Raw genomic sequence first — 122532 nt, forward strand, 5'->3', positions numbered from 1 at the left:
GATGTAAGAGGTTTCATGCACTGCAACCCAATGGTACTTCTTAATGGACCTGCCTGCTCCTCTTACACCAGTGGTCACCACGGTGCCTTTGGCCGCCGCTGTTGTTAATTGATGTCGTTTCTGCAGAGCTCTGCTGCTTTCATTGTGTTTCCATTGTGTAACCAGTTCTTTCCAAATGTGCCTCAGCAATCAGCCTTCTCTCAGTGGCACAGTATCCTAGAATCAGCCTTCTGTCAATGGCACAGTATCCTAGAATCAGCCTTCTCTCAGTGGCACAGTATCCTAGAATCAGCCTTCTCTCAGTGGCACAGTATCCTAGAATCAGCCTTCTGTCAATGGCACAGTATCCTAGAATCAGCCTTCTGTCAATGGCACAGTATCCTAGAATCAGCCTTCTCTCAGTGGCACAGTATCCTAGAATCAGCCTTCTCTCAGTGGCACAGTATCCTAGAACCTTGGCCCACTGATTTTTCTTTCTTTACCATGCATCATGTATATGCATGATGTAGTTTTAGCATGTCCTTTCTTGTACATATATTTCTTATTTTAATGTAAATGTTATTTACAGCAGAGCAATATGAATTAATTTGCTGGGTGTTTCTCTGTGACTCAGCATTCTACCCATAGCAGATGATGGGTGGGAGTTGCCACTTTTCCCCCATTGTTTTCCGTAGCCAGTTTGTCCTGCAGCATGGTGTGTGTTGCAAGTGACTGCAGGAGGAATGTTTTGTCATTTCTCCCTGTAGGACATCAATGCCCATGCCTGTGTAACCGGCAAGCCCATCAGCCAGGGCGGTATACACGGCAGGATCTCCGCTACCGGCCGTGGTGTCTTTCACGGCATCGAGAACTTCATCAACGAGGCAGCCTACATGAGCCAGCTGGGCCTGACACCCGGTTTTGCTGACAAGACCTTCATCATCCAGGTGGGGGGGAGGGGCTGGGCTGGGCTGCACCCAGACAAACATAATTTTGCCCTTTTGGGACTGACGCTGCTTGACTCGATGTCATAAACTTGTGTTAAATATACTTAACAAAGTGGAACCTATAGATTATCTACATTTCCAGAGTAGATTCACACAGAAATCTGAATCCCTGAAAGATCTGGAGTGATTGTTAATAGGTGTTTGCCCTAATCCAAACCTAAGGTGCAGCTTGCTCCCTTGTCATTTTCTGCAGCAGTTCTGCGGCCTGTTTCCCCACATTGGTAGTAGTTTAGTGACACGGGCTCAGATCATGCGTCGTCTTTATTCTGTAATGGGTTGATGGGAAGACAGACGTCTTGTGACCTGGGTCGTTCTGTGGATTGCGGCGGGTCGGTAAAGCGTGCCGGTGCCGGGGCGTGGTGTTCTGGTGTGACACTTTTCATTTCCTGCAGGGCTTTGGCAACGTGGGCCTGCACTCTATGCGGTACCTGCACCGCTTCGGGGCCAAGTGTGTGGGCATCGGGGAGATAGATGGAAACATCTGGAACCCCAATGGCATTGACCCAAAGGAGCTGGAGGACTACAAACTGGTGTGTGTGTGTGTGTGTGTGTGTGTGTGTGTGTGTGTGTGTGTGTGTGTGTGTGTGTGTGTGTGCGCGCGTGGATCAGATATACAGTTGGTCCACACAATGTGATTAAAACCTGCTATTTTGATATTGTGGGGACTGTTTTTTTCAGTCCCCACAAGGGGAAATTTTACGTTTTATAAAAATCTGTAACTTTTGTATTTTGTTTGGTTACTTATGGTTAAGGTTAGAGGTTAAGGTAATCATTAATGGGATTACTGTTTTGCCCATAGAAATGAATAGATGTTCCCCACAAAAATATGAGTGCAGGTGTGTTAGTGTGTGTGTGTGTGTGTCAGAGAGAGAGAGAGACAGAAATGGGAAATTTGTAAGACTGGTGGTAATGTGGGACCCAGGACACAGCTTTGGGGAAGAAACAGACTACCAGACACCTTTGAGTGGAATCCTTAATATGGAGTTAACAGTAGAAAATTGTTGTGCAAATTTTAATAGTGGTGTGAACACACCACCTGGTGGATATTTTCTGCTATGGCAGCCTTTGTCCTATCATTTGGAATAGCATTAGAATTGTTCATGCCTGTGTCATGTTAACATTGTATGTCACCCACAACTTGCGTGTAAATTGCAGCAGTATTTAATGTCTATAAAGAGGTTGTGCTTTTAATGTTTTTAAGTAGCCATGTACATGCTTTTGACTGGCATGTGTCTATCAGCAACATGGCACCATAGTGGGTTTCCCCAACGCCAAGCCCTATGAGGGCAACATCCTGGAGGCTGACTGCCACATCTTGATTCCCGCGGCCAGCGAGAAGCAGCTGACCAAGAAGAATGCCCCCAACATCAAGGCCAAGGTCAGAGCTTCCTCCCGGCGTAGTGCCACTTGGGAGTTTCAGCGTGATTTATGGTGTTTGGTCGTCTTGGGCTGCGTTCTCACAGGGGCGTGTTCTCAGATCAGTGGGGAATGAATGCTGTATTTGGATACAGCAAAAATAAGGTCCCAGTGGACAGAACCTGACCTTCTTGGATGTTGCTTGCAGATAATTGCTGAGGGAGCCAACGGCCCCACTACCCCCGCGGCTGACAAGATCTTCCTGGAGAGAAACATTATGGTCATCCCGGTAAGCCTTGGCAAGACCGCAACTTGACGGCTCTGATTCCGGGGGGGTCTGGGAGGAAGCAGACTGCCCGGGGTTTGATGGGAGGGGTTGAGGAGTCACAAGGCAGCCAAGACAGGAGGTCACCAGTGTGTGGAAGTGTGGCTTTGATACACTCTTCCTTTCATTGAATGTTCACCTTGCAAAGATTGTATTGCATAGTGACCAAATTATAATGATGAGTATAACTATCATTAAGAAGCCAGGATATTCAGTCATTGATTGTGTACATGTGTTATTGAGTACTGCGTGCTCGTATTTAACTAGTTCACATGTTTCTGGAAGGGGCAGCATGGTGGTGCAGTGGTTGGCACTGTTGCCTCACACCTCTGAGACCCCTTGTTCAAGTCTCCCCCTGGGTCACATGTGTGCGGAGTTTGCATGTTCTCATGTTGTCGTGGGGAGAGCTCATCATAGCACAGGAACTGCTCTACTGAAGGTAGTAAATGACCTTCTCCTGTCTGCTGACCAAGGCTGTGCCTTGCTCTTTCCTTTCCTCCGGGTACTCCGGTTTCCCCCCCCAGTCCAAAAACATGCTGAGGCTAATTGGAGTTACTAAATTGCCCATAGGTGTGCATGTGTGAGTGAATGGTGTGTGAGTGTGCCCTGCGATTGGCTGGCCCCCCCATCCTGGGTTGTTCCCTGCCTCGTGCCCATTGCTTCTGGGATAGGTTCCGGACCCACCGTGACCCAGTAGGATAAGCGGTTTGGAAAATGGATGGATGGATGTTTCTGGAAGTGTACTAAGCATGATTACCCCCCCCCCCCCCCGTAGGACATGTACCTGAATGCGGGTGGTGTGACTGTCTCCTACTTTGAGTGGCTGAAGAACCTGAACCATGTGAGCTACGGCCGACTGACCTTCAAATATGAGAGGGACTCCAACTACCATCTGCTGAGTAAGTCTTTCCCATGGTCACTAGAGAAGCAAAAAATATCCTGCAGTTACCGAGCAAAACCACCAGGTGGAGCACTCGCCTCTTCTTTTCCTAGTTTCTCACATGGTATTGAGCTTGACAGGACACAACGGAATAGTGCATTTCGACATCTAGCCTGCTGTATTTTCACACAGTCTGAGTGTCTTTCTGCAGAGCTCCCCACTTCCCCATGACTCAGGAGTGTTACAAGTTAATCACTCTGCCCAGTCTAGGTCTGTGGAATGAAACGAGCTGAATGTGTGTGTCAGTACTGGAATGGGCTGCATCAGTGACTGGACGGTTAATGATGTAGCAGAATGTGGATTCTATGTGAAAGACCCTCATCTCTTTGCTAAGCTATTGATATATGTAATGAATATACACTTTATGGCCAAAAGTATTTGATTAATTAATTAATTAGAGGAATTGTATAATTAAGCATGTATAACGTGAGACGTGTATAATTAAGCACGTTTTCACATAATCGCATGCAACAAACGTTAGTAGTAGAATTGGTGGTTGTACAGAAGAGTCTAGTAAAGCCGTTTTTACACTTGAACTCTGAACGTTGTCCAGAGAATCAGGTCTGGACATTGTCCATGTCAGACGCATTCACTCCTACTAGAAATACTTGGTTTAGACGAGGGGTGGCACTTGGGTACAGGAATCGGGGCACAATGCAAAAAATACTTTGCAAAAAAACTACTTCCCAGAAGTTCCTGAATCTCATTCTCTCTCTAGTTATCCTTGTTTGCTGGGGTTTTCTTTATGTTAATAACCGTTTTTCACCCCTGGTTGTTTGTATTCTTCCATTTTCACATCAGTTGCAGATTGAAACATTGTCAACACGCCCACTCATTTGTGGTGAATTCTCTGGAATTCATCCTATTTCTTTCACACATGAGTATCAAACGGAAATGACCCAGGCTTTGTACTAGGGAGCTAGCAGGGTAAGGTCCATTTAATGTCTGGTATGACTCATTTGGACATTTGCATTCACATATACAGCCCTTCCGGATAATATCTAGAGCAGTTCAGGGTGGCACTGTGCATCTGAAAGTGGCTTAGCTTTTCGCTTGGAACCATGATAGGATGCCAGTTTGCCACATTTCTATCCTGCTAGAGCTGCTCTGGTCACCTATAAGTGGTTATGAAGCTCAAAATGTAAAAAGTGAATCCCACCAGAAACGTTCCAGCATCTACTTGCAAGCCTTCCCAGAAGAACAGAGCTGTAGTAGCAACTACAGGGAGACCAACTTCATATGAATAGCCTTGGTTTCAGGATTGAAATGTTGGCCAAGTTGGTGTCCACATACCCTTTGGCTTTATTTTGTATGTGTGTGTGTGAGAGAGAGAGAAACACATCACAATAACTGATCAATTTGATGACATTTGTGAAAGATCGATACAAATTTCTGACTCTGTTCTGTGGTATGTTGGCGGCAGAAGTGTCATTTGCAGGATGATTCTGCTGTTGTTCCTTCATTGTGCTGTTCCCAGCCAGCGCAGTCGGTGTTCATTTGCATTTTCTGTTCAGAATGGCCTCAGGATTTTTTTGTGGAGAAGTACAGTGATAATTGAAAAAAGATAATTGAAAAGCCTTCTGAAATCTATGTGCCATGCTTTTAAATTTTTATCTGGCACGCCTTTCAATTCTTAGGCGCTTTCTGGTGGTAATACAGGCAACTGTACCCAATTCTTGCACAACTGTTGTTATCACATGATCAGTGGAAGTGGTTTGACTGGCCTGGACTGGTCTCCATGTTCACTTGTTGCTTGGTTACACTCCATTGCTTATGCTGAAGTTCCAGAACTCTGAGAATTTCCTTGTTGGTCACTGTCTATGTACACTAAAGTGGATCAGTACTGAGATGTGGTGTTTGGATACTCTAATTTTATTTGTACGAATCTCAATATTTTTTTTCTCTTTTTGTTTCATTGTTAACCAGGTCTTTGTCACTACTGTCATTAGTCTGCCATTTTATGTCTTTGTTAAATTGAGCGGTGTTACCATAGCTGCATGTATTATTTATGTTGCTGTCTGTTAGAATTTCCATCCATCCGAGCCATTATTCTATTTATCCACCTAAAGTTTGTCATGATTTTGATTACTATTGGCAAATATGACTGTGTTTCTTCCTAACCTTCCTGTGCCCCTCCCTAGTGTCTGTCCAGGAGAGCCTGGAGAGGAAGTTTGGCAAACATGGTGGAGCCATTCCTGTTGTCCCCACAGCGGAGTTCCAGGCCAGGATCGCCGTGAGTAACAGCCGCTGCACCCAAACAAACACACAGCCGGCCGAGCTGACGTTAGCCATACGCAATGCCTGCCATCTCAGAAAGAGAGGGAAGGTGACACCTCCTGTCCATGTTGCATAATTTCTGTGCCAAATGTACTGAACTTGCATGGAAAGTTTGATGGGGTCAAAAACTTTTTTTGTTTTTTCTCTAACCAACCGTATAAGCCTTCTAGTATCACCAAGCCCTCAGTGAAAACATGAGCCTCTGCTGTAGCTCATCCAAAAGCTTAAAACCTCAGGAAAGCGGACACCCTGGGCGATGACATCAGCAATGGCCTGCAGGTCATTACGATGCTCTGAGAATATTTGGGAATTACTTATTTTTGAAAGTGATGATGCGGTTTCAGATGAGTCGCTGAACGATACGAGGGAAGAAGGGGAGTCCTTATTGTGTGTCTCTGAATATTCATGGGAAGTGTTATAAAGGGTAGAGAGGAACAAAATAGTCGCCCTTCCAGATTTGCAACTTTGACATTTGCGGTTTTGGTTATTCATGAGTTGGCCGTGAGTAATTAAACGGGAATAGTTTCGGATCTTGCTGAAAGATCAGAAATGCGCAGAAGATGCGTTAACCTTAAACAATACTGAAAGTGATTCAGATCACATAAACATCATATGATAAATATGGGTACGTCGTGCATCTTTGTCCCGGCAGCCAGCCTTGCTCGTGTTGGCTGTCTTTGCGACCATGGAGTTTTATGTTTCTTGCAGTAACTTTTAAACTTCTTCAGTGCTGTTAATTTAGCATTTTTAATAATGGGTCCTGGAGTATCCAGCAATAACTCTGCACATATACAGGCACATAATTTAGATGGCCTGTGTAATGTATAAAAACACCTCAATTGGAAATAAGTTTACATGCATAGTGCACAGTGCTGTCTGTTGAATTGGTAATGGACTTTTTATGTTATTGATTAAGCTGGTAGATTCTTAGGAGTTGAGGTAAATGGGTGCCCAAGTGTTATTTTTCCAATTTTCACATTCGCAGAGATCTTCTAGCCCTAACCCTTATGAATGTGAAGGGGAGACTGTATATTTGGAATGACAGTGATACCTCTGGTGCAGTACCAGACTTTGATCTGATGAATTTTCCTCAGGAATTCTCTTAGTCGGACAAGGAAAGGATAATGGAGCTGACATTTCTACACGGCCACATTCTGAATCGTCTCGATTTTCCTTTTGTTCTGTCTTCTAGTGAACAGCTTCCTCCTTTGGGTCCATGCATGTTCAGAGAGTATCTGTCTCTTTCAGTGTGAAATGTAATAATATTAACTGTGCTCCCGCAGGGTGCCTCTGAGAAGGACATCGTCCACTCCGGCTTGGCCTACACCATGGAGAGATCTGCGCGGGTATGTGCTTGTAGACATATGGTTATTAAACTGGCAGTGATTATATAGAAGATGTCCACCATGAACTGGTGAACTGCAGCACTGGTATGATGGTGTGGTTGGAAAGCTGAGAATGTCTTGGGGTACTGGCCTGCTACGCCCCCTAAAGGACTGTGTCCAGGCAGTCACGTTCAAGCACTGTGTGAAAGCGCTTTTGTTCCGGCTGCCTACCTGGGGGCAGTTTCCAGCCCTAATGGCTCCCATAGCACATCAGTGCTGGTTTTAGTAGTTTTCATCTGGTTTCCCATTTTGTCCAGACTGAAATGGTTCCTCCATAACTGCTTCTAAAACTCACTGCATGCAAACATGTATGTTTATGAGTTTAAGATCACTGCAGCCCATGAAGCTTTATTTATGTATTTATTTATTTAAAATGCTGTCCCAAAGTAATTGCTGACTTAATTTATAGCTAGAAGAATAACTTGTTTATCTGTCTAACCCCCACCCAGCCCCCAGGGCCCAAAGAGAGCAGATGGCTCTTTGCAAATGCCTCACTGTAAAATTGTATTGTGTGTCACGGTAATCCGAGAAGGACACGCACGTCTTGTCACACATGAGCCAGCTGTGACATTATTCACGTTAAAATGCATTGACGTTGCCCCCACCCCCCCCAAACACACTTTTACTATCTAATTTGAACCTTTTGAAGTTTTCTGCTCCTGTCTCCATTCTGTTGAATGTGTGTGTGTGTGTGTGTGTATATAGCCGTATTTTTCTGCAAACTGAAACCTGGTTCTTCTCTGTTTATCATTAATGAAGGGCTTCTTCCTTGCATTATGGGACCTCAGTCCTGCTTCTAAGAGTCTGATACAAACTGTCCTAGCAGTGCACTTCACACCTGCACTTAATGTTTCCCATTTTTTTTGAAGTTCACCTGATGTCATGCTTTGATTCACGAGAAACTTTCGGATAAGTTAACAGTCATCTCTGGCATTCGAATATAACTTCCGCCTTGTACCTGACTGGTTTCTGGTCGTTTCCAGTGTCTCCTGTGTCATCTTATTTTTGTGTACTGCTGTCTTAGAAATTTTGATCCTGCTGCTCAGCGTAGCTGTCCGCCAGCAGAACCACAATTAAACCATGATTTAAATATGTGGATTTGTTTAAAAAAAATAGTGGTCTCAGTTTTTTCCACGGCTGTATATGTATATATGTATCTATATAATATTGGCAAAAGATACACATATAATGCATTTCAGCATGAAACTGCTACATAAACGGTAAAATTCCAGAAATATAAAATTACCATCTTCTCCCCTCAGCAAATCATGCGAACAGCAAACAAGTACAACCTCGGCCTGGACCTGAGGACAGCTGCCTACGTCAATGCCATAGAGAAGGTCTTCAAGGTGTACAACGAGGCTGGCCTGACCTTCACATAGACGCCCCCCTCCGGGCGCTATGTCCGTCCAGCTGTCTATGCATACTCGAGGCTCCTCCTTCACAGCACCACCTGTACTCACCGTTTACATATTGTTCACCCTATAATCCATGTTTATTATTCGTCATTTAACCAATCTGACCGATCTTAAGTCCCGTAATGTCCCCCCCCCCCCCCAAACTGTCAGTACTGTAAGCCTCATGTATCTGTGAGATGTTCTTGTACTTTTTGTGTGTGTGTGTGTTTTTTTTTGTTGTCAGTTTCATATAACGGGTTAAAGTGCCGGAATTTGGCTCACTGTTACTGGGACTCTCAAGCTACCCGTTGCTGTCATGCATAACGCCTTACCGTTGCTGTTGCCTGTTCATCTTGCAACGTTGCTCGCTGGACCATAGAGGGACTCCAGGTGAGGTCAGTCAGAAGGCAGCACAGAGTGCCATGTGTCCCTTTCTATGGTCACGGTTGTTTGAAAAAGTTTTTTTCAGTTTTTCCTAAGTGCAGAATTAAATTTCTGGTCAGGGATTTCCTCTCGAGCACTTGTGCGTGAACAGGAGAGCTTAAACGTTCTTCAGTGTTCTGTTTGTTGACAACAGAAGTGTTCTGTGCATTTCCGTTGCTGTAGGAGAATGAAGAACCAAAGTTAGATTTTAATTACGTTTATAGAAAATATTCAGAATTTCCTTGGGCAAGTTTTAAGTTTATCCCCACTAAAATGTTGACTTGGTTCCTGATAAAGGAATCAACAGTACCCGATCTTTGAGGTGGGGGGGAATGTTCCTGGGAACAATATTTGTTTTTTTTTTTTCTTGCCTATATTGGAACGCTGCTTTAAGACTATTGGTAAACATTTGTAATTGCTTTTTGTTCAAAACATAAACTGACCGATGCAAAACCGGCCCTTTTTGTCCTCTTTCATCCCGGTGTTTGCATGGCTGCATCAGGATTTACGATACAGCAGCATGTAGCCTATACTGTAGGTAGCATTAACCAAAGGCAGATGATGCAGTGTGTCTCAAAGAATTCAATGGTCTGATGCATCGATAGTATGTCTGCACTCGTATGCAGTCTGGAAGGAGGAAACAAAAGTTGCTCTTCGATCTTACTTCATTCAGGACTCGTCACAGCCTGCACTGCCAAACCCACGACCCAAACACTAACTTCTATAACCTGCTTGCTGGACTTGCTGTTCCTCCGTAGTGAATCATTTCAGCCTTAAAGATCACATCAGCAGTGCCTTTCCAGTCTAAAGCCTGTACATGCAGCGCTATGCCTCATGTTCCCCAAATTGATGATAAATGCAGTCCATAATATGTGTAACTTCATGGGTGTATGTGCCATGAATTAATAAATGCTAATTACTTTAAAAAAAACTATGTCCTGTACATCTGTGCCTTTGTTCAGTAAACGGTTCTGTACATTGATGCCTTTACTTGGTAAATAGTTGTTTATTGTGAGGAATGCTAGTGTATCGGGGTGGTGTGTGGCGCAGCGGGCCTGCTAAATAAAAATGTCAAATCCTTGGGTATTATTCCATCTGAACAAAGTTCTGGCTCCTGTAGAGGGATCGTTGACAAAAATAGTGAACCTTCTGCAACATTGTGGTGCTCATTGCTGCAGTGTCTCAGACTCTTCACTTTGTGCGAGTGGTGTTTGTAAAGCCCACCTCCCTGAAATATATCAAATAAGATGGAAACTGAAATGAAACAAATTAAAATAACAAAAAATTTATTATATTTTTTATTAAAATATAAAAATAATAAAAGGGAAAATAACCTCCTTAATGTCACCAGTTTTATGTTGAACCGAATAGGCATCACCACACAAATGACATCCAATTTATTTTGTAAGGAACCAATAATCTTGTCCTGTTTCTCTCATGTAATTGTGACCGATGTTTTGGCTCTCACTCTTGCTCTGTGTTGTGTGCAGGTTGACGTGACACCATGAACAGCCCTCGGTTTCTCTGTTTTTATTTCTGAATTCAAAGAAGAGTACAGACAGCTCAGACTGGGAGCGAGCCAGATGCATAGAGCTCCTCTGCTGCGGGAGAGTTGCAAAAGAGGCGGAGCAGAGCGACACGAAAAGTTAAAGGTTCCCAGCATGGGAACTGCATGGGAACCTGTCCATATCACACCCCCCAACCCATACCTCTGCAACCCAGATCCACAGAAGCGGCGATTAAAAATTCAAGTGCACAAGGAAATTCTGAGAAACGCTCTTAATTCTGTTACATGATCCCTAGTGCAAATTTTAGGTGAAAGAAATAAGCAGTAAATTAATTTGGAAATGCATTTTAGTTTTCATAATTATACAGACCATGCTTGGTGATAAGGCAATGATAAGCTCTCTGCCAGGCTGTCAAGCACTTTAATGCAATCGTGATGTTTCACTGGGACAATCCATATACAGCATAAGGTTAATCTTAGGATATTCTGGGGGATGGGGTCACGTCCTCTTGGAAAGGGAAGGGGTAGGGTACTTGAAGGCAGTGTAGCAGAAGGTCCTCCAGGTACTCGGGGCTGCAGGTGTAGCTTATTTCAGCTCATCAGCGATGTTGTGCAGTTCATCGGTGAAATCTGAGGGAGACAGAGACTGGTTAGTGAGTGGTGTGGATGAGGCCGCTGCGGCTCACATAACTCAAGGCACAGTGATGTCATAGAAACTAGATTCAGTTGAAAAGCTCATCCGCAGCTTAGCTTAGGATCTTCACGAAGCACTTTTAACATTACTGGCCCAATGGACTCCATTGACTCCAAGAAACTCCAGTGATGCTCCCTCATGGCAGAGCATCACACCATTCTGAAGGAAGTGAGCTCCTCCACAGGGCCTTTCAACATAGGAACACCTTGTTAAAGAATGGCTACCTAATTCTGCCTCATCTGCTTTCTTTGCCGCTTGGTTGGCCAAGTTGGGAAGAGGGTCCACCTTCGGTTTGGCGGCACCACCACCTGGTACGCTGGGTGACCCTTTAGGGTCTGGTTTGTTGGACTCTTGTCCAATGAGGGTTTTCACCTTCTGCTTGGCAACAGTGGCTGTGGGAGAAGTAATAACATTTAATTAGCCGACACCCTTATTCAAAGCAACACGCACTTTTGGAGAGAAAGCTGGGTCAGTCAGTCCCTGAAGCGAGTGGGGGTCACGGGCCTTGCTCAGGGACCCAGTGATGACTTCACTCTGCCAGCTCCAGTAAGTAAACCAGTGACCTGCCGATCACAGGCACCTGCTGGCCCAGACGCCACCCCCTTGGCGTAGCATTGAGTGTCTGTGGAACCGGGCAGACTGATTAGGAAAAGACGCGCTATGAGGGCTAAATTCCCGTCAAGCTTTTCATGCTGTGAAGAAGTTCGGCAAGTGTGTACCTGCTTGTCCGCATGCCTGAGATTCTGAGAGATGCGTCTCTTTTTAATAAACACCTGCCTTCTGAGTAGCACAGTACCCGGCAGACAAGGTGTCCTTATCATCCCAGCTAACCGGCTGAACATTTGAACGTCATACGGCGCACTCTCGCACTGAACTTTTCTCGACTAATAGAAACATCGAAGATGCATTTTGTGCTTTGACCCGAACAGGAAAAAGCGAGATGACGGTTCTGCTGAAATTTTATTTATAAAATGTGTAAAAACAGTTTGCTTCACTTCACCCAGAAATTAAATACCCTTTAAGTCATGCATGTGAAAGAGTGCACGCAAACACGGAAATCCTCCTCCTAAAGGACTGCTTTGTGATATCGGTCGCTCCCCCCATGTTCTCACCGGCTTGGTCGACGGCCTGATTGATCATGGCGTCCGAATTGGTGCCCATCGCTTTCTTCAGGAATCCTGCCATCTCTGTGAGTGATGTGTGAGTGCCTCGGCAGAGCCTGTGTGGGTCAGAGGTGAGCCTCTGCTCTTATAGAGGTTGCCGCTTTCAGTCCCTGGTGACACACCCCATATTGTCACCTCATAGGACAGCAAAGGAAGGGTGGAGCTTGTGTCGATAACGCATCATCCTGCCTGTTGCCATTGCTGGGCATCATGGGGGGAGGGGTGCCGGTTTCTCCTGTTTGAACTCTCTGGCTGATATGGGCGTGCCTCTTGTTTTGTTTTCTTTCTAAGTAAGCAACAGGGTACAGGAGCCCCTGAATAATTTACCAGCTGACAATCTCCCATTGGTATGGAGAAGGCCTCACCTTTTTAGCTTTCATGATGGTAGTCTGATAGGGTTTATACCCTGTAAACATGTAGTTGCAGTTGCCCCACTGATGCAAATTTGAATAACAGCAGAGGGTGAGAACAAGAATGCCAGGCATGATATGGGAGTGTCTGGCAGGGCCTGCTTTCTTTGCCTGGGGGTGTGGTTTGGAATCCTGGGCTGGTCACCATGGAAACACTTCATGCACATAAGATGACAAGGACTGCCGATCATGACTGTAAACTTTGTTGTTTTTTTTCGTTGAATAAAGGGGTGGATAAATTCGTTTTTATACATGACCTTTGTAAAAACCACTACATCTACCAATAATAAATTACCAAGTACAAAAATTGTTTTCATTATATCAATTATTAATTTGATAAACAATTTACTCTATCAGGGCATCATTTTAAAACAACTGGTTCATAACCAATCCATACCAGCCACTCAGCTATCCACAAATTGTCTTATTCTAGCACCCTCATGATTTTTTAAGTCTATATTAGGATGCTTCCATCAGTTTATTTTTAATCTAGTTTGCCTACATGGCTACTAATTCATCACTCTGGAAAGTGGGGAATTAGGGCTGTCAAATATAGTTTTTGAATCACAATCATTCAAACACTTTTGGAGATTAATGACATGATTATTCGCATATATAGTCATGTTGAAATTCCACCCAAAACAGGATTTTATAGTCTGTATATTCAATGAAGAAATTCATTCCAAACAGAAGTATTAATATAAAGACAAAATGCATATGACAGTGTCCAGTGAGAAGCCGCTAACTGGGTATTCTGAATTCACCTGTAAAGTTTGACATACTGTGCAAGCTTTCGCTACAGGTCTTATTTGGGCAGCAAGCAAAGATGTATGCTGATGGACTGGAAATCCATGGGTCACATTTTATGTTTTTGCATGGTGCTGTTTTATTATCTTGTTAATCCTGTTTTCATTTTGCGTGCGAGCCATTGACTTTTATCACTCTTGTCCTTTGTGTTAGCGAAGGGTGGATGAGGGAAACAGGGTGTGTCAGAGCGTGTGAGGATGAACATTGCTGAGCACACGGCCCCAAATTTGTATTCCCACAGCTTTGTGTGAGCAGTGCTGGCAACCCGGCCTGGTGTCACAAGACAGCTGCCCAGGCCAGGGGTGACAGGAGCGGTTCTTGGACAGGGCAGAGTCTCCTCAGAAAACATGTCCTTACTCAGCTCTCATGAGTTTGATTTTCTCATCCGAGTGTCTCTAATGGATGAGACCTGTGGTAAATCTATTTATAGTCTCACAGGTTGGGAGGGGCAGGTCGAGCACCTGAGCACCTGCAGTCCTAAAGAAGCTGTTGTCATGAGGTGGCAACTGTACACGCTCGCTGAATGTTTTGGCCGTGTTATGCCTGCGGTCCTCCCTGTCTTCAGGCTATCCTCCGACAGGCTCTGGCACATTCTGCTGCCTTTCCATTGCGTTCCCTGCCTTAGCAACACCGAGAAAACCCTCCAGAGCTTTATTGCCGAAACATAGTTGGTAGGTTGTGGCTCCTGTAGGGGTTTAATGTGTATTATCATACCATTGTAGTTATAGGATCTGCCCTCATTTTTCTTTCCGTGTCCGAAAATGATTACCATAGAGCAGGGGTCTCCAACTCCGGTCCTGGAGAGCTACTATCCAGTAGGTTTTCTATCATACCTGGCTTCTGATGAGCCACACCTGCTCTCAGGCAAATATCAGGAAGCCGGGTAGGCCAGGAAACCTACTGGATAGTAGCTCTCCGGGAATGAAATTGGAGACACCTGCCATAGAGATTCACAATGCTTACATGACAGTCATCCACACCCAAAACACAGGAAATCATGAAGTGGCAATATTATCAGGGGGTATCTCTGCAGACATGTTGTTCCTTTTAACTTCTTCTTGAGATGTTTTTTTTGTGATCTTACTTGCCAGACTTTCCATTTTACTTATGTTCAGCAGGCCCTTCACAGATGTAGTGACCTACTTCTAGGGGGCGCTAGTGACACACATAACCCCAATGACTGTGGATAGCTGTGTGGACCAGTGTTACCATGGTTTTGATTCTTTTATTTAGTTTTTATTTTTATATTATTTGAAGTTGCATGTGAAATCCAGTTTAGTATTTACTTTTCAGTGTGGTTGTGCTATTTTTTATTAGTTTTCATGTTAAAGACATATTTCTATTTTCTATTTAGTTTTTACACATTCTAATTTTGGGGTGGCACAGGGGTGCAGTGATTAGCACTTTTGCCTCACACCTCTGGGACTTGGGTTCAAGTCTCTGCCAGGGTTCCGTGTGTGTGGAGTTTGCATGTGAGTTAACCCAATTTCCTGTGTGTGTGAGTGTGCTATGTACAACATCCTGGTGTGTTCCCCTACCTTACACTCTGGGATAGACCCCAGACATCCATGGATGGATGTTTAAGTTTTAGGAATTTTATTTCTACAGACTGAAATTTGTACACCTGTTTTATGTGTCTGATCATCAGAGAGCCGTCATTATGTAGTAATGTCCACAATTTTTTATTACTAGTCATAATTAAATATAAACAAATCATTACTTTAGCTAAATTATATTTTAAAACAGTAATAGATATTATTTGACATTTGTTTTTTTCTATTTCAATTACTTTTGGAAGCAATATTTATCATTTTTGTTTAGTTGTAGTTTTTTATTTTATTTTTGTATCTTGTTTTCCATCCATACATTTTCCAAACCGCTTATCCTACTGGGTCGCAGGGGGTCCGGAGCCTATCCTGGAAGCAATGGGCACGAGGCAGGGAACAACCCAGGATGGGGGGCCAGCCCATCGCAGGGGACACCCACACACCATTCACTCTCACATGCACTCCTACGGGCAATTTAGCAACTCCAGTTAGCCTCAGCATGGACTGTGGGGGGAAACCGGAGTACCCAGAGGAAACCCCACGACGACATGGGGAGAACATGCAAACTCCACACACATGTGACCCATGTCACGCCCGGCTCGTCCGCTCCTCGTGTGTGCCTTGCCGGCTCTCTGCCCGTTTGCCTGCCCAAGCGATTACCCGCTTAACCAGTGAACCTGACAACCCAGGCGGAGACTCGCACCTGGGTCCCAGAAATGTGAGGCAACAGTGCTAACCACTGCACCACCATGCTACCCCCTTATCTTGTTTTATTTCAATTTATAACAAATTGTACAGCTGTTTTATGTGCCTGATCATCAGAGAGTCACCATTATGTAGTAACATCCTCAAATTACTCACTATTAGTCATAATTAAAGATAAACAAATCATTACTTTAGCCAAACAGTATTCGAACACCATAATGGAAAGTATTGCATGTTTGTCTTTATTCTATTTCTTTTCATTCAATTTCACTAAGTTCAGGAAGCAATGTTTATGGTTTTCATTTAGTTGTAGTTTTTTATTTTACTTTTGTATTGCATTTTATTTCAGTTTACGCAAATGTTTTGTTAAAGTTGTAGCTTTACTATATCATAAACAATAATCACCCTTTTCAGAACTGACTGTCACACCCCTCCTCTCCCCCAGGAGTTTTAGCCCAGCTGTATCGACACCCTCAGCCCTGTCCTTCGTCAGCAGGGGACCCTACAGCACTTGTGCCTCCATGCCCCCCACCCCGAGCTTCAGGTCTCTCTGTGCTTACGTAATTTTTGTGATTCTATCAAAGCCTATACCCCCCCCACCCCAATGCACTGCTGACCCCCCTGTCCTCACTTCCGCCTCACCTCTGAGTCCCACCAGTGCCCTCTCCAGTGGCCCACCTTTGCTCCGCTCACACCCACAGTCACATGGGTGAGGGGGGCTGTCTATATGAAACACAATAGTACATTTAACCCTCACTGTGTTAGAAGTGCAGCAATTCAAGATCTATGAATATTATGCACGTTGGTAATAATTTAAAACACCTGAGCTAATATATGATGCACACTCACTGGCCACTATATTGCGTACACCTGTTCAGCAGTTCGTTGAAGATCTGTTTAATCAGTCAATCACATGCTAGCAGCACTTTGTATAAAATCATGCAGATACAAGTCAGGAGCTTCAGTTAATGTTCATGTCAAACACCAGAATGGGAAAGAATTGATTTAAGTCACTTTGAACATGACATGGTTGTTGGTACCAGATGGGCAAGTATGAGTATTTCAGAAATTGCTGATTTACTGGGATTTTCACACATAACAATCTCTAGGGTTTACAGAGAATGAACTGAAAAAGAAAAAAACATCCAGTGAATGTAGGTTCTCTGCACAGAAATGCAGAGAAGCATAGAAGAATGGCCTGACTTGCTCAAGTTGGTAGAAAGACACAGTAACTCAACCACTCGTTATAACCAAGGTATGCAGAATAGCTTCTCTGAGCACAGGACACGTCAAACCTTGGGATAGGTGACCTACAGCAGCAGAAGACCACACCAGGTACCGCTCCTGTCTCGTAAGAGCAGATTTTATATAGTATATATATATTTTATACAGTTACTTATATAGCGCTTTTAACAACAGTCATTGTCACAAAGCACTTTACATTTAACCAGCCAGAACCCCACCAAGCAAGTCTGAGGCGACAGTGGCAAGGAAAAACTCCCTCTAGCAGGAAGAAACCTTGAGAGGAACCTAGACTCGGAAGGGGACCCCATCCTCCTCTGGGCGACCGGGGAGCATGAAACTGCATTTACATTGACATTCATTAGAGTTCATATAGTTATAAAGTCCCAGTTGGTTTCATGTTGGTATCTGCAGGAGTCCAGGTGCGGGTTCACATGGTGTAGAGTCGGCTCATCAACTCGGAAAAGAGAAGTTATTGCCCTTCACCTAACCTAACCTCCAGCAGGACTAAAGTAACTATGGCAGCCTGGCTAAAAGAGAGACCTGGAAGGAAGCACAGACATGAGGGTTTCTAGGGGTTTTGGCGTCAAGCCAACCTGCCGTCCACAGCTTAAGTGATCGGCGAGAGTGGCAGGACGACAGCACCAACCCCCCTTTCACATTTAATCTCAAATGACTCCAAATTTCCCATTCACTTTAGAAAAGGGGATTTAACTATCCAAAACACTGGCTAAAGAGGTACGTCTTAAGCCTTGACTTAAAAGCAGAGATTGTGTCTGAGTTCCGAACACTAATAGGAAGTTTATTCCATAGCTGTGGTGCTTTATGAGCAAATGCTCTTCCCCCAAAAGTAACATTCCTTATTCTGGGTATGGATAGAAGACCTGCATCTTGTGATCTAAGTGTACGATTTGGAATGTAGTTGCAAATGTGGTCACTCACATACTGCGGTGCAAGACCATTTACAGCTTTGTAGGTTAAGAGCAGTGTTTTGTAGTCAACATGAAATCTAACTGGCAGCCAGTGCAGTAAAGATGAAATAGGGGTAATATGGTCATATTTTTTAGTTTTGGTGAGGACTCCGGCTGCTGCATTCTGGACTAGCTGGAGTTTATTTAATGACCTATTTGGACAGCCGGAGAATAAGACATTACAGTAATCGAGCCTGGAGGTAATAAACGCATGAAGAGCGTGTTTCTTAACTTGGCAATATTACGCAGGTGAAAGTATGCGGTACAGCTAATGTTAGAAGCATGTACATCAAACAAAAGATCAGAGTCTAGAATAACACCAAGGTTTTTAGCAACAGTACTTGGTGTAATAGGTAGTCCATCCAGATTGACTGTGATGTCCGATATTTTACTTCTGGTGGCTTTAGTGCCAGTAAGAAGAACCTCAGTCTTGTCTAGGTTCAGCTGGAGGAAGTTGTCTGACATCCACTTTTGCATTATGCATTAAACATTCTTCCATTCTCTGAAGTTGCTGTCTATCTTCTGGTTTGGCCGGTATATATATATATAATTGTGTATCATCTGCAAAACAATGAAAGCTAATTCCATGCTTATGAATAACTAGGCCTAAGGGTAACATGTATAGTGAAAATAGTAGGGGAGCTAGAACTGAACCTTGTGGCACTCCATATCTGACCTTGACATGTTCTGAGGAATCACTATGTAGATTCCTAGTTTGGTTTGACGCCACATACATTGTAATTTCCGTGTCTCCTGTTTTAAAGTAAGCAAGTGGTCATTATACCAAGGAGCAGTTTTATTTACTCTGATCTTTTTTGTTTTTAACAGAGCAATTTTCTCTAGGGTGGAATTAAGCGTAGATGCTAAATAATCCATTATGCTATCAAGTTCAGCAGGATTTGACATTAGTTTGGTTGAGAACGATAGCTCAGGGAGATTATTTATAAAGTTACTCACTGTATTTGACGTGATTGTACGTTTGGCATAGAAGCAAGTTAGGGGACTAATATTTTGAGCAAGGTAAATATTGAACGTAATAAGATGATGGTCAGAGGTAATACTGGACTGAGGCAGTAGAGTCACATTATCTATATCAAGACCAAACGATAGGATTAAATCCAGGGTATGACCGCAGTTATGGGTGAGTGATACCCATAGAGTGTAGTATATTAGTAAAGGCTATTGTCAGGGGATCATGTTCGTTGTCTACATGAATATCAAAATCCCCCACAATTATTGCTCTCTCAGTTGAAGTAACTAGGTCTGAAAGGAATTCTGCAAATTCAGCTAAGAATTGTGAATAAGGAACTGGTGGACGATAAATTATAATGAGGGGGAGAGACAGAGTTTTAGATTTTGAACAGGTGATTGAGATTTTGAGGAACAAGAATTCTAATTATTTAAATTTAAATCCCGACTTCTGCATTATTGGTAGTGTTTTTTTTTATAAATTGCTGCAACGCCTTCCCCTTTACCTTTGAGTCGAGGTCTGTGCTCATACAGTAACTATATCCCGGAGGTGTCGCCTCATTTAAGGCTAAGTACTCATTAGGTTTTACCCATGTGTCTCTTAGACAGAGCATGTTTAGGACGTGGTCAGAAATTTAGAATAAGTGCCTTGGTCGTTAGTGATCTAGTATTTAGTAATCCTATTTTTAGCTTAGTGGTGCAGGTGGTCTGTATCAGCTGCTCTAACTTAATACAAATTAAATTTGAAAGGGATGCTTTTTGTGGTCTACGTGTACTATTTTTGGTTCGGGGCACAGATACAATGTCAATATGGTGGTACCTAGGTGACAACTCAAGGCAACTCGCAGGCGCCGGTTAGGTTTTCTGCCTGCGGCCTGGCCTTAGCTCCGGTTTGTCAAAGGACTCCTAAACCTGTACCTGCCTAAAGGCCAGCTGCTAAGTTCATTGAAATACGGGCAGCACCCTCCCACGAGGGGTGGATACCGTCCCAGCTCAGAAGACAAGGCTTCCCCTCGAAAGTGGACCAGTTATCTACAAAACCTATGCTACTTTCAGAGCACCACCTTGACAGCCAGCAGCCAAAGCCTGCTGTAGGTCTCAGCGCCATGTCTAGCTGGGAGGGGGGCAGAGATGATTACTGCCTGGGACATTGTCTTGGCTCGCTCACATACCTCTTTAAAATGACCTTTCGTAACCTCAGACTGTCTGAGCCTGACATTATTGCCACCGACGTGGACAACCATCTTGGAATATCTACACACGTGGACAAAATTGTTGGTACCCTTCAGTCAATGAAAGAAAAACTCACAATGGTCACAGAAATAACTTTAATCTGACAAAAGTAATAATAAATAAAAATTCTATGAAATTTAACTAATAAAAGTCAGACATTGATTTTTAACCATGCTTCAACAGAATTAATAATAAAAAAAAACTCATGAAACAGGCCTGGACAAAAATGATGGTACCCCTAACTTAATATTTTGTTGCACAACCTTTTGAGGCAATCACTGCAATCAAACGATTCCTGTAACTGTCAATGAGACTTCTGCACTTCTCAGCAGGTATTTTGGCCCACTCCACATGAGCAGCTTTAACCAAAGTAATGAATGCTTAGCTAACCATGACTGTGTCTATCTGTGTTGGTATTACTACATCTAACTGCAGCATTCAGTAATGCGGACCATAATATTCTTTTGGACCGGCTAGAATCTGTGGTTGGCATTAAGGGGATAGATTTCTCTTAGTTTCACTCGTATTTAACTAATTGTTATCAGTTTGTCCACGTGAACAATGAATCTTCCAATCCCACTAAAGTCTAATATGGTGTCTTCCAGGGATCAATACTGGGGCCGCTTTTGTTCACTTTATATATGCTGCCGCTTGGTGACATTATTAGAACTCATGGTGTTGGGTTTCATTGTTATACCAATGATACACAGTTACTGTGTGTGTGTGTGTATATATATGTATGTGTATATATTTCATCTGTTAAATCAGATGATCAGATGATGCATCACAGCTGTAACTCTAGATATCTGCTGCTGGATGGCAAAAAAAATCCTTTTATTAAACATAGAAAAAACAGAAGAACTGTTAGTTGCTCGAAATAAGTTTGACAACCTAAACCTCAGTGGTCTTCCTATTCAGGCTAACACAGTGGTCAGGGGTCTTGGTATCCTGGTTGATTCAGATTTATTTTTTGATGTTCACATAAGAAGCATTACTAGATCTGCATTGTACCATCTACGGAACATAGAAAAGCTTCTGAAGATGTTCTTCTTTCATGATGCAGAAAAACTAATACGTGCCTTTATAACTTCCAGACTGGAGTACTGTAATGCCCTCCTTTCTGGTTGCCCATCTGAATGCTTACATAAACTTCAGCTAGTACAAAATGCAGCAGCTAGAGTTCTTACAAACACGAAAAAATTCTATCATATTAGCCCTGTTGTATGCTCCCTTCACTGGCTTTGTAATCTCGGATTGACTACAAAATACAGCTATAAACTTATAAAGCTCTGAATGGCCTTGCACCAGAATACCGTAGCGATCTATTGGTTTCTTACACCCTCATTGCTTTCTTCAGTCTCAAGGCACAGGATATCTATTAGTACATAGGGTAGAAAGAACAACAGCAGGCTGCAGGGCATTCTCTTATAGAGACCCTCAGTTGTGGAATAGTCTTCCGGCATATATGCGAGATTCCGACTCTCAATATTCAAGTCTAAACTAAAAACTCACTTGTTTAGTCTAGCTTATAGGGACTGTAGTTCTAATTAACTGCTCACTCCCAGTTAGATCTATAGTATGAGGTGTTGAGCTGGGTGGGGATCGGTGCCATTGGCTTTGAATAAACTGGACTGTCAGTGCTGTCACTCTAGCTTCACACCCCCTTGTGGAATTGGAGTGCTGACGTTTCAGGGACTCCCCATGCCTGTGTTCGCCACTACCTGTGGCCTGCTTGACCTTCCGCCTCTGATGTCTCTCCTACATGCCCTGCTGCTGTACCACTCTTCATCCTGCCATCTGAAGCAGTACAAGCACCTGCCTGCCCTCTGCTTTGAGGCTCAAATGTTAAAATTGGGACAGTATGAACTGGAACTTTACCGTCTTGTTCATTTGACTTTCTTGCCTGATCTGATCTGATGCTACGAGTACAAATTTGATCCTTAAACTGCAGCCTAGGGTGTCTCAGGTCTCAGAGAAGGCCGGATACTTTGAACTGGTGTGTGGTGCATATCTCCAGGTGGGCATAGCCTGAAAAGGTAACTTGGGTCCAGCCTAATGTGGGTCTACCAGCTCCAGGAGGGGCTGTGGGGTGAGGTGGCATTGCCTCGTCGCGTATATGTGTAACTTAATTTGCTTTACAGTGAATATTGATAAGGACAATGATAAGCTAATTCTGTCAACAGGACTATGGGCTGAGCCAGGTTATGAATTTAAGTGAGACCTGTGACAGTCCCCTAATGTAGCCGGGTTTACAGAGTGACTGTTGTGAATCAGAGTTGTGGTAGATTTTTACTCGGTCTTGATTCAGACTCGAATGCTCGTGACTCGAAAAATCTTTCAGAGTCCATGTCTACATCTGCAGCTTTTGTGCCCCCTCCCCCAAATTTTTTATGAGCTTCACCTGCATTATGCCCCTCATTATATCTGCCAGGTCAGCAATTACCAGGTTTGGATACATAAACTACTGTATAAGGAATGTCTTTTAAAGACATCCAGTAAAAAGAAGGACACCACATATGCAAATTGGTGTCATTATAGCTCAATTAAACTCATGTGAGGTTAGTCATAGATAACTCTAAGCTAACATGCCCTTGAGCCTCTTGGAGCAGCCTGGATAGTCTTTGTCATCTATTTGACTTAAATTATTTGATTTATTTACTTTGTATGATTTCTGAATCTCAAGATAATCGGCTCTAAAACAAAGGCTAGTTCTGTTGCTTAGCCACATCCTGTAACATCATACAGTACATTGTAACTATAATATTAAATATTTTTGTGAATACATTGCATGTATTGAACAATTCACATTGTGCCATTTGAAATTTTTGCCCTAAATATCGCAATATTTATGAAACAATTTTGCCCTAAATATAGCCAAATAAAATGTATCTACAAATAGAGTCTGTCAAATGAAGTTAGTGGTGTTGCTGTAAGAAATGCTAACAAATCACTTGCTTTTGCTCAATATCGTTTAAACGGAATCCGAAATATTTCCATACAGTGGAAGATGAAGGGGCGGCGTGGTGGTGCAGTGCTTAGCACTGTTGCCTCACATCTCTGGGATCCGGGTTCGAGTCTTCGCCTGGGTTACATGTGTGTGGAGTTTGCATGTCCTCCCTGTGTCATCGTGGGTTTTCCTCCAGGTTCTCCAGTTTCTCCTCGTAGTCCAAAAACCCGCTGATGTGATTTGAAGTTACCAACTATCAATGTCAGTATCACAGATTTCATAACATTGTTTCCTACTACTCTGCTAACCTGGAGTACGTTTCCCAAAAGCATAGTTGCTAGCGATTCCAGCTATGTAAGTTGCTAATGGGAGATTTGGGAAATAGGACTTACCTTCTTAGCCTGTTAACAATGAATAACTTTTCATCAATGGCGGGCGGTATGTATTTTTTTCCGCACCAGCTACAAATGTGGATATTGTGCACCAGTTTGTTTTCTACAAACTTAAATTGCATTATTGTGGCTAATTTTAAAATAAATTTTGTTATGCTTGCTGATAGTAGCGGCTAGCTTAGTAGTTGTAAAACTGATGTGATCCCATCACAATGAGACCCCATCATGCAAGTTTAAGGCAGAAAATTCTCGCTGCTCTTGTATTTCTGAAAAGCAGTATATGTTAGTGTTGAAGTCTGCAGAGTAACAATAATAACACAGTGTAACATAACTGTATGTGCACTTTATCTTTAGCTTCATTGTTTGTATGTTTAATAAAAAACTCTGCTAAACAAAAAATTCTTATAAAAGACTGGCAAGTTTTGTTGAATTTAGCAGGATATGGCCATTTTACAATGAAATTAATAATAACAAACAGGATGGAGGAGTGTGTCTGTTACATTTGTGTTTGATGAATAATTTATTTCTTAGTTGAAAATAGTTTTCTGAAAATAATATTTTATGACTTTTTTGGATTATAAAAAATAAATTTTAAATGACATTTTTTTTAAATCTTGAATTGTGTTTTTCTGGACTCGGCTACCCAGCTCCAGTAATTGTCTAGGTCTCATCTCAGTCTTACCTCCTGTCGAATTTGGTCTTGATTTGGACCTGATTTGTTAAAGATATGGTCTTGACTCAGACTCGGCTAAGTTGGACTTGTCTTCACATTATCTTGGGCCAGAGAGAAACATTTTCAGCAAGGTGACCTCTTTTGATGCCAGGAAGCAAAATCATGACACTGTGTTTGGACTTAAACTAAATTGCCTTTATTTCTGTTGTACAGTTTACAAAATCGGCTGTCTGCTCTGATGCCTGTAATGTGCATTAGAGTGACATTTGAAGATGAATGTACTGTATATTGTATGTTGTATGTGCCTTTGCATTTGTATGAGAGACATAAGACAACATGCAGCCTTCCAGCCTCACGGCAGTATTGTAAAAAATCAGTTTCAGTGAGCTGAACTTAACAGAGCTGTGTGAGGGTCAGGGTTTGGTATTTGGGGGCTGGCCGGTGGACAAGCAGAGATGCGGTGGAGTGAAGCTGTTTGCTGGAGGTTGGAGACATTCCCTCTGCGGTGAAAGAATCCGCATCCTACAAAGGGTGAGTCCTTCCCCTCTGTCTCACCAGGCTTGATGCTTCCCTTTGACCAGACACTGTGCACACGCTGACTTTGCGCTGAAAGTTCTCGCTTAATGTTATTATCCCAAATGGGTGGCCGTGTCTCAGTGCCATCCAGCTGCAATCGAGTAAATGGTCGCAGACATGGACCCAAAAGCAGGATTTACAGCCCACTCTCTCTGTAAAGCCGGCTACATTAGGGGACTGTCACGGGTCTTATAGCACTCAGATTCATAGCTTGGCTCAGCCCGTAATTCCATTGACCCTGGGCTGGGGAGAATTAGTTAAGATGGGCTTAACGTTGTCCTTTATCAATATTCACCATTAAGCAAATTAAGGTAAGTACATATATTGTATATTAGCTCAGGTGTTAAATTCACTATCGACGTGCATAATATTCATAGATCTTGAACTTCTGCGCTTCTAACACAGCGAGGGTTAAATGTACGATTGTGTTTCATATAGACAGCCCCCCCCCCCCCCCCCCCCCCCCCCCACCCATGTGACTGTGGGTGTGAGCGGAGCAAAGGTGGGCCACTGGAGAGGGCACTGGTGGGACTCAGAGGTGAGGCGGAAGTGAGGACAGGGGGGTCAGCAGTGCATTGGGGTGGGGGGGGTATAGGCTTTGATAGAATCACAAAAATTACGTAAGCACAGAGAGACCTGAAGCTCGGGGTGGGGGGCATGGAAGCACAAGTGCTGTAGGGTCCCCTGCTGACGAAGGACAGGGCTGAGGGTGTCGATACAGCTGGGCTAAAACTCCTGGGGGAGAGGAGGGGTGTGACAGTCAGTTCTGAAAAGGGTGATTATTGTTTATGATATAGTAAAGCTACAACTTTAACAAAACATTTTCGTAAACTGAAATAAAATGCGATGCAAAAGTAAAATAAAAAACTACAACTAAATGAAAACCATAAATATTGCTTCCTAAACTTAGTAAAATAGAATGAATAGAAATAGAATAAAGACAAACTTCCAATACTTTCCATTATGGTGTTTGAATACTGTTTAGTTTATGTTTAATTAAGATTAATAATGAGAAATTTGAAGACATTACTACATAATAACGGCTCTCAGATGATCAGACACATAAAACAGCTGTCACATTCTCATTCTAACTTCATTTTCCATCTATCTGCAGAAATAAAATTACTAAAACTTAAAATGAAGCTTTATATATATTTATATAAATTGTATATCCATCCATCCATCCATCCATTTTCCAAACCGCTTATCCTACTGGGTCGCGGGGGGTCCGGAGCCTATCCCGGAAGCAATGGGCACGAGGCAGGGAACAACCCTGGAAGCTGATTGGTGGAGAGCTCACTTCTGCCTCTGCCATTACACCATATACCCTCCCACCGACACTGGTGGAGAGCTCACTTCTGCCTCTGTCATTACACCATATACCCTCCCACCGACACTGGTGGAGAGCTCACTTCTGCCTCTGCCATTACACCATATACCCTCCCACCGACACTGGTGGAGAGCTCACTTCTGCCTCTGTCATTACACCATATACCCTCCCACCGACATTGGTGCAGAGCTCACTTCTGCCTCTGTCATTACACCATATACCCTCCCACCGACATTGGAGGAGAGCTCACTTCTGCCTCTGCCATTACACCATATACCCTCCCACCGACATTGGAGGAGAGCTCACTTCTGCCTCTGCCATTACACCATATACCCTCCCACCGACATTGGAGGAGAGCTCACTTCTGCCTCTGCCATTACACCATATACCCTCCCACCGACACTGGTGGAGAGCTCACTTCTGCCTCTGTCATTACACCATATACCCTCCCACCGACATTGGTGCAGAGCTCACTTCTGCCTCTGTCATTACACCATATACCCTCCCACCGACACTGGTGGAGAGCTCACTTCTGCCTCTGTCATTACACCATATAATGGTTACAGGTTTTTTTTTTTTTTTTTGCAAACTCTGTTTTTTTCTTGCCAGAGTAAGTGTGGCATCAGAAGTTGCTGTTGGATGGAATGTGTGTCAAGTACACTGGGTATGTATGTGTGTGCGGGGGGGGGGGGGGGTCCCAACAGCTTCCTCTATGATAACTGTTGCAAAATTTACCTTGACCCTCTGCCTGTATAATCAAACTCCTCCCCCCTCCCCCCTCCCTGACTTGCCTGCTCGCCGCTGTTTCCAGTCTGCTGATCAGTTCCTCCGGGCTGCAATACGTCTGCCTGGATGAGAGAAAGGAGGAGCCGTCAGTCTGGAAGTCACCACGAGGGCGGCGCTCAAGGAAAGTACCAATACTTGGTGGTGAAGCCAGCATGAATCAAAACATGATATTCTGTACCAGCACCATGTAGGAAGCCAGCGGCCTATCAATGAACTTGTGGCTGGTCTTTAACTTCATGGGGACTGACTGGGACAAAGTCTGGTGCGTGGCGGAGAGAATGAGTCTCTGAGAGCAGAGTGGCCTTTCAGAGCGTGTAAGCACGGAGGAGCCATGTTCAGAGCAGATTAGCTGTTTAGCCGCCCAAAGCCTGCGTGTGTTCTCCTCATCCCTCTCCAAGCCGCGGCACACGTTGTTTCTCTGATCCTAGATTTAATTTCCCAAAGTGCTGTCTGTCCATCTAGAATAACAAGTGTGCTGCCAATGTGAAAAGCGTCTCCATTAATGAGATTACTGAGCAATAAAGGAAATGAGGTCCCTGTGGTGAGCCCTCCCCCTTTACAAACACACACACAGACACGACTGACATTGTGGGGGGGAGACATGCGATAGTTGTGGTGAGTGGTGAGTTGGCGTGGGGGGGGGCGGGGGAATGTTATGAGCTCTGAATAAAAGGCAGAGGTTTTTAATTACAGCACAGTTGACATCCTGTTTTTAGAAAAACACGAAGAGGACACTGAAAACTGCGCCCACACACAATGTAGTCACACCATCGCAGAAACAAACACAGATCCACACATGCACGGGATATGGAGGAAAGGCTCACACTGCCCCTGTGGCCTGCGTGTGCTACACCGGGGTCGCTTTCACCCCCAGCCCGCTGCCTCTGGAAGATGGAGTGTTTCACATTTAACTGTCTGGGATTTTATTTAAGTACAGCCTTCTTATATGGATTGCAATCTGATAGATTATCAGAAAAATACAAAGTATAATTGAGAAGCGTACAGAACAGGTTACTGGAGATAAGATGCCAGTGTTGTGTGATGTAAGTGTATTAGTGGGGTGTGAATCTGATTGCGTGCATCACACAAGTGGGGGAGGGGGGGGGTTATTAGTAAAGCCATAGCAGTAACACCGGCCCCAGATGTGACCCAGATTAATGGGGTAGGGTAGAAAGCTTTGCATTCAACTCTCCCCCTCCAAGTCTCAAAAGGCACCTTATTGGATGGGTCATCCTGCCACCGGCCACAGTGAGGTTTCCAATGGGACAGACAGACAGACAGACAGACAGGACAGGTCATCAGCTTAAAAGGTCATCATCAGCTGGCTCATCGGAGAGACAATGTCACCTTGGTAACAGGGTGGCTTTTAAAGACTAGCACTATGTGGGGGGTGGGAGAACTACCCACCAAGACAGCCCCCAATAATAACCATGCAATTTATAAGGTGCCACTGAGTCCTACACACATACAGGAACGGCTCACCATATTGTAACCGACACCGCTGGCACCTGCTGTGTAAGGAATGCAGAGAGAGAGCCTTGGACAGCTTCAAAACTCACCGGATTCACCAGGCCGCTCGACATAGCCACATTCTCCACCCCTTCCACTGTCTTCTGGGACATTTCATTGGCACCGACAACTGCCGCCTCTCCCACGATGTTAGCCTGCTCAGTAGTTTTCATCGCCACTGAGATGAGAAAAAAAAGCCTGGTTTTGATTTTTCTCACCTCCAGGGGGAGTCTATATGCGTCAGGCAGGCGTACTTCAGTACAGATGCAGGCTAGAGCTCAAGTATAACTCTGAGGGGTACTGAGAACAGCGTCACACTCCACTCCACTGCTTTCGGAGCATGAACGGGACAAAAGTGCAGGGTACTGGCATACCATATGACCTGGCTCTCGTACCTGTGTTCACGCTGGTTACCACCCCTTCTTTGGTCTTTGTACCTGTAGTGGAGATAAAGGGGGATAGAAACAAGACCCCATGTTATTTACTTTCAGGAAAATGTGAGCTAGTTATCAGAAACCTCACCCTGTATCCTGAGTAACCTGCCCCCTCCCTCCTGCCCTGGTCTCGCCCTCACCAGCTCATTCTTCCTGGCTCCACCCCCACAGGCTCCTCCCCTTGGCCTGGCTCCACCCAACAGACCCCTCCCCCTGGCCCTGCTCCAGCCCCTCAGGCTCCTCCCCTCGGCCAGGCTCCACCCCATGGGCTCTGTCTTCCCTCCCTCGCTGACATATTTCTACTGTAAAGGCTCTTTGAGCAAAAGGGCAGCTGTTTAGTAGCTGCTATACACGCCATCTGGGACTTTGTACATTGACAGACTTGCCCAGTGCAACCGCCTGATGGCCTGGCATCAACTGTATGGCCAAACAAGCTGTATCCCTGTTCCCCTGCGTGCGGCATGCTAATGATGGATGCTTGAGAAAGACAAAGGGTGTTTTGAGTGACAATGAGTGCTGTGTGTGCAAGTGGTGCAGGGTGGAGGGGGATCAGCAGTGAGCACTGTGAGTGTGAGTAAGTATCCTGGCCAAGATGCCAGCCCACTCCATAGGGACAATAAAAGGCATTTGTGGTTTTTTTCCAGAAACCCAGTCTGCTTTCTGCCAGCTTTCAACGCCCAGCCTCTGCGTGTCATTCTGCTTTCCATCTTCTCCTTCTTGGTAAAAGTCTGATTACTGTTACTTTATAGGTGCCTGTGGCATTCAGTGCTCTATAAGCTGTTGCTATGTCCCCAGGTCACAGGGTATTCATTTAGTAGTATCCATAGTGGCCTACAAGCAGGGTGAACCAGCATGACTCAACGGTGAGATGGCTCTCTTGACTATGGGATTTGAACCAACAAACATCTGCTGACAGGTACAGAGTCCTAACCCACAGAGGCACATCATGGTAACCCCTCTGCCCCTCTAGCACCTATCCATTGTGTGCCCGTACCACCCTACCCTATGCTGGTTCACTCTGTATGCACTCGCTCTACAGAAACCCAGTACCGGATGGAGCAGAAATGAGAGTAGATGGTTTGACCTTTGCTGAAAGTACACCATCACGGCAGTCCCCCTGGGGGCTGAGTAGAGCATCGCTTTGATCCATTGATCTGCCAAGGGGTGGGGTGGGAAGGATGGAGAGCACAATGACGAAAGAGCCCATATCTGGAAGGTTCTGGGAGAGGCAGCACAATTAGTACAAATTTGTCTGAATGCCTGTCTGACTGAAGTATGGTTTCGATATGGGAAGGAGAGATGAGGCGTGGTGTACCGACTGGGCCCCCCATTTTCCGGTCAGCCCGGTGGCCTCCTGGGTGGGATAGTGGTTCTAAGTCAGTAGTCCTGGGGTTAGTTAGCATGTTCTGAAGAGGTGTGATCCTGTCTATTTCTAGTGACGTGACCTGCAGTCCCAATTGTGGGCCAATGAAAAAGGCCTCGTCACAGCACACCGTGATGCAGCAGAACCACAGTGTAATGATGTTGTGATGAGCGCCCCTCTGTGGGAGCCCCAAGGCAGTGGGTAATGCAGACAGGTAGAAGGCCTGTGTCATTATCTATAGCAGGGGTGGCCAATCTTATCTGCAAAGGGCCGGTGTGTATGCAGGGTTATGGGCTAACCTGTAGGTCAGCTGTTCAAACCCAGGTGTGAGGACTCTTCAGCCAATCAGTCATTTAATTAGTAATCAAATTAGGGAGTTCCAGCGAAAACCCACATACACACCGGCCCTTTGCGGATAAGATTGGCCACTCCTGATCACTGTGACCCTGGAGCTAAGAGCAGTTTTGGAGGAAATGAGAGCCCCCCCCCCACGTATTTTGCTATGTTTTGCCATCCAGTTACATTCGTACCATATCCCACTGAGGCAATCGCAACAGAAATTCTACATTTGCTAAGACAGAAATGTCCCACTCAGCACTTTGGGGCCACCCTTAAAGCCGTCTGCATTTACCCAGCCGAGCTAACGCAATGCCCCCTGCTCGCCCCACGTCACGCACAGCCTGTCTCCCCGTTTTCCTGGGCCCTGTGATCCAAGCCCTTCCTGTAACCTTCAGTTGGCACACTTAGAGATTAATTGTCATTGTTAACACCACAGCACACATCACACAACAACGAAATGTGTTCTCTGCATTTAACCCATATGTGACATAGCAGGGTGCAGCTAATTCAGCGCTCGGGGAGCAGTGCTTGGAGACGATACCTTGCTCAGGGTACCTCAGTGGTGCCTTGCTGGTCGGGGGTTCAAACCTGCAATCTTTCAATTACGATCTTGCTTCCCTAACCATTAGGCCACCACTGCCGACCTGGTTATACACCTGCAGGCTGGGAGCGTCTGCAGCAGTTAGCAGCTAGCTGGCAGCCCACCCCACCTCCCTACTCACCCACATACATGACACCCTCCTTGGTCTTGGCAGCCGCCTCCTCGACCCCGGCCTTGGTCTTCTCTGCGGCAGCAACCACCCCCTCCTTGGCGATGGAGAAGCCCTTCTTCAGAACGTCCATCCCGACTCGGCCTGTGTCCCTGCAGTGCTGAGTGGGTGTCTGTTTGTGCGGTTATGGCTGAGTATGCGTCCTGAGGCGTGCGGTCCGGTGTGAGAGCCGCAGGCGCAGCACGTCTGATCGGGGCAGGGAGAGCGGCGGGAGAGGAGCCAAAGCAGGAGACCAGCTGAGGAGGAGACGCAGGGCGGATAGATGGATCCTACTGGATGCTGCAGTGTATTTAAGTGCCCCCCCTCCCCCTCCCCTCCTCCCTCCCCCAGTGCATACACAGGCAGTGGACACACACTCCAGCTGCGGCTGCGCGTCTGCATATTTAATGTGTGGATGCACACTACCGAAATACGCAGGAACCTCGGGGGGCCATGGCGTTGTGTCATGCGGGCAGACAATTGCCCCGCTGGCTGGCCATTAGCCGTCCCTGATTACAGACATACCAAATGATCTCACAGAATTTGGTGATAACCTTTTTTATAGCATTTTTAGCTACAGTCAGTGTTCTATCATATATCAATGGTGCCGGGGTGAGTTGGTGGTCTGTACTGCGCCGACAGTGTCTCTGGGACACGGGGAGGAGCCCAGCACACAGGCAGCAGCACAAAGATCCTCTGAGCTAAAATTAGCTGCTTCAGCTCCCACTGCCCCGAAGGACTTGCCTCCTCTCTCCTCCCATGTAATCTCCTTCACTTTGCTCCTGCCTCTGCTGGCCACATGGGCAGGGCTCCCCTAAATGGGGAAGGGGGGGGGGGGGTTATTAAACTGCTATGGAGGCCTGGACCTGACCCAAGTGCAGTTATCTGTTAGCTGCCCGGGGATGATACTTGTCTGTCTGGATGCTGGATCATGGAGACCTTATGCCAGGCTGCTCTCCTGCTGGAGATGGGGACTGGCCGCATGGTAATAAACAAACACCCGCTGGTTCTAATGAGGGGTGTGTTGAGCACCTGCCCTCCCTTCCACGGTGGCCCTGACCTCCATAAAAGGACGACTTGTCAATGTGAGCAGGGAAACGGCTGAGTCACGTCTCCTCCAGGCCGACCGCCATCCTGGTGCAGAAACCCGACAGACAAGCACCCAGCCTCCACTTGGCCCCTCCCTCCCTCGCTGCCAATTGGCTGGGAGCCGGGCCTCGGATATTTATAGTGCTTCCCATTTGTCAGAACGGTGAGAAAATGCATGCAGATATTGGCTCTGAGGCCTTTCATCAGTGAAGCCCTTGGCTTTCAGGATTCGGTGAGAGGGGCCTGCATTGTTCACACTGCCCAGTGAAGTAATTACTCACACACGCCCACCTGTGAGCATGCACTTCATTGGGGAGTTGAGAGTAAACCCCCCCCTGATACCTGTCATAAGTGTCAACACTACAGTGTTTACGTGAAAGGTTCAACAGCAGTATCCAGGCTGTGTTCCTTTACTCACCAGCCTAGAGGCCTAGGCTTGACACGTCTAGGACTCCCCTCAAACCAACAGCACAGATTTGGGTTTGGACGACAGGGACATGTGTGTTTCGGAAGGGGTGGCTTGCTGATTTGGTCCCTACCAGTGTTCAAATCAAACCTACACCTTTGTTTCACACTCAAGACCAGTCCAGCAGACCAAGGTGAGGTGGATGCAGATATTGAGAGAAGAGGATGGTGAGAGGGCAAGCAGGCCTCAGCCTGGCTCTCCGCAGTAATGGGCCGGGCGGAGCCTTGGCCTCGGCCAAGGAAAATGTGTTTTTCTCAGCAACAATGTGACAGAGGATGACCTTGAGACGACTGAAAAAAACAATAGGAAACAGCCTCAGTTAATGACGTGTTTACTGGTGTGTGACCTAGAGCTCCTTCATGAGGTCGGCAATCGAACTCTAAAGAACGACCCTTCGGCGTTGAATTTCCAATAATCCGCCAAATAAAACACACCCAGATGATGTTTTTTCAAGCAAGCCATTTAATGTTTTAGAAGTGCACGGCTGATAAACACTGCAACTGTGTGAGGCCCTCCGGAATTCCGGGAGGTCCTCCAAGGCCCCAAGCAAGAGGTTATTTTGTGTTTTTAGGCTCATAACCATGGTCACGATGTGCTTTAATTCCATGGTTTGTTATTAGAAACATGCGGGGGTGTTAGTCAAATTAACAACAAAGTGGAGTCTTGTGAAAGTCCCCTGGTTTCTTCATCTCGACCTCCCCAATCTCTTTGGGAGCACAAAAGCTAAAAATGAGGTCAGAGGGACCAAAGCCGTGCAATGAGTGGCCCCGGTGCCCAGCTTATTATGGGGGGGGGGGGGGGGGGCTGCTCATTAGTACGGGGGTGCCAAGGTGGCTCACGGCAGAGTGTGGCATTCCAGGCTCAGGATGCCTCCAACCCTTCAGGGCTCACACCTGAGCGTCAGGGCTGCACGGGTCCCCTCAGCTGTCCTCATCTATTTCGGACCATGCTCCAGCACCTTACATCCCCCAGCCTGAGGCTTTGTCTTGGACAGAACAGCAGAGAGATGGGCAGGTCAGAGGGGGCTTGGGGCACTGGGTGCACTGCCTGTGGTAGAAGTGCTCTGGGGCTCAGTTACATATCGACAGGAGAAAGGCAGCAGAAGGCATGATCCACGACAAGCATTCCTACGGATCGGCATCCGGTTACGCTTCCACACAGCTCTTGCTGCCCCTGCCCCCCTCCCCCACCACCGCCAAACCTATGGGGAGGCCACTGCAGCATCCTGACATACCCACAAAGCTCCAGCACTGGCACTATTGCTGTCTCCTTGCAGGGTGTCTCCCAAAAATGCACCTGGTGGCCGGGCTTGGCACTGGGGGGTATCAGTGACGTGTCAGGCAGGCAGGAAGCCACACACACATGGACACACATACACAGGCAGAGGCTAACTTCAGTGTTACAGGTGTCAGTGTCACACCAGCACATATGGTCATACCATCATACATGTTAGCCCCCCCCCTCCCCCGACCACTCCAGCTTCGTCGCTGTTTTTTCATCTGTCACCCTGCAGACTCATGCTAGAGCTGGCCCTGTGTTTGGGGCCCAGTGTCTCCATCTCGGGGGCCCAGTGTCTTCATATCAGGGGCCCATTGAAGGCAGTGGCTGGGAAGTCTGTCGGTTTTCCAGAAGAGATCTTCCCTGTGGAAAATCCTGCTCACAGATATGTACAGGGCTGGATCCAGGCATAGGCAAAGTAGGCCCGATTGGCTCAAGGGTTCACAGACAAAGTCATGAAAGAAGAATAAGGATAATTACATAAAATTAAAAATAATACAAAATTAAACCATATACAACAAATTATATAGGTAGAACAGGCAGTTGCTTAGGGCTCCTGAATTACCTGTGTTGCAAAAGATGAAATGAACATCAGTTTTCTTGGTATGTGGCCTTCCAAAATATAGCCTTGCCTATAGCCCCTGAAAAGGTAACGATGACGTTGGATATAAATTATATGGACAAAAGTATTGGGATAAATGGTCATTACACCTACAGGAACTATGACATCCCATTCTAAATCCAAAGGCATATGAAGTTGGTCTGCCCTTTGCAGCAATGCCAGCTAGAGTGTGTCTGTGGGAATTTTTGCCTGTTCATCCTGAAGAGCTTTTGTGACGTCAGACACTGATGTTGAATGATAAGGCCTGGCTCACAGTCTCTGTTCTAGTTTATCCAAAAGGTGTTTTCTGAGGTTGAGGTTAAGGCTCTGTATGGGCCAGTCAAGTTCTGTTAGACCAAACTCACCCAACCATGTTTTTATGGACCTTGCTTTGTGCATTGGGGGGTACAAGAGAAAAGCAAAAGGCCGTCTCCAAACTGTTCCCACGAAGTTGAAACTGCAGAATTGTCCAAAATGTCTCGGTATGCTGTAGCATTAAGAGTTTCTGTCACAGGAACTAAGGGGCACAGCCCAACACCTGAAAGACAACCTCATACCATTACCCCTCCTCCACCAAACTTTACAGCTGGCACAATGCAGTCAGGCAGGTAATGTTCTGCCATCTGCCAAAGTCAGACTCATCCATTAGACTGCCAGACAGAGAACCGTGATTCGTCACTCCGCAGAACGTTTCAAATCCTCCAGAGCCCACTGGCAATGCGCTTTACACTGCTCCACCTGACGCTTGGCATTGTGCTTGCTGATGTGAGGCTTGCGTGCAGCTGCTCAGCTATGGAAGCCCAGTCTATGAAGCTCCTCGCTCACTGTTTTTATGCTGGGGTTAGTGCCAGAGAAAGTTTGGAGCTCTGCACTTACTGAGTCAGCAACGCGCTGGTGACTTTTACACATTATGCGCCTCAGCACTTGACAACCCCGCTCTGTTATTTTATGTGGAGTTTCTGCTGTTCCTAAAGGCTTTCACTTTGCAATAATATCACTTACAGTTGACCATGGAATGAATATCTAGCATGGAGGAAATTTCACAGACTTAATGTGAAGGTGGCATCCTATGACAGTACCACGTTTGAATTAACTGAGCTTAATTTCACAAATGTTTGTAAACCTGACTGCATGGCTAGGTGCTTGATTTTATTCGTCTTTGGCAATGGGTTTGACTGAAACAACTGAATTCAGTACTTTTATTCATATATCGTATGTAAAAAACAAATAATTTTTCCTCAAACAAATAAGCAAAAGCACATTGGAGTGGCTTTGAAGGAGTTGCTGGTAGGACAGGCCCCTCGGCTCCATGATCCCTGCCTTTCATCCCAGTGCCATGCATCCCTTAGTGGGAAATGTGGATCTTCTTAGCACGGTGCTGAAAATTAGCCCCAAGTCATTCTCCCCATACTCAATGACAGTATTGATTTTAGCATTTAGCATCCTGCTAATAGGCTACTGCTCGGTGTTTGCATCTCCTTCAGTTCGGTGTGGGCTGCACGGCACAGTAGTCAGTCTGAGTGTAGTGAGCCCCTAACCCCCACCCTCCCACGTCCTCCTCACGCTACTTCCACATGTGCCTCTGTAGAAGCTGTATGGGTGGGCGCTTAACAAAGATGGCTGTGTTTCTGCATGTTACACTGTGTCCCGTGACATCCAGCCACACCAACAATAGAGACAGACAAAGGCCAAGGGTCAGGGATGCCGCCACCCATATCCATGTGCTTGTGTGGCTGCCTAAGCTCTGTTTCCACTGGCAGGCATGTCACCTCCCATTGCTAATTCTTTCCTGCCATCCCATCAGAGTGCCGGACTGTGGAAGAGGCCCAGAAAAACAAGTATGAGTGATTTTTTTTTTTGCATAAGTTTGGTGCCATCTGCTGGTCACCTAAAGGTGTGTGCCAGTGGTTCTCAATGTACATGGCTCATGTTGAGCATGCCTTATCGCATCAACAGTCATATGCAGCCAAAACACAAATGCAGTGAAGGCATCTGGCTTTAGATAAGTATCGTCTGGAGAAAGGGGTGTTTTCTCCTTAAATACTGTGAGCAAACCGTTTGGATTGGCAGGGGAGAAATCTTTATCTCCCTTTTACATGGAAAGTGTTCACAAGCCCTGCAGATCACAGAAGAGCCCTTCCTGTAGTGCCAAGGTGGGACAAAGATGATGAGGAGGAAAGTGACACAGGTGACGTGAAAAGCACTCTGACCCAAAAGCAAAAGTTACACAGAAATGAAAACACAGTGGAACCAAATGAGCAAAGAGTTTCAGTTTGAAAGAAATATGGTTGTTGTCCCACTGAGCTTTGATTTGTAGTTTCGGGGAAAATACTGATTCATCTGAGAACTTACTATGACAGAGATCTACATTTTTTTCCTGTTTCCTGCTGAAGAAAGTGTCTCATCTATGGAAGGCATCTGCAGCTCGAGGGAGCAAGAGAGGCACCTTTTGACCTCTCTGCTTAGCTCATGAATTGTAGCGTAAGTGCTGTCTATCTCCTGGGCTCACACTTTTCTCCTACATTTCAAGCACATCCAATCTTTCTCTCCACTAACATCCCTTTCCTGGACAAGGCAGAGGAAAAGCAGGGTGGGGGGGGTGGTGGTGATAAGGACTGCAGAGACCTGCCAAGTGAAATGGACAGCTTCCTCGCTCGCTGTCTCTGCAGCCCAGGAGCAGGTAGGATAAGGGAGGGGGGACCACCAGCAGAATCAAACCCATGGGGGGGGGGGGGGGGGGGGGCACAGTCGTATTGTTCTTGGAGCCTGCAACTTTTCCAGAGGGGGGAGGGGGCTGTGCCTGTGTGGGAGGCTCATTTCCGATTATTGTTGGAGGGGTTTGGGGGGGGGGGCACTGAGGGGAGGGAATTGCGGGGCAGGGGGAAGGGGTTACGGAGATGGGAGTTTCTAACTGAATCTTAAAACAAACAGCTTTACCAGCAAAAACCCCAGATTATTTTCCAGCAGATTCAAAGGCTGCAGCGGGACCATGGCTGTGTGGAAGGTGGCACTGGGGCTGGGGCTCATACTGGGGCTGCTGGGGGCAGCGCCGGCCGACCTAAGGGCCAGGGATCCTGGGCTGGAGGACGAGCCCCGGCAAGCTGCAGGACACAACTTGGAGCGCTTCCTGTATGGCGCCCGTGGGGGACCACAGGGGCACCGGGGCCCAGTCTCTGCACCGCTAGGGCACAGACACCCGGCGGACCCAGCTCACCACACGGTGGAGGAAGTAGCAACCCATTTAGGTGATGCAGCAAGCCAGCACTCCGTAAAGCGTATAGGGTGAGTGGCTGTACACTTTTTTTTTGGGGGGGGGGGGTGCCTGTCTCATGCCTCCACAGACTGTACATGTGTTAGAGGGGGGAGCAGGAGTGCAGGAGGTCAGTACCGGGGCAGCTTCATGATTGGCACAAGTCAGTCACATGTGGGCTGAGGCACAGATATGCGTGATCGTTCTTAAAATGCAAACTTCTGACAGTGACTTGATATTGGGTCCGGCTGCTTGCTTTTAACCTTTTTTTGGACCTTACTGGGCTCCTTGTGACTGAGCGTGTGCAGTCAGGGTGCACTGCTGGGGGTGTAAACCTAGCCAGAGGCTTCTGAAGATGTCCAGATCACTGCTGGTGGGCCTGCACATCTCTGAAGCGCTCCTCACAGCCCAAGTGCTGTTATTTTCCAAGTCAATATGGATAGTAAACCACCTCAATGGCCAGAGAGAGGCTATGGAATTCCTGCGCTTGTCTCTCATCTCCGAGTTTCACTTTTAATACCTTTAATCCTTTCCGCTTACATGCAAGCATTAGGCCCTGAATTGCAGCAGCACTATTACAGTGGGATGATAACGAGGTCCCACGAGGGGCGTGTCTGCACTGGCTGCAGTTAGCAGTAATGAAATCCATTAAGCAGCTGACTGAATGACGTCACTGACGCAGTGCTCAAATACCCAGAGACTATGCTGGATGGGCACCAGTACTCAAATTGCGCTAGAAGCTCTGGTGGGTAGTTGTCAACCATGAGCACAGCAAAAGTAGTCAATGGGGGTGGGTGGGGTGGCGGATGATCCATTTGGGCCATCTATAGGCGCTTGAACATGCGTGATGCTTGTCTGAAACATAATAGTTAGATAAGAAATGAACAAAAAAATGTACTGTAACACATGGATGTGACTGGATCCGTCTGATGGACGCGGTTCAGAGTGCTTCGGGGCTGGGTGGACCAGCACCATCAATGTCGGCAGAGTCAGTGACTGTCAGTGAAGGGGTGATTGGCACGGCTTATTGGGTCATGGCCATGTGTGGTTTGTTGCAGGAGGGGCATTTTGGTGATGATGCCAGGGTTTTCTTGGTTATGACTAAAGAAAACCTTCAAGTTCCCATCCAAGCTACTAGCTGTGGGGCATTGGAAAGGAGTCTGGTTACTGGTCCAGAGGAAGCTCTCTGACCAGGCAGAACATGTAACTCGTCATGCCTAAACCTTCAGCAGGGCTGGGTGGAGGCGAAAGCCAGAGACATAATCAGACAGACATAATTTGACATAATTAATGCAGTTTTCTGAAAGGTGCTAATGGCATTCACTGTAAGATAAAAGGACCGCCCTCATCTGCCCTACTGTCCAGTGATGTCATCAGCCAGGAAGCCAGTGGCCTGGATGTATCGGTAGCCCAGTGTATGAATCTAGACAGCTAGCGTGTGGTGAAGTAGCTTTTCGGCTGATTTTCGGTCCCCAGCTCAGACATCCTCAGTTTACTGGAAAAATATGTTGAAGATGGAGCTCACCAAGATAACCATCCTCAGCTTAGTTCAGTCCACTGGTGGGGGAAAAAAACCAGGAAACGCATTAATGATGGCAGCCAGTCTGCTGGAGGGCCCAGCTGGAGACGATGAACTGGGCTCATGGGCTCTTTGAATGTGGTTTGCTAGTAAAGCTGAAGAGGCCTTAGTGTTGTGCTAATGGCATGCAGGAAATGGCAGTGACCCTTTAAACACACTTATGTGTATCTACAGCAAGGAAAATGATCTATAGTCCATCCCCTGCCGGGTCCTTCTCCTTGTTGATTTGAGGTCACAGTTCGAAATACATTGGCCAGCAGTACCCCCCATAGTAAGCCGACTGGACAGTGTGATCATCAGTATGCTCTGATCTCTACCATCACAGTCACAGCTTGCAGCCTCATTAACCTGACCCCAGCCCTGTAAGTGTGACAGCACCCCCAACTAGGAAGAACACGCTGATGATGGAACTCACTGGACCCCTCCCACCTTAGAAGAAGGATAAAAGCTATGATTTCCCCTGCACAGAATCAGCTTCATATTCCCACCCCTGCCAGCATTCTCAACGCGCAAAGATGTTTATGAGCATCTCCATGAAAACAGCCCAGCTTCCTTAACTGGGTTTGCCCCCTAGCAGGACTCCATGGTTTGGACACTTTGTTCGGCTTGGCGTGTCAGGGTGAAGTGAGCTTGTATAAGCCAAGGCTGCCTTAAAGGGGGTGGGGGGGGCATCCATATTTTTTCAAGCATGCTCCATGGTCAGTAGCGAGGGAGGTCACGTCCTTCTGGCTGTGCTTGGGGGTTGGGGTCCAGCACCAGACCAGCCTTTCCTGTTGGAGAGAGTGGCTCCCTGTGCTTAATCAGGCCCTACTCCCTGACTCTGAGGCCCAAGTAGCAGAGGTCAGCGAAGTAGAAGAAGCAACTGCTGAGTCACCAGCTTGTGAGGGAGGACAGGAAATGCATCCCGGTCGGAAGAGTAGGCGCCCTGGGCTGCTGACTTCCCCTGCATCGCATGCACGTGACCTGTGAGTCTGGAACGAGGCATGAAAGCTCCACTCCACGAAGGACAGAAGTGTTTACTAAGGGTCTTCTCCACTGCAACAGATACCACACTTTTGGTATTTCAAGGTGTTGGTTTTCCACTGGCGTAGAAACTAGTACCAGCGCTGAGTGACATCACACCGCAAGGCGGGGTATTTTATACTGAATTCGAAAAATGGCTGTAGCATATTATAGGGCTGGATGACCTGCAATATTTATAACAATGTTGCATGTTATGAACATCCAATTCTTACATCGCTAATCAGCTAGATTAAGATCAGGCCTTGTCTTACCTTCAATTCCGTATGGACATTATAGTGCAGGGAGTTTAAGTTTTGCTAAAACATTTTTACTCTGTTGTACTATAGGAAAAAAACTTTTGTACAGAAAAAACAATTTGTACAGATTTAATGATTATTCCTTTTAAAGATTATGTAGTATAACCAGGAGTGTACGATGCATCTTTTAAACAGTGGAGAATGAATGGCTTAACCGCAATGTGCACACTTATTGATAAAGGAGAACTTAAAACGTTTCAGGAGCTAAAAAATAGGTGCTCATTACAGAATAAAGATTTTTTTTTAGGTATCTACAAATGAGAGATTACTACTATTAAGAAGTATATACAGAAAACGTTTGTATACAACAAAGAGAAGTTTAGATGAAATGTAAATTGAATTCAACAAAAGTAAAAAGTATGTGGGAGAAAAGACTTTATGTGAGAATTACTGAAGAGCAGTGGTATGAGATGTGTAAAACACAACAAACGTCTACAAATTCACAAAAATGTAAAGACTTTAATTGGAAAAACTTAATTTGATTCTTCATTAAATGTGATATTCAACAAAACTATTTACAACACCAAACTTGTTGGAGACTTTTTGGTGACCTAAAAGCACACGATACCCTTCAGGGGGAAAATGCATACAGTTTTGGAGAAGGTGCTGGGGTATGGGATACCTAATTTACGTACGAGTATATATAGGGCATATCTCAAGAATTATAGTACAGAGTAATGGTTTTTTGTTGAAGGATCTCCTCACAGTAGCAAAAAAGGCTATTACAAAAGAAAATTGGCTTAGACCTGATCGTCCCAAAGTAAGCCTGTGGTTTAATATTGTACAGGAAATTTTTCAAATGGAAAATTTCACTTAAAGATAATTATAAATCACACAATCCGAAGTCTTAAGTTAAAGATGTCAGTGTCAGGAGGAAAGGGTAAATCCACTGATGAGAGAGACTTATCTGAAGAACCTCCAACAGGAGAGCAAAAATTAGTTGGCACACAAGAAATCATCTCTGGTTCTCATGCACACTGAACGAGGGAAGCAGATGAAAGAAGGAGCTAAAAGGCTCTCCTAAGAGGATCTTGACAAAATAAACCAACACATTCAATGTGGATATGACCGTGTAAATCAGAATTACGAGCTACTCCAATGCAATTCTATTAATACTCCAGATATCGTGCAAAAATTGGATGCTTGTAATATATCGACAACAGAAATATGTGATCTAGTGAGTAAACAATTGGACGTAAGCCTTGTTCATGGTACCTTTAAGGCAGAGGTTGAAAAGGAAAGAGTGCAAATTATTTTAAATAGAGAGGAATATAAATTCATCTTCAGCGGAACAAACACTAAAACTGTCATTTCAGAAAGACCTGAAGGATTTGATAATGTGTCCTTTGCCAACTCCAAAGCTTCTAGTAAGCAAGCAGATGCAGAAGCAGATCTTGCAGCCCAATTAGAACAAGTAAAGTCTATGCAGGAGGTACAAGCTCAACAGACTAAAGTCAGTAAGCTGGAAAGTGAATGGAAACTTCATGAGTCACAGATGAGGGTTAAAATGAAGCAGAAGCAAGCTGAAGTTGAGCTGAAGCTAGAGGAGGAGAAAACAAGGCTGAAAATGATGCAAGCAGACATGGATGTTAAGGTGGCTGCAGCTCGGGTTTGAACATACAGTATAACAAATTTGAAGGTGAAGTGGAGAATATTGTGGGAGAGCTCTGCGAGACCCTGTTGTCAGAACCACTACAGCTATGAATTTAAGTAGACCAATAAGTATTGGAGCCACATTGTTGCAACCACAGGCATCGCCTCAAGAGTTCAACAGCCAGCTTGGCTGAAGCAATTGCACGTTCACTAAGCTTAAATTGTCTTCCTGTTCCCGAACCAACTGTGTTTGCTGATGATTCTTTGAAGTTTGTTGACTTTAAGATGTCATTCCTAACTTTAATTGGCAGGAAATCTATTCCTGCCAGTGAGAAGATGCTTTACTTCAAAAGATACCTTGTAGGAGAGGCACGCAAAGCTGTAGAAGGAAAAAGCTTTCCGAGACAAGAATATGAAATGGCCTAAGATTAGTTCGAATGATTCTCGTGCAATAAGAGATATTGCAGATTTCTTAAAGGGCTGTGAGATTGGATTGTATGAAAATGGAGTAGGATCGTTGTAGAAGAACTTGATGCAACAGGAGCATATCCAGCCTTCAACCGCTTCACAGTTTGTGTTAAAAGAAGCTCGCATAGCCTGTAACCCCATCACCTCTCCCTTCTTTCTAAGTTCTAGAACAGCAGATGAGAAACCACCTAAAAAAGTAAAAGCACAAGTGCCCAATCAAAGTATCACACATTAAAGATCTCAGAAAGTGTGTCTGTATTTAGGCCAAGGTTATCATGTCTCATCTTAAAGGGTGAGTTGCATGGCAGTGCTAAGTGCCCAGTCTTTGCTGCCAAGCCTATGAGAGATAAAATGGCATTTATACATCTGATTCATCTTTGCTTTGGGTGTCTGCGTAAAGGCCATATCGCTAAAGACTGTAGGACAAGGTATACCTGTGGGGTGTGTGGCTGTTGCCATCCGACCTGTTTGCACGAAGAGGAAGAGAGGAAACCTGAGGATGGTACGATGAAAGGTTCTGCTTTTGCAGAAAAGCAATTGACTCAGTAAGTCCATAAGGTCAATTCCCATGCGCTGATTCGAGAGGCATCTGCCACTTCAAGTATTGTCCCTGTCTTGTGATCTGTGAAAGAACCCAAAAAGGAAATTCTTACATATGCTCCTCTTGATACACAGAGTGATTCAACCTTTGTCTTGGAAGATCTTGTTAGAGAGCTGAAAGTTGTCACTCAACCACTGCAGTTGAAGCTCAGCACAATGACTGCTGTAGATACCGTTATAGCCAGTCAAATTGTGGGTGGCTTGCAAGTTAGAAGTTTCCATAATGAAAATTATATTCTGTTACGGCAAGCATATACACGTGACTTTATTCCTGTTGACAAATCCTGCATACCAGCTACAGCGTTTCAGTGGTCCCATCTTATGCATCTTGCAAATGATTTGACATCACTTCAAGACTGTGATGTGGGACTGCTAATTGGATATGACTGTCCTTCAACATTGGCGCCCCTCGAGGTCATCATTGGTCATGAAAATGAGCCATTTGCACAGAAGACCGAGCTGGGATGAAGTATCATAGGAGCAGTGAATCCCCATCTGGATAGACAAGGAGGCTAAAGGTTTGTGCGTGAGTTGGAGTCAAGGAAATTGCCGTTCCATCTGCTGCAACCATCCTGAGAGTTCTGGAGTCAGACTTCAGCGAGAGAATTTTTTTGGGCAAACTTGTCTCCCAAAATGATGTGCACTTTATTCAGCTTCTTAGTGAAACCATTCGACAGAGAGCAGATGGCCATTTAGAGATGCCTCTTCCGTTTAAAGGTCAAAGTCCTCCCTCACTGCCAAATAATAAGAAACTGGCCACAATTTGCCTTCAGCATTTGAAGAGAAAGTTAAAAGCTAATCAGCAGTTCCATAATCATTACAAAGCCTTTATGGAAGATGTGATCAACAATGGTGATGCAGAGCCGGCTCCAGAGGCAGTGATGGAAGGGGTCTTTTGGTATATACCTCATCATCATGTATTCCATCCTAAAACTCCCAGCAAGCTAAAAGTTGTCTTTGATTGCTTAGCTAAATTTCATGGCATATGAAAAGAGGCAGCAGCCATTATCTACAATATTGAAAGAATATGTAACTAATTCTTTGTTGCACATGAGAATCGAAGCTATTTGATGTTTCTATGGTGGGAACATGTTGATTTTGATTGTAAGCCCAAAGAATATCAGATGACTGTCCATCTTTTTGGTGCTGCTTCTTCCCCAAGATGTGCCAACTTTGGCTTGCAGTATTTGGCACAGCGATATAAATCACTGTATCCCGCTGCAGCAGCTTTTGTGGCAAACAGTTTTTATTTTGATGGTGGAATAGTGAGTGTTCCTTCAATCAAAGATTGATTATTGAAGAGTTGATTATTGAAGCACAGTGGTTGTGTAAAAGAGGAGACCTAAGGCTCCACAAATTCAGCTCAAATGAGAGAGAAGTTCTTAGTTGTGTGGATCCATCTGAAAGAGCGACAAGTGTTGAACGCTTTGACCTCAGTCAAGATTCAGCCTCAGTAAAGCATGCACTGAGCATTCCACTCACACAAATATATGGAGAGATGTACAAACATAACTCACTTTAGTAACATATCATGCTTATTTGCACATTTTTCTACTTTGGGATAGTAAATGGTCCTTACAATTTTGGAAATTATGTATGGTGTGGGGGTGGCATGGTGGTGCAGTGGTTAGCACTGTTGCCTCACACCTCTGGGACCCGGGTTCGAGTCTCTGCCCGGGTTACATGTGTGTGGAATTTGCATGTTCTCCCCATGTCGTTGGGGGTTTCCTCTGAGTACTCCAGTTCCCCCCCCCCAGTCCAAAGACATGCTGAGTTGGACTTGCTAAATTGCCCATAGGTGTGCATGTGTGAGTGAATGGTGTGTGAGGGTACCCTGTGATGGGCTGCCCCTACATCCTGGGTTGTTCCTTGCCTCGTGCCCATTGCTTCCAGGATACGCTCTGGACCCCCCACAACCCAGTAGGATAAGCAGGTTGGAAAATGGATGGATGTATGGTGTGTGTGACAGCATGACATGATTGGTGGGAGTGTAAAGGACCACAATTGCCCTTGTATGTTTTTGCCATTTTGTTTTGGTAAAACAACATATATTTCTAATTTATTCTCAAACTTATTCACAAATGTTGTTTATTTTTGTATGTGCTTTAATATGGTTTGTGTGTGAATCTGTGAATTAATATTGTGGGTACCTGTGGTATTGAATTTTGTCCTGTGGGTGACACCGTATTTTGCACAAGGTGGAGTTCTTTTTAAAGGTAGCCTGCAGGTGTAAATTACGGGAAGCTGCTTTGTTTGGGTCTAAGCCGCATCAGTTTTATCTCCAAGCTTTGTAATTCATTTACATAACTAAAAATAAACTGACGCCTGTTTTAATGACAGAAGAAAGGATTATTGTATTATCCGTTTTGCATTTTTTGGTGAGCGCAGTGGTATCTGTTTATTGAGTCATGATTTGTAACTTGTATTTATGTGTGTATGAGATACATGGTTGATGTTTTAGTATTTATTTACATGATAAGTAGTTTGTATCTGTGGGAACTAGATTGTTAAATGTTTATGGTTTGTATGTCCTGGACTGGATCTTCGGAACTGTAATCAGCGAGCTACGCCCATTGGAGTAGCAGCTTGGTCAAGTGACTGGGATCCACACCATATGGAGGCCTGGCTTGGTTCGAATTATCAGGACCTGGTTGTGTCCCACTGAAATGACTGTGCCTGTCTTATCACCCTGCCCTCAGGAACTGGTGTTCATACATCAGCTACCGCGTGGTGACCATGACGGTGTCCTACGGGACAGAGAAGTACACCATGAAGTCGCAGAGCCCCTGTCCCAGTGGCTCACCAGACTGCCACCTGGTCATGTGAGTATGCTGCCCAGGATACCAGTGAACCCAAATATAGGCATCCATCCACTTACGTCCCATTGTACTTACATCCCATACGAGCCATAATAAAATGTATCGAAAGACTTCCGAAGTGGACATTTTTTCTAGGTCTAGAATGTGGCAAGAACCACAACAAACTGATTGCTATGGAGGTTTAGTTAAATATGTGAAATTACGTATGCTATACGGTAATTTTTACCTTTCCCTTATAATGACTGAGATCCAGAATGACTCGTGTCCTAATTTTTAGAACGTAAACATCCATAGATAACTGTAAGCCTGTGAAGAACAGATAAAAATTAAAATTAAAAAGAATAAATTAAGTCCTTGTTTAAATATGTCTTACTGCAAGTCAGCTCTCAGCATCTTTTTTTAATGCATCTAGATATCTTACATTTTTCTGAACCGCTGCAAAAGAAATGGCACAACAGATTGTGTGCATTTATCCCTGCATATGTGTCCAGGTACAAGCTGTCTGTGCGTCCTGCGTACAAAGAGCTGTCAAAGATCGTCTCGGCCCAGCTGTGGAGGTGCTGTCCAGGTCATAGGGGAAGCAATTGCGAGGACACAGGTATCAGGAATTGTCATTCAGCAGCATGAAATGCGTCCAGCTTGCAGAACTACTGCTGAATTCATACACACAGAGGCAGCCGTATCTATTTGCACCCCTCCTGCAGCACATGCTCTGACTCCTGTTTACATCCTCCTGCTGGAGGAGAAACAAAACGCTTTTCCAAATGACCAAGCGGTAACCCACAAGCAGACTCCAAGCGAACAGAAAAAGCTGTAAGTGTTTCCCAGTCTGCAGTCTGGGGACTGTAGTGCTGGAATGACACTGACAGTCAGGGATTCCATCAGCTTAAAAAAACAAACAACTTCACCCACAAGGGACCTGGCAGCTTCTGATTTCCGGGGGTGAGATCCCTGTGCTCCAATCAGCAGCTAGCCTACATAGAGAGAATAAACAAAAAAACAGCAATAAAAACCAGTTACAGCAACCAATCGGAGTAGATTTACATAAGAGATTGATAAGACACTGAGATTAAAATTCGAATAATTGGCAGGAAGACAAAAATGTAACACATTGTGTAAATACAGCAAAATTATCAGGAAACATCTTTGTATGGAAAGACATTTGACATTATTTTAACATCCTGGGAGAATGTTATAGTCATATTTTTGGGTTGAGTTGCAGCAGTAAGCAGTAAGGCATTTGTTTTGGTGCACATTCTTCTGGGTTAATATAGAGCTGGATCCCGGCTGACTAACATTAGCCGAGCCTCCATCAGCATCTGCCGCTTTGGGAGAGAGTTTGTGTGTGTGACTCTGAGAGCAAAGCCTGGGAAACGGTGTGTTTGCTAAGGGGAATAAGCTGGATAAGTGACCTTCTCCCCCACACAGTCACGCAGAGTCACGTCTCGGACAGCAGCGAACAGACAGGAAGTGCCCCCCCTGTACTGTCGGAGATCCACCGCAGAGGTATGTCTGCTCATTCAACCTGCTGTCACTTCCCTGCCCCCTGCCCAGAGCGACAAGGACCAGTTTGTATCAACAATGGGGAAATTATGGTGTGTGGGGTGCATGTGTGTGTGTGGGGGTGGGGGGCAGAAGGAAAGAGTGTGCTGCCGATTCTCATGGACGCTACCACAAACCCAAAATAAGGGGGCCCACGCACAGATATATTATTGGCTGCCCTTTCGGGTTAATACTGCGAATAACTGGGCAAAAACAAAGCAACTCCCATACAGTACATTCATCTGCCCACCACACCCTATTATTTATGGTACGTTAAAAAGGTCTCCAGGGATTATTCCTCCCCTTCCACATGAACAACAATGCAGTGTACCACAGTGCCCTGGGATCTTTGAGGGTGGGGTTTCCATGCAGGTTGAGGTTATGTTGTACTGCTCTTCTGGGGCGGGGTGGGGGGGGGGGGGTTGGCCATGGTCTCTGGGAGGTTGTCATCACATACTCTTCATGCCTTTACCCAGCAGATGAGCGACAGGTACATCCTGATGGCTTCCAAGCGTATGAGCGTTTTGAGGAGGAGAACAGCACCGAAACAGCTGTGAAACCCGACGAGGCTCATACGGACCAGTTTGGTCACCAACATGATTACAATCACGGTCATGATGGCGGGCATGACCGTCACCATGACCATAACCAGCATTTTGACCAAGATTATGATCACCATAAAACAGGTAGGAAATTCTTAGATTCCCTGGACTGCTGTTCCACAAAACCTGGATTTTTCCTGGAAGTCCTGAACGCAAAGTTGAGCATGAACACTAAATTCTGTCTTACAAGCTGTTGCTCACCAGTGGTAGAAAATGGTTGGCTGAACCTCCATAACTGAGTGTGATGTTGCTGACCTCTCTGTCAGACGCCCTTAACATAGCAGATGGGCCTTCATCTGAGATCCAGGCAGCTGGGAGTCTCACCCACATCCTCCAAGGGGCTCTTTCCCAGGGTCAGGGCTTATGTTATAGCTGCAAATCCAAAAATAGGTGGCGCCCCCCAGACCTTCTCCATTTCTGTTTCCTTTGCAGGAAATCCTTTGTTTCTGCTGGTCTCATTTTCTCACTTCGTGAAAATGATGATGTAATGGGCAGGAGGGGAAGTACAGGGTCCCTATGCCATGTCAAGTGGGGGTGTTAAAGCAGGCAGCCCCCTCCCCATATTTGGAGAAGATTCAGGGGTCAAGCCATGCTCCCGCACAGGGAAACTGCTGAGGAGATGTAGCTCACAACTGAATGCTGGAAATTTGTTTTAAGAAATGTAATAATCTTATGGAATTTCTGAATGAGTATCTCTGGAGACAGTGTGGCTTCAGCCAAGTGGAGTGACCCACAGGCAATGCACCTTAGCCCAGTGTTCCATGCCCTGCCTGTGGATGCCCATGCCTGATGGGATGCTATCTGGGTACTATTCTGTATCCCCACTGCCTCCCATTCTATTAGTCAATAGGAGAACAAAGAAAATTGGTTTACAGTCACTTGGGTTATAAGTGGCTATGGTGGCACTGAAAGAACACATGAAAGCTGAGAATGTGTATGTGTGTGGGCCAGCAGATGTGGACCCATCAATTCAGCAGCCCTTCCCATATGGTGGCGAGCCCCTGTCTCTCCTGCACATTGAAACCATGCTGATGGCCAGGATCCTGCCCTTCTTGGACAGCTTCAACCAGACCCTGCAGCATCTCTCTCAGGAGGTGGGAGACTTGTCCCAGGACCTGGCTGAGCACAGGCGAGAAAGTCTAAAGCCAGCAGTGATAGAGACCCCAGATGTGTACCGAAACCTGGAGAACAGGCTGGACAACGTGCAACGGGAGATTGTAGACATGAGTGTGTGGCTGGAGGGCAGATTACACTCCCAGCAGGCCATGCTGCATTATAACCTGACCAACTTCAAGACTGACATGGACGGCAAAATAAAACGCAGCCAGAAAATGATACAGGTCTGTCTGCTGTTAATTTTTTTAACTTCCTACACTTTCCCTTGCTGTATCTTTCATTTTAATAGTGCCGACTATATTTTCACAATTTCTAAATATTACTAGGTCAGTTTCTTGTTTGGTGTAGCTCTTTGAAATCATGTCTTCCTTTAAACCACTAGGTGAGCCTCCAGTCTCTGAATGCTTCCTTAGCTGATGTGAGGGAGGACCAATCGCAGCTGGAGCACTTGATGCAAAGAGGAGGTGACCAAGGTGGAAGCGTTAAGCCGAGTCAGCAGCAGGAGGACTTTGCAGTGTGGGAGGCAATCAGTAGCCTGGATAAAAAAGTGGTCAACCACACAGTTAAGGTAGACACCTTGCTGGAGGACCTGAATCTGGCCAGAAACAACATTGGCAGCCTGCATGTAGAGTACCAACGCTTGGAGGAGCGTATCACGGACACCAGCCGCAAAAGCCAGGTACAGTACATGGAGACAGGGCTGGACGTAGAGGCGGCCAAGGTGGAGGTGCTCAGGCGGGTCAACGAGTTAGTCAGCAACCTCACAGAACAAGAGAACCAGTTGAGGGATATAGACTCAGACACGGACTACCTGTTTATACAGTTTTACAAAATCCTCAACTCCACTTCCTGTAACTGTGAAACCTTGGCTGAAGACCTGTCCAGGCTATCGTGGAAGGTGGTCAATGTCACGGAGCTGGCCAATGAGAATAGGCTGGCCATGGAATCCACAGATGAGCAACATCAATGGTATTTGAACTGGGACACCAACATGGATGATGTGAATGTGAGACTACTACAGGTGCAAGAATCTCTGGCCTTTGAGCAGAACAAGAGCCACCTCTTAGCCAAGGACCTCTCCCAGCTGCACTCTGGATTCCTTGGGAACCAACAGGACATTCATAACCTGTATAAGAAGCATACAGAGAAAGAGGAAGAGATAAATCGACTCTCTAGCTTCTTTGATACGCTCCTGAAGGATGCTATCCGACACTCTGAGGTTCTGGAAATCCTGCTAGGAGAGGAAGTGCTGGAATTTAGGGAGCGGCCATCCTCGGAATTGGAAACATACTCCATCCCTGTGCTTCAGGCAAAAATTGAACATATGTATGAGCAGATCAAGAGCCAGAACCACAGCTTGCACGGTGTTAGGATGTCCATTCAATCTGAGGACCCAGACATGTATGAGCAAACAGCACCTACAGAGTGGTCCACCAGAGGCCTCAAGAGAAGAAGTGGGGACCAAGGCAAACATGCTATTCCAGAATCACGACAGTTGCCCATAGAAATCCAGAACCTGGTGAAAGAGAGAGAGAGATTGGGGGTGGAGGCGAGCAGACCAGAGGTTCAGGACTGCCTCTCCTGCTGCAACTGTACAGATCAGATGTCCTCTACTGCACAGGTGGCACAACTGGATACTGAGGTGACGATGATGCGCGCAGCCCTGCAGGAGCACCTACGTCTCTTTAAGAATGTGTTTAGCAACACTGAAATGTTGGCCGGCTCGGATGACACACTGGACCTCGATCAGCTGTGGGCCATGGTCAAGGACAAAGAAGAGAAGAAGCAGGGAAAAAGTCACAAGGAGAAAAAGAAGGGCCGTTCGAGACAAAGTCGGAATGGAGGTCAGCACAAGAGGGACAGTGACCAGCACCCAGACAATAAGGACTGAACTATGAGCCAGATGATGACATGTTTCACACAGTGAGCGTTTTGGTTTTCACTGAAACACAGACTTTGGAAATGTCTGAATTCGTGTTAAGTTTTAATTTTCTTTCAAAAGATATTTGAATTTCAGTTCCACCTGAAATGTCTGAAGATTTTTTTTGGCATTTCTTTGAAAGAGTATGCAGCTTTCTCAGTGTAATTCATGCATATGTCTCACGTACATTTCATATAGTTTGAAAGAATGAGTTAAGCACTTTTGAAAAATTTACTATAAGGACTGCAGTCAGTATTTCGGTAGCTGGTTAGTTAATCGCCTATTGACCAGATTATTTACTTAGTGAGTTGGGTGTTCAGAGGCATTTATTTAATTCAAATCTTTCAAAAATGTTTGCATTCATACTGAGTAAATGAAGAACCTTGCTGTATGTCAAAAGTCAAAAGTGACACAGCACAAGTCAGTATCCAGCTTATTAAATCTCTAATTGTGATTAAACAGTTAATACTAAATGTTACATTATATAGTTATTGCTGTTGTACTTTCTATACTGTACATTATCAGAAGAATTGTATCTGGTGTATTCTGTATCGGAGTTATTTTTTTCACACTTGTAAGGTCTGGTATGACAGCTTTATTTATTTGTTGTCATCTTGTTTAATTTAATACTCATTTCAGATGCTCTCAAATAATCCTAATTGTTGTGTCACATTATTGCTTTTCACATGACCAGGTCTGACTGATTGCCTGTGAAATGCACAGGTGATATTTCAGCAGAAGCAGCTCAGACTCATTTAGGGGAGCTGGGAATTGGGGGGAGTTTGGCCAAAGAAGGAGCTTCCAAAGAAGCTGAAGCCCACTGGTGATTTTTGCTGTTTGCTATTTCTAATCTTGTGAATATTAAGAATTTGTCTTCCATAAAATGTTTTTCAGTCCCCCCCCCCATTCTGGTGATTCTGGTGTTGATGTGAACATTAACTTAAGCTTCTGACGTGTGATTCTATGCACTGTGCCGATGCCACGTGATTGGCTGACTAGATAACCGCACGAATAAGCAGATGTACAGGTGTTCCTAATAATACAAAGTAATAAATTGTGAATGTAGTGAGTGTAAATTATTCAGCCAAATTTCATTCACATTCTATTGTCATGTTTAGGCTGAACTTTAACAGCTATTGCTAGTGTTGGGCGATATACAGGTTCATATCGAAAACCGTTTTTTACTATTATTTTTCCTTTACAGCAATACCGGTTTAAATAGCCTATACAACATTCGGAAAGTGCCGCAGCTGGAAACTGTTTAATTAAGGGGGGACATTTTTCACTGCTACTCCACTAAAAATGTACCGAGAAAGATCAGAAACGGAAGATATAACTGACGCTGGAGTTGAAAATAATGAGACACTGCGGTTGTCAAAAAAAAATCGATTCTCAGATACTATCCATCCATCCATCCACCCATTTTCCAAACCGCTTATCCTACTGGGTTGCGGGGGGTCCAGAGCCTATCCTGGAAGCAATGAGCAAGAGCAGGGCACAAGCCAGGATGGGGGGCCAGCCCATCGCAGGACACTCACACAGTGCTAACCACTGCACCACCATGCCACCCCGGGGGTATTCAGTTCCAGGTTATTACTGTCACACCATTGCCTCAGCTGCTGGACCTCCTCCCTGTAGCCTGATTCGTCGTTGTTGTCAATCAGTCCTTCAATGGTGGTGGCATCAGCAGGCTTGATTATGGTGTTGCTGGTATGAATGGGAGAACAGTAAAAAGTGAAAAGGGAATAGAGGAGGGGACTGAGGACACACCCCTACAACGTGCCTGTGTTCAGGATGAGAGTGGAGGAGATGTGGTCTCCCATCCTTACGTTCTGGGGTTTGTTGCTGAGAAAGTCCATTATCTAGGTACACAGTGAGCTGTTTAGGCCCAGGTTGCTCAGCTTTTGAACCAGCTTGTAGGGTCGTACTGTGTTAAAGGCGGAGCTGTATTAAAGTCCACAAACAGCATCCTCACATAGGTGTTGCTGTTGTCCAGATGTTTCAGGGCTGTGTGGCGAGCTGTTACTATGGCATCCTCTGTCGACCTGTTTGCCCTGTATGCGGCGGTGTCAGCTGCAATAGCAGCCTTAATGTAGGGCATGATGAGTCTTTCCAAGCACTTAGTGATGATGGGAGTTAAAGCAACTGGGCGGTAGTCATTCATACAGCTCAATAATATAGATACTGCAACAGCTTCTTCCAAGAGGCAGTCAGGCTCCTAAATACCCTTTTGCCCCCCAAGGACCGACACTGCCCCCAATAGTCACCCCCCCCCCCCCCCACCCCAATCTCAAAGATGCCACTATCCCATCAGACCTCCAAAAACTACCCTTCAATAATGCACATTCTTTATTTGTACCACACTGCACACACAAAATCAAACATAGCTTTGTACACTATTTAGTAGGGACGTAACTACGGATGTACCATTTGCAAAAAAAAACCCAACTTCGGGCTGCACGATTTAGGGAAAATATCTAATCGTGATTTTTCTGACAGACATTGCAGTTACATTGCATTACAATTTGATTTGCGATTTAATTTTTTATGTCAAGCTTCAGTTCAATATTTAGTGTGTAGTAATTTTAAAACATATGAGATACCATCAATCTATATTCTATATATAGATTGATGGTATATTCTATATTCTAGAATATATTCTATATTCTAATGCAAGGATGAGAATTTAAAGATGTGGTGTGTCAGGTTAAATAAAGTAATAATGAAAACAATTGCAGCAAAAAGAAAAATAGCGATCTTGCCGGTACCGCTGATTACCCCCTAATAACACCAGAATCGTCTTTTCCCACGCCAATGAACAAGCAAGAACTACTTCGGTGTATGTAGCCCTTTTGTTTGCGCTAATGTGTTATTATTAACAGCAGCTAACACTCAAAAAGCCCTAATGTTCATTACAGAGTGGCTGTTCTGTCCGTAAAGCTGGAAATTTTTAAACGTAGTATGCATTTTATAAAATGTTGAATAAATAGTAGTCGTTTATTTGTGATTTCATGTTGGTCGAAGTCTCTGCTTTTTAACAACTGTATACTGTTATTTTCTATACAAATCAATTCAGGTGAAACAAAAAAATGTACGTGTTCATGGTTGCAAACTCTTTCAGACTTTCACGCAAGAAATCTATATTTAGATTTGAAATTACACCAAATCTATATTCCATTCTGAACTTAACATTAGCTGCATCAAAAATGTTACAGCAGTTTGCAAACCCTACAGACTATTTACAAGGTAATAAAACTTACATACATGTAAATGTATGTGCAGAAGATAACAGAAAATCTCACTCCATGCAGCTGACCAAAGTTGCCAACCTGCATTTTATTTGAAATAAGATTTAAAATGCCGTTTTCGACTGAAGTGGCTTATAATTCCTTTGCTTTGTTAGTCGGACAAATACAAAACGAATGAATAAACGTTATACTGTATGCGTCTCTTTTTATATCTTTTCTAAATAAGACCCCGTGCCCATACCCAACTGTAATAGCGATTAAAGCGATCTATTCTTTTAGTATTTATGTTAAAGCAAGGCTTTTAGTTTATCACTGTTGTGGGATTAAGATTAATCTTTGGAAATACTTAAATTAATAAGCACAAAAACATATGAAATTCTGCTCCCGACATTACGTCTCACTCTGTCACACTCTGTCATTTGAGGTTGACGCTCATACAGTCTATGCTTTCGTTCGCCCCCTGGTGGTTGGCTGACTTTTGGTTGAGAAAGTGCTTGATTTGATATGCAGCAGAGCCCGCTATTCAAATGTTAATATCGCCGACGATCATCTTAATTTAATTGTGGCAGCCAAAATCGTGATCGTGATTAAAATTCTATTAATTGTGCAGTCCTACCACAACTACAACTAAACATCAATGTATTCTTTAAAATAATAATAGGTGCAGCAAGTAAAAGAAAAATATGTAACAAGGTAGCTTTTTTGACTGGTCGATTGAAATTTTATTTCTTGCTTCATCTACTAAACTTTACAAATTCAAATAAATAAACCTAAACAAATAAATAACACCCCAAATACAACTAAACATTAATATATTCTTTAAAATAATAATAGGTGCTGTAAATAAAAGGCACCTTTTCTGTCTTGCCAACATATTATAAAACAAAATGCCACTATTTAAGCATTAATGGCAAGTTTCTCATTAAGAACAGAAGCATTTCTGTCTTGTCACCTGTACTTCTATTTCTCGTCTCATCTATCACATGTCCAGCCAAGCTAAACAAGTGCTCACTCTCAACACTTGTGCATGGGGCAGAGAGGTAGGCTCAGGCAAGTGAAACAAGTGCAGGGAAACGATCTTTGTTGACATTCCAGTAGTTCAAGGCATTTTCACTTCGTAATTTCTTTGCTATTTTCACTGCTTATAACAACGAAAGACAGGACAGACCGCTGGCTCGTAGATGGCATCGAACATGCTTTGCTAGCTGCTTTCGCTTTGCTAACTTCTTCAAACTGAGTGTGTTCACTGGGGTGAGGTGTCTTTAAATGTCTAATTAGATTTGTTGTTTTAAATGTCTTTGTATTGGGTCTCCCACGATGTACCTGCTCCTTTACACTTGCTGCAGATAGCGAATTGTGCGTCCGCTTGGCTCATGCTGAAGAATTTCTAAATTACGGACATTTTTCCATGTCTGAAAGTGCGCGACTGCGCATATGATTTATTGCGCCTGCGCAAGATCGGTTCGTAATCAGAGAAATACGTGAGACTGATCACTCGATCACTGATCAGGCTGAAAATCGGCCCATTCCTATCGCTGGCAAAAGTGTAAAAATACCAAAAACTCACGGCATGATAATATCACGATAAAAGTTTCACAATACGATAACTATCACGATATTTTAATAGAAGTAAACTATTTTAATAATAATTATTATTAATAATAATTAATAATATTTATTTATATCAAATCAGTTCTTCCTTTTAACATAAAGTGCTTATGCTTTTGTTCACTGGTGAAATATTGGACTTTGACCTTAAGCATTTGTCAGAACTTAGCACTAATTGTCCTAATTGTCCTGCAATTGGTTTTCAACTAGTATTAGAATTAAACACTTAATTTGCAGTTATATTAATTTGTCCAATTACTTATGAACCCCTGAAAGGAGGGGATTGTGTAGAAAAATTACTTTAGTTCCCCACATTTTTATACAATGTTTTTCTTCTACCCACATTAAAGCTGGAAATCTGCACTTCAACTGCATCTGACTTGTTTCTTTTAAAATTTATTGTGGTAATGTACAAACTTAAAAATTGAAAAACTTTGTCTCTGCCCAAATATTTATGGTCCTGACTGTAAGTCTCACATTAACAGTCTCACGGGGATTCCACAATTGAGTTTGGAGGAACCAACCATTCGGCATAGCAAGTAGTTAATAATCATTATTAAATAATAATTAATTAAAATTTAAATAAGATCCCTACATACTGGTGGAGATATTAAATTTTCCTTGAGCTAATTTTTCCTACAGCTATTATTTACATTGGATGGTGCAGTAGTACATTTTAACACATACTGCAATATATGTTTTTTAAGGCTATATTCTATACATTTATATAGATTGCAGGTGATGTTTTCTGTCTACATTCTTTTAGTTGATATGGATTATGAGGTTACATGACAATAAATGTGTTTTTGCATCATTAAAGCTGAATGCTATCTATTGTGATGTCATATGTATCATGATCTGCTCGTCTGATCCTCCTGTGTTCCACGCCCCATTCGTTACCTCGTGTTTATTCCCAGTTGTGATCACCTGTTGCCTGTTATTCTGACCTGTTATTGCCTCACACCTCTGGGACCCAGGTTCAAGTCTCCGCCTGGGTCACATGTGTGTGGAGTTTGCATGTTCTCTCCATGTCGTCATGGGGTGTCCTCTAGGTAGTCCGGTTTTCCACCACATGGAAATTGGACTTACTAAATTGCCCGTAGGAGTGCGTGTGAGAGTGAATGGTGTGTGACTGTGCCCTGCAATGGGCTGGCCCCCCATCCTGGCTTGTTCCCTGCCTTGTGCCCATTGCTTCCGGGATAGGCTCCGGACCCCCCGCAACCTAATAGGATAAGTGGTTTGGAAATTGGATGGATGGATATACTTTGTCTTTTAATTTATATACAGGTAGTCCTTACTTTCTGAGCTCACAAATTAAAAGTTTATATCTTTATGAGAATTTTCTAAAAAAAAAAAAAAAAAATTCATAATAAAAATAAAATTGCACATACCTCAATGCACGCTGGCTAAGAATTACTTCCATGGCCTGACAAAGTTTGCAGATAACTTAACTGTGCATGCAATTACTCTAGGGCATGGGTCACCAACCTTTTTGAGACTGAGAGCTATTTCACGGGTACTGAGCCATACGAAGGGCTACCAGTTTGAATTGCCCTCCTAAACTTCATGTATAATAAACATGTTTTGAATGCTTTTTTTTAGATATTGTTTATTTTCAAATCTATGTAAATGCAAATGTGATTAAAGAAGAATAGTAACAGGATAAAATAAAATTTTAGACGCTGCTCACTGGTGAGTTGTGCAATTTTTAGAACAGGTCCGTGGGCAACTTATGTGGTCCTTGGGGGCATGTTGGTGACCCCTGCTCTATGGAATATTTGACAATGGTGTCTGATTTTTACCACTTCATTTCATGATCCAACCTGATCCCATTAATACATCAGGTCCTGTCTCTTGTGTCTGCCCTGAGTCTGAGAGAAGGTTACAGTTATTAGCAAATGTCATGACCTGCTCGTACGATCCTCCTGTGTGCCACACTCCCTCATTAACCTTGTGTGAAACCCTGATTATTCCCAGCTGTTTGATGTTATTTCCGGCTTGTCCTGTGTATTTCAGTCCGCGTCTCCATCCATTTCCCAGATCGGTCATTAACGTTTGTCCTGTGCTGCTCCCCGATTTGTCCATAAAACCCTGTTTCCGGATTCTCGTCTCCCGAATCTGCTTTCCCGCTCCCCGCTCGTGCTCTGGTCCCTTTTACACCTTCCACGTCAGATGCTCCTGCTCCTGCTCCACCTGAGGTTCCAGCTCTGCCCGCATCTGTTATTCTGGCACCTGATGTTCTGACTTGGTTCCCGTCCTGGTTCCTGTCCCAGCTCCCTTCACCCAAGTCCCTGTCCCTGAGGTGGTCCCAGACTTTCTGAACACCGCTCCTTCCCCTATCGGGGAGGAGGAACTCAAGTGGGACCCCTCAGGGCTTTTCCTGGTGGCCTCAAAGGACCCCTCCAGTGGGTCACCCCGACCAGCGCTCCAGCATGGTGGATCCCGGTCTGGGCTTCCACTTGGTGGTCACCTGTAGTCTCACCTGCGGCACCTCCTTGCCCGCCTACGGTCCCGCCTACGGTCCTGACCGTCAGTCGCCGGTGGGCCTCCCCGCTCCAACTCCTCGGTCACCTGCGCCTTCACCGGCTACGGCGTCCCCTTCACCTGCGGCGGCTCCTGCTCCCTCCTCCCCTTCTTCGGTCGCCCCTTCGTCACCCTCCTCGCCTTCGTCGCCTGTCCCTCCGCCTTCCTCCTTGGTCTCCCTGACGCTCCCTCCTGCTCCCTCCTCGCGTCCTCCGGGGGTCCCTTCAGCTCCGACCTCGTGGTCGCCTGCTGCGCCCTGCGGCTTCTGTCCGCCAGGGTCCCCTCGTGGTCCCCATTGTCCTCCATCCTTTCCCTTTCAGCATCCTTGTTTTGTCCCTCCTGTTTCTGCTCCTCACCCTCCTGTGCCTCCTCTGTTTACTCCTAGTCCTTTTGTTCCTCTGTTCTCTGTTCCCTCTGTGTCTCCTTTCCTGGTCTGCCTAAGTTCTGTCTTGTTTTCTCCAAGGATTTTAATTATGTGAGTATGTTTTGATTAAATGTAAATTCTAATATTACGTCTGTGATTTCTTTGTTTATTTAGCAAACATTTATAATAAAAAATTTTATGGCTGGAACAAAGTCATCAGTTTTATAAAATCTCTATAGGAAAATACCTCCCGCTCAATTAATGAGCGATAATTTAAAATAATTAGCTTGTGTGGTGGAGAACTACCTTGTATCTATTATCTTTTTCTATAGCTTTTTATTTGATTGATTGGATTTTTTTATTGGATTTTATTTAATTTGTATTATGTTCACATGTTATCTTGCAATTCTTTGTATACCTGGTACTTGGCAAACAGTGAAGATTCTGGACCCGTATTCACAAAGCATCTTAAGGCTAAAAGTTGTGGGGGCCTTTTTGCTTGCCATTGTTTCAACATTTAGTGCACTTTCATTATATTTACCTAGAAATAAACATTTTTAATAATCACCAGAACTTTTTCCTATGTATAATATTTGAAAAATTGCTTACTTTTTATGAATATAAATAATATGTGTCAGAGTTGCGGTTAAGCGGACGGGCAGGCGGGTAGGAAGGATGCAGGGAAGGACGAGGCAGGGAGGCAAAAAGCGGGGAAAACTGGGGATTTATTAAGGGAAGGAATGGCTAGGGGTAGAACGGGACATAACGACAGAACTAACATCAATAACGGACTAAGGGCCGGGCAAGACGTGGACTAATAAAGAAAAGACAGGGCGAAATAACAAGGAACAGCTGGGTACGATTGGGGAAGCACACGTGGATCAGGGGGGCGTGGCACACACGATGATCGTACGAGCCGGGCATGACAATATGTTAATATGTGAATATTAAACGTAAATGCTAAATATAAATGTTAAATGTAAATATATGTGACCCATCACCACGAAATGAGTCTTATGGGTGCAGTTCTACCAGTGCGACTTAAGACTCATTTCGTGGCGACGGGACACATATATCTAAATGTTAAATATAAATGTTAAATGTACATATATAAATGTATATATGTAAATATGTAAATGGTATTGTCCTTTTCGTATGCTACTTTCAATACTTTCCAGTCGATTACCAGTACCAAAAATTCCAGTACCTAAACTGCGAAATTGCCTGAGGTAACGGATCCGTGCTTATTGCAGGCTAGCCTGTGCGTGAGAGCTGACGTCAGCCATAGCGATGGAGTCTTACTGTTAGCTTAGGAGTTGGCTCTTTTCCTAACTAAAAGTTGCTCTCAGACACTTTGTGAATAAGTTTTAGGAAAAAACTCAGTTAAAAACTTTAAGTGCGATTTACGAGTGATCTTAGTGGTAAGATAAAATGCTTTGTGAATAGTTACAATGTCGTCGTGGGGTTTCCTCCGGGTACTCCGGTTTCCCCCCACAGTCCAAAAACATGCTGAGGCTAATTGGAGTCGCTAAATTGCCCATAGGTGTGCATGTCTGTGAGTGTGCCCTGCGATGGGCTGGCCCCCCATCCTGGGTTGTTCCCTGCCTCGTGCCCATTGCTTCCGGGATAGGCTACGGACCCCCCGCGACCCAATAGGATAAGCGGTTTGGAAAATGGATGGATGGATAGTTACAATGCAGTTCCAACTTGCATTGATTTTCCACTGCAGAAGGGTCAGCTTGGTAAAGGCGTTGCCAGGTTTGGAGAGTGACAGTGTGTAAAACCTAAGAGACGCCTGTTTACAATTCACAAAGTGTACATTATGCTTTACCCTGTGCTAATTTCCGCTAGCACATCTGTGAGAATCACCATGTTATGTTAGCATCAAACACTAATGGAATTAGCATTAGCTTATGTAAATTTGCGTTAGGAATCCACTCTGTTCAGCTGTTCTACAATGATTTTTTTCAAATAAGACTTTGGAAATTTTTAAGTTTCACGTTACCGGGAATGCATCAATAGATTGTGATGTGCAGTACTACCAATTCATGCATGTCAATGTAGATCACAGGTTCATTCTTCTTTCTGTGCATTTCATCCAATCAGATAGTGGTGACACAACCAGCTTGGCTTAGCAATGCTTTCAGTCCTGTTGCTACTCAATCTTCACAGGCTACCTGCTCTTTCCCTTCAGGATCCGGTTCATCTACAATACATATACGCATGTGTGTCGCTGCCAAATTTGGACCACATGTGTTGAGAGTTAACGCATGCGTACTCTGAGTGGAATAGTGTTTGCGACCGCTGCCCAATTTAAACACTGGGGATTTTTACTTCACGCGAGGACACTCTGTTGTGCTGTCAGGTATTGGGGATCTACAAGTATGTGCTTACTCTGTTGTATATTTCGGACCTTTAGTTGTTTGGAGTAAGTAAAATAACCTACCCCCTACTGTTTTTTATAGATCATTCTTACAATGGCACATATTTGCACCTTCATCACACTGTAAATTGATGCCGATATCTACTTTTATTTTGATATTCATTAGTTTTATTATCTGATGTTATATTACAATTATTTATTATTCTTTGGTTATTGTTAATGTGTGCTGATTATTTTGGTTGCTGTAACACCCAAATTTCCCCTCTGGGGAATATTATCATATATCGTATGAAGTCATTTTTACATTTTAAATTAAATATCATATATACAGTGAATATAAAAAGTGTATACACCATTAAACTAATACTTTGTTGAAACTCTGTTGAATATGGGAGATTGTTGTCACGTGTAGTACACAACCAGTACCTGACAGAAATTCCTGCAGTTCCTCAAGTGTTGCTGTAGGCCTCTTGCCAGCCTCCCTGACCAGTTTTCGTCTTGTCTTTTCATCAGTTTCAGTTCTTGGTAACGTCACTGTTGTCCCACTTCTTGATCACTGTCTTCACTGTGTTCCATGGTATATCTAATGCCGTGGAGATTTTGTGCTGGCTGATACCTTTCAACAATGAGATCCCTTTGATGCTATGTAAGTTCACTGACAACCATGGCTCTTGCTTTAGGATGCAACTGAGTAAATGTCAGGAAAATCCTACTAGGACAACTGAACTTTATTTGGGGTTAATAAAAAAAAGGGAGTACCGCATGACGGCGCCTTCGTGCAGTTTTTTCTCTCACGGCGTAGTGACAGAAACTCTCCAAAAGATGGCACTGTTATATTTCTATTGCGAATACATGGCATTGAAGTAGAACAAGAGAAACTTTGGATGTGGAGTCACAGGAGTGCAATAAAAAGGAATAAATCTGTAAAAAAAAAAAAAAAAAGGAAATAAATGCTGAATAAGAAAATGGAATAAATACAAATAAAAATAAAATAAAGAAAATAAATTAAAAATACAGGACTAAGAAATGTACTGCTTTTCTTTATTGCTTTTAACTTTGCCAGATTGCTTTTCTTTATTGCTTTTAACTTTGCCAGATTGCTTTTGCCGTATTGCTTTTAATTTTACCGGATTGCATTTGCCTTTACCACACTGCTTTTGATTTCATGTGTGTTGGAACTGACTACGCAGGTTGGTTAGGAAGGCGTACCCAAAGCCAGTTGATTGACAGCTTGCCTCTGTTAAAAGCAATACCACAAAATTAAATATGGCAAAAGCGATAAGGTAAAATTAAAAGCAATAAAGAAAAGCATTAATTTCCATTTTCTTTTAATTTCTTTTCCTTATTATTTTCTTTGTATTTATTTCACTTTCTAATTCAACAATTATTTCCTTATTCTTTTACAGATTTAATATTTGTATGGTACTCCTGTGACTCCATATCTGGACACCCACCAAAAAAATTGATGAAGTCTGTTCACCTATCAATATGATAAAATTACTTCAGGCATTTGATTGTAATACTGATTTTTTTTTCTTTAGCACATTCAGGAAATTATCTTGCAACACATTGTTCACGAACTACGGCTATAGTAAAAAGAGACAGCATAAAATATTAGCATTCTTGATGTAATGTGATGTGGCATTTCACTTTGGTGGTATCGTACCATAACTCTGTATGCATGGGTTTGCTCATGTCCCACTCCATTAGGCCCTGCAATCTTTTTTGTGTTAATGATCGTCAGGGTAAGGATATTGTTACGGCACCACCCAGCCTGAATTATTTCATCATGTACGCTGCTGACTTATTATGCAAGGAACTATATATATAAATCCTTGTGTTCAGTCCTGCCGGTGTTTTTACAGTTTAAGTATTGCGGGATCCCCCAGCCTTATTCATCGCTGCTTGTACTGTTTTGCCTATAAGTGTCAGATATCCACCACTGTTATTATAGCGTCGATTTTTTATTTAGTTTTTATTTTTATATATTTTTTCAATTTTTATTTAAAATCCAGTAGAAAAATATTTCTAGTTTTTATATTTTCTGTTTATGTTTTAGTAATTTCATATCTAGGGAGGAGATATTGTGGAGATATTTTTAGAGAATTTTACATGAATACTCAGTGCACCAGTCAGTGATAATGGGAAGTATATCATCCACGTTTATGGTAAGCACTGGTATCGCCAAAGGCTGCTGCCTCAACCCGTAGCTATAATTTCTCTGTCGAATGATGTATTAATGCCCTAAAATAGACAAAACATGTAATAATAATGGTAAAGATATCATTAAAATGGTAAGCATATCATTAAACAAACAGTGGCGTATTAAATACGGTTGAACGTGGCGTTTGTTTTTATTTCAGTTAATTTCGGAAGCAGTATTTATAGTTTTCCTTTCGTCAAGTTTTTAAAATTTATTTCCGTATTTTGCTTATCCTATGCTAACCCACTTCTTTGATGACTCAGTTTTCACCAAATTTTTCAGGTTATTTTTCACCCTCATATGTTTAAGAATTATGTTCATGGAAAAATTCTACTTAAAACGTGGTCTGCAAATACGGCACTTTACTGGAATCTTACAATCAATGGGCGTTACAAATATCTGCATGGCCACCTGGTCTTGTTTTAGAAACAGAAAGGGACTCGACATGATCGACAGGGGCCACTGGTGTAAGCCGAAGGCTGGGCGGTGTCTTGTATGGAAACTGTGACGAAGACCCAACCCAAATATGGGGCGGGTGCTGCTTTTTAGTTTCCTGGATTATCTGGTTTTCCTCTGGAGCGCACTTCGCTTGTTGCCGTTTTCGGGTAAGTGTCAGATCTTGCATTTAGACTTTTATTGAAATTAAATTACACCAAGCATTACAAGTAACGTTACGAAAATAAAAGAGATTTAACGTAACGTTTTTACCTTGTATTCTTCATCTTCTGTTTGTGTTTTCCGGTAACAATTTTGGCTAGTTGGTGTACTATAGTGCTCTCTTACGGGTTTTTACTCTACATACTAGCGCGTAAATGAGCAGAGAGAAACCGCAGTGTTGTGACTTTTCCTCCAAGACTCGGGGCGGCCGCCTGGGCCTGCAGGGCATTCGGTTCCCCGCAGCTCAGGCACGCAATATGCGCAGCCTGAGCAGATTGCGTAAGGTGCCGCCTTGGCAGTCTTTCCGCCTTGCGCAGTTGGTTTCACTAGTAAAAACAAAATCCAGTCAATTAGTGGGTAGTTTAACCGTTACATATTTCCTCATCTCTTAAAAAACGTGTCTAGTTGTGATTGACGTTGTTAGTAATACTGTTGTCCGCCGAATTTTGCTAAACTGTTCATTATTATTGATGCTAACAGCTAACCGACTTGATGTTTATTTTCTGTATCAACCTGTCAGTAGCTAAGAATCTGATGCGTCGGTAGTTGTGAGGTTAGCTATTCGTAAAATAAAAACTGCATGTTGCTCTTAAGAATGAATTTTTAGTGTAAAACATACATGCCATACGGATGTCTATTAGTGAGGTGTGTTCATGTAGCCGTGACGAAATCACACGTCTTTATATTTATGCATAGCTGTACACGCCCTTCTCCAGTGGGTGCGACGGCTCACTCTGTTACTATTTGCTGCCTGTCTTATACGTATAATCAGCACAAGCTTATAACAAATACCACTTTAAAGTTGGGCTTCATGTTTTGAAGGGTTTGTTGAATAAAAAAAGCATGGGATGGAAATATGAAAAAAAATCTCAAGTTGGGTATTCAGATTAAGGTGTTTTTCTAAAAGATTACTTGGGAAAGCGTGAGATTCAGACAAAGGTATAATTCATACTGTGATGTTATATTTTGATGTATTCAAAACAGCAATTTAGTAACATCTGAAATTCGGAGTTGCACCAAAATCATGAGTCTGTCTGGTTTCTAAGGTCCATACAATGAGTTATCCCGGCTACCCATCTCAACCTGGGGGCTACCCACCTCAACCTGGGGGCTACCCACCTCAACCTGGGGGCTACCCACCTCAACCTGGGGGCTACCCACCTCAACCTGGCTTGTACCCATCCCAAGGAGGTGGCTACCCCCCTGCAGCTGGAGGATGTCCTCAAATGCCCCCTACAGGTAGGTATTTGCTGTTGATGGCTCACAGTTACATGTTTTATCAGTGTATGATACAGTCCTGTTACATTTGAAAGAACACTTTGCATTACAATATCATTCTTTAACAGAATAGTGTCATTTATTGTTAATGGGCTTACAGACCTGAATAAAGTAACCATTGCAACATGCATGTTTTGAGGGTATGTTTGTCAAGTGACCTTTGTTTCTTGTATCGTCAAGTTTAGCATTATGCTCCCCAGCACACCATGACAAGCACTACACATGCATTTATTCACCTACTATCATTTTCTCTTATGCTGTAAGAATCCCCTTCAAAGCTTCCCTATCAGCACTTGTCTTAGCACTATATGTTTGGCTTTGGCTTTACCTCAAAACAATGAAATAAAAGATGTCAAACAACATTGCTGCACATGACTGCCATGGAGATCATCACTTTGAAGAAACGTTAAATGCAATATTCCAAAATGAAATCTTTTGTAATTGTCAGTAGATAATATTTAGAGATTCCCCTATTAGAAAGAACTGTCAGTAATTTATTTTTGTTTATTTTTTTATTGAAGAAAAATTTGTGCACGGGTTTGGAGTTTTTGAGGTAGTGAGTTTTTATAATAGTTTCTGGGGTCAATTGTGATGCGGCATTTTCAAAAATCATAGCAACATTGGCGATTTTAGATGCCTAGATCAAAAGGAGATTTAAAATCGAAGAAAATCAGTCTTTGGTCGAGCTGGGCGATGAATCGATTTAATCAATTAATTCGAATATTTTGTAAGATTTTGTAAGACAGGATTCATGTCGATTTATTGTAGCTTTTTTTTTTTAAAAAAATAAAATAAAATCGTGAAATACATTACATTATAGTAAAGCAGACCGCTGTGAAGGCTTCCCGCCCCGTCGGACACCAGCAGACAATAGGAAAATGGCAACACACAAGTTAACAAGTGATCAGCTCGTCTCGTAAACCGGCAGCATCACCTCTGTTTTGCTGAAATGTGCTTCATTATCGCGACTAAAGCAGCATTTATGTTTGTAATGCTGCCACATTCTAACAGGTGAAGGCGCATTGTCTCTATGCAGGGTGAGTAGGAATGTGTCTCCTGCTGCTTGTAGGTACTAACTCTGGATGGGGTGCTGGCCCAGGCTTTCCTGGCTTTGGCTTGGACAATGTGACAAATCCTGCATTGACCCCTGCCGGTTTGTCAGGAATGGTGAGAATCCACGTAACTATTTTTTTATTATAAAGAAATGACAGAATTATTAAATAAATGCAGCTGTGTATTTAGTTTTTATGTGAATTTTATGACTCACCTCCACAGTAATAACATCAGATCTAAACTGTCTTTCCCCCCATCTCCCGTTTACAGGCCGGTCAGATCTCATCTTCTATGGGGGGTTTCAACCCAAACCCCTCCATGTTTCCTTCCCCCCAGCCAGGAGGCCAGGCACAGTATGGAATGTACCCCCAGCCCGGTTCGGGTTCTGGCTCATATCAGTCTGGTCCAGGCTTCCCTGGGGTCCCTGGGTCAACACCTCCTATGCAGGGCTACCCAGGTGCCCCTGGACCCAACCCGTCTATGCCAAGCTATCCTGGGGCCCCTGGACCCAACCCGTCTATGCCAAGATATCCTGGGGCCCCTGGACCAAACCCGTCTATGCCAAACTATCCTGGGGCCCCTGGACCCAACCCGTCTATGCCAAGCTTTCCTGGGGCCCCTGCACCCAACCCGTCTATGCCAAGCTATCCTGGGGCCCCTGCACCCAACCCGTCTATGCCAGGCTATGGAGGAGGTCCCCCAGCCCCTGCCATCAATGTAGGTACTTTGTGTTTTTGTTAGGAACACAGTGATTGCCCGATTCCAGTTGCGACCTTATTTTAAGCCTGACAAACTAAACATTTTTAAACACTTCTTTCGTAAGAACTATCTTTCTGCAAGCAAAATATTTTGAATCTTTATATATTATTGAAATATTTTAAATTCTTCTGTAGTGTGTAGTTCTTAGGGTTACAGTTATGATTAGGGTTTGTGTTGCATAGTTGATCTACGGATAACTTTTTGATCAAGTCGTACATACTGTGAATTTAAAGTCTTCATCCCACACTTAAGAATCTAGAAACAACAGACATGTTTCCCATAAGTGTTTTACCTCACTTGTCATGCAACATTGAGGGGCGGGGGACACTATTGTGGATGGAAGCAGAGTTGGGACTCGGAGTGGACGATTTGGCCAAAATGTTATGTTACGGTATTGTTGGTTATAATTACTATCCACAATATAGATCAGTATTTGTTGGATGTATGTAGTGATGTTGTTAAATAATTTAAAAGGCTGATTGTGTTACCATCTGTTGTGCGAATGGTACCTTTGGAAACTTTGCCAATTACAGTAGATTGGACCACATCGAATTTCAGAAATATAAACCATTTCCACACTCTAAGTAGACCCTTTTTTGGAACCAGTTCTTCCTCATCACTCACACTGCATGCACTATGTAAAGGACATCATAGCACGAGCACAATATTTTTGGAAGTCTGACGGTATATAAAATTAGATTTTTTATCACTATGTAAACGTAATGCTGTATCGTGATGCTCACGATACCTCTGAAATGCATACTGTGGATGCAATTGCAACTGGGCACAATAAAATAACCTGTAGTTACAGAAACATTAGTTCGAATACTACTTAATCGGCTTATAAAATCTGCCATATTTTGACTGATTGGCTATGTGCTGACCAGCGGCATTCTGGATGAAATTCAGCCACTTTCAGTCACTAGCTGATTGACCGGTTCATGCCTAGTGTTTGTCAGCCAATGTGCTCACCCCCCACCCCCGCCATATACTTACCAGAAATGATGCCTGACTGTGTTGAACCAGGCTTGATTTATCATCCTTACTTTGCAATATTAACACTTCATTGATGGTTGAAATTCTTCCCTTAGACATTAACTGGTAATAAACTGGGATTAATCAACAAATATTTCTTTCTTAGTTAACTTCCCTGATTTAGGACAACAAAATAGTTATGCTAAATGGCTGTCGTTGCTACCACTAGCTTTCTGTAAAAGCAAACAAACAGCCCAAATGTACATGCTTCCCTGTCAGTGTTTCAGATCACTTAAGTAACTTCTGGTTTGTTGACCTGTATTTTGACTACAGATCTCCACATTTACACTGTGGTTCTTTCTTTGCCAGAGAGGCTTTCGAGGTTCTATCCAGGAGTTTCCAGGTGCCGATCCACTAAAGGATGTTGAAGTTCTTCGGAAAGCAATGAAAGGCTTCGGTAAGACAGTCTTTGCTCTCCTGGGGGCCTGACAGCTTCACAAATAACCCTCTGATCTGAAAGCCTGCTGTGATGCTTGCTGGGGTTCCAACCTTTTCCAGGGGAAGACGTCTATTTTGTGCAAGGGAATTTACCAAATATTTTAGTGCTAAAATGTCATAGAAATGTTTCCTCTTGTGGTAGAATCCCAAGTAAAACATAAAAATGTTTTCACAGGTACTGATGAGCAAGCTATTATTGATCTTCTTGGAAATCGCTCCAACAAGCAGCGGGTGCCTCTGTTAGTCACCTACAAAACAGCATATGGGAAGGTAAAATAAAATGTGATATGAATCCACTGCAGTTAACAACAAACATCATAGGATCATACCACGGTCAATGACATCTCTTAACTTCAATTGATTGTTCTAACCAGCAATCCAGTATTTTTGGTAAAACTGTTATGCATAACGTTTGTGGTTATCTGCCTGAAACTAAGATGACATGATTTGTCAGGGCAGAAATGTTATATCAGTCTGCTGCTCTGAAACAGTGATGAGGGTTTTCTTTTCCAGAATGAAATCGTTTCTTTGCTTTAGAGCAGGGTTTCTCAGCCTTTCCAACCACACAACATTTATATCACTGGCCCCAGGGGGGGTTCTCTGATGGGGCTGAGAAAAATATTTAATCACAAAAATGTGTTCATTTCGGTTGATAGTGATAATTTTTGCAAAAAAAATCCAATATATTTTTGTTGCTAATTTGCTTAAAATTGCCCACGATCAGATTCAGAAAATGAAAATTATGACTAATTGAATGGAAGAATATATATCTCATTCTAATAAGTAAATCATACAAAATGAAACTTTTATCATAGGGCATAACACAAAAAAATTCCAGCAGTACAGGGTTTTTTTTCTCTGACTTTCTCACACCCCCGCTGCTCTGACGGCCTGTCTGGCGGGTTTGTCATCGCTAGTTCAGTTGTCATCCGTACCAGAATGAAAAATAAAATTCTGTGTCCCGTTTTTTAACCAGTACGAGACACATTTTGTCCTGTAATTCTTTAGATTGAAAGTAGAAACAGAAACTGCAAGTGACTGTTACTGTAAGCACTTAAATTCTGTATGTTCTGCTCGGTGGGAGTGCTTTAGTAGGGGAAATTAGTTTGTATTATTTCCAGTTTTAATTTGCACAAGGTTTCAGCAGAGTTTATTGCACACACCACCAGTCTGTTTTGTGTGTGACTTTAAACTGCAAACAATACCGCCACTATACCGATGCCTTTGTATGCTGTTTGTCACAATACGTCTAGATGTGGTGGCTGCTTTGCTGTCGCCATATTCACGAACTCTTCCTGTGAGAGAACCATATGATTGGTTAGAGACGCATTCATTTCTGCCATTTGAAAGGCGTGTGCTATCAAGAAATGTTACTTATCGACAGTTTATTAAACTTTCTTGTGTAAATTTTATATGACAATGAGTCCATACATTGTTTATATTGCCCAGTCCTATCTCCATGGTCACCAGTTGGGGAATTTTCCCAGGCAGCAATCAAGTTGGCTTCCGTGCAGCGGCCCATTACAAGCTGAACCATGTTTCCCTGTCGCAGTTCTGCAGCTATCTTGAGGCTGGCTGTGGGCCGCTGGTGGTGGAGGAATAACCGCTCTAGAATTTTCAGAAATTGTTCTTTTTTTTTATAGGATTTAGTGAAAGATTTGAAGTCGGAGCTTTCAGGGAACTTCGAAAAGCTTGTGCTGGCCATGCTGAAGTCTCCAGCACAGTTTGATGCAGCTGAACTCCATGATGCAATCAAGGTTTGTTGCTTTCTTCCCCGTAAGGAGTAATTCACATTGCCTGAATAGTTTTTATTTTTGTCATTCGTTTTGCTCTGTTGTCAAGTTGAGCTATAGAAGTTCAGACAAAAATCAGAGGTCAGTGGACGTGTATAAATGTGTGTGTGATTCCTGAGGAATTAGTGGACCTAATTTGCCTAATAGACCTGATAGAAGTGTTTTATGTCTGTGTCTGGTTGTGTGTGGCTGTGTATGTAACATAAATGTCAGAGAACAGGTTTAGTAGTGTGTTATGTGTGTGACAGGGTGCTGGCACAGATGAGGCATGCCTCATTGAAATCCTATCCTCACGCACTAATGCTGAGATCCACGCAATCAATCAGGTCTACAAAACAGGTGAGTAGGTCAGGCATACACTACCTTGTAAAAGAATACCCGACAATGTTTTTCTACATGCTAAGAATACTAAAAATACATTTCAGCATTTAAAGAAAGACAAAATGCGTCATCAGCTAGGCACATCCGATAATCAGTTTTGCTAAACCAAATACAAATGTTTAATGTAAAACTGGTTATCAGTTTTTTTTATTTTCATAGATGATACAGTGTCATTTAGTTTTATAGAAATTGACTTTTTTCCACTCCTAACCTAGTTTGGCAATTTGATTGCGAACAGAACAGGTCAGGCAGAATCGTAACAAGCAATTGCCATTTCCAGGAACAAGATGGATAAAATAATGAGTTTTTCTGGAAGGCTAATCCTGTCTTTGATTTGTCTTTGAAGATAACCTCAAATGTGTCAGTGTGCTTTCTGCTTCAGGACGTTCTTTTCCGGAAGTTGTGAAGGTTTCTTCCTGATGAAAAATTAGCATGTGAATGACTGAGCTGTTTGATTTGCTTTCTGTCTGCGTTTACCAAATTAGCACTGTAGAAAACACCTTTGTGTGTGTGTGTGTGTGTGTGTGTGTGTGTGTGTGTGTGTGTGTGTGTGTGTGTGTGTGCATGCGCACGCACATGTGTACACATGAGAGAGACTGAAAAGGAGAGAGTACTCTTAATGTTTCCCCTTGTGGTTTCTTCTTAGAACATAAGAAAACCTTGGAAGAAGCCATCAGTGGAGATACCTCGGGACACTTCCGTAGGCTGCTCATTTCTTTGGCTCAGGTAAAACCCATTAGTATAAAATGCGCCATATACTATGTGAAGGTACATCTTGAAGTTTAAAAGCCAGTTATTTTTATAGAGTATAATATTGTGATCGTATTTGAATGCTTTTTGTAACTTTTTGAACTCCTACCCATGCTTCTGTTGCCCAGAATGTGACTGAGTTAGTCATTTTTCTGGGGGCATACTCTGCCATTTTTAAAAGGAAACATCAGTGATTTAGATATATAGACTGTTGGCTAATGTCATCTCTAAATCTGCTTCTTGTCTTAAGGGGAATCGAAATGAGAGTGAGACTGTGGATATATCACTGGCAAAGCAGGATGCTCAGGTACAACTAAGGATTGTTTGACTGCAGAAATAAGCACATGGTAAAACACAATATATTCAGTGCTCAAACCCACAAGTATTAAAACCCAGTTACCAATTCTGCACATCCCTTATGCTTTGACTTCTTTTTTAGTTTGCTTTTTCAAGTTGTGATTTATGCAGTGTGGTTCATATTTCCTGTCAGACACTCTATGCTGCGGGGGAAAACAAACTGGGGACAGATGAATCAAAGTTCAATGCTATCCTGTGTTCTAGAAGCAAAGCCCATCTGAGAGCAGGTACCTCAGTGTCAGTGTATCTGTGGAGAAAATGTTGTTTTGATTATCACCCCTGCCTCTTTGTCCATAGTACATGTTGGTTGTATTACTTTCCATATAGTGAGAATCATTTATGTTGTACTTACCCACTGTGTAAATATATGAAACACGGGGAGATCTGAACAAAGAATTCTGATCTACACTGTCTGCCATAAACTTATCCATACACATCAAGTATAATCTACTAAGTTATTAAACAGCCTCTTTAGTGTCCAAGGCTACAGGCTGACAACTTAAAATGATACAAATGCTACAAAGCATAAGACCTGTTCTCTTATCTATGGTAATTTAAATAGTGACATGTCAGTCAGTGCATCCTCTGGTCTGCAACAGAAATTCACTAAGGTATTTCTCCAAGTGTCATCTTGCTTGATTCACATCCTGAATAATCCTGTTTGATGGAAGTTAACAGATCCTCTGTTCTGAGACTATCGTTGGTGCTTCTGTCTGTTCCAGTGTTCTATGAGTATCAGCAAATGTGTGGAATCGATATAGAGAAGAGCATCTGTAGGGAGATGTCAGGGAACCTGGAGAGCGGCATGTTGGCCGTAGGTGAGACTCGTCCTTTGTTCACCTTAATTGCATGTCCACAAGGCAATTAAGGCATTTACCAAGTGTACACTTACCGCGTGACATGTGTTGACATTGATTTTTAAATTTCTCTGTGATAATGATAGTGTGATTACAATTATTAATTCTAAAGTCTGTTGTAATCCTGCTCTTGTTTTTTTCTGAATATGCTTTCAGTGTACAGAGAGATGGTAATGTGTCTGCAGTAGATGCTTTATTAATGTCCTTCCCTTTTGTGTGAGTGATGTGTATCTGTATGCTGTCACTTGAAACAGTAAGCTGGGGCACTTGAGGCAGGTCTGTAGTCAGTATACAGGTCAATAGGCCATCAACCAGCCATAAGCACCCCGGTGTACGTGTGTGTGTGTGTGTGTGTGTGTGTGTGTGTGTGTGTGTGTGTGTGTGTGTGTGTGTGTGTGTGTGTGTGGTCATTAAGGGCTAATACATTTTGTGTGAAGTCTTATTTCAGTTGCATGCCACATTTTAAAGAGCGAGCGAGTGACTGTTTATATTGTGTTTGCTGTATGGCTACTGTTAGAGAGAAGTGGTCCGGCATGTGCCTCCCTCTGAACATCTTCAAATGTTCTGTGTGTCCACACTGCCAAAATTTAACCAGCTGCAGGGTTAGGGTTGGAGATGAGCATTGAATATGAGATTGACTATAGTGTTGTGACTGCTGTGCTGTACAGGCCCCTTAATGTATTTCTCTCTTTTTTTTTTTTTTTTTTTTAGTGAAGTGCATCAGAAACACACCTGCCTACTTTGCAGAAAGGCTGAATAAGTCTATGAAGGTCAGGCACCTGCACCTTCCTTTCTCTCTGCTTCGGTCTAGTCTGGGTCTGGCTGCTGGCCCGAGTTAACCATGCTGCTTTCACAGGGATTGGGCACCAAGGACAAGACCTTGATTCGAGTAATGGTATCCCGCTCTGAAATTGACATGCTGGACATCCGTCAGGAGTACATGAAACATTATGGAAAATCTCTGTATCACGACATTACGGTTAGTGCTGGCATTTCAGCTGTATAAATTTGTTAGAAATGAAAGCTCTCTTTAGATAACTATCATCTAGTTTTCTTTTTCACTCCAAATGAGTCTGACTTTGCTATATAGCTGCTCTAGCATTTCTGCTGAAAAATACTAATATTTTTCTGAATTCTAATGGCAAACATACACGTATGTGCACTTTGAAGGCTGACCGTTCTTGCTGTTGCAGGGGGATACATCTGGAGATTACAAGAAGCTCCTGTTAAAGCTGTGTGGAGGAAATGACTAGATGTGGGTCACCGTCCACTTCTGGAAGCCACGTGTCCTGTTTCCTATGTGCTTACATGATACTGTCTTGTACCACTTACTCTTTTATAATGCATGCATGTGTTCCTTTAAAGTCCTCATTTTCCAGTGGAATAGAGCACTGTATTCTGCTTTAAATGAATTTTCAGGAAATTTAGAAGCATCTTTATATTTCATATAAGTTTCATTTTATGCTGTAGACAAATTTTAAAGTAGCTCTCCATATCAGGAAAAATATAATGAAACTTGGGGATATACTCTTATGTTACAGGAAAGGTGGTTGTTTTCACACTATTCTGAGGGCCAGTATCAAGCATTAATTGTCTGAATGGCTATTAGAACACTGGCCCCAGCCTAGAACTAAGCTATAGGTATCCTATATGGAGAGATCAGTAAAGGCTTTTGTTATATTCTGTTAGGTAAACCGCTATTTGTTGGCATAATCTGTTCAACCAAGATGAAGTAAAAATGAAATTGAGGCACTTTGTGCGAGTCCATTGTCTTTCCTCTCTGGTGTTTCTGCTATATCTGCTTGCAAAAGCTTGTGTGAACATGAAGCAAACAGCAGCACTAGACTATAAGTTGTATTCTGAACCATAACAAAGTTTTTATATCCACTGCCTTAACTGATACGAAATGTTGTTGACAAGCTGGTAAAAGGTGGGAAATCTGTTAGGACATTTAAGATATTAACTTGCTTGTGAAAGTATATTTCTTTGTTGTGATTTTTCATGTCTTAAAAGTGTTCTAGAAATACAAGACTAAGAACATATTGGATTTGTGATTAGTAGTGTACAGATGTTCAGTATAATGATTTTAAAAGAAAGTGTTCCTATTTCCCAGCACACCCCTTGTTAGAATATAAGGCAGTAGGTACCACACCATTTAGTTCAGAAATGTCACACAGCTCGGCAGGTTTTTCCCATCTTCAGCAGACTATATGTAGTCCAGGTTTGTCAGGACAAGCCACTGGAAACCATCATGATGGAAAGTATAGTGAACACTCACTAAATCCCAGACAGGGCTTAGTGCCTCAGTCTTTCCTTCCACTCTACTGCAAGTAAGATTAAGAGGGACTTCATTGATCCCAGGGGGAAATTCCGGTGCATACAGCAACAAGAATGTGGTGCACAGACAAACATACAGATAGTGCCAAACAGACAAGATATAGAGTACCCATGGTGCAAACAAATTTAAACAGTACACAGCGTACAATCAGCATCTTGAAAATGAAAGATTGTAATGTTAAATACTGTAATATTGTAGCCTTTATTGAGACTGGTCTCACGGATGGCAGAAGCATGAGATTTCAAGCTGCAGAGGCACTGATGGCAAATAAACGAAGTGCGGGTGTTCGAGGGGGCTATGGGAAAACCGGCACTTAGAGGATGTGCATCTTGTAACGTTGAGGCTGAAGGTGTCCTGTAGTTTTCTGTCATCTAATGCAGCCACAAGGCGGCGGCAGACCATCAATCTGTAATCATATAAACAGACCACCTGATTGGCATAAAGCATAAAGTTCAGTGGCGGAGCCGACGGGCGGAGAGGCAGCACCGCCCAGCTAAAATATGATTCGCGCCTTCCTTTTTTTCGCTTTCGCACGTATGTAAGGCAGGTACAAATTTCATGGATCCCAGAACGGCGTGTATACGGACGTGCCATAACGGTTTCAAGTGTTTAGACTTGGTGGTTCCATAGATGTGGGTGACTCAGTTAAATGTAGTGCGCTGACGGTCCAACGAGGGCTTTCGCAGGTAAACCTGTCTCAAGGAAACTTAATGCTTTTCGCTCCGTATTATTGTTTTCATTCGCCTTGTCTTTACGTTAATCATAAGGAACGCATTTTTGTGCATTGTCTTGTGATCTAAATTAATGTGGACATTACAGTACAAGCTTGCTTTTCACGGAGTCTGTGGTATTCCACTGGTAGTTGTATCACAATTTTCTCTCTTCCACTGCGTATTGACGCTTTGAAGTAAGAAGCTGTACAGTATGAAGGTGATTCTTGTCACTTGTGACAAAATGTACAAACACACACACACACACACACACACACACACAACAAAACACCGCGTGCTTTAGATACGGGTAAGCTCATACGGAAACCGCAGAATACAGCTGTTTTTAAGCCTTGCTTTTGAAGTCCTAACCATTGTGCTGTATGCATATTAACGAAAGTATGCAGAATGTATTGGGAAAATAAACTTAAGAGGTCATGAGTGTTTTTGATGTTGTATTGTTTTAGTCATAGATTACGATAAATTATAAGAATAAACGTGAAAAACACATGAATAATTCGTGATAACCATGATTATTGTGTAATTTATTAAATAAAGTGATTATAGTGTCAGACTATTTTACATATTTTACATTCAGCATGTAAAAGTTTGAACTTGTCCAGTCTTTATTTTCGTTAAAGAATTTGATAGACTGCCCCCATGTTAAATTAGACTGCTTTTATTTTTTTTCTCTAAAATTAATAAAAGAATAATAATAAATGCTACTTACCTTTTGCCAGTGGTTATCAGCATCTGTTCTTTGACCCTTTATAGGCTATTCTGACTCAATAAAGGGCTGTATACTGTACGGATGAAAAGATGTTTACTGGTATGGGAGCCTGCCAAAAAGCGTTGATGAAACAGTATTTCCACATACTTATAACAAATTGTATTACCATTAGTAAATTTTTAAAGTTACAACAATAAACACTTACTAAGCGTAAAGCCATTTCAATCAGCGATTTCGTGAAGATGGCAGATAACATGGTAATCAAAAAGAAGAGAACTGCAACTGGATTGAATTATGCCCTGACCCACTTCAAGACGGTAGTCGACCACAACTCCTGGGGGAAAATGTGAGAAGATTAATAATAAAAAAAAGAAATAAATTTAAAAAAACAGCCACATATTTATAAACCTATAAAAGAACCCTTTCTTTAGCATAAAAAACAGAGGGCGGATAAAAGAGGATTGAAGTGGTTGTTTTTTATTTTAAAATGGATCATGAAATATCAGACGGCCATTGCTGATTTATGATATAGGTTTGCTTGCAGTTAAGGAGACGTCATCCGTAGCAGGTTTGGAAATATACTTCTTTTGGAAGGATTAATATAATCTAATACTGACTGCCGGTTTTGAAATAGACGTATGATGGTGAGTGGGTTATATGTAGAGGGTCAATATGAAATGCGGTACAAAATTGAGGCTTGAATACGACGGCTAAGACTCGGGTCCCGCCTTCATACCTACACACGGAGCCTAACTAACATCGCTCCGGCGCAGCTTCTGCTCTGACCCTCAACGGCGGCATCAGGCGTCCATCGCTTCGGATTTAACGGCAGAATAACTATTTAAACCGGTTCAGAACGAAAGTGTTTACATTTTGCCGTTTTACTGACGGATTCGTTGTTGACAAGACCGCTAGGCAGAGGAAAGCTGGTCGCACACGGACAAACGCTCTGATCATCTCCCCTGGTTACTGAATCGACGCATCCAGAAGACCATGGTACGGATGAAGGCTGCATAATCAATTTCTGACAATCACATCCAAACCTTTGAAAATCCACTGGGGAAAATGCATAGGTCTTATTAAGGTGAATTTAGAAATATTTTCAATGTCACTCATACACGTTGAACCGGCCTGCGAGTCACTTGTTTTCAGGGGATCGACGTGTGTAGGAGTCGCCGTTTTTGGTGGAAAATAGGATATTTTGAGCAATATGGCTGATACTTCAGGTTGGGAGCGGTGGCAAGCCTCTGGATGCTAGCTGTAGTGGGTGACGGTACTGCTGGGAGAATCGGCAGCATTATGAGCAAGAATATTAATAACATAAATCCGGACTCGTCCGCTATATTCATATCCAAGATGGACGTGATCATCCCGTTTTCACCAGACGTGCCCTGTGACAACAATGGCCAACGCATGTGGTGGGCATTTCTCGCCTCATCTATGGTGACTTTTTTCGGTGGTCTTTTCATCATTCTTCTGTGGAGGACTCTCAATTATCTGTGGACGGTGTGTTGCCACTGCAACATTAAAAACAAGGTACGGTACCTGCCGCACGTTGAAATAATGGCTTTCATGTTATCCATAATCATCATTTACAGTGTAGTATAACCCCACAGCACGATGTACTTTATATGGCCTCTGGTATGTGGATTTGGATGCACGTATCTGAGAATACTGTGAATTTCACTAAATGTTTTCTGAACGATACGATGACGCAACTTTTACCCCAGGAAGAAGCCTTGAAGCACGCTGATGCGCCAGAAAACTCACAGAAATATTTCTCTTGTCAGCCTGTACTTGAAAGACATGTCTAAGAATTATAAATATGCAGTACCTGCAGTGCTTGGTACTGTACTATAAAATACTATAAAGGTCTAATAAATAACGTGGGGGAGGGGGAGATAATTTAAAAGACCGTCGTGTACACGGGTGGTAGTCATGCATGCGCGGTGACCTGCATGGCACGGGAGAGTGATAAACATGTAACGGTAGCCAACTGGTAGATCCATGTACTTGGCAAGTGTCTTGGTCGACTGGCCTTGGTGACTATTATCTTGACCCAAAAAATTCTCGATTTCCTGGTGAAATGATGCCCTTTGGGACATAGACATGAATTGGGCTGAAATGTTATGACTTGGATGTTGTTGTGTATTTAAAGACATGAATTCAATATGAGCACGGAGGCCGAGATGGGAGCTTCACTCTTGAATGCAAAAATTGTACTTCACTTTGGCTAACAAAATCAGCCAAGTAACATGAATAATAACAGATACTGTACAACTGGAATGTCTCTGTGAAACATTTTTGGAAGCGCCAAGATCTGGCAGTGCACCAACTAGCCAGGGAGACTGCATATTTTCCAGAGAAATAATATTGTAATTTTTTAAATTGTGATATTGACAAAATGCGGTTATTAATTTCCACACAAGAGAGTCTGATTATTTAAAACGAATGGTTAAGGAGGTGTTTGTAGTCTCTGCTCTTCATTACCTTTTAATATACCTGTGGGAATGTCCTGCCGTACCCGAAGCCCAGGGCTGCCTGCCGTTTGTAGCTGCCATCGTCTCCGTTTGGCACACTCAGCACAGTTAAAGAATACTTATGTAGAAAATGCCAGAAAAACCTATGCAAGAGCTATTTCACACTATCATTTGTCAGAATTAATAATCAGCCGTGGTGGTCAGTCTGCCATACAGAACATGTGATGGAAGTTTTAGTCTCAGATCATAGAGCCTTCAGACCTTAACAAGTGTGTGGGTGGCTCTGATGCTTTGAAATAATGGGAACATGCTTGTCAGAATTAAGTGTCTGAAACCTAATCTAGCAGCCTAGTGAGATTGCCTTGTTGGCATTGTGTTTGTAATGGGATGCTCCTTGCTGATGCCTGCTGATGGTCTGCCTCTGGGCGGGGGAAGGGTATTGTGTGTCTGCCGGCCAGGTTACTATAACCTTAAGTATCCTGAACTGTGGAGTCCACTGACTTCTGTATGGGGCTGAGCTTGGCTTAGGGAAAAGGTCAAAGGCTACTTTGCTTTGCCCATTGAAACCATAGCATGATCACTGAAAAAAAATGAATACATACTGAAGACATTTGGTCAGTGATATTTTATTTTTTTTTCCACCTGAGGTGCTTAAAAGGTGTATACATTTATCTTCTTTCCAGTATAAGCAGGAGAAATCTACTGTCTGTTCAAAATGGTTTTCTGTTGTATAGACTTGTACCAGAATGTGTGTCTCCATAATTCACGGTTGGAGATCCAGTGGATAGTAAATGATACTAATTCACTTTTATACTTGCTATTTGTAACCATGCTTTCTCATGGGGCTAGTTAGATGGCGCAAAATTAATATTTCAGCAACTCAGTCTTGTGTTACATCATCTGCTGTCAAGTGGATAAATCCTAGACATCAAATTTCCTGAGCTCTTCAGCACCACGGAAAGCTCACAAATTGCTGTTCAGCTGTAGTGGTGCTGTACCTACAATACCTGTGAGCCAGATCTCTCTCTCTCTCTCTCTCTCTCTTCAGTTTCTGTGTGATTATAGTAGGATATCAGTGACTTTGCTTTTTGCCTTTGAGCTATTTGAGTGCAGCCCTTTCTGCAGACATTTCCATATCACTCCTCCAAAACGAAGTACATGAAGCATTTGGTTCTGCATTCATTAGGCTGTGAGCAATGGTGACAGCTGCTCTGTGGGATATCTCCATTTGCTCCAGGTGGTACATTGAAGGAACAGTATTATGATGTGATGGTTGTGGTCAGTCATGTGTCTGTCACTGTAGTTGTCGTCAGTGTTTGAGTTGTGTTGATGCAGTATTGGTCTGGATGTGAATGTGCCTTTGTATCATGGCTCTTGTTCACCAGCTATGCACTATTGGGTTAATGTCATGTGGTGTAAGCTGTCATCCACATGTAAATATGGGAATGGGGTGGAGGCTACAGCAGTGAACTTCCTCTTACAGCTTGCTGATTACATTTACATTCACTTTATTTAGCAGACACTTTTCTCCAAAGCGACGTGCAAGTGAGGCAAATAACAAATTACAAACAACTGGCTGTCAAGGAGTAAAGTAGGCATTAAGTACAGCTAGGCTGAGCTTGCAATGAATGCCCAGGTACAAATGTAAGCAGCATTGGAGCAGGAGCTATATATCACCTTCCAACAAAGCAAGAAGCTAATGAGACAGCTAAATCTCAGGCATGAGTTTCTTGATGAGAGCAATTAAAAATGAACCTTCCGCACCATTGCCATTTTTTCCCTGTGATGAGCTCTTCTCATATGTTTTGATCTATGAATTGCAGTATTGCTTAATGCTTCATGTGACCGCTATTCAAGTGAGCCTTTTCTGCAACATGTTGTGGTTGCAAATTACATTTATCAAAACAAAAGGTAAACCTAGAACTTTAATGAACCTAGAACCTGAACTATCAGCTAACATGAGGTTTTCGAAAGTGATGATTTAGCAGCTAAATTATGGTTTAGACTCGATATAACACGTGGTTACCAGGCGATCGGATTGCTAAGGAAAGAAACTGTTATATGTATATGAATCTCTGTATTTATTTCGCCGCTTGTATTTGGCTGACTGCGTTGTCTACCTCCCAAATTACACCCACGTATGCGCTCATACTGTAAATATACGGCATTCTAATGGGGCTCGTGTTGCTAAGCGACATGTCACATGTACTGAATTCCCCTTAATAGGGTCAGCTCTGACTACTGTGACTTTCATTCCCCTCGTTGTAATTTCAAATTCCAGAATATCATGGAGTAAGCAATATGTGAGCACTTCGTCTGACTGCATCTGATCAACCCAGAGTCAAACACAGGTAGTTCTTGATGACATACTCTCATTGTATTCAGCCCAAGGTTTGAAACTACTGAGGCATGACTCCAGATAGATGCTGAGTTTCTGCACTTGGTGAAACTTTCTGTGTGTGACATGAGTGAGACGCTGCGAGTGGACAGTGATGTCAGTGATGCTAGAAACGATGGATAAAAATCTTAGGCAACCCTATAGAGGGGAAAGAAGTCGTTGCATTTTTTTAGTGCTTGGTGATGATTGATATCCGTAAGAAGGCAGAGATAGTTCTGATAATTTCATTGCTTTCTCTATGTGTTGTACTAGTAGCTCTGCTCTGTTGCACCTTTATCACGAGGGGAGAACTTGACACCACTACATGGTGTTGCCAAATTGGAGGACGTTTCTACCAAAATGATTGTAAAGACCTCGATGTTTCAAATGTCACGACACACCTGTCACATACTGGAGGGGGTTCAGGAGCACAATAGTAATTTTTTAGAGCTATTTAGTTTGTGCCTTTGGGGGTCAATGCTACGGCATTACTCTGTATCCCCCTAACTTTCTTTCCAGTGGAGAGGGTTTCATCTTCCATACTGCTCAGTGAAAACAGACCCTGTACTTATCTGTTTCCTGGATACATGCACAAGCGGCTACTGTGCTGTCTCATCATGAAAAGAAATGGTCAGGGTTTGACAGAATGGGTACGCAAGTAAATGTCTACTTCATTCCTGGTATGAAAGTTAAAATGCATGGTAATTTCTTGTCACAACAGCACAATTGCACATAAGAGAAGTACACATTTGTGCTGTTATGATAAGAAATTGCAATGCATAACACTTTGTGCAGTAAATCCATCCTTGTCCACCAATTATGTCAGTCCTTGTATATTGTATATGTGTGTGTATTTATGCCTTGATATATAAAGCTGTCCAGCTATGCTGATGAAACTGACAGGCCCACAACACTTATTATCCCTTTAGGTTTTCTTTACAATGAGTACTCACTCCTCTACTCGTTTGAATATTTATGCTTTTGTCACACATGTGCTTAGTCAATCTAATCTAAATTTAGAATGTCCCCTGCTCTCTGATAAAATTCTTTGGAAATATCAAGCTTGACAGTATGAGACGATGTATTAAATACACAGTTAGGTGTGTATGTACTTGGCCCAAAATGAAATCCCTTTGTGATGATTTTATGCTGAATTGTTACCTGTCTGCTTCACACACACTCTACGCTCACCTACTCCCTCACTGGTCTGGGACTTGCACCTTTTGAAGTCTTTTGGGAGCAGATCTTCTTACAATGCTCCTCATTTGCACAGATGCTCTCTGCACTCACCAGTGAGTCATACAACTGTGCAATATATTTGGGACCCCTTTGTGGAACATAGTGAGTGTAACGGGCACTGTGTGTTTTGCTGGAGTTGCCGAGCCTCTGGAGGACTAACCACATCCAAACCGTACTGTACGTGACTGCCGATGAACAGTGAAACATTGTTTTGAGTTTTATGCGCTTAAACGATTCTTTTTAGTGGCCAATTGTGTTCATTTAATGTGGCCTTTCCTTGAAATACAAGTAAAAAACACAACCTGGAAAAAATCCTGGTTTTGGGGGGGGGGGGGGGTGGGTACTACTACTGCTGGACCTGTTGGTCAAGCAGGCAGGACGGGTGCAATTTGGGCTGCTCGATTATGGGAAAATCATAATCACAACTATTGTGGTCGGTAATGAGATCACAATCATTTAAGGCGATTACTTGTTGACTTTGTAAATATGATGCATTTATCGAAGCTTTAACAAAACTTGGATTCAGTTGAGAAACAAATAAAAAGAGCTGCAATGGATTTATAACACAAGACAACGGGAGCATAAAATGTAGCACAAGAATCATTTACTCTTGATTATTTTTTTTAAATAATTGTTGGAAACCAAAATTGTGATCGAAATTGAAACATTTCCTTGTTTGACTGAATCGTAGAAGGTCTCCCCATGACCAGCCTCCATGAGAGAGGGTGTCACCTGAGAGCGGCCATGCAATGCTCCTTGTCGGCAGTGTGTCACTTTGAAAGCTTCTTGACACAGACTGTCCTGAGGACTAAAGGCTGTCCTTGGCTCAGATCCGGCTACCCTGTGCAGCCCCTGTGGGCCTTATATGCAGCTCTGTAGCTCATGCAATGAGAGTTATGTCGCTGTTTGTGTAAACATGAACCACAGTCCCCTGCTCTTCTCCCCTGTGTCTCAGAGAGGGTCACACATGCAACCACGGCATGTTTCAGTCCTGTTAATACAAATTATAGGCTCTAATCCCTGTAGGCCCACCCCAGAAATGTTGCTGCTCCACGCTGTGGTGTTTTCAGCTGTATCATGGTTGTGTGACAGGGCAGGTATCCATTACTTTTCCTGTGTTGCACAGAAACATACTCTCTTCGGATTCATAGTGCTTTGTGTGGAGCAGTAACTTAGCATGGCAGTAATAATATGTGGTGAAGATTGCTTACAGAAGTCGCTTACATGTTTGTGGTATTAGCTAAAGATGTCAAACAATCCCGTTTCGTTGTATAAATGCACTATTTCATACAGCAAGAAGTGTCAGGTGTAACTCTCCTTCTGTGTACATAATGTAGTAATGTTTTGTCACACTCCCATGTCAAATGCCTTGGGATGACAAAAGACACTATATAAAAAAAACGGAATTGAATTGAATTGAAGTGCCCACTTGCTCCAGTGTCCATCACCATTTATGGATGCTTGGATCACGTGACCGCACAGAGTGACCTCATGAGGACACCTTTAGGCAGCTGCCTGTTCCTTTAGCATCATATAACAGGTAAATAATTAGGCTTGCAACAACTGGAGCGTTGGCTGTAGGGGTGAGTGTGCGGTAGCTGGCAGTCCAGTTTCCAGGCTGTTTCTGCTCCCTGTGAGTCATGCTTATGCCTGGAATCTGCCCACACTCAGCTGCTTAAAGATGCTGTCACTGCTAAAATGAAGAGAAATTCTAAAGGTCCAGCTCACATACATGTATTATACAGGGCTACTATGATGTAGTTTGTTTCTGTGTTGCAGGAAGTACAGAAGGTTACCCACCCTGTCAGTGACTCGATAGATGCCAAGGCCCCAGAGGAGAAAGAAGACTCCTCCGCCAATGAAGTGGGGTGGATGACCTCCGTCAAGGACTGGGCTGGAGTCATGATATCTGCGCAGACATTGACAGGCAGAGTACTGGTAGGTTCAGTCCCGCTGCATGTCAACCGGTGTTTCAGGCCACGCTGCGATATGGTCACATTGAAATGTCTCTTGGTCTACATGTTTTGTCTTTAGAAATGCACCAAGTGTTGGATAGAATAGATAGGCATGTTCCTGACAATGTTTGAAGGGTCACAACAGCACTCAGACTAGTAGTTTCAGATACAACAGTGAGTGAATGCCTAACAGTGAAGGCCTCCAGCCTTCAGTGAATGCCTAACAGTGAAGGCCTCCAGCCTCCAGTGAAGGCCTCCAGTGTGCTGCAGAGGTGCCTCCTCCTCCAGGCATCCATTCATTCAGTCAATCAGTCAGGCAGTCGGTCAGCCAGCCACTTGGCCCCTTTCTCTCTACCAGATATGGCTACACATTAAAATGTGATCTGCCGTGTGTGAAACAGGGCACGTTACAGCTATTGTATTTCAAGTTGTATCTTGGTATTATATGTATGTCAAGAGATGTCCTTACACTTAAGGCTTGAGTGCTTTTGTTTCCTTAAAGGATCATTACAGACATGCTGAATCAGGGCTAAGGGACTGTGCCCCCCCCACATAGTAATGCTCTTGTATGTTGTATATGAAAAGTCCTGCTCCCACACCCCCGTGCCCCCACATCGACTGCTAATATAATCATTATCCTGAGCTTCGAAGCCCCTCCTCAGCTTCTTTTTGATTTGCACAGTAACTTTATTAATGTGTTGTTCACTTGGGTTCTGCTGTATTAGTTATTAAGGTTGCTATGGCGACTGTTAATTTCTAAATAAAATGTTGAGAAGGCCATCTCTGTGAAAGGTATGACTAAATGACCCGCATGATCATTTTTCATGTATCAGCTTTATTTACTGACTGGTATGTTTATATGTAATGTAATGCCAGAAGGTTTTCTAACTGCCTGGAGAATGAATGCGGGTTTTATATTAGGAGCTTTGGGTGAAAGCCTCACATGAAATTAGCACAAGGCAGTGATTCGTGCTGTTTGCAGGGTCTCCTGCAGAGTATGGTATGTGTCAGAAGACACCCTCGTGGCACGAGACGCGAAACAGGCCTAAATGTGCAGCTTCAAAGGTCTCTTTCCTTTATAAATTTTCACGTTTTGATCGGATCTCAAGCTGCACACAGAATCTGATTTGTTGGTGTCGTAGCAGAAGGGAGTTTTACAAGATATTGTTTATATGTATATTTATGAATAATTTAATACACATACAACCAGTCTTCATTTGTATAAGCTGTTGAATCGTCATTTAAGTATTGAATCAAATGTTTCTTTTTTTGGTAATTTACAAAGCTCTGGCAATATACCCTTATAAATGAGAAACTGAGCTTTATTTTGTCAAAGCCCCTGTTACAGAGGGAACATGAGGAGGGACAGGGTGGACACCAGAGATGTTCGGGAGATTCAATTGGTTGAGACAAGTGGCACTCATACGAACAGGCAATCGTGATAAAGACCGGGAGAGGCAAATTAGGGCAGACTGGAATGGTCATGTGACTCACTGTCCTGAGATGGGTGGCACTTCCTACACCCACACTGCGCAATCAGTTTCTTTGCTTTAACCTTGTAAGGATGTTCTCACAAGGCCTACTTTTTAGGGTTTGTCACCCTCCTGGGGAGATTTGGGGGAAATCTGACACAGACGCACACACACCCACATATCACAATATCATTAATGGTCCTAAGATGGTCTTAACTTCGGAGATTAGCCAAAAAATAAGAACAGTGACGATCACAATGACAATAAGAATAATAATACAGTCGTGCAGAATATCCTTCTTACCTTATTTTGTCTGGGGGGGGATGTTCCTTCCTAGTGATGCTTTACACCCCCAGTTTACTGTGTAATGAGTGGAATGAGCCTGGCTTAGGGGACTGCGAGCTCTGTGTGCATTGGCTGACGGTGCCGCATGCCTGCAGGGCCTGTGCCCTTGCCACGTGTGGCCTGCATCAAAGGCTTCCCTTAGGTCTAAACCCACGGAGGTCTCAGCTTTCGCATAATTGTACAGCTTTGAAATTGGAGGAGGAAAAGTAAATGTGTGAGGCTTTTAATTTCTTCCTGGAGGTGCCCTGTTAATGTTCTGCCAGTGCCCGCATATCCAAATATCTGTGTGCCTAATATTGCACGTGCACTTTTGTTTGAACACACAGATATTTGGAGCAGTACAATGGCATCTTTACCTCCAGCACGCTGGCAGCAGGGGTACTGATGTGAATTTCACAGCAACGTGGGGAGACCATTTTCCATCCATCCTTTAGAGTCAGTGATTTGAGTAGGATCTCAGATGAGTCAAAGCACACCACTTTTGATGCCTCATGTGTGATGCCAGTCGGTCCCAGCCCACACGGATTCACTCAGAGTGATTCAGAGCTGCCAAACTTCCCCGAACCGCATCCTGCACCGTAGGTGGAGCATCACAACGTCAACGGGGATTTGTGATCTGAAGCGAAATCTGAAGGAAGCTGAGTACTGTCGAGTGCTACAGACTGCTCTGTCTCAGAAGTGTTAAAACAATTCACAGCAATGATATGTTAACATGTGATCTCAGTCATGCTAAATCATGCTAAATATTTCTGCTGTCATTTTACAATTCATAACGGTGCACAAATATGTATCAATATGTCATAATCTCAATCAGTCTTAGAATTTATGAGCCCAGTTGTGGCATTATCATCTTCATAACCAGCACCAGCTTTATCATCGTCTTCGTCATCATTACCATTATCATCATATGTAGGAAATGCCAGTATTTTAACTTATTTGAAACTTGGTGGGGGAGGGGGGCGGCATGGTGGTGCAGTGGTTAGCACTGTTGCCTCACACCTCTGGGACCCAGGTTCGAGTCTCCGCCATCCTGGGTTGTTCCCTGCCTCATGCCCATTGCTTCCAGGATAGGCTCCGGACCCCCCGCGACCCAGTAGGATAAGCGGTTTGGAAAATGGATGGATGGATGAAACTTGGGGTTTTGTTGGCTCACATTTGGTTTGTCCAGTATGAATTGCATCACAGTGTCATGGTGGTCAAATGATGCTGCTTGGGGTCTGCAGAGCTTCTCCAGCCTTGGAAATTCTCGCACCAGCGTAGGAATGTTTCACCATGGGGTTACGCCTGCCAAGGACAGGATGAGGGGAAGCGAGTCAGCAGTGGTTTGTACTGAGGTACTCATGTCTGAGTACTGCTAGTACATACTAAAGCGTGCTTTTAGGGTTTATGTTCTGTTACATGTGCATAGTGTATCTGCTCAGCGCCTGCTCGCGTTTTACATGAGGAGTATGTACCGCTGTCCATGTTGACCATTACCTGATGTTTTTGTGTCAGGTCCACTTTGACGTTCTCTCTTTTGTTAATCAGGTGTGATTTAGAAGAGTCGTGCTCTTTCTTGTTAATAACTAGAAGCTAATTATTAATTGCTTGTTATTTTATTTCCATTTGAAAATGAACTTTTGTGTGAATTCCTTTTGTATAATGATTGAAAGCCAGAGGCCTTTAGCATGAATATCAGTGGTGGGAGAAAAAGAAGGGAGCCCCTCGCGGAGCATGCAGTAAGGGCCCCAGATGCAGTGAGAGGGCAAGCCTTAGGGTCCCCGATGACCATGTCTGGGGCATTGAGTTCAGTAGAAAACACGTTATGTCTAATGACATTTAATTTGTGCCTATTTTCCTGGAGAAAATATGTCAAAGAGAAATGACTGAAAAATCCTGCTATTTTCCTCTTTCAGGTTGTTCTAGTTTTTGCACTCAGCATTGGAGCACTTGGAATATACTTTATAGATTCTTCAGAGTAAGTATTTCTCCATCATGTGACAGTCTGATGACAGGGAGGGAGCAGAGTGTTAACTGCCGTGTGTGGATGTACTCACTCGTAGTGCTCCTGAACTGAAGGGCTGCTCACTTTTTTCTTCTTAGTTTTATATATATATATACACACATACACTCTTTTTAAATGTCACATTTGAAATGGCAAACAGTGTTATTTTCAGCATCCACTAATTGGGGACAGTGTTTTGAAAGTTTAATTAATAACCCTCCTCATCATTGCAAAACCCTCTGTATTCCTGAATGGAAAGACTCTCCATAAATATGAGGATGTAATATAATAGTGTTAAGATGTTTGTCCTTTCAACTGCGTTCCTACACTGCTTGCACTGACTCGATGACTATGAGGATGCAGTATGTCTGCCCCGTTTTACCAGATCATTTATTTTTCTTTGTCTGGTTATTTCTCTCTGATACACAAATGCATGCTAACGTTTCCCATGCTGAGTGAATCTGCAGGGGCAGACATGCGTCATGCATGTGGAGAGCAAGATTTGCAGCAGGCAAAGGGAGGTTAATTGGGAAGAAAACTGTGTTTTTCTGAAATAGACCCTGCGGTCCTCTTTCTCCCAGGGCCTTTGTCACAGTTTATGGTGCCGCTGGGTGTCCTCTGGAGGCATGTCCTCCATTAAAGACACCAGCGGCAGTTCATCTTCCCTCCGCTGATGGCCAAACAATGTCTGTTCCGTCATTGTGGCCTGAGACTTAAGCTAAAACTGGCCTTGGACGATGATTGTGCTTCTGGACAACATGCCACTGCAGCCAAGTGAAGGTTCAGAGGTTTCTTATATAAGGAGGAGTGTGAGGGAGTCTCTCTCCAGTCTCATCTCAGGGTCCCATGGTGTCAGACAACCTGCACAACCACCCCATCTTCACATCTGTTTGAGATTTGTTTTCACACTGATAGCTTCGGTCAAATATCAATTTGTTTCACACTTTTGTGGTCTTTAGCTTGAAAATTCTGATTTTGAAAAACATACAGGGCACAAAGCCTGAATGCTGACTACATGATCTGTCAGTATCTCGTAAGCCTGTTGCTTGTTTTAAGTGGCTGAGCTGATTTATGATTAGTTATCTTCATGGCTTGCTGGAAATCCCTGATCTGAACATTTAATGATCACATGTAATGTTTGTATTTGAAATGTGTTTCCCCTCTAATTAATGAATGCTGCAGGTTTACTTTTCACCCACATTGTGTTTAAGACTTGTAACAGTCCTTCAGATTTGTAGTGATGTAACTGTCATGTTTTTAAAAAAATACATGTAGCAATAAACAGGTATTTTCTGTCTATAGCCCTATAGAGTCCTGTCAGAATTTCTACAAGGATTTCACCCTCCAGATTGACATGGCTTTCAACGTCTTCTTCTTGCTATACTTTGGCCTGCGTGTAAGTATATGGAAAACATAAACCAAAGTCACATGTTTCTAATGTATGCAGCTGTGTGTTCAGTCTCTGGGGGAACAGAGTAACCTGTTTAACTGCTGGGTTTAGTACATGTGTTATTCTTTGATGCGGCTGGGTTATAGTTAGTGCATTGGTCAGATTAGCACGTTGACAATATCCAGTCTGGGACCTGTGGAAAGATGAAAGCCTGTCACTTTGACCAGTGAACTTGCTGACTGCTCTCATACCCCACATGTTCCCAAATATGTTTTACTAAAAAAAGTCCTGTGTGCAGACCTTCAATCCACTATTCACAGTCTAGTGCTCGATAGTAGTAGGTATGGGGAGATTCCCGGCTTCCCCATGCCAGCAGCATCACAGAGAAGCCTTTGTCTGTCTGTGCAGCTCTTGTGGCGGGTCACACTTTTCCAGGATGTTTCCTGTTTTATTCAAATACTGAGACGCTCTGGCAGTCAGTCTACCTGCATATATGTATTAAATAATGTTATTTCTATAATCATTTTACTTGATTTCATATATGAATGTGTTTGTTCTTCCAACAGTTCATTGCAGCTAATGACAAATTATGGTTTTGGCTTGAGGTAAACTCTGTAGTGGATTTCTTCACAGTGCCGCCGGTGTTTGTTTCTGTCTATCTTAACAGAAGCTGGCTTGGTAAGTCTCCTCTTCCTGTTGTCATTTATATTGTGCTTTTAAAAGTCTTGGTCTGGCTTGAGCGTTAGTAGCTGACAGAGGTTTCTTTCTCTTAGACATCCTAATCCATTTTAATGAAAAGCTGACACTTTACTGGTTTTATTAATAACCACAATTCTTCCTATGCATAAAAAGCTCAGTATTGCCACCTAAGGGCCATTATCCATAAAGCAAATATTGCATTTCACACTTGTTACAATGTAGAGATGTGAAATGAAATGTCTGAAGCAGTCGTTCTTCTACACGTAAAGCATTTATCTGCAAGACCTAGTAGCTGCGTCCCTCAAGAACAAAATGAACAGAAATTCACGGTTGGACTTAAGGGGTGTGGTGATCTGGGTCTGTGGTTAGACTCAGGCTTGAAGTACCTGCCAGGTTACAGCCATTAAGAGGGCTGATTTTAATGCTGATTGATATATGTCTTTCTCAAGCACACCAGCAGAATATACCATCATCATCATCATCATCATCACTGTCACCAGTGCTTAATAAATCATTAAATCCATGTGTCATTTAATCTATCACAGTCTTAAATAAAGTGTTCATTTGAATTTTATAATTTTTAAATATGTCTTTGGTCTTCTTATTATTTTAATGTAATATTGATTTCAATGTCTGAAGGCATCAGGCAGGCTTCTTTGGCCTGCAGTACCTCAGTACCTGCAGTACTCTTTGTCACAGCAAGGTATTTTACATTAGCTATCCCTGTGTCTCGTCTCATCTCGTCGCTTCCCCATTTTGCCCTGAGGTGGATTGAAGCTGCAGGAAGCAGATGAGTTTTGGAAGAGCCGCTTCCTGGGGGGGGGGGGGGGGGGCCTGTTATTTCAGTGTCTTGCCTGAAGCTTAAGCCAGGAACATACCCATCCACCCCCCCGCAGTGATGTCACAGTGATGTGTAGCTCCTCAGTCATTGGCCGTCCTCCTTTTAGTGAATATGGTGCGTTTGAGGAATGTTTTGAAAGGTCGGACGTGTTCAGACATTCCGAAAAATTTACAAGGTTCTAGAGTACCAAATGAATATAGATTTTTTTTTGTAGACCTGCTAATGTGTCACACACATATTCATCAATAATTTATGATGTTATTATTTTGAAGAGCATGTTTTTCTCCTATTTAGATTCAATTCACAGATGTGATCTTATGTTAATTGCTGTTTCTTTTGTATAGGGTTAAGGTTTTTAAGAGCCTTACGACTGATACAGTTCTCAGAAATTTTACAGTTTTTGAATATTTTAAAAACTAGGTAAGTACATATTTTCATAATGTAACCGACTCAATAATATTTGAGTCATGTAAATAAAAGTACTTTTCAAATAGAAATTCCTATGACCTTTTCACACAAGATTAGGTTGTGCTTTTATTTGTTAGACTAATGCAAAGTCTGTTGGTCTATTTGGCATAGTATGTTCACTCTTAAAAATGGTAATTAAGCGCCGTGGTTATTGATTAATAATGAAATTGGGCCACAATCAGCAAGTAGTTTAACCTTATTGCTTGTATGTATAAAAATGCTGAAGCATGGGGTATTGTTTACCATTAGTGACGTGGATGGATATTGAAACCTTTTTTGTCTTCAAAGCCCTTTTTCCTATAACATAATTTTTGTTCAGTTCTTGAATCATGAGACAGGATGCAGTGACAGGTCATTGTATTTCCCAATCTAGGCACTTAGAAAATCAAAGCTGGGCACTAACATGCAGAAACACTCTATTGAAGGTTTAGGTGTGGATGAGAAACTCTGTAATGTCAAACAAGCAAAATCAATGAGCCCATTTTAATGCTCCTTAAATGCTCCTTCTTGAACTTGAATGCTAATGTTTGTTTGCTGAAATTGCTTAAAAGATGTGTTATCTTACAGAAATTAGAGCCCAAGTACGTTAGTATGTGATCTGGAGCTCCATTCCCTGATTATGAACATATTCAGTAAGGGTTAAGAGGCCTAGCAACCACCAATCAGAGAAAAGTGCAAAGGCCCAGCCACTGTTATTAATATGTATAACGCTGCCTACATCAAATTCTGTTGCCCACGACACGAAACTTTGAAAGACTGGGGAATTACACATTCCATGGAGTGCTATTTTCTGCAAAGCAAATGGAATGAAACCCAACAGAGCATGGGTCACCCTAGTACAGTATCTTTTTCCATGATAGTGCCAGAGAATATTCAATATACTTTCAAGGTAACCACAGAAATGTAACATGATGAAATCATTTTTAGCCTACTAGCTGAAGACTAACAAGTGTTTGTTTTAAATAATGTCTTGCATTATTCTAAACAAGTAATGCTAGAGTGTTTCTTTATGGGTCGAATTGTTGGTTGTCTTTAAATAGCAATTCCATCAAGCTTGTGAATTTGTGCTCCATCTTCATAAGCACATGGCTCACAGCTGCTGGATTTATACATCTGGTAAGTCAGGGACCTTCTCCCACACAGCATGACTGTCATGATTGTGTTGCTAATGCAGTGGTGTAATGCGCTGTAGTCACGTGAAGATGTGGATGGTGCAATTTGCCTTTACTTTAAATGCCATATATGTACAGGCTGAGCCTCTATATGATCCATGTTTTTCCGATTTTTTATTTTTTTTTAAATCATGTCACTAATTTCAGGTGGAAAACTCAGGGGATCCTTGGGAAAACTTCCAAAACTCCCAGTCACTTTCTTACTGGGAATGTGTGTACTTACTGATGGTCACTATGTCCACCGTGGGATATGGAGATGTCTATGCAAGAACCACCCTTGGCCGCCTTTTCATGGTCTTCTTCATTCTCGGTGGTTTGGTAAAAATGTTTTTCATTCCGCCTGCTAAACACCCCTAGACCCACGTGTTTAACATCCTAGCAACTGTGGTTGTGTATATGACTCATATGATTCACTCATATGACTCACTTAGCCTGATTTATTCTGAAATGACAAAGTGGCGTTCCAGTGCAATTCGGAAAACACAATAAATAGCGTGTGTGCAGTGAGCCGCCCTAGAGCCGTGTGAGGAGAACGCAATGTTGTGAATGCAGATTTAAGGATATGTTGACTGTAGATGTGGCAGTGGTTCACATACACCTAAAGTCTCATCTCAAAACTGTCAAAGCTTGAATGGAGCTGAAGATGCATATATGTTTTGAGACTGAAGGGAGACGAATCACAGACCCAATTCAGCTGATAAAGGTCAGTGCTGAGATTAGCTGAGTTACGCCGCTCCTTTGGGTCCCTGGGGATGAGACTAAGTAACACTGACGTAATCCTGCAGTTGGAATTCACTGTGAAGTTGGCACCAGGCTGCTGCAGGTCATTGTAGTCCTGTTCTGAGTGTAATTCAGGAGCTTTTTGACCAATTTGAAAACTTGCTGCCACTTTCAAAATTTCGAAAACTTTAGCTAATCTTTAGATTTTTGTTTGAGTTAAAGAATGAGTGCTGTCACACCATTAAACTGAGAAGGGTGACGTTATTATAATATAGATCTGTTATCTAAAGCACAAATATGGTAAAGTGTATCCTTCCGAGTGGAAACTGCTAGTTTGCCAGTGGAACCCTGGAGGAGGATTGCGAAACTGCTGTCTTTAGTAGTAGTCAGTGTTTTCTGCACACTACATCTCCCGTGTACTATCTACCAATGGCTGATGCAGTGACATGAGATGGACCCCTGGGGGCTCACTGCACCACATCCTCACACTCTCAGGCTACGGGACAAACTGCTGTGTCTTCCCTGTTTGCTGCAAACAGCATGGGCTGCTGTTCTCTGATTGGCTGAGAATATAATCTGTATCAGAGGAACACCATGCCAACCGTTTCATAATATTAGGGATCAGGGATTTTTTTTAAATGATTTTCTTCCTCTGGATTGCAGTACTGAACATTATGGAAATATGAAAATTATTTTGTCCTCAATCTCAAACCTAATGTAGTACTTTTTAACCCTCATCTTTTAAAATGATAGTTCTTTCATCTTTGTCCTTCGATTTTAGCATTGTCTTCTATCTTCTTCTATCTTCTCCTCAGGCCATGTTTGCCAGCTACGTCCCTGAAATCATAGAGTTAATAGGAAACCGCAAGAAATATGGGGGTACCTATAGTGCGGTTAATGGCAGAAAGTAAGTACCATGCAAGGCTGCGCTGCGCCTGTGCTGTAGAACACCGTGCATTGTGCCCTTCATCCTGTGCTTGTTTGACATGCTTGTTCTGTACCAGAAATTTCTGTACTCATTCATAATTAGAAGTGCCGTTTTGGCCAGTAGTAGAAAGGCCATGATCATTCAGGGTAAAAGGTTGCTGCCCTTTTATTCAAGCACAGTCTTCATAACTCCACCCTTGTAGCAATGCACTTGCTCTCCATTTGGTTGGCGTCTGTTTTCTAGTCAGTGAAATGCAGTACCTAAGATGGCCACAAGAGTCTTACTGCCCCCTAATCATTCTCTTCTTGGACACACACACACACACTTTGCAATTCTTTCATTTGCCCTTTTATTTGTTTGTATCGGCGTTTTAGCACATAGTCACACATGTTCTTTATGTGCCAAGGTCTGATGTCTTTTTCATGGTTATTTAATTGTTCTGCGCAGAGACTGGTTAGCTATTGCTAGCATTAGCCAAAGCTGTTTGCAGCCTGAGATTTCCAAGTAAGCACTCAAACATATTTTATATATAAGTGTACAGGCTGTCTGCACACAGAAACAGTGTAAAATGTGCAGGCTGTGCAGCCTTTGGTGCTGGTCGTCCTCCTTTGGGGAGGGTTTGTCGACAGGTCATGAGGCAGCATGGAGTCTGTAAGGAACGTCCTAGGGGAGGCTGGGAAAGTGCCAGCAATTACAGGTCACCATAAGTGCTCATAGCCCTTTGCAATTATTCCATTCACGGTTTCTTTTTATAACCAAATCTCTCTTTATTAAAAAATTAAACATTTCACTGGTGGGCTACCCCAGCAGGTATTCTGTCTGCTTCAACTACATTTTTGTAGCCCTTTCTTGGTCCCACATGCTTTTTTCATTTTAATTTTTTATGTTGACCTTTAAACCATTAAGAATGAGTCTTATTAATATTCTTTCAGATGTTTCTTCATCTGTTGGTACAATAACCCAACCTGTCTGTCTGCAAAGTCATTTTCAAAGTAGCCTTCTTTCTCCTTCTGAAGCCGCACTCTCTCTCATTGCAGACATATTGTTGTCTGTGGTCACATCACACTTGAAAGTGTATCCAACTTCCTGAAAGACTTCCTACACAAGGACAGGGATGATGTCAATGTAGAAATTGTTTTTCTTCATAAGTAAGTATAATTGTACTTGGTTGTAGCTTTCAAGTACAGACATTTGAGGTACTCATTTACTCCGTTTTATCCCACATTGCGGCTTTCGCTCTGCTAACTCTTTGCATGTTCTCTATGCAGTATTTCCCCTAATCTTGAGCTGGAAGCCTTATTTAAACGCCATTTTACTCAGGTGGAATTTTACCAAGGATCTGTTCTCAACCCACATGATCTTGCCAGAGTTAAGGTAATGTGTCTTATTTGTGGGGAAAAAAACATCCAGTAACAAATTAGATGTGGTAATGTGACAGTTGACTGGCAAGGGGGCCTGTAAAGCCGGAAGGAAACTACGAGTGTGTCTCTGTATTAGAGGAGTAATCGACTTGTCGTCTCCTCTGAGCAGATTGAGTCAGCTGACGCCTGCCTCATCCTAGCTAACAAATACTGTGCTGATCCTGATGCTGAAGACGCCTCTAATATCATGAGGTAAACTGTTAAACCCACTGGCTTCACCATTGATTTTTTTTATATATATTTATATATTTTTTTATATATTTCATATATTTGTTATTCAGATTTTTTTTTAAACAAAGCTCCTTTTGGTAGCTTTACTGGCGGTTCTCTTCCTGAAACAAACTGTGCTATTTATAGAAGTAAGTGGAGGATTTCAGGGCATAGCACTGTTATGACAAAAGGCTGAAAGGCATCCAGAGAGCACAATGTATCACTGGATTCAAATGCACTGCTTTTTAGATTTAGGGTACAGTGTGTGTCAGCTCTTTTAAGAGCCTCTAGATGCAGCATGCTGTCTCACAGAAAGAAGGGCAGACATGACAAATCGTCTAATGATGTAGAGTAGACGCGACAGACTATCTCACGGTGTGGAGAGACATGGCAGACCAACTCACGGTGTACAGTAGATGCAGCAGACCATCTCACGATATAGTGTGCATGCAACAGTCTATCTGATGGTGAAGAGAGAGATGCAGGAGACCATCTCGCAGTGTAGAGTAGACAAAGCCAACCGTCTCACAGTGTAGAGTAGACGTGGCAGATTGTCTCACAGAGAAGAGTAGACAAGGCTGACTGTCTTCTGGGCAGATGAAAAAGTGGATGAAACAAATCGTCTCACAGTGTAGAGTAGATGCAGAAGGATCTACAGGAAATAAGCCAGATATACCATATTAGCACTGTGTGGCTCAGTGAGTTAGGACACTGGCTCTGATCAGAAAGTATCCAGTTCAAATCCCATGGTCAGCAGAGTGGTTTCACCTTTGGGCCCTTAAGCAAGGCCCTTCATTCCAGTTGCTCCAGGGACTAGCTAACCTTGCTGTAGTACCTTGCTCTGGATAAATGCATCTGCTAAATAAATAAAATATAATGATCCAGGGATGGGAGGGGGGGGCATGGTGATGCAGTGGTTGGCACTGTTGCCTCACACTTCTGGGACCTGGGTTTAAGTCTCTGCAAGGGTTCCATGTGTGCAGAGTTTGCATGTTCTCCCTGTGTCATTGTTTCCTTTAGGTACTCCACGCCCCCCCCCCCCCCCCCCAGTCTAAAAAAGGTGGAGGCTAACTGGAGTTACCAAATTGCCCATAGGTGTGAATGGTGTGTGAATGTTCCACCCATGACCCAGAATAGGACAAGCAGTTTCAGAAATTGGATGGATGATTTAGGGGAAATTTATTTGCATACAGCCTGAAGGAACAAAAAGTTCCCTGAAGTGCAGTGTGGCTTCTGCGCACACTTGCCAGGACAGTGGAAATGAAGTTTTTGGGCTTTGTACTTCATCCAGATTTTCAGCACTTGATGTTAGCTGACACTAAAGTTCAAATGGGGGCAGCAGGTGTGATGAAAAACATGACGCAGCTGTCTGAGAATGTTGTTTGTCCATAGGGTCATATCCATCAAGAATTATCATCCAAAGATACGGATTATAACTCAGATGCTGCAGTATCACAACAAGGTGGGTAAAGAGCTTATTAATCAGTTTTTCTGGTGGCTGGTGAAGCTCTTATAGGTAATAATGTATGGCAGTGTTTCAGTTCCGGTTAATGTGCCTGGCAACCTGAACAGCCACATCAGGGTGTTCCTGCTACTGATGCTTTCCACCTGAGTGGGTATGTGATACGTTTGAGTTTGTGTTTCTCCTGTCCGCCCCACATGGCTCTAGGCCCATCTGCTGAATATTCCCAGCTGGAACTGGAGGGAGGGTGACGATGCCATCTGCCTGGCTGAGCTGAAGGCGGGCTTCATCGCCCAAAGCTGCCTGGCACAGGGACTCTCTACCATGCTCGCCAACTTGTTTTCTATGAGGTCCTTCATCAAGGTACATAAACCCACATAAGGTTTCAAGTACATTTTTATTCCCACTATTGATAAATGCAGAACTTCCAAACAGATACAACTATACAATCTGAAGTTTAATTCTCTGGTTCATGTCTCAGAGCCTTTTCTCTTTTTAATTGAAATTCCTACATGAATCCCCTATGAAGCAGCCCAGCAAAATAGCCTCTGCTTGAATATTTTAACAGGCTACTAGTTTCAAAACTGATGACACCGTCCCATGTCTGCACGTTCCTTACTGGAAGGTGTAGTGTCACTGAATATGAATAGCATGTCTGTTGTGAATATTGTCATGATCCTTGCAGATTGAGGAAGACACCTGGCAGAAGTACTACCTGGAGGGCGTGGCCAATGAGATGTACACAGAATATCTTTCCAGCGCTTTTGTGGGGCTTTCCTTCCCCATGGTTTGTGAGTAAGTGCCCTGTTCTGCAGATCTCTTGCAGCCACTGCAGTGTCCTATTCTGTCAATGATGCCATCTCTGTTCCTCTGAAATTTGCATCGCAAACTTTGCATGGAAATAATGAGACTTGTTGTTGATTTATTTTTGTAATTATTATATTGTGATTATACATACATGCAATGAATGTGTATGTTGTTGACATGTATCCTAGACTCTGTTACGTGAAACTGAAGCTGTTGATGATAGCCATTGAGTGCAAGTCCGAACAAAGGGAAAGCAGGTAAAATGTACCTGTATTGCCCTCTTAAATGACCATAGTCAGTGAGTGTCTGATGGAACTGTGTGCAATGTGGTGTAGCAGAGGGTGGAGTGATGGGACAGCAGGCCGTGTGGTACAGCAGAGGGTGGAGTGATGGGACAACAGGCCGTGTGGTATAGCAGAGGGTGGAGTGATGGGACAGCAGGCCATGTGGTATAGCAGAGGGTGGAGTGATGGGACAGCAGGCCATGTGGTATAGCAGAGGGTGGAGTGATGGGACAGCAGGCTGTGTGTTATAGCGGAGGGTGGAGTGATGGGACAGCAGGCCGTGTGGTATAGCAGAGGGTGGAGTGATGGAACAACAGGCCGTGTGGTATAGCAGAGGGTGGAGTGATGGGACAGCAGGTCGTGTGGTATAGCAGAGGAGGGAGTGATGGGATAGCAAGCCGTGTGGTATAGCAGAGGAGGGAGTCCAGATGTGGTGGCTGTGTGCACCCTAAGGCTACTTTTCATTTCTTTATCCATAACAGACTTTTGTTAATATCCTACACTTGTCAAGAGCACATAAATAATGGAAAATCTGAAAATATTTACAGTATTTCATTGTTCATGCACAAAGACAATTACAGTCTCACCCATACAGGATTTTCCGATACCAATACCAATTTTGAGATTTGAGGATTATTGATACAGTTATACTATACTGGCTATTGCCCAATAATATATTTTCACTTTAAACAAAGATTTTCCCTAAAGTTTGTTATGTGTAATTTAAAAGTCCTCACCAAGATAACATGATATAATGCAGTCTAAAACTTGTTTTATTGTCATAAATAGTACTTTTAAGAAAAGTACAACAAAATATATTAGTTTTCAAAAGTCAAATGCATGTTCCAAATACATGAGTTGCTGACAGGAGAGTTGCTGTGTGCCCTCTGGTGGATATACTATGCAATGTCAACACAAAACATGGTGAAGGATCCGTCTTCAGCCTCTCTGTCTTTTTAATTGTCAATCCTTGGCCGTAATAAATGCCGATATCGACAGTAAAGATGTTCTATTCTAAGCACACTCTGTCTAATTCTGTATGTGTTTTCATCAAATCTGTTACATTTTCTAGATTACTCAGGTTCCTTATTTGTTTGTTAGAGACTAATAACCAATCTCTTTCCTTTGTATTCTTGTAACAGTATTCTGATCAACCCTGGAAACCATGTTAAGATTAAAGAAGGCACCCTGGGGTTCTTCATTGCCAGTGATGCCAAAGAAGTAAAGAGGTAAGTTTTCCTGTTTTATACTGGACTTATAATGAGACATTCCATTCCCCGGACAGAGGCAGAAACCAGCCGCTTTTCACATCGTGATTCATGTTTTAATAAGTTTGATTTGGTCTGTTTTGGATGCGGTCTCACTTTTCATCAGCCTACGGAAATGTCTGTGTTGTTATTTTTGTAGAGCATTTTTCTACTGCAAAGCCTGTCACGATGACATCACAGACCCCAAAAGAATAAAGAAGTGTGGCTGTAAGCGATGTGAGTATACTGTATACCCGTCCCTGTCTCTGCAGGTACAGCCTGATCTGGCAGGTCTTTTTCATTTCATGAAGTTCTCTGCATTGCCCCCCCCAACACTGTCATATCAGCATCAGCCATCTAAGTCAGTAGCTATATCTGTGCTGCGTGTCCTGTTAATTGTCCTGTGTTTCTGCAGTGTGGCTGCTAGATTAATATTATTTTCAGGGGGTGGACAACGAAACAGGAATACCTGGCCAATAGTGTTTGAGATTTCGTGCCTATATATTTGCGGCCTGGTGGCCAGTCTTCTCATGGAATGAGCTTCACATTCCATTAGTAAGAGTAGAGTGTGAAGATTGAATTAGCAGAGCAATCGCACACCTGTACATAAAATATTACAATCCACACAACACAAGGGGAGACAGAGTTCAAAAGAGGACAAATAGTTGGTCCGCGTTTAGCTGGTGCATCTGTTACCAGGACAGCAATTCTTTGTGGTATATCCAAAGCCAAGATATCCAAGGTAATATCAGCATACCACCACAAAGGATGCACCATGTCCAACAGGAGTAACTGCATACAAGAGGAGGCTGTCTGAAAGGGATGTCTGGGTACTAACCTGGATTTCATCCAGAAAACATAAAACTACAGCTGCAGAATTAAATGCGCACCTCACCTGACTTACTTCTACCAAATCTGTTTGACAGGAGCACCACAGGGTCAATATTCATGATCGAGGAGCTGTACCCAAACCTCGTGCCAATTCCAAACACTGGTTTCAATGGTACCAACATACCAAAGCATAAATCTTGGGCTGCAGGCACTATGAAACATGTTCTCTGATGAGCCCACCTGCACTGCCTTTCCCACATCCGGGAGAGTTCCGGTGTAGAGAAGCCCCAAAGAGATGACCACCCAGACTGTTGTGCACGCAGAGTGCAGCACAGGGGTGGATAAGTGATGGTTTGGGCTGTAATACCATGGCATTCCTTAGGCCCACCACTTGTTCTAGATGGGCACATCACTGCCAAGGACTATTGAACCATTCTGAAGGACTGAAGAATGTTCACTCAATGGTTCCAACATTGTACCATGGTACAGTGATGCCATGTATCTGGATAATGCACCAGTACACAGCAAACCTGGTGACAGAGCGGTTTGATGAACATGCAAGTGAAGTTTATTGAGCTACTTTAGGGTGCTTTAGAGGAGCGAGTTAGGAAATGATTTCCTCGACCAGCATTGCACAGTGACAGGGCCACTGTTCTGCAAGAGGAATGGCTCAAAATCCCTCTGGCCACTGCGCAGGACTTGTATCCGTCATTCCCAAGATGAATGGATGCTGTATAGTCTGCAAAAGGAGGCCTTACACCATACTAATAAATTGTTATGATCTAATACCAGGTGTGAGGGACCAAGCAGTAAGGCAAGAAACACAGGAGCTTCATTAAAGAAATTGGACTTTATTGACCCTCAAAATACAGACAGTAACAAAACTCAAGACCTTAATAACTGGGCCCATAACAGAGGTCAACAAAAAACAAACATAACTTAATATTACAAAACAAAATAGTAACTGAAACAAACTTACCTTCCCTGTAAGGAGACGTGAGGATACATATATAGCAGTTTGGCCAAACCAATTAACACAAAATAAGAGGTAAACCAAATGAGCACTACATATAACTAAATAAAGCAAAACACAGCTAAACCCCAACTCCCCCCTCTTGCCATGGCAGCACATGGTTCACTCCTGCTCCAGGAGTTGTCCTTTAAGAGACCTCCGCCCTCAGCCACACCTTTATGTTGAATGGAAAAGACCATTCCCCACAACCAAACTGCAAACCAGAAGATTCATTTAGACAATCACTGCACACAACCCTACAATATCAAAATATGTGCACTACACCTAACACTAAAGGCAAAACACATCAACTAAGACCTATGAATTATTACTGTAAATAAAGCAGTTTAATTAGATAAAGCATACAGATAATGAACTAAGGATGTGAGAATTTAAGGTCTTACTGTGTTGGCTGTAGTCATCACACCAGGTGTTTCAGTTTCATAGTCTAACCCATTTATGTGTAATTTGTTATGCAGCTACTTGCATGTATAATTTATCTGAGAAGCTGTTGAAATCAGGACAATATAATAGGGAGACATCATTATCAATACAGAAATGTACCCGTTTTCATACATGTTCCATGTATATTTGTGTACTGTATGTGCGCCATGATTTTCTGATTCCTTGGTCTGTTTACCGTATTTGTCAGGTACAGCAGGGTGGACATTTGGAGGGTGATTTGTGCTTTTTATGACCATTGACATGTTTCTGATGTGTCTTTTCCCCTTTGCTTCCTTGGAATACAACATTGTACTTTAACTGCTCACTGGTAGTGATTTATTGTGAGTAAACAGGTTCCCTGTTGGCCAGAGTTTAGTCCAGCTGTCTTTAGCGGTGGTTTATTTCTCTGTGTTGCATGTGCTGGTGTCGTGGCTGCAACCCCCTTAGGCGTGTCCCCGATGTGACCCCTATGCAAACAAGCGGTGTTATTAGCAGTGGGGCTGCTTCGACGCGCTGTGGCGCTCTTTCCGGAAAACAGCCGATGGCTTTTTGACCACGATGCGTCTGGATTTTCCCTCCCCTCACAGTTTTACTGACTCACAGACTGAGCTCCACAAAATCGGTTTCTTGTCAATGCCATCATTGGGCTATTCAGTTCAAGTACACCAATCAAAAATGCACCGATGGAATGATGGATGCACGTACTGCCCCTCAATCTGCTATCGCTGTCCTCTCTGGGCAGCTGTAAACAGAGGACTGCGTTCACAGTTAATACCATTCTACAACGAATGCAGTGTCCCTTTGAGGCGGGCCCCGCTGATGGCATTCCTTGCAATGTGACGTCGCGTTGCTTTGAGGACTCAGCGCCAGGTGTTGAGTGTGTGTGACTAAGTCCTCTGTCGTCCTGTAGTCTCGTGTCATTGTTCGTGTGCCCCTAACACAACGACATCAGTGACGTGGTCACGCGTCAGTCCTGCATGGCCATGGCTAACATGCATGTGTGTGCATGCCTCACCATGACCGCCGGTCCCGGGATGTGTCATTGACTGCAGCTCCACTGGGGTGTGTGTGAGATCCGGCTCCTGTAGAGAGAGCTTGCGCAGAGGTCCATGGATCAACATCATCTGACGGTCGCCCTGCTATGACTGATGTGCTTTTAGCTGCGTCAATCATCCAATGGAGAGGATATCAAAGCTTGCACTTTCACAAGCAGTAATGAAATGATCCTATGCTCCTAGCTGCAGTTCATCCCGCCCTAAACCCAGTTCTGTCCCTCATCCCCCGGTTATGTGCCTCAGCCGGTGTTTCACGGTGGTGTCCTCTCTCTGTCCTGCCTCTTTGTCTCCCACATCTTTGGGTTTACTAGATGGGGGGATTTGAATAGTTCTATTGTTTTTTGTGTATACTGCAGCTGTGAGGTTTACTGGCTGCCCATAGCATACTTATAATTTTTTCCTCCTGACTGAACCTGGCTTGCTCTGGGGTGGGATGCATATTTGATGAAAACAGATTTACATAATTTAAATTCTCCCAACTGCAGGTGACCTTGCATTACATCTACAGTACATTCCCTTTACCAGAATGCATTGGGATGAACAGTGTACCTGTAGAGGTTAACCATCCTGCCCCCCTTGCATGGGCTTCAGCTCCTCTTTTTCAGATGTATATGACAGCTTTCATATTATTTCACAGAAGGCTCCGTCAAGAACAGCCCTGCATCCTATGCCTTTTCCAAGCAGCCTTTAACAAGAGCTTCATGATGATGGAGAAGCACTGCGGTTTAGTAGTGGGCCTATACTTATTTTGATGCGTCTTGCATAAGGCATTAATTATTACCATGTTGGATTTTTTAAGACAGTGGATTGGCAACAGGCCCGGATGCCATTGTATTCAGTCTATGATGTTTTGGCAGAAAATGACTGTGATGAGTTTGTTTTTATCCTTTTTTTTAACTGTGTGAGATCTATCTGCATGTCCAGTAAAATACTGCTTCTCTGACCATCTCTGTCTGCATGTTCAGTAAAATACTGCTTCACTGACCGTCTCTGTCTGCATGTCCTGGAAAAACTAAGCATCTGTCTGCATGTGTGATGTTATGAAGCACTGTGAGTTTATTATCCATCTCTGTGCAGTGAGCTTAGCCATCTCTGCCTGTCTATCATATGCGCTAATTCGAATCTCACACTGTCATTCCTTTTTCGCAATTACCTGACTCACTCTTCATCGGTCCTACCCAGTGCCTGACCAGCAGAGCCATGTGGTGTCCAGTGGTGTCTTTGTCTGTATTCATTTCCACCCTGCATTTCCAGCTCCGGCTTGGTAGCTCTAATGGATGTGTCCAGTTGAGTAAGTTTTTTTTTTTTTTTTTATTCTTTTTGTTTCATGCTCCGTTGTGGAGGATGGGAATCATGCCCAGTCATAGTCACGTTGCTCAGATTTGTTTGGGGAAGGACAGATCTGAAACGCTTTCTTCACCGGCTGCTGTGGCTGCTCGCTGTTGTGTGTAGTCTGGGTTACTAGAGCAGGTGCTGACATGCTGGTTGTGCTGCGCCCCACACTAACCTCACACCTGCCACAGGAATGATGTCTCACAGTGAGGGAAAAGCAGCAGTGCTTTCGAGGGAAAATGGCCACAAACACCAGTTTGCATAGCATATACTATATCACTTAATTCTCCATAATATGCACAAGGTAATGTAATTAGAGTGTCTCATTAAAACTCCTACAACCATGAGTGAATACACATGCTTTGTTGACAGCGTTCCAGCGTCAGGTCGTGCATCATTGGGTCTTTGTGTAAGTATGTTATATAACTTTAGTAAGAGGCAGGGATTGACAAAACTGGTACGCAAGTACACATTCACCTTTCAAAGCGGCATGTTCGGCAATCGATTGTTGTAACAGCGTGAATGTGTACGTATTTAATGTGCATTTGCACTGATATGACAATAAATTATCATGCATTTTAACCTTTATATGCTAATTAATACTTCATTTGCGGTATAGAGGTTAAAATGCACAACGATTTTTTGTCATATCGGCACAAATGCACATAAAATACGTACGCATTCATGCTGTTATAACAGTCGATTGCCGCATGTATTGCTTATAAAGGTGAATGCGTACTTGTGTACCAGTTGTCCATCCCTGGTAATAGGATTATCGTCATACAACAACTGCATACCTCCTGTTATTTCCAGTTTTTATTATGAGGCCTCTCACAGGCAGCATACACAAACCTGACCATTTTTGGCCTGGTTTACCCTCTCTCAGAATGACCAGACCTGTACAAATGCACATTGCTATAGCTGCAGCAGTTGCCCAGGTCTCAGTGCCTGTATTAAATGGTATAAAATGGCTTTCCGCTATGTACACAGCCGCCCTCAGTGATTCAGGCGTCATTCCACCAGCTTTGCACGGTCTTTCCATCTCGCCTATATACTTGAATTAGTCTCTGATGACAATCTAAGTTTTCACTGGTACCCCATGTACTCATGATCATTTAAAGGGCCGGTGCCTCATTTCCATTTCCTGTGACGCATGGTCCTCAGTGGCATTCAGACACACTGATAGTGAGTTGTAATCTGTTCATTGTTGTGGTTAAGCCATGGCTCTTCTAATGCAGTGAACAGGGTTAAAGATGCCTGGATGTTTTATCCCCAGATACACTAGTTAAATTTTCGGTTATCTGTGTTGTGACTGTCGATCCGCCTCACCAACGGCAAAACTTACCTGAGTCCTGCGTACTAGCCACAGGAGAGGCAAGCGTGTTCTCATGTAAAAGCTCCAGAGACACATCCTGTGTCTGTCTCTCCCGGGTCTGAGACCCCCCCCACACCACCCCACCCCAAGCTGTACCTCGGGCTGCGCACTCGCCCGCACTGCGGCGTGTTCCCACTGACGCTGACCTGTGCGTTTACAGTTGAGGACGAGCACCCGTCAAGTCTGTCACCTAAAAAAAAGCAACGAAATGGGGGGATGAGAAATTCACCAAACTGTCCAGCTAAGACTGTAAGGTGATTATTATGCTTATATGTATAACTATACATCTCATCTGGTCAGGTGTGGGAGGAGTTACTCTCGTCCCTGGACTGAGACCTTTGCGCTTTGCTTTCTGGACAGGCATGATCCGCTGCTCATTCCAGGAAAAGAGCAAATCAATGACATGGATGCCAACGTGAAGAAGTATGACTCCACGGGGATGTTTCATTGGTGCCCGTCTAAAGACATAGAGAAGGCTATCCTGGTGAGAGGAGCAGTCTACCGTCCACGTGCCCATTCCTTTAATCATGTACAAGCAGTCCTGCCTGCTGCCTGACTATGCTCTGTGTCGTTCATCTTCCCAGACTCGCAGCGAGGCCTCCATGACGGTCCTGAGCGGCCATGTCGTGGTCTGCATATTTGGAGATGTCACATCTGCTTTAGTGGGGCTGCGGAACTTAGTCATGCCCTTAAGAGCCAGCAACTTTCACTACCATGAGTTGAAGCCCATAGTGTTTGTGGGCTCTCTGGAGTACCTGAAGAGGGAGTGGGAGACTCTTCACAATTTCCCCAAAGTCTCCATCCTGCCCGTGAGTAATCTTGGGTCGGGCAAAGTCGCTTCTGGTTAGGCAAGCTCAACTAACGGGATCTTTCTGTTCCTGCACTCCAAGGGTACACCATTAAGCCGAGCCGACCTGAGGGCCGTCAACATCAACCTCTGCGACATGTGCGTCATCCTGTCGGCCAACCAAAACAACATCGATGACGCCTCTCTGCAGGACAAGGAGTGCATCCTGGCGACACTCAACATCAAGTCCATGCAGTTCGACGACACAATCGGAGTCCTGCAGGCTAACTCCCAAGGTGAGAAGCATTGTAGGAACCAGCATTGTTCACAGAGATGAAGGAGAGCCAGGGAACAATTTAGATAAAAGTGTGTGGCGTGGCTTGCTTGGGTGCGTCGATGCTGCTAGCTTCTCATTCATAGATTCTCTGCTCAACAGCTGTGTCATGCGCATCCCTTCCTCCGTATTTTGTAGGTTTCACACCCCCTGGAATGGATAGGACATCTCCAGACAACAGCCCAGCTCATGGCTTAGCACGTCAGGCCTCCGTCACAACAGGATCGAACATCCCAATCATAACAGAACTGGGTGAGTACCCCTCTCAGCGGCTCGTCTCCACCATCATCCATCGTGTTAATGGGCTTGGCATACGTTGTCCCCTTGTACCAGTTTTGCATGTATTAATATGTTTCATAAATCCGAAACATGATACAATGCTCCTACCCAGCCATTAAATGCGCCATGTTCGTATCCTCAGTGAACGACTCCAATGTGCAGTTCCTTGACCAGGATGATGACGACGACCCCGACACAGAACTTTACCTCACGCAGCCCTTCGCCTGCGGGACGGCTTTTGCCGTCAGTGTGCTGGACTCCCTGATGAGCGCGGTAAGCCACTGTCAAAACGAGCCCTTTTCTATCATCCTAGCTGGTCTAGTTGTGGCCACCTGAGCATCTGACCCGTATCACCACAGACTTACTTCAATGACAACATCCTGACACTGATCCGCACGCTGGTGACCGGAGGGGCCACCCCGGAACTTGAGGCTCTGCTGGCTGAAGAGAACGCCTTACGGGGAGGCTATAGCACACCTCAGACACTGGCCAACAGAGACCGCTGTCGGGTAGCACAGCTGGCCCTGTACGATGGGCCCTTTGCCGACCTAGGGGTGAGTCCTGACATATGTAACCAGACCAGTAGCTGGAGCTTATTTATTCATGTCAGATAAAATTAATGGTGACAGCTGTGTCTTTACAGGATGGGGGCTGTTACGGGGACCTTTTCTGCAAAGCTTTAAAGACATACAACATGCTTTGCTTCGGTATCTACCGCTTAAGGGACGCACATCTCACCATACCAAGTCAGTGCGTCAAGCGGTGAGTTAGTGCGTTGTTACGTTTTTGGGTGTGATCCAGTGCTGGTGGAAAGTCATGCAGAGTGTTGCTGTTCTGACCTAGGTACGTCATAACCAACCCGCCATACGAGTTTGAGCTGGTGCCCTCAGACCTGATCTTCTGCCTGATGCAGTTTGACCACAATGCAGGCCAATCGCGCACCAGCCTGTCCCATTCCTCCCACTCCTCCCACTCATCCGGCAAGAAGAGCGCTTCTCTGCACTCCATCACCACAGCCAACCGGCCAGGACGCAAGAAGTACGTGCCACTGTATGTCAGTATAGAGATCAACAATGACGCCTGTTTGTATGTCTGTTTATCGCTGCACATATCTTGTCCCTACAGAAAGGAAACAGTCTACAGATGAAGCAAGAGCCCCCACCCAGGAACGATTAGACGAAGGCCACCAACTATACAGCCTAGCGGCAGTCGACAAGCAGTCCCTGATCAGAGAAGTCGGGGAACAGCCATGAACGACAAGCGATTCATTTGTCCTCCTTCGATCCAGAAATGTTTGCATATAACCCCTTTCCATACGAGACTCACAAGGTCCTCTTAGACAAAAAACTTAATCTGATTTCAAAGAAAAAAAACGAGATTCCCTGAGTCTTAGATGGAGACGGAGCCGTCCCAAACCGTGACTGAGCTGCATTTTTTTGTTCCGTTTAATAACACGAGCCCCATAGCGTGTAGCTTCACTTGGAGATTGGGAGATGCCACATATTGCGTAACGTGGGCATGGAGGGGTCCTCCTTTTAAACTGCTCAGTCACGGCTGGGGAAACACAACGGCACCCTTAGCATCCATCACAAGGCGAAACATGAAAAGGAGGATCCCTGAAGACCCACTACAGCGAAAAGTGGCATGAGAAGAAGCGGATGAGGAGGACTAATGAATACCAGTAGACTTATTAGCTATCATAAGGTTATAAGTGTAAGAGTAGCTGAAAAACTGCCGTCTGTACAATAATTGTACACGGTGTCAATTTGTATTGTCACATTATTCCTGTACCAGTAGTATTGTACAATTTTCAGCTTCAGCTAATAATAATAAAAGAAATCTGTATTTCCACATCTTTGGTGTGATTTGTTCTCATTTCTCCTCCATTCCTGCATTCCACATGACCAGAGAATATGGTGACATAGAGAAAATCCATATCAAGTGTGTCTTTAAAATTGCCTGAGTAACTAAGAGGCGGAACGTTCACATCCAGCAATGAAATGAAAATGAAATCTACCAAATGAAAGATGAGATTGTCTGTGGAGCCCCAGACCCGATGATGGAATGAGCTACCAAACCACATCTGGTCGTCAATTTTTCCTGTCCACCTCAACGCCTCAAGACTAATCTTTTCCATGAATTCCTCTATTAGCTCAATGCCTCTTTATACTCCCTGAATATTCTCTCTTCTGGTCATTGAATAGTCCTGTTAGGTTCTTGCTATGTATGGAATATGTTGCGTAGCTGAGCCTAACTGCACTTATACCTCATTGACCCTGTTCACACCTGGAATCACCATGCGTCCTGCTGATCTGACAGTGCTAATTGACTCCTTGACGGCATGTATGTTTCTGATGTGCTCTTTGCCTCACTTGTATGTCACTTTGGACAACTGTTTGCCATCCATCCATCCATTTTCTGAAACCGCTTAATCCCAACTGTGGTTGCGGGAGGGACTGGAGCCTATCCTGGGAACAATGGGCGCAGGCAGGAACCAACCCTGGGCAGTCGGCGACACATCACAGGACGCACACACTCACACGCACAGAACAACAGGGCCAATTTAGACTCATCAATCAACCTATCCTGCATGCTTTTGGACCATGGGAGGAAACCGGAGCCCCTGGCAAAACGAACACGGGAAGAGCATTTGAACTCCATACAGAAAGGACCTGGGACCAAACTCAGGACCTTGCTGTGAGGCAGCAGCACTAACTACTGTTTTAACTAAACACGGAAATGTTACGTAAATGAGAGGGGACCTGCTGTTACAACCAGGTACAAGCGATAGTCAATGAGGGGTCGTTCCATGTCAAATCATCACACTTTTGAACCTCATCGTCATGGATTTTATCGAAACTTGACATGCTGATTTGGTTACATGAGTAACTCATTAAATTGAAATGAATTTGACTGGCTATATTTACCTTAATATAAGCTGCACAGAAGTGGGCCTTATATTGTTTTAAAGCTATTGTCCAACTCTATAGCTTGAACAAATAACATGCCATTCCCATATGAATAATTACTATGTAATAACCGATTAAAATATAAAAAATTCAATAACAAAAAAACCTATATTTCAAAATTGATCAATTTTTTACTAAAGCTAGATCATGTCATGAACATCTCCAAATTTTTTCAAGTTGTTGCCGTAAAGGTAGCGTCACATGGTTTCATATCACTAATGGTGCTACACGCACACCATCCACAGCTTTCCAGTACACAACCATGAAGACAAAATTTTTATCCCCAGTGCGCAACCAAAAGCAGATGCAGAAAAGTGAAGTATGAAGTGGCCTTAAGGAATACCTAACATCTCATTGCACCAGCTCCCCGTAGTTCTCGAGTTACGGTAGGTAGAGTTGCCGTTCTGTGTAAGGCGAGCAATGGCAAATTACTTATCAGCATTGCTTTTGGTTTAATAACAAAGGCTTAATGATTCCATTATAGTGTCTGGCTTCATTTTCTAACACTTTTGAGTGCTGAGACATGTTCAGCATTATCATGGTTAATTTGTTTGTTGCCGCATGAGACCCCACTCCAGTCAGCTAATTAGATGTCTAGCTAGTTCTTTCACACCATCTGTGGTGAGTATAGCAGACATGCCATGTTCATGTTGCCGAGTCTGTGCCCCTTTGTGATTGATAGGTGTAAAAATCTTAGAGACATACATTAACCACTCAGGCTCCACCTACAGATATCAACATTTCCCATGAGCAAATCATTCTCTTATCTTATGTTCATCATACATACTCATGGACTGACTTCTTTCTGTTTAACATTTACAGCTTGTTAGTTTTGTAGTATAGTCATTTCTGACCACGCCCCCACTTCCACAGACATCAAACTGCTCCGCAGAAAATCAAATTGCATCCCATGGAGGAAAGCAAGGGTATGACCATTAGGTTATACTACACTAGTGCGCCCTAGTGCTTATAAACTCTCAGGGAGAAGCGGAGATACCATACCCAGGAGCGGAACAACTGAACACTGGTCCCTGGGGCAAAAATGGACCATAGTGCAGCCCCTTTCTAAATTCACAGCTAGGGCCTGGTTAGGCCAGTTGTACATGATGAAATTTAAGTAGCCTCCAAATATCGTACCCATCATGCACTGCAGTATTTAGGGAATTCCACACATGATCTTTTTGTTAAATACATGCCTCCACAACTTAGCTTGACTTCAAAACATTAAACTATTATATTTCAAAATAGTTTTAAGTATTGTACCAAATATTTTTTGTTTTATGACTCCCACCATAATAAGACTGTATATATAAAAAAGCAGCATGTAACATTCATATAATATCCATGACATTAGTACTTTGACCTCACTGTGGGAACCTGAGCCCTTTGGCAGCTGGCCTGGTTGTCCTGCCTACCAGTCCGCCCCTGACTGAACCCATGGTAGAGGAGCACATCGCTGAGGTTTCCTTCTTGTCTCCTGTGTGGTTCTGCATATTCCACAGAGTGTAGATGGAGCAGATCAAGACTGTCACTAGGGGCTTTATATTGCTGGGAAAAATGTGGCCACACTCATACCACACAGGACAAAAATGGGGACAAAACACAGAGGTTGTGGGAATATGGATTTATTCTATTATTATTAGCTGGGCTGCCTAACCTGGAAAGACAATAAATACAAATATTTTTCACACATCTACAAAAAACTTTTCTGTCACTAAACCATCACTTTCTAATTCACAGTTGATCATTGCAGATGAAGCGGTTGCCCTCGGAGTGCTTTCCATAGTAAGCGTAGCGGCACTTGGCAAACACCCCTGCAACATATAGCCACACATGATCAGTTCTACACGGCCAGATGTTCACAGGCAGGCTGCGGTCTGCTTGCCACACTCACCCACCTTTGTGGCCTTTGTCGTCTTGTGAGCCTTTAGGCAGTGGAGTATACTGCTGGCTCACAGGTTCATTCCTGGCATTATCACAGTCCTGGTCAGGACGCACAAACAGGGTGCAGGATTTGAGTGCAGGCCTCCACAGTTCTATTTATAACAACATTGTCTCTTTACCTCGTCCCTCTGTGTTTTGAGGCTTTTTCTCCAGTTTGACCCCCCCGGCCGCAGGGTCCTTACCGCCTCAGCCGTGGGCTTCACCACCTTCATGAAGGCCCCTCGTGTCTCTGCCTCTGCCCGCTCACGCTCACCCACCTGTCTGCTGTCCAGGAACTTCAGCTTGTTCAATTTGTGCAGCACAAAATGCCTGCCAGGGACAAGAGGTCACAGATCCCATTCTCACAGGTCCCCCGTCCAGATGTAGCCTCGCTCCTCAGACTCACCTATAGCGCTGGTAATCCTCCTCATTGTTCTCCAGGCTCACCAGCTCGTTTGGACATGCATGATTGCCCAGCAGACTCAGGTACTCCAGCGAAGGTGTTGCTTTATGCAGGTGCTCCACCAGGGCGGCAACGTCTGTGATGTGACGTGAGCATTAAGGAGGACTCGTCTCAGAGCTGCGATTTTAATGTCATCCAGTCCCCACTTCCAGCGCAGAGTCTCATTTGCTGGACAGGTGCATTCACATACCAGCTCAACCGCCTCTATGATCAATGGCCCCTGAACTGCAGTTGAATGACATCAGCCCTCCAATCTGAAGCCAAATGTGAACTCTACAGGTACATCTACTTTTGTTCCATTGCATAGAGAACTGAATAATCTGACAGAGCAGACAGCCCCCCTCCTAGCCAGGTAGCAGATTGCCAGCTGCTTTAAATACCTGGCTACATATGCCAATAAAAAGGCCCACAAGCAAAGGATCTACTCCGCGACTCAAAGATGGAGAACACAGAACATCTGCCAGAACCTCAGTGTCTCAACACAGTCGTATTGGGCAATACTTTGTCAAGGCATTTTTTAAATACTCAGCAGAGGTCACTGGTGGTACATACAGGATAAACAAAAATACAGGGAAAATCAACCATTTTTTAAACTCACACAAGGAGCAGAAAGTTTAGCTTTGTTTTGGAAGCCCGATTCATCGTCTTGAAAAATAAATAAATAAAAGATCCTTTTTGAAAGGATATCTGGTTCTTATTGAGCGTCAGGGTGCGGAGACGAGGCAAATGGGGCAGCCCCAGGTCATTTCCCAGGAGATTGTTATCTGCGACGAGCTCTTCCAGCTGCGCAAACGCCTTCAGGCCTGCCAGCGACCTGCGGTGATGTGAAAGCGAGAGACGCCAGCAAATGACAATACATTTTTCATTTTTCTTCATTTACCTTTATTTAACCAGGCAAGACAGATTAAGAACATGTTTCTTATTTACAACTGTGGCCTGGAAGATACATATACAATATAAATAAAATTACGAAAAAAGCATACACACAGAAAGCACAATGATACTTACTGACCAGAGAAAGGAACATTTTTTCAAAATGCTGTCTTGAACAGTTCAAGATTTTAGTACCAAAGTTTTTCTTCAGCATCAGTTTACCGTGCAATCCTAGTGCAATGACACCCAGATCAGCAGCTTCACAGCCCCTCTGCCTTGGTGAAGCAACAAGCAGCACCACAAAGCCTGGCCAGTAAAGCAACAGGAAACTAAAAAAGTGGCTTTAGCAGTGAAGTTCATAGACATGCTTCTTCCACTACAGGCATCCCTGAGAGGTTCCCACAGGCTCCAACTTGACTGACTGGAATCCTGGTCAATCAGGAGGTGTCACTTATCAATTCTCCATCCCAAACACAATCCTCTTCCTCATGAAACATTACACACACCTCTGACAGCATACAGCACCTCCCTGTCCAGGAGCTCATGTGAAGAGCACCTTCAGCATTGTGACCAGGGAAGATGAGCATCACTGACAAGGAGCCCATATGTTACAATAGATCAAAGTTCTGATGTGAATCAGCAGATATTCCCTGGCTTAGAAGCAGGAGGTTCACAGAAGCTGTCCAATAATCACAGTGAGCCTATGTCATCCTATGACTACATTTCCCATGATTCCCTCTGAGAAGGCACGAGCCTTGACAGGATTCAATTCTAATGCGGCACCAAACAGGAAATGGGTAGTGACACAACCATCAGAGGGATGTCCGGGATGTCCACCAAACCCAAAACATGCATCTTCAGATGGTCCTACAAGTATGAAGCTGTCCGTGTGTTCAGGGAGAGTGACTTTACTGAATTACAGAATTCCCTGTTTTTTGGAAGGTTCAAGGCCTATTTGTGAACTGGGTTAAAGTACATATACTCTACACACTAGCGTGGTTCACAATGCATAGGCAAAAAAGTAAAAAAAATTCCAAGTGTTCTTGTATTTTTTTGTTACCTGTGGTATAAAGATTTTAGTGTAAAATAGATATAATGTAAAATTTAACCATGCTTGAAGCACAATTAGTGCTGCCTCAAAACAGGTGAGCTTGTTGAAAAGCCCGAAAATTGCAGTTTATTTATAAATTCAGTATTAAACTTCCAATTTGAACAACTGCTACTTATTTTTGCATGGCCAAAGAATATTAAACCAGATATTAAATTGATCAGAACAGATAGTACGCTTGATCTTAGCCAAAAGGCAGAGAAGCAATACCCACAAACAAACCTTATGTTTATAAAAGGATAGCCTTTTTGATTTGTGTTGATTTTCTTTTTCGTTAATTGAAAGAGTGAAAGTGTACAGCACCTTTGTGCAAATCAGTGGAACATTTGTTATTTAGGTATCAGCATAATAATTCAAATCAGTCAGTACTACATTTTACAAAGATTGTATGAAATAGACCTACATGACTAAGTAAAGCCACTACTTGTTCTATATCAATCAACTGAGATCTCTTTCTTGTCCAAATCCTGATTACTGCACAACTTCAAACATTATTGCAGACACTGGAATTAGCGCCTTTTCTACACCATCTCTGGTACTTAGGGCAGGAATTTGCACCTCATGCCCTGCTTTCTGATCTTGTTTCAACTGATATGAAGCTAAAGATGGCCTCTTGTCTCATAACTGCAAATAAACCTGAAGCTGCGGGTGAAATGTCAATCAAACAAGCTACCAGTGAAAGGTCAATCAAAGAAGATTTAAGTGACAAAACACTTGATTACTTTATCAAGCAAGTATCACATTTCTTTTTTCATGTGCTAAATCTCAACAGATCCTTTCTGATTTTGCCTGCAGAGCAATGGCCACAGCTGGAATCATACAAGCATGCTCTGGAAGGAAGGCTCCTGGCTGGGTAATTGCAGCTGCTTAGAACACTAAGTGCTGTGAAAAGTTATGGTTTGACCGTGTCTGGGGCAACATGAACACATTAATGACCCTGCTATCATCTCCTTTACCAGTCTATGTCAAATTAGCAGTTAAACAGAGACCCTGCGCTAGTTCATTAGAATTTATTTTGTTATTATGATATAGGACAACCATTTATTTAGCATCAATAGATGCTTTTGTCCGAAGTTACAAATGTCTTTGAGAAAGGAGGGTCAGTCTGTCCATGAAGTGACTGGAGTTATGAGACTTGCTCAAGGTCCCAGTGATAAAACGAAATCAGCCTGCTGACCACAGGATCTGAACGAGCAACCTCAGAGCCACAGTGTTCCTGCACTGTGAGGAAGCCACGCAAGGCCAGGGAATTTTTGCTTAATTTCTTAACAAAGCAGAGGCTCACTTCAGCTGATTGAAGCTGATATCCAAACGCCTGGCAAGCCCACCATACTGTTCTCCAAGAGAGGCTGGGATTTCTTCAATGTCTTGTCCAATGTAAGAAATCTTTAAATAAAACATAAGGAGGATCAGTTTCACAAAAACACATGTACATCTTTCATGTATACAAATTATAATACAGAACAAATATTTTCAGGAACCGAGACAAAAATGCCCCTCTCAAGTTAGAAGCATGCGGTTAATTAATCTGAGTACACCAAGTACAACTTCAGAGAAAACACGATGGACACAAGACCTGAATGTCCCTAAAAAACTAGAACTGTTTACAGTGTGAGCAAAAACAAGGAACTACAGCTATGGAAAATACAGTGAGTCCAGCAACTCGGTATTACTCTTGGACCTATATCCGAAAGTATCCGGAACACACCGTCGAGTCACGTGACCAAAGAGGGTTAATGTCCAGGCTGGCTATGCGCCTCTCACCCGGAGCAGAAATCACAAATACGAACGTCAAATGCTGAGATTCAGACACTAACCTGAGATCCGGCCACGACGGCCATTGCCGTGCGTCGCGGTGAGGTGGCTGTGCTGCTGCCGGACTCAGTTGAGGGCGCAGACTTCACACTTCCGCGTGCCGAAGTCAGGTGATCTGCAGCCGGCATTAGCTGCGCCAGTGCGGTCACCAGCCTGCCAGACTCTATTGGTTGTAGCACACTTCGGCGTGGGTCCGGTCTTATCTCAGATAACATAAACCTCGCTGTGCGGATGTACCTGTATTTCGGTGTCAAACCGCGACACACCATGTGTAAATAAGCACACACTGCACAGGAGTCATTCTATTACAAAAATACTGTATTTTACCTCTTAGAGGAAATCATATTGGAATATCACACAAACATTATGTGGATCCTATGCTTTATGTACCTTGAAATTTGTCATGATGTTCATAAATTAACATTTTTGCTATGCTCGTTTTTTCCAGTATTTGTCTAGTGATGGATTAAGTTTTCTGAAGCAATGAAGCTTTGAATCAAAATATGTCAGAAAGGATTCAAAGCTTTGCAGAATACAGTGCATGCTAATGACCCCTGATGGTAAAAAATAGTAATAGCAGAGGTCAATACACGCTGTTGTTACTGGTCGTATTCTGTATATGACTGATGTGATAGAAGTGTGTAATGGTAATCCTTACCTTACAGTACTTTGACATATGTACGAACAAATATTTTTGCTTGTGTAACTGATAAAGAAAAATGCTTGTGTGACAGAAAGAGACGCTATGTACAAACGATTAACATTAACACTATGCTTGACATTACCACAGTATTACAATACATGCTACTGCGGAGAACTAATGACAAAGTTGGCATCAGTCAAACCTGCTACGCTGCCTGCTGGTACCCCTTAGTTACATTTAAGTAGCTTGTCGCTTAAAAAGCGACCGTATAAAACTAGCTTCCCCAACACTGACAGTACTGAAATGGATCCTCATATCTGGGGATAATTTGGTCACTGAGGTAGCATTGAAGTTCAACAGTTGCATCAGCTGTGGCATTTCTGACCTGCCTGGTTTCCTCCATGTCTGTCCAGCATACCCCACAGATTCTCTGCAAAGTATAATAAACATTACAGATGCAGCCACCTCAATTTTCCCCTCCTGCCTGCTTGCTAGCTGCCTGCCAAAAACCAGCCAAAGGGAGTAACCCCCCTCCTTCTGGGGGTGTGCCTAAATTCTCGTCTAAACTCACCCATTTATTCACTTGCAGGGTGTTACCATGAGATGGCGCTTTCTTTACAAAAACACATTTTAGGTGTGGTCACAAATTTACATACACAAGTACAACAGGTATCACCCAGAATGTTTTGGTTGCCATTAGCAAGCCTCTGGCATAATTCTGGCTGAATATTTGACCACTCTTCTTTGCAGAATTTCTAGTTCATGTAAAGTAGTTGGGTTCCTGGCACGGACCTGGCTTTTAAGCATAACCCACAAATTTTCAATAGGGTTGAGATCAGAGGTACTTCACAAAGCAGGATTTTTGCTTATGGGAATAACTTGTAGGAGTTAAGGTAAACTGAAGACACAGCCGAAGTTTTTACGACACCAGAGACATACAGAGCTAGGTAATTGGCTAGCGAGTATGCCAGTACATACTAATCCAGCGCTATGTTAATATACAGTACATACAAAAACCCCTCGGAGGAATAGAGAGAGTTAACCAATAAAATTGTAGAGGAGGTGGGACCAAGACATTGGATTAGTTGGTCCCCTCTCCTCTAGTTGCTTGGACCCACCTCCTATACAATCAGATTCAGGATTAGGATCTTCTTGCCCTCAGAACATTTTTTGTAAATAAAACTCAAATGAGTGCTAATGAAGGGCCTGATAATCTATTTCCAGTAACTTGGGCTGCACATAAGCTCTGCAGGGTGGTAGATCACCCGGAGCAGGGTTGGGCAGCTCTGCCATACATTTAGCCCAGACTACCTTAAATCAACAATTTATCCAGAGAAGTAAGAAAACCTGCTTTGTAATACAAGCCCTAGTATCAGTTGGAGCCTATGTGGCGCTCTAGGCAAACTTCACCTCCCGCATCTACGACATGGCTTGATAAGTTGCTGCCAGTTCAGAAAATGGCAGCCTGAGTGACTGCCTATGTCACCTAATGGGTTGACTGGCACTGGTGTTCCCAATAAACTTGAAATCTGATTAAATCCAGAGTAGTATGTAATTTGAATTATATGGATTTTAAATTCTTTGTGATGGACCTATTAGACACAAAAATAGTTTATATGCAATTGTCTAATCACGTTACACCATACGTTAGCTTTTACGCTCCACCTAGTAGTGTTAGGTGCACCACAAAACCATACTTAATACCAATTTTCTAACATTTAACCATCTGCCAGCTAGTTATCCATATCAGGGTCGCAGTGAGCCCAAAAGGGCAGGGGAAACTAACTGAGAAATCCTGCTTCATGGAACACGCCCCTGGAAAAAAATTGAGACCATTCCATGTTTTTTTTTTTTTTTTTTTTAAATGTGCATTTTTAAAATCTTGATTTAATTCTGGTTCTGCTGGCAGGAGGCTACATGGCAGGATACTTCCAGGCTCAAAATTTCAAAAACAGCAGTACACATGAACAAGGTGAAACAGGAGACACTGGAAATAACCAAAAACCAGCCAGGTAGAGGGTGGAAGCAATTTTCTAATGGCAGTGATGACCGTCAACGTATCTGACAGTTTCTCATGAATCAGATGATAACATGAAATGACCATCAAATGAAAAGAAATGGGAAACATTAAGTGCAGATATGAAGTTCACTACTAGGACAGTTTGTATCAGACTCCTAGAAGCAGGACTGAAGTCCCACAAAGCAAGGAAGAAGCCCTTTGTTAATGAGAACCAAGCTTCAGTTTGCAAAAAAATATATATTAGTCCCAGACACATACCCATAAATTCAGAAATGAGTGAAACAAAAAATTATCCTGTGGTCTCTTAATTTTTTCCCAGAGCTGTACAAAAATGGAAGTTGATAAACTACTGGGCTGGTTAGGGGGATCTCAGCCATGTGCATGCAAGCCTCACCATTTGTTTAGGATGGAACTGGATGAGCACCGCAGATTCAATTTAATTAAATTCAATTTCATTTATATAGCGCTTTTAACAACAGTCATTATCACAAAGTACTTTACATATAACCAACCCAAACGTCCACCAAGCAAGCCTGAGGCGACAGTGGCAAGGAAAAACTCCCTCTAGCAGGAAGAAACCTTGAGAGGAATCTAGACTCGGAAGGCTACCCCATTCTCCTCTGGGCAACCAGGCAGCATTAAATTGTATTGACATTGACATTAATTCCAGTCCATATAGTTTTAAAAGTCCCAGTTGGTTCCATGTAATTATCTCCAAAGAGTCCAGGTGAGGGTTCAGGCGGTGTAGTGTCAGCTCGGGATCAGCTTGGGATCAGCTTGGCAAAGAGAAGATTGAGAAGAGAGTTATTGCCCTACACCTAACCTAACCTCCGGCAGTACTGAAGTAACTAAAGTAGCAGCCTGGCTAAAAGAGAGACCTGGAAGAACGCACAGACAGAAAGTAGTTTGGCGTGAAGCCAAACTATCTTCAACAACTTAAGTGATCGGCGAAAGTGGCAGGACAACAGCACCAATCCCCCCTTCCCACCTTTAATCTCAAATGACCATGAACCTCCAGATCTCCCATTCACCTTAGAAAAGGGGATTTTAATATGGAGTAATTAGGTGAAAATACAAGAGTCTGCCAAGGAATTTCCCCATATAGACACAAAAAATCCCACCAATGATTAACCACAAGGCTTCCTGTTCACACATGTTGCATACTGCATGATCCAACATGCTTATGGTGTGCTATCCTCTACACTTGTACATTGTTTTTGACAAAAGCGTTTGCTAAATAACTAAATGTAAATGATCCTCAAATGTTGGTAAGTTTTTTTCACAGAGTACTTGTAGTTTTGGTGTATTATTTGCAGTTTATGGTTTAAATTTACAGATGTTAAAATGATACTTTAAGTATGCCTGGGTAATAAAACAGTCATTAAATCTACAAAGACAAAAAAACGTCTTATACTATGCTGTCATCTACTGGTCAAAATTAAGAATACCACTTTGTATTCAACTGCAAATACTGCCTGATGTCTTCAGGTGAGAGGCCTGTAAATGCCCACAGCTGTTTCTGTGCATGCATCAGACAGAGAAATTGCTGTTTTACTATGGAAGTTGTTTTGTGACAATATTCATAAATAAATATGTAGATCGGGAGACAGTTGAAGGTAGAGGCAGTTTGGAGCACCTGGCCTTGCTGGAAGGCACCACGTCTGGAGACTCTGCTGGGGGACTGCCAGTGAAACCTGGAAGGGTGCGATTGGGAGGAATGGCCTGCCTGCTTGGAATCCGAGTGGTGAACAGTTATTGGACTTTTATGCTAACCACAGGTGTTCATAAGTGAACCTGGCCCAGGACACCCTAGGCCACTGTTTGATGACCGTTTTTGTCAGGCTGAAGAAGGAGGCCTCCTGAGCTTGGTGAGCTTGTGAGACACCTGAAGCAGCTGACAGGTACCAGCAGGCCAAGCAGAAAGCAGCTTTGGTAGTTGCTGAAGCTCAAACTCGGGTATGGAAGGAGTTTGATTGTGCACCATGGCCTGAGTCTTTGCGGTTGTGGTTATAATTTAAACGGTCATTTAAACAATAATTTTAATAGCAATTTAAATGATTATTTAAATAATCAATTCAATTTATAATTTAAATAAACTTTTAAATGATATTTATTTATTTAATCGAAAACATCCTCAGTTGCATTTATACATCCATCCATCCATCCATCCATCCATCCAATATCTTCCGCATATCCGAGATCGGTCGCGGGGGCAGCAGTCTCAGTAGAGAAACCCAGGCTTCCCTCTCCCCGGCCACTTCATCCAGCTCCTCCGGGGGAATCCCGAGATGTTCCCAGGCCAACCGAGAGACATAGTCCCTCCAGCGTGTCCTGGGTCTTTCCTGGGGCCTCCTCCCAGTGGGACATGCCTGGAACACCTCACCAGGGAGGCGTCCAAGAGACATCCAAATCAGATGCCCGAGCCACCTCATCTGGCTTCTCTCAATGCGGAGGAGCAGCGGCTCTACTCTGAGTCCCTCCCGAATGACCGAGCTCCTCACCATATCTCTAAGGGAGAGCCCAGCCACCCTGTGGAGGAAACTCAATTTGGCCGCTTGCACTCGCAATCTCGTTCTTTCGGTCACTACCCATAGCTCTTAACAGCACAGGCGGAGGTAGCAGAAT

At 43.5% G+C, this 122532-nt stretch overlaps 6 protein-coding genes, 1 long non-coding RNA gene and 1 other non-coding gene across 11 annotated transcripts in view; 4 read left to right on the forward strand and 4 right to left on the reverse strand.

Annotated features, from left to right (window-relative positions):
- glud1a (glutamate dehydrogenase 1a) overlaps nt 1–10178 on the forward strand; it is a 17390-nt gene extending 7212 nt beyond the window's left edge. The window contains exons 6-13 of the mRNA XM_049009373.1: nt 747–926; nt 1379–1516; nt 2227–2364; nt 2551–2631; nt 3443–3566; nt 5749–5840; nt 7168–7230; nt 8532–10178. Coding sequence (XP_048865330.1) covers nt 747–926; nt 1379–1516; nt 2227–2364; nt 2551–2631; nt 3443–3566; nt 5749–5840; nt 7168–7230; nt 8532–8651 — 936 coding nt within the window. The 3' untranslated portion in view covers nt 8652–10178. The remainder of the gene's footprint in view (nt 1–746; nt 927–1378; nt 1517–2226; nt 2365–2550; nt 2632–3442; nt 3567–5748; nt 5841–7167; nt 7231–8531) is intronic.
- A 14344-nt stretch (nt 10179–24522) lies between these two features.
- Nucleotides 24523–31736, reverse strand: sncga (synuclein, gamma a). Of its 2 annotated transcripts, XM_049009140.1 has the most exons (6): nt 31409–31735; nt 28946–28987; nt 28601–28728; nt 28257–28274; nt 27047–27103; nt 24523–25660 (listed from the first exon to the last, which is right to left on the reverse strand). In XM_049009140.1, exons 1-6 carry the CDS (start codon nt 31527–31529, stop codon nt 25652–25654), a joined length of 375 nt encoding a protein of 124 aa, XP_048865097.1. In that variant the 5' UTR covers nt 31530–31735; the 3' UTR covers nt 24523–25651. The 2 variants fall into 2 exon arrangements, with proteins under 2 accessions (XP_048865097.1, XP_048865098.1); XM_049009141.1 differs by lacking the exon at nt 28257–28274 and having other exon boundaries at nt 31409–31736.
- Nucleotides 31737–37785: 6049 nt separating this feature from the next.
- mmrn2a (multimerin 2a) lies at nt 37786–52748 on the forward strand. 2 transcript variants are annotated; one of them, XM_049008828.1, is made up of 7 exons: nt 37786–38151; nt 46378–46500; nt 46989–47095; nt 47926–48003; nt 48516–48725; nt 49596–49981; nt 50140–52748. In XM_049008828.1, the coding sequence occupies exons 1-7, from the start codon at nt 37859–37861 to the stop codon at nt 51646–51648; spliced, it is 2706 nt and encodes a 901-aa protein (XP_048864785.1). In that variant the 5' UTR covers nt 37786–37858; the 3' UTR covers nt 51649–52748. The 2 variants fall into 2 exon arrangements, with proteins under 2 accessions (XP_048864785.1, XP_048864786.1); XM_049008829.1 differs by having other exon boundaries at nt 48519–48725.
- Nucleotides 52749–64456: 11708 nt separating this feature from the next.
- On the forward strand, nt 64457–75117 carry LOC125738345 (annexin A11-like). The gene is made up of 15 exons (XM_049007208.1): nt 64457–64612; nt 65711–65903; nt 67012–67109; nt 67266–67712; nt 69099–69186; nt 69403–69497; nt 70871–70984; nt 71269–71359; nt 72048–72127; nt 72402–72458; nt 72642–72735; nt 73231–73326; nt 74077–74135; nt 74222–74344; nt 74559–75117. The coding sequence occupies exons 2-15, from the start codon at nt 65720–65722 to the stop codon at nt 74616–74618; spliced, it is 1686 nt and encodes a 561-aa protein (XP_048863165.1). The 5' UTR covers nt 64457–64612; nt 65711–65719; the 3' UTR covers nt 74619–75117.
- A 768-nt stretch (nt 75118–75885) lies between these two features.
- LOC125738346 (uncharacterized) lies at nt 75886–78011 on the reverse strand. The gene is made up of 4 exons (XR_007396802.1): nt 77880–78011; nt 77349–77477; nt 77144–77216; nt 75886–76109 (listed from the first exon to the last, which is right to left on the reverse strand). It is a non-coding gene; the product is annotated as an uncharacterized LOC125738346 (long non-coding RNA).
- A 383-nt stretch (nt 78012–78394) lies between these two features.
- On the forward strand, nt 78395–109946 carry LOC125738344 (calcium-activated potassium channel subunit alpha-1). The gene is made up of 28 exons (XM_049007207.1): nt 78395–78679; nt 85019–85177; nt 88907–88968; nt 90298–90391; nt 90952–91063; nt 92270–92345; nt 93434–93509; nt 93713–93883; nt 95101–95192; nt 96251–96361; nt 96482–96587; nt 96744–96826; nt 98237–98306; nt 98514–98669; nt 98992–99101; nt 99302–99370; nt 100540–100626; nt 100805–100881; nt 106854–106947; nt 107054–107177; nt 107278–107502; nt 107584–107776; nt 107953–108066; nt 108236–108366; nt 108453–108647; nt 108737–108855; nt 108937–109131; nt 109219–109946. Exons 1-28 carry the CDS (start codon nt 78395–78397, stop codon nt 109238–109240), a joined length of 3408 nt encoding a protein of 1135 aa, XP_048863164.1. The 3' UTR covers nt 109241–109946.
- Nucleotides 109947–112671: 2725 nt separating this feature from the next.
- Nucleotides 112672–117403, reverse strand: lrmda (leucine rich melanocyte differentiation associated). Of its 2 annotated transcripts, none has more exons than XM_049009178.1 (7): nt 117247–117403; nt 116715–116815; nt 114134–114262; nt 113392–113529; nt 113189–113315; nt 112961–113045; nt 112672–112876 (listed from the first exon to the last, which is right to left on the reverse strand). In XM_049009178.1, exons 1-7 carry the CDS (start codon nt 117370–117372, stop codon nt 112797–112799), a joined length of 786 nt encoding a protein of 261 aa, XP_048865135.1. In that variant the 5' UTR covers nt 117373–117403; the 3' UTR covers nt 112672–112796. The 2 variants fall into 2 exon arrangements, with proteins under 2 accessions (XP_048865135.1, XP_048865136.1); XM_049009179.1 differs by having other exon boundaries at nt 113392–113526; nt 114131–114262.
- Nucleotides 115448–115637, reverse strand: LOC125739589 (U2 spliceosomal RNA). The gene has a single exon (XR_007397211.1). It is a non-coding gene; the product is annotated as a U2 spliceosomal RNA (small nuclear RNA).
- Nucleotides 117404–122532: the final 5129 nt, after the last annotated feature.

This window comes from Brienomyrus brachyistius, chromosome 3, assembly GCF_023856365.1.
Source record: "Brienomyrus brachyistius isolate T26 chromosome 3, BBRACH_0.4, whole genome shotgun sequence".
NCBI lineage: Eukaryota > Metazoa > Chordata > Actinopteri > Osteoglossiformes > Mormyridae > Brienomyrus > Brienomyrus brachyistius.

Bases quoted from the DNA above. Each gene is read 5' to 3' on its own strand.
- sncga (XM_049009140.1), bottom strand. From the start codon at position 31,529: ATGGACGTTCTGAAGAAGGGCTTCTCCATCGCCAAGGAGGGGGTGGTT. The intron at 28,988-31,408 runs GTGAGTAGGGAG...TCTCCACTACAG, and splicing joins GGAGGGTGTCATGTATGTGG to GTACAAAGACCAAAGAAGGG. The intron at 28,729-28,945 runs GTACGAGAGCCA...TTCTCATCTCAG, and splicing joins GGTAACCAGCGTGAACACAG to TGGCGATGAAAACTACTGAG.
- mmrn2a (XM_049008828.1), top strand. From the start codon at position 37,859: ATGGCTGTGTGGAAGGTGGCACTGGGGCTGGGGCTCATACTGGGGCTG. The intron at 47,096-47,925 runs GTATCAGGAATT...TCCCCCACACAG, and splicing joins AAGCAATTGCGAGGACACAG to TCACGCAGAGTCACGTCTCG. The intron at 48,726-49,595 runs GTAGGAAATTCT...GTGGGCCAGCAG, and splicing joins TTATGATCACCATAAAACAG to ATGTGGACCCATCAATTCAG.
- LOC125738345 (XM_049007208.1), top strand. From the start codon at position 65,720: ATGAGTTATCCCGGCTACCCATCTCAACCTGGGGGCTACCCACCTCAA. The intron at 70,985-71,268 runs GTTTGTTGCTTT...TGTGTGTGACAG, and splicing joins AACTCCATGATGCAATCAAG to GGTGCTGGCACAGATGAGGC. The intron at 72,736-73,230 runs GTACCTCAGTGT...TGTCTGTTCCAG, and splicing joins CAAAGCCCATCTGAGAGCAG to TGTTCTATGAGTATCAGCAA.
- LOC125738344 (XM_049007207.1), top strand. From the start codon at position 78,395: ATGCTAGCTGTAGTGGGTGACGGTACTGCTGGGAGAATCGGCAGCATT. The intron at 107,777-107,952 runs GTGAGAAGCATT...CGTATTTTGTAG, and splicing joins CCTGCAGGCTAACTCCCAAG to GTTTCACACCCCCTGGAATG. The intron at 108,648-108,736 runs GTGAGTCCTGAC...GTGTCTTTACAG, and splicing joins GGCCCTTTGCCGACCTAGGG to GATGGGGGCTGTTACGGGGA.
- lrmda (XM_049009178.1), bottom strand. From the start codon at position 117,372: ATGCCGGCTGCAGATCACCTGACTTCGGCACGCGGAAGTGTGAAGTCT. The intron at 114,263-116,714 runs GTGAGCCTCTGC...ACATCACCGCAG, and splicing joins ATCAGCTTCAATCAGCTGAA to GTCGCTGGCAGGCCTGAAGG. The intron at 112,877-112,960 runs GTGGGTGAGTGT...TATATGTTGCAG, and splicing joins AGACGACAAAGGCCACAAAG to GGGTGTTTGCCAAGTGCCGC.